This window comes from Calypte anna, chromosome 2 (genome assembly GCF_003957555.1).
Source record: "Calypte anna isolate BGI_N300 chromosome 2, bCalAnn1_v1.p, whole genome shotgun sequence".
Lineage (NCBI taxonomy): Eukaryota > Metazoa > Chordata > Aves > Apodiformes > Trochilidae > Calypte > Calypte anna.
In genome coordinates, this window is record NC_044245.1 from 42,867,838 (window position 1) to 42,977,579 (window position 109,742).

Sequence of the window (109,742 nt, forward strand, 5' to 3'; positions counted from 1 at the left end):
GCAGCCAGGCTGTAAAAGCATGTTGGGTTTTGGTTTGTTTTTTTTCTTCATATAATTTTCCCCTTTTCAGGGCTGGGCTATGGCCAAGCAAAACCCATCCATCCCCCACCATGGCAGGCAATGCCGCCACCTGCCCTGGCCCCATGCCAGCTCCAGCCCCTGCCAGCCCAGCCTGGGAGCAGGAGGAAAACATCCATCCTTAGGTCTAGCGGGCTTCCAGCTCTCCTACCTGTGCAGCTACTTCATCCAGGAAACTGTAAAACAAACTGTAAAACTGAACAAAAAAATTGATCAGCATTATTCCTTATTTACATTTTTTAAAGGCACAGTACAAACTATTGGGAGGGACACTGAAGTCACAATGGTCTAAACAGAGGATCAGGCTTAGGGAAAGTTGGCCAAGTGACTTGACTGAGGTCCCACAGGAAGGTGGTAGCAGAGCCCAAGAGGACACTCTTGTGTCCCCAAGCCCTGGTTACTGACCACTTCAGGTCACTGGGCCATGGCAAAGCCTTGGGTGTAAACCAAGATGGCAACACAATGCTCTGCCCAGCGTGGGCTTCTGGTAGTCCCAGGACCTCAGTTCCTTCCCACCCTCTTGGTTCATCAAGTGCGTTTTATTTTTAATGTGGTACATCTCCCGATATCTCTCATTGCTGCTCAAACTTAGAGCTAAGAGAAAAGCAAATCGAAGGTTACACAAAAAAGCCTGACTTGGGCTCCATGCCACCCATGGGCATGAAGAAGGGGTCTGGAAACCAAACCCTGTGTCCACCCGTTGCTGCTGCTGAACTCGCTGACCTCCCAGCTGTCCTGGGCACTGCAGCACTGGATATGTTAAAAAAGCCTCCTCGAGGCTAACAGCCCCCAGGACAGATAATAACCTAATATTTCTAATATAATTAGTAATATTAGGTAATTAGCAATATACTAGCATTGGCCTTGGTGCAAACAAGGACAGAGCTGATGGCTGATGGGCAGGTGGCAGCCAACACCAGAGGAGGAACCTGCAGGGCTCCCGAGGTTCAACCCTGTGCCTCACGACTCACCAATGGCACCTCATTTCGGAAGCATTTGCTTTCACCTCCCTTTCTTAATTTGAAATTATTCAATTTATATTCAATTTTCTGTTAAAATTATTCCTGTGGGTGCAATGGCACTGCAAGCCTTGACTGACAGTCCAAGAGCTCAAGCCAGTCTCTCTGGATTGCCTCTCCACACAAATAACTCTTTAAAATGCACGCCTAACATTTCAGGAATTTGACATCAGAAACAGGCATGGACAGCTGCTGTGGGAGGCAGACTTAAGGGATCAGTGGCCAAACCAGTATAATAAATCTACTGAGCCTTGGAACAAATGCTCCAATCTTGGCATTTTAAAATTTCAGTTTTATTTCTCCCCTCCTTCCCCTGGAGAAGTTTTTTTTTTTTAATGATGTTTGCAGTGCAAAAAATCAGATTTAAAAAGGCAGAGAGACCTGTAAACCAAGTGTATTATGAACCCACTTCCTGAGAAATCCCAGGAGGTCCTTCGGAATCCAGCGGGCCATATTGTGCCTCAGATGGGCAGTCCCAAGCTCTTTAGTGCAGCTTCAGCCCCCATCAGTAGTATACCTGCTACTTCATTCTGGAAAACCTGGAGAGAATCATACGATAGTTTGGGTTGGAAGGGGCCTCTAAAAGTCACCTAGTCCAACCCCCCTGCAGTGACTAGGGACATCTTCAACAAGACCAGGATGCTCAGAACTCCATCCAACCTGTCCTCAAATGTTTTCAGGGATGGAGCACATACCACCTCTCTGGGCAACCTGTTCCAGTGTTTCACCACCTTCACTGTAAAAATTTTCTCCTTACATGTCGTCTACATCTACTCTCTTTATGCCTTGACCTATCACAAGAAGAGTGGAAACTGCTTTTCCTCTCTGTCCCCTGACCACCACTGCTCATGTTCTCATAGCCCTCCCTCAGCTCAAAACAGAGCTCACACACAGGTTTCCCTGATTTTAGCTGTTTTTTTTTCCTTTGACCAGATGTCCCCTCTGCAGGACAAGGGATGGTTACCACTCCGAGAAACTATTATGGGCTGTAGGTAGCAAAGGGAGGCAGAGGAGAGCAGGGAAGTGGGACTGCACAGGCAAAATACAAGCCTCCAAAAACAGTCATATCTCACCCTAGGGTCTCAGGCCAAATGACCTATGATTAGCCAGATTACCTATCAAAGATCTTCTGAGCTTGTTCCCCCTCGCTTTGTGCTTCAGCAAGAGGAAGAGCTGTTTTGGCCCTTCTGCAAGGCTCAGGGCAGCCACAAGGAAGGGCTCCCTGAGACTCGTGGTAGATCATACAGATGTTTTTTCAGTTTGCTGGTATCTCAGGATAGATCCAGATTAGCCAGGAGCACATATTTTATAGTAGGAGAGATGAGACCTTCCCCTGATGGAAAAGTAGTAGTAGAGCAGAGCCCAAGGAGACAAAGAGAGAGCAAAGGCAGCTACAGGCACTGCTGTACCCACAGCAGCACAGGGACCTCTGTGCTCACCGAAATGCCACCACTGTAGACATCAGCAAATGCATCTGGTGTAACCATGCCTCTGTTTCACAGACTGACTTGCCTTCCCCTTGCTTGTCCTCATAAAGAAATACCTGCTGCAGAGAGACAGAAATAGGCTGGTTTCCACACACGTCCCACCCTTCCCTCCCCCCCATAATTATTTTTTCTTTCCCTTTCTGTCCCAGAGGACCTGCGTTGATTTCTCTTTTGGGAGCTAGACAGGTAGCAGAGAGGGGACAGATTTCAAGAGCTGACAAGGAACAGAAAGCTATTCTACCTCTAAAAAAGTGAAGCTGAAGGTGACTTTTTTTTCTCCCTTTCAGAAAAGTGTGAGGCTCTAATGGGTTTGAGTGACTATGAATATGACTTTCCACATACGCCAAGATAATTATAAGCTTGAATGGATTTCTAAGACCCAAATCCTACCCAGATAAATCACTGCCTATCAAACACTGATTACAAATGAGCCATTCAGAAAGCCTTAAAATTGATCTTCTACCTGCCCTGCTATCTCTTATATCTGTTGCTAATGGACCTCGACATTTTACTGAAGGAATAGGCTACAAAGGAGACCCTGATACTTCAGCCTTCCTTTGCAGCAGCTGTGCGAAAGATGGGAAATTAGGGCTATAGAGATCAAGTAGCAGAAGCTGGGCTCCTACTCAGAGCTGTGAGGCTGGGCCTAGTGCTGGGACCCACAAGATGCTGAAAAGCAATGAACTGCAAAATTGCATTTTGCATCTGGTTCTGGAGCATGACACATACCTGCACTCCACTTCCCCAGCCACTGTCCAGAAGACGACAAGCCCTGAGTCACTAGCACAGAGAAAATGCTGGATATGGGTGATTTCTTTCAATGCATTTTGTGTGGGAAGGGACTCATGTGTCTCAGATTTCCCTCATTGTTCTCATGGCAATAAGCCCACCCAGGTCACCGATGGAACGCACTGAATTTTCATAAATAGCCTGAAGAAGCTGCACACCCCTAATCCAATAATTAGAGTAAATTAACACTGCCAGGATGCTTTTGTCACCATTTCTCTGATTCAAGACAAAAGGCAGGGGGTCACATCCTGAAGGGAGACACATCCTTTACAAGCAGCATTTAAGATGCCAGAGAAAACAGTAATATCTGCAGACAAACCACACAATCCCTGAGCATGCGGGCTGTATGCCTCCCACAAATACCTATTGTATCCTTATTGCTACCATGACTCAAATGCAAGTATATGGAAGAAGAGATGAAGGGTTATTAAATCATCTAGAGGTGATTATTCATTCCCTTAGTTCACATTTGAGATAAATGCTAGAATCTCTGGATCCCCAGCTAGACCACAGAAACTTTTTTGTAGGACGTGAACTGCATTGATTCAAATGAGAGGGGTTTCTTTTTAGTTTTTAATTTTTAATTTCTCAGAGCTGTTTTTAAGGCTCTGTTATTTTCAGCCAGAAACAGTTCTTACCACACGTCCCGTGCCCAGGACATAATACTGTGCTATTAGAGAAGCAACCATTTCCTAGCCTGCTCCCTCAAAAAAAAAAAGGAAAAAAAAAAAAAAAAGGCGCCTCCAGTGACCACTTTGCATCACTAAGGGTCTGTCAGCCTCCATCCTCCACCAGCTTTTGGGAAACAATGAACTTCAGCCCCATGTGAAAGCAGAGGGTTGCTGAGACCTCACCCATGTCATGACAACCTGAGCCCATGGGAGAGGCTGAACCTGCTGGGGCAGCACAGCATGAGTGCCCCATAGGACACCCCTCCCCCTGGGTTCCTTTGCTCCTGGCAGCTACTTTAGCAACCTGAACCTCAACACTGTGTTTCTACCTGTATCTCACCATAGAAACCTCTGTCCTCTCCAGAGTTCATCCTTCCCAAGGCAGAGACACACATACACACCTCCCAATGCAAGCCTCATTTTTTCTTCCTCTCTCTTTCTCCTTCCCACATACAAACCCCAGCTCTTGGATGAATCAGAAACTCCATTTTCTTAGACTATCACCCTGTAAATCAAGGGATTCAGACCTTATTATTTATTATCCCATTAATCCTGAACCATCTGCAAACTTTACTAGGAAATAAATGCAATGTGTGTACCTTTCTACTCCTAACATGGTTTTTGTTTAAAAATATTGGCTGTTGGATGAAGAATAATTCCACCTCGCGGCGTAAAAAAGCTTTAGCAGTGATGTCTCATTTTGAGTCTCTTGTCAAGACAGCATGTAAAGCATGTAAAGCAGTCCTTCAAATTATACCGTTTTCAAAATCAAAATGGCATATGGTGCTGCACCCATTGCCTGGGGGACACCCACAGGTGTTCTGCCAGCACAGATGCTGTGGTCTCCTCAGGAAGGTAACCAGTCTGCCTGACCATGAAGCCACGGTAGCTGACCATAGCTGCACTCTTTGCTCTTCATTCCTTCTCGACAAAGACTTTGTTTAGCCACTCACCTCTGCTCATTGTTCAGCCACTCACATCCATTAAAAGTGGCTGGGAAAAGCCACAGTCAGTCGTGGGGGAACTCCACTGGGAACTGTGTGTAGCATCACTGAGAAAAAAAAAATACCTAAGACCCTCCTAGAGACAGAAAACTTTCTTCTGACCTCTGCATGTGAACAGGTCAGACACTGGGGGCAAAGCCTGCCCTCCTATGCATCAGATGCAGATGCATCAGTCCCCAAAGCCCCACAGGGCATAAAGCTAAAATATTACTTCATTTCCCTTGAAGCAGTTCAGCAAACCTCCAGGTCTACCCCTGTGGGATTCAACAGAAACAAGGAAAAAATGAACACAAGCTGATGCAGAACATTCTCCCCAGCATCCCCCCCCTCCCAAAAAAAAAAAAAAAAGAGAGAAAACAGAAGCAATCTGCATCTGTTTCTTTTCCTGGAGGGAGTTATTGGTATATACTTGAGCTGAGTCCACAAAGACACTGTATTACCTCTTCATATACCATTACATTAGGTCCTCTGTCACCATGAAGGTAGGACAAGAGAAAATGTATGAATTAACGCATGGAGTAATCAGGCAGTATTTCATCCAAAAGCTTTGAATTGTGGCTGCTCAGAATAGGGCCTGACCAACATATGGGCTCATTAATCTCTCCTGACAGCCCTGTGGTTACAGGAGCAAGAAGTGGAGCCTCCTGGTTATAAATTTGTCAGGAATAAATTTAGGTTGACAATTAGAAAGTTTCTAATAATCAGAGGAACAAAGTTCTGGGAACTTTCAGACAGGAGAAGGAGTGGGCTGGGAACCTCTGTCACATCCACATGGAGCAGTACAGAAGAGGAGAGGTGGGGATGTTGAAGGCTTGGATCATTCATCCTGTCTGCATCCCCAGGGATTTCACTTCCTCCTTTTTATCATCTCCTAATGATACAAAGCAGTAGCCCTGGAACAGAGCTCTTTATAGGCTTTGAATCAAATGGTCAGTGAGGTCAGTGAGATTGCCTTGCTCTAAGCTGTACATCTCCTTCCAAGGACACCAATTTCCTGTCTGAACAGTGACCCTGGGCACTCTCATCCTGTAGCATGACATTGAGACTTTCTTCTGCTCACAAATTCAAACTTGCTATAGGATGCTAGAAAGTATTTTGGACCAGGTGGCATGTGGATGCTTTTAAGTCTCCCACCAGAATTGCCCTGTGATACCACTGCCCAAGTTGACATTTCTTTGTGACTCCTCCAAATACCAAGTCATGACACTCTGAAGGAGGATTCCTCATAACTCACCTCCTTTCCGTGGACTCCTCCTTAAATAGCATTTTCTCTCCTCTAGCTTACAGCTGGTAAGGATGTCACACGGTGTCATGGGGCAGAGTAGTAGCTCCTGCTTCAAGCACTGGTTAGTCCTCATAGGAGACTGGTTTAAAAAACTAAATAGAATAGTTTTCAACACAGCAACAGTGAATTTCAAGAATACTCTAAGATTGTGGGAGGAGGTGGTGTGGAGAAACTCAAAGTACTGAACAAATTCGCAGACAGTAGATTGAAAAGAGATACTGCCAGGAATGGGCAGGGGTGTATCCTCTAGCACCCCTAATCCTGCTACTGTAGATGCTGGGGAACTGCAAGAGTCACATCTTCTCAGTACACAGCATCTCCCACCAGCAGAGACCCAGGCTGGAGTTCAACAGACCCAGCAGAGCACTGCTTATGTTCCCAATGGGGCTGCCAGCAAGGCCTAGAGCAGCCCAGTGCTAACAGAAAAGGTTACTGCAGCCACAACCAAGTCATCATTCCAAGCTGTCAACTGATTTATGCATGTCTTTGCCTTTTGAAGAATGACCCAAAATCACCTGGTGAGCAGGAGGGACCAGAGGGAGTGAAAGGAGCCAGAGGACCACACCACTGTGCCATGACAGGGACCATGCCTCACTTCTCCTGAAGCTATGGGTTGGAAAAGTACATCAATTCCCACATTTCCTGCCTTCTACCCATGGTGCCCTGAAACCTGCCTCCCATCCAAGAAGAATAGTGACACCAGCATCAGAGGCCAGGCATCTCCACTGAGTGAACATCTTTCCTTCCAAGGTCACATACAGGTTAGCTGAGGCAGCCTGCTCACACCCAGGATGAGGACCTGCATGCATTGCCAACAGCAGCAGCTTGCCAGCCTCCCCCTGGACTTTGAAAAATGCTTCAGGCAACCAGAGCAAAAAGGATGCCACTTTCAGCTAGTCAGACTTAATTTACATCATTATGCCATAAACTCTCTGATTTTTTTCTATTATCCACAGAGACTTCTGGGCTGAGCTAGGGCTCACATGTGCTATGTGAATGAGAAAAGCAGCAGAAATAAAAGATAAACAAAACCAAAAAAGCAAGCTTTAAAGTTATTCAGAGACTCAGGGAAGAAGAGAAGGAAGAAGAAAAGAGCCTGCGAGCCCATTTCCAGTTCTTTCTTTAGATCACCTTTATATAGCATCTGACTGCAATAACACAGCTAGCAATGACCCTGTCTTTTGTTTGATGGCTTTTGTAAATATGAGGCTCAAACAGAGGCACTAAGAAGTCTTGGCTGCTGAGCTATTGTGAAAAACATTCAGATGTTGTGCCCTCTCACTGTGTGTCCTCAGGTAAAGCTCCAGCTGATCTCAAAAGATAATACTCTTTCATGCTATTTAAATATGAGCACTGTGACTTTTTCAAAGCATCTATGGGGTTCATCAAAGCAGAGCTTCCTGATGCAATCCTGACACACACACCTGTATCAGTGGTGCAGTGTCCTGAAACGCCACCAGTCCAAAGGGGGTGGGTGTGAGGGAAAAGCTGCTGGCTCTGCTGAGGGCCATGATGAGCAGGTCAGGGCCTAGCCTCAAAATATTCCAGGAGTGATGGTCCCAAACACTTACAGAAAAAAAGATCCCAAAAGATAATGTCAAAATGTACTTCCTCTGCAATAAGTACTAGGTCAATGCATCTTACTAAAGATGAAGTGGCTGCTCTGAGCTCATGGCAATGGCATAATTTTAGGCTGGTAATCAGCACAAACAGCTGATTGCAACTGGAAGACTTCTCTAATTCACATGCACATTGTGGGCTGAAAGCTGCTAGGGAAGGAGGGAGAGTTTGCTATGAAGACTTTATGTAGAGGCCACTCAGACTGGTTTCTGATCACTGAAAGTGAGGTGAGGAATAAATAAATCACCAACTCTTCTTTTATTTAAAACAAGAATATCATGAAGGAGTCAGCTGCACAAAGATTTGGTTGGGCTAAATTCCCAGTTAAGGATGCTATAAACTGGAGGTTGCATAGCATCCAAGAACGAATCCCATTATGAGCTCAGGCAAAAGGAGAGGGTGTGGGTACAGGACCTGTAGACAGGGACAAGGACTGCATTGCTTTAACAGGTAAAAGCACAACTCTCTGCTTCAGAGAAGGAAATCCCTGTGTAAACTCAGAACAGAAGTACCTCAGTGTGACAATAATAATAAATGCAGCTCCAAGCTCATAACAACATTAAAAAATATTTCCAAATTAAAACTAAACAAAACAAAAACCCCACACAGAAATTATATAAAGGAAGAATGAAAAGCTGAATCCCTGAAATGAGGAGATCCCAAGCCACACAGCCATTCCCTATCATTTGCTCAACTTACCTCTTCTTGTTTGTAAGCTGCACTTGAATACCAAATACAGTGAATAGAAATCAGCACCTTTTCATCCAGATTAAAGTCAGGCACCTGCAGTTCTCAGAGATAACGTATCAAGGTGGGCAGAGGAAAAGGAGAGTAATGCACAGGGCTGGAAATATTTAAAGGGCACTACAAGTGAAGCAAGACAAAACAAACATACGGAATAGAGCTGTAAACTGGACCAAGTTTGCCATGAGTCTCTGGTCAGTTTCAGTGGTGCAGGAGCAGTACAGAAGAGACAGTATTATCAAAACAGACTGTACTATCTACAGTTAACATATGGGTAATTATGAGACCCAGTGATTTGAAAATGTCATGGTCACTAAGGAAGACTTGACTGAAGGACAATCTGAATATTTGTAAGTGAAAAACAGAAAGATCAGTCAACCCAGAGATTCCTCTTTTGGGTCTATTACACCTCAAAAAACAAACAAACACAAAAAAAAGAAACACACTCAAATGCCAACTACAGCAACAGACATATTTAGACAAAACCCAAAAGCATTTCAATATAGCCTTTTCTGAAGAAGAAATATGCACCATCAGCAAATCACTAGGCCCTGAACTGCAGCTGGTTCATAGTAACAGGGTAACAGTAGATTTTACATGTCTTGGCTACAGATTTTGCTGAGGGGTCCAGTCCTACTCCTGCTCATTTCTCCCAGACTTTGCAGAACAGACATTAGGACTCCGTCTGCAATTATCTGCTGAAATCAGAAGTAAACTGGGATAGGATACATTCCCACCTCTGCCCCAGAAAGCCCCCCATGTATTCTGTGTGAAACAAACTGAGAAAATAAACACCAGGACTTCTCTTTAAGCTGAAGAATCAGATCCTATTTCAGCTCCACAAAGAAAAATGTTGTTAGTCCAGCAAACTACGGCTTAGTCAACTGGAAAGGCAAAATAAAGGCATGTCCATTGCTCCCAAACACTTCTGCCACCCCCTTTGTTCGGCACTGTTCCTGGCAGGGGAAAACAGCCCAGCTGCCTGCTGTGGGTTAAGCCTTGGGAACAACCTTGTAAAGAGCAAACGTTGCCATCGTGTGGCAAACTCCGGAAACAAAACTGTACCTCTGGAGTTTTCTGCATCCCCGTAGCTTTAGAATCATAGAATCGTAGAATCATAGAACTGGCTGGGTTGGAAGGGACCTCAGAGATCATCGAGTCCAACCCTTGAACCACCGTTGTGGTTGCTAGACCATGGCACTGAGTGCCACATCCAGTCTCTTTTTAAATATCTCCAGGGACGGAGAATCCACTACTTCACTGGGCAGCCCATTCCAATGCTTGATCACTCTCTCTGTAAAGAAATTCTTTCTAATATCTAACCTAAACTTCCCTTGGCACAACTAAAGACCATGCCCTCTTGTCTTGCTGAAAGTCACATGGCAAAAGAGACCAACCCCCACCTGGCTACACCCTCCTTTCAGGGAGTTGTAGAGAGTGATGAGGTCTCCCCTGAGCCTCCTCTTCTCCAGGCTGAACACCCCCAGCTCCCTCAGCCTCTCCTCATAGGGTCTGTGCTCGAGTCCCTTCACCAGCCTGGCTGCCCTCCTTTGGACCTGCTCCAGGACCTCAATCTCCTTCCTAAACTGAGGGGCCCAGAACTGGACACAGGACTCGAGGTGTGGCCAAGGACAAAGCAGGACGGGTGGCACAGCACTCATGGATTGAAAGGAACTGCCAACGATACAGTCCTGCAGAAGGTGTTGAAGAGGTTTCACAAGTTGCTAAAAGGAGCACGAAATGCTGTAGACATGGAACATGCTGTCAGAAACACACAGAGCCGGTACCAAAGGTATTTTTTCTTCTCCCCCTTCCTCCAAATTCTGAAAAAAAAATGGTTCTTTCACGGAAGCACTTGATGGCAGACATGGCATTACAGAACCAAGGGTTTTTTTAGGGTACATAAGACTCTCCCATGCTAACAGTGCCTTTTTCTTTGGTGCCCCTGTCACCAAGCACATCCCTTTGCACGGTGCAGTGCTCAGGCACACAACCAGCCCATCCCTTTAGAAAAGCTTTAAAGTTCTTGCTCAGGAACATGACAGCAGCTGGCAGCTTGGCAGGAACATGACAGCACGCTTGGTATCATTGAAACCTTTCAGATAGTTACCCTCAGAAGCTGCCGAGAGGTGTGGTGGTGGGAATGATCACACTGAACCACCTGCTCCTGTCATAAACAACATTACTCGTTGGAAGCAAGTACCTTTAAAAACAAGAAAATGTAGAAAAAGCATCTGTGCAGTCATGACTGAAGGCACTATTTTCTCCACAGGAACTTTTACCCACTTTTCCCCAGTTTTATATAACTCAACAGCAGTTACATTAAAAAACAGAAAGAACCCTAAGGAACAACTTCACCTGAAAGCACTTCCACGTTGATGTATCTTTCAAGTTAATTTCAAGTTATAAGTGTTGCAGAGTAGGCAGGTTTAATCACTTTAAAATCCAATTTAAAATTAAGATCTGCCAGTGCTTTAACATGGGCTCTAATCCCAATTTGCATAATTTGATTTTTTTTCATTAGTTGTTATATCAATTTGTATCAACCATGTGCTTTAACTCAATTTCCAAGAGTGTATAAATAGCCCAAGACAACATTGTGTAGTTCTCAGTGGGCATTCAGAAAGCCCAATTGTGGCTGAAATAAGCAATGCTAACTATCTTAAAGTCACGTATTTGTAAAAGCACACCCTTACCAAGGCACTGGACAGTTTTATATTTGAATATATACTTGACTATCTAAAGCTCTTACAACCTTTGCATTTAAAAATGTGTTCTCCCTACTCTTTTATATTTGACTAACAAGTAAGTTGCTTTTCAATTACATAAGATCTGACTTGAACTTCTTCAATAGGAAGGTACCCCTGGCAACAAACTACACAGGAAAAGAGCAGGAGGGCTCTGCAGAGGGACCTGGACAGACTGGAGAGTTGGGCTGATTCCAATGGGATGAGGTTCAACAAGGCCAAGTGCCGGGTCCTGCACTTTGGCCACAACAACCCCATGGGGAGCTCCAGGCTGGGCACAGAGTGGCTGAGAGCAGCCAGGCAGAAAGGGACCTGGGAGTCTGGATTGACAGGAAGCTGAACATGAGCCAGCAGTGTGCCCAGGTGGCCAAGAAGGCCAATGGCATCCTGGCCTGTATCAGGAACAGTGTGGCCAGCAGGTCCAGGGAAGGGATTCTGCCCCTGTACTCAGCGCTGGTGAGGCCACACCTCGAGTCCTGTGTCCAGTTCTGGGCCCCTCAGTTCAGGAAGGAGATTGAGGTGCTGGAGCAGGTCCAAAGGAGGGCAGCCAGGCTGGTGAATGGACTCGAGCACAGACCCTACGAGGAGAGGCTGAGGGAGCTGGGGAGCTCCAGTTCAGCCTGGAGAAGAGGAGGCTCAGGGGAGACCTCATCACTCTCTACAACTCCCTGAAAGGAAGGTGGAGCCAGGTAAGGGTTGGTCTCTTTTCCCAGACGACTTTCAACAAGACAAGAGGGCATGGTCTTAGGTTGTGCCAAGGGAAGTTTAGGTTAGATATTAGAAAGAATTTTTTTACAGAGAGAGTGATCAGGCATTGGAATGGGCTGCTCAGGGAAGTAGTGGATTCTCCGTCCCTGGAGATATTTAAAAAGAGACTGGATGTGGCACTCAGTGCCATGGTCTAGCAACCACAACGGTGGTTCAAGGGTTGGACTCGATGATCTCTGAGGTCCCTTCCAACCCAGCCAATTCTATGATTCTATGATTCTAAGAGGGATGCTCTTAGAGTTAGACAGATGACAGAGATAAGTAAACATAATCTCACAGTGCAGACTAAGGACTTGAGGATCAAGACATTTTTAGGTCATGTCCCCTCTTAACAGTTTTGATCAAAGAGTGGGAATTGTATGTCACACAGCTTAAGGAACTGTAGAATTAGGCTCAGGTCTTGACATATGATCTTACATGTAAACATTCAGAATAGCAGGCATGCTTAAACACAAGTCACCAGTTTCCATCTTGCTAATTCATCTCTCATTATCATAACTGCTCTTACAGGCAACTGTGATGCTATATATCAGAAGTATGGAAGTATTCCAGGTTGCTTCTTAAAAGCTGAATAGTGGAAGCTTTCTAAAAAATGCGGAGTGCTTCGAAGAGTAATTATTAAGTTTTTCAAACTCCAACATACTAACATTGTATCCAGAATACACCCTGCCACTTTGTGCCTTAATTTACAAGTAGGAAGTGGCACTGACAGATTCCTTCTCACCTTTCTCACCCAAGACTGTGCAGGTAACTCCTGTCCATTCCTAACCATTTCAGTACCAGACTGTTTCAAACTGCCAGGATCCTACCCACTGCAAATAACTGGGTATGCAAATGGCACTGGCACTGGGTACAGATTACCAAGCCCAGCCTGCATGGTCGATTTCACAGAGTGTGACAAAAACTCTTCTGTGTGTTCCAGGGAAACACTAGAACCCAACACCGGGGACATTAATAAAGGAGACAGACAACAACTCTTGGTCAGAAGCAGAAGTGAACTTGTGATTACAATTTAAATCAGATGTTTAACCATTTGTTAATTTTAAACAATCAGAACAAGGACACAAAGTAAAGCATAACTAAAAGTTAATTTTATTTCTGCGCCTTCTGTGCCTTTGGCGCCTTCTCCAGCTTGGGTGCCTTCTCTGATTTGGGAGCTTTCCCTGACTTAGGAGCCTTCCCTGACTTTGTAGCCTTCTCTGGTTTCCCAGACTTCTCTGGCTTCTTGCCTTTTTTGGAGGCCATCTTCTGGAGTTTCTTCATTTCATGCTTGATGATTATATTTCTCTGTAAAAAGGGAAAATGTTTACTACTCGTCAGCATGGAAGCAGCAACTGCTCAAATATTATGCCTTCAATTACACCTTCAGATCCTGCCCTTTTTGTAATCACCCTCTGCTAATCAATTATATTTGTACTATATAGTCGAAAGATTTACCACGAATTACATTTAAAATGCCAAATTCCACATAGAACAGTTCTGATCTATCAAGTGGACCAACATCCTCAGCTGTAACTGGGAGGACTGGCACACAGTTCATGTGGGCTCAAGTTCAATCAGCTACAGAAGAAAAAGTGGGGGCCAAAGCAGCATGAAAAATTCAATGCATTTACACACTCTGTGTCACTCCATAACCCCAGCCAACTATAAAGGTAAAGTTATTAACATCTGTGACTCTGAAGTGAAAGCTACAAGCATTAACCCCATGAACCAGTGACTCTCAAACACTTACCATTCTCTTTGCTTTCATAACCTTGTAGCGATCAAAATCAGTCATTTTGGCTTTCTGTTTGAAAAAAGACAAAAAATCCATCATGAAGCTCTGATATATACACATGCAAGCAGTGGAACTCAGTATTTGGAAGTATTCTACAATATGTGCACAAGTAATTCTGACCTGCAAATTAAGTTTAGCTGCACATCTAGAATGAGTTCACTCTTTAAGGCCTTTGGTAGGAAGTGATGGTGCAGGAAAAAGGTAGTGGTAGAAACAACTGACCAAAACCACATTTACTGTTCAAATACAAGAAGTTGAAGCTGATAAATGGCAACTTTTAAAAACTTATGCCTTGTCTATCTTTAATCTTATCCAGCAATTAAAAACACAGTTTAGATTTCACCTAACTTAAGTAAGCAGAAGCAGCACAGTTTATTATCTATCCTGGGGAAAACTGTACCTTTTCTCGGGCTTCAATCTTCTTTGCCCATCTTGTTGCTGCCCATTTCTCATTTATATTTTCCTTCTCCCAGGCAAGTCGCACACACTTCTGACGAGCACTGCGTTAGAGTCATAAAAATATATCCAATCTTTATTTAAAAAAAAAAAAAACCTCTCTCTGATGCTGGCCCATCAAACTTCATACAAGGAAAGATCACAATTCTACACATTTCAGTTTTAATCAATGCCATATACACCCCTGCAGCCTAATTGATGTTTGGTTGGTAAATGCTTTGCTAGGACTGACAAAGGAGCAGCTCAAAGAGGCACACTTACACTGTTCCTAGCACTGCTTCAGAATCAGAAAAGCAGCATTTTTCCTTTCTAAATTACAGTAACCCAGCTAAATGAGCTCAGCCTCCTGCATTGCCAGTGCAGTTCCATGGAGAAGGAACACATTTCATATCTGAAGGTGACCTAAGCATTAGCAAAAGCAAAGCTGCATAATATTTACTGCAACTGCTTCCCCTTCCCCTTCCCCACCCAGCCCTCAACTATCTGCAAGCTGCCAGGCTAAAGTGCCATTCCCTTTGCTACTGAAGAGCTGTTACCAACCAGGAAAGGTAATGAAAACTTAAATTTATTCAAATATGATAGCAGCATCAGCCAAAGTTTTACTGTCCACACATGTTATTTCATTGACTTAGTGCTGTATGAACTTTCTAGATTCACCAGGCATCAGATCACAAGTCAATTAAGTGACAGCATGTTTTTACACAGGTTAAAAAAAAAAAAAAAGAAAAAAAAATGCCAACAACTCACCTGTGTGGGAACTTGAGAACAAAGTCAGTCAGCTGCATGCACTTGAAGGGCATAGCCTGCCTTCTGACACCACTGCAGGGGCCATCAACTAGTGCCTGAAAACAGAAAACAAATGTGAGGGCTGTGTTACAGTTTTTCTCATCATACTTGATTTAGACAGCGGCTTCCTAATTAATATATGAACAGTATCTTGGACAAAAATGGTGCAAAAGTGAAATATGGGGGCATAACCTAAGACTTAACTCCTGCATACACAACCCAAGCTATAAAGGTAAAGGTTGGTCTTAGGAAAAAAACAAAACAAAACAAACTTTAAAACAAACTTTAAAAAGTTGACAGAACTAAGATGACATAACCTTTTTTTTTCATGCACACTAAGCAAGAGTTCCCTAGGCCAAACATTTCAAACCTTTGCTTTAAACACACATTAATGCCATTCCACGTGTATACTTTAGACTCCAACTGACATCACTTGTCTGCTTTTCCTCCTGGGAAACACAGCATAGAGAGGAATGTGTCACTTGCCAGTGAAAATGCTTGCTCTTGGAAGCTTCAAATACACCAGCTAGGAAACCCCACCTTTCTGCAAATCTGTTCCCAGAAAACCTCCCTGAAAATCAATGAGCTCTTTGTGCACAAGCTTCTATTAAGGCAAAAAGGAGAAAATAAAAGTACAGCACTTATCGTAGCTTACCCTATTTTGGTCAATAACATCCACAATGGCCACCAGCTTGCCAGCATGTGGCCCGAAGGAAATGAAGGCAACTCTGCCAATCTCGACAAAGCGTTTGAACACCTGGGAGTAGTAAGCATAGAGATGAGTTACAAGAGAATAGACTTAAGGCCACTACTAGATTCCAGGCTCTCACCGCCTTGGGAACAAGCTCCCAAGCTTTGGCAATGCACAGAACCCCTTCCTTTGAGCCCAGACCCCACAGTAACGCCCTCAAATCGCTCTTCCCCGGCCCTGTCCCTGCGTGGATGCCGCTGGCGGGTGGAGAAAGAGGCGCCGAGGAGAAGCGCAGAGCCCCGCTGAACACCGAGACCCAGAAGCAGCCAAGCCAGTTCGGACCGTGCCCGGTGCTGCCGCCAGAATAGGGCCTGCCCGACCCAACCCAACCCGCGCCCGCCCCACGGCCGCATGTGGGGCCCGCTCCCGGCCTTCTCCTCGCCACCCACCCGCCCGCCTCCCCCTCGCCGCCCGGCGCCGCCACGCCCGAGCCAGGCGCAAGCAGACACAAAGAGGAGGGGAGAAAGAGGGCAGCGGGGGGACGCGGGGATCCCCCCGGGTGTCCCGGCCGGCACCAGAGGCCCGGTGCCTCCACACGTACCATGATGGCCGCCCGCGAGCAGAAAGGGCGGGGCGGAACCGGAGGCGGCCGGAAGGCGCTACCGGCGGCTACTGCGCATGCGCGGGGGAGGGCCCCGAGCCCCTCCAGGCGCCGTGCGCATGCGCTATGAGCCGCCCGTCCCCCATCCCCTTCACATTGCGGGCAATGCGCATGCGCTGTTCTCAGGCAGGAGGGAGTGCCGTGGGCGGGGCTTCCCTGCGCGCATGCGCGGTGGTGGTGGGGATGGGGTTGGGGTGGCAGCGTGGGGGTGTTTGGGGGTGATGGTTCCGCTGCCTCGAATCGGGGGGCATTGGCGGGTGCGGAGGTCGGGGGAAGGGTTAGAGGGACAGCCTCGGTGCTGTCAGCGGTGTGGGGTTCAGCCCCTGTGAGAGAGCGGCCCGGTGGCAAATGATGGCGGAGGGACACGGAGTGCGTGGGTGAGGTGCCCGTGGGTGAGCTGGAGTGATGGCTGCCAGAGCATCCCCAGCATGGTTGGAGCATGGCTCCAGCGTGGCTCTTGGTGGAGATCATCCTTCCCTTGAAAAGGCAGAGCGCTTTAATGAGGGGGTGAGTGAAAAGCGCATCAGGATGAGGATGGGGTGTCGTGTCGCGGTGCAGAAGCGGCTCCTGGTCTGCAAGAGCAGCTTGGCTGTACCGTGGTACCAACACCTTCCCCGGAGGTGTTTAAATAACACGTAGACATGGTGCTTAGGAATATAGTTAGTTAAGCGCTGGATTCGGCAGAGTTCGGTTAATGATCGACTTGGTCTTAAAAGAACTTTTCCATCCCCAGCAATGCGGTGTTTCTGTGACAGTGGGCTGGGGAGGGAGCACACACTGAGAATAAACTTTAAAGAGAAGGCAGGACCAGCACTGAAATAGAGTTGGTAGGTGATGCCACCTGATGGTGGAAAGTTCCTGGTTTGGAAACAAAACAAGAGGAACATTTAATTGACTGCATGGTGCATTCCAGTCTGGAGGGAAAGGTGTTCCAAATGCACAAGTGGAGTTCTGACCTGTGCTATGGGGGTGCATCACAGAATCATCCGGATTGGAAAGGACCTCTGAGATCATCAAGTGCAACCCTTGATCCACTACCACTGTGGTTACCAGACCATGGCACTGAGTGCCACATCCAGTCTCTTCTTAAACCCCCCCCCAGGGATGGAGAATCCACCCCCTCCCTGGGCAGCCCATTCCAATGCCTGATCACCTTCTCTGTAAAGAATTTTTTCCTAATATCCAACCTAAACCTCCCCTGACAGAGCTTAAGTCCATGCCCTCTTGTCTTACTGGGAGCTGCCTGGGAGAACAGACTGACTCCCCCCTGGCTACACCCTCCTTTCAGGGAGTTGTGGAGAGTGATGAGGTCTCCCCTGAGCCCCCTCTTCTGCAGACTGAACACATCCCCACCACTCTGCCGAAGATGCTGCTGAGGGAAAGGGAAGGAAGCCACGAGGGGCCCCACAGACCATCAGGGCATGGCCAGAAAGCTCCATGTCAGCTCATGGGGATAGCTTTGTTGAACATCCATCAACCTCCTGACGAATGCAGATTGCATTTGGCAGGAGTTTCACTTGCACAAACGTCAGCCAAAACATTTGCTATGAAGAGCTTTGAGAGCAGAAAAGTGTAAGCAAAACGTATTGCAGAGCACTGCTGGAAAATAGGTCTGACCTTCATTCTTCTGGGGCTTCCATGAGCAGTGGAATGAAACATCCCAATTTAGCTGTCTAAAGCACGGTCTTATTTGTATGGTTTTGCTTCTATAATAAAAGAGAGCAAGTAAAAAATGCACTTAAGCGATTTTAAATGGTGTAGATATTTTATGCAAGTGCTCAGGGAATGGATCATTAAAATGTTAATGAGCACTTCACTCCATCAGGCACTTATGAAGGTCCCAGTCAGAATACCATTACAGCAGTATTATTTCACTGCGCTTTACAACAGTACTATATTAATACATTTATTAAGCCTGTTATTTTTAAACAACATGTTCTGAGTCAAGTCAATGGATGATGGCTTTTGGGTTATTCCATTTTGCAGTGACTTGGAAAACCAGTATTTTCCATTTTTTTTAATTTCATCTAAGATCACTCTCCAGTACTCCTTAAATCTTGGTCTTTTTAATGCATGTTTCATAGCAGAGATGCTCAAAATACCAGCAGTGACTGCACTGATGACTCACTGAGTCTGTGAGGGCTGCATCTGTACTACAACTTGTATGCATACGTTTTAGCAGCTGTTAGGACTATAAACATCTGGAAAAGTCAGACAAAAACCACCACACGTGGACTGTGCCTTAACATTAGTCATCAAAAATCATTCAGGACTTAAAGCTCAAGAACATTTTCTCCCATTAATACACTTGTGAAGACATTCTGGGCTTGCACAAATGTTGCAGAGCAAGTAACCAGGTAACTGCCTTTCTCTTTCTACACAGAAAACCACTAATAAATTAAGTATAGACAAGCAGTTTTTGTCATACGATCTTCATTGCCATCTGAGTGAACTTCTATTGTTCCTGAAATAATAACTGAATTTAAACTCCCTAAGTTGGGATATGATTGACTAGCAGACTCAGCATTGTTTACTTTTCTATCCTCTGAACTGATCTAATCAATGCTGAATTATGCCACATGGTACAAATTACTGCTTGCTTCTGCCAGGTTTTTACTTTATGAGAGGTCTGTCACTCCCCCCATCCCAAAATCTCCATATGCATTTCATTTTATTATATTTTTCTTCATGAGGATTAATTACCTCCTGCTTCTCCACAGGTGAGGTTTTCACATTGCATAATCCTGTTCCTAGCCCTAATGCCTGACAGTTCTTTTCCTAAGCAATCTGTATCTTAATCTACTGCCTTTGATAACTGGGACCTCGTGCTTCTCTTTGGCACATAACCTTTCAGATCAAGATTATTGCAGTGTATCTGCAAGAAGCCCTAGAAAGCATCAAGTCTTCCTGAGTGAAATGCTATTGGTGTTTAAACATTGTTTATATATGTTTATCTATGTTATATATATATATATATATATATCAATAAGGAGTGGCTTGGTTTTAACCACAAGTGTTTCCTTGCTGAGAATATGGATTCTGAAGATAGTAAGCACTGTATGTTCCAAAATCTCACAGGACTGATTTCACAGAATGCAAAATTCCATCTCCCACCACCCCAGAAATCAGTTCAGAGATTTCCTATCTGATAAGAATAACTGGTTCTACACAAGTACATCTGGAAGTCCGAATGATTTTTGAACAAATTTACTTGTTCTTTAGCTGCCAGCTCTAAGGGGACTAACCTCCAAGTGTGTTCCATTGGTGCAAAACCATGTCTGAATGGCCCTGCCATTCACAAACAACAAATAAATATTCCAGAATACCACATCCCAGCAAAATGTGGCAACTGAAGGAAACATTTTAATGCTTTCATCCAACTGTCTCTCTTTTTTATTTACCCTTAACTGCAGTCCCAGATCCATCTCCAAAAGATAAAGCTTTTATCTCATGCCAGCCTCTGTAATGTCCATGCATTTTGAAATAAATTTTGTGTTTTATCAGATGTAAGCTCAGTGCCACAGAGCACTACGTCATCTCATTATACCTTCTGCCTTATTTTAAGTACTGCTACTCCAGCAATACTGACAGGACATAATAGCTGTAATAGAGAAGGGGCATAGCCCTCACTACTGATCCTCTTGGAAAATCACTATTTTTTTCTACATTTAAAAAGATAATTAGTTTCTCTCAAATTATTTGTCAACCTGTAAAAAAAAAAAAAAAACAAAACCAAAACCCCAATCCCACAACAAAATATGAAAGTAAGAGGATGATACAGAAACAAAAGACAGAAATTGAAAATATTATTTATGGGTAAGAATACGTGCCTCTGTTATCCTAGGTCACAACCTAATCAGGGAATAGATGAAGCTGGGATGCTTTTTGAATTCATAGTACAGTGTTAACCTTTGAGTGTTTGCACCAACAAGCACATCTCTTACGTGCAACACCGCTGTGTGGAAACCACTGCTGGGGCAGCCTCACAGGCTACAGCTTGTTAGCAACATATGTTGAATATGTCCCTGCTCTGTGTACCAGGGAGCACTGACAAGCAGGTGCCAGCCTGTGCAGAGTTGTCCCACATAAAGCTGGCCACGTAGAGGAGTCCCATGGAGAGTTGTCCATTCCTGTTCCCAGTGCTGCTGCAGACCAGTGAGGCCAGGAGAGTGGAAAGGCTGAGCAAGGCACTGCTGCTGCCATGACTGCAGCTCCAGCATCGTGTTCTTAAATCCACTACAGAAAGGGTGTCCCAGTGGCCTGCAGGCTGGCTTCTCTTCCTCTTCGCTTTGGATGAAGGGCTTAACATGTTAATGCTTCAGAGGTCTGAGACTCTATCCAGACAGTTGAAATAATATATGTACATGACAAGTCAGTACTGACTGTGTCTGCCTGAGTTCAACCACACGTGGGGAATACATGGATGTCAGTGATTCAGTACGAGAATTTACAAACAAGTATTTATGTTAAAGATGGAGAAAAGGACACTGAGAAATCCAGTGGCTTCTGGAGGTGACTGTGAGACATGCTTCAAAAACAGGCTTTAAAATCCTGAGAGGTGCTGGCAGTTTATTACACCTTTATGCAGTGGAGATCAATCAGTTCAGAACAGCAATAAAAACAATTCTATCCCAGCTGTTCCTTTCAGTTCCTATCATTACTCAGTCTTTGTCTCATTTTCAGAAATTAAGATTCTTTGGAGGCTTTTAGTTCTCTATTCCTACCTCCTACTATTCCCACTGACTTGTTTAATTTTAGGTTGAAGAACTGCCACCATGATCAAATCTATCACCACCTCAGTTTACCAGTTAGCACAGAGTTAATGAACAGAAAACCAGTAATACGTACCTGACAGAAAAAGGCTATTAAGCCTGTATTAAAAAGTGACACATCTGCCTACATTTTCTCTGCTGCAAACTGGACAAACTAGTTTTACAGAAACAATTGTCAAAATATTTCAGAAGAGCTCCAATTCACCTTATAATAGATTCCTTTGTGTCTTGTGTCTTCTCTATTTATGCTTCTGGTTCTGAAGTCTTTTTGCCGGTCTTTGATTCACCCTTCATTTTTCAAAATTAAGCTCCTACTTAATTTAATAGTACTATAAAATTTTTGTTTGGTCTTCCATTCATTCTTGAATAAATACATGTTCCACAGGACTGATGTTCTTCTGCTTACGTGATACAATACACAGGTAAACAAGGAAGAGAAAACACAGCAGCGCCGTAGCTGTGAGGAAGATGAGGAGCCCAGCAAACAAAGAAGGCTTCAGAGGTAACTGGATGAGTTTGCCTTCTGATGGAATCATGTTCGTGAGGCTTAACATGTAACCAAGTGACCATCCAATACTGCTGTTACCAACCTGAAATAAAGACAGAAGAGTCCTGTTCCCATAGACTTTTCAGTCAAAGAAAAGAAGTTCCGAAAGCTCAACTGCTGATGATGGCAACTGCCCTTTAAGTTAGCAAGGAGAAAACTTTAGTGTAGTCTACAAAGAAGATAGAGAACCACTTAAAATTGCCCTTATTTGTAGTTCCAGAAGTTGCTGATAAAATTGGTTACTGGGTTAAAGAAGTGAGACAGAGGTATTAGATGGACAGGTACAAGGATATGGCACAGTGACACATATATGGACAGGTATATATGCAGACAGACAATTATGGGGTCTTCTGTGCAAGAAACACACTGGACAAAAAAACTCCAAAACACTACCTATTGTACCTCTCAGCCAAATTCTAGGATGTTATTTAGTTCAAGAAAACAAAACAAAACAAAACAAAAACAAACAAAAAAAACAACCCAAAGAGTCCCACTGATATGGACAAAGAGCAGGAAGCCAGGATCAAGTCCCCAAAACGGGAGCTCATATTTATCATATTTTGTTCTGTGGTTGGTTTTGTGCAAGAAATGAATCAGCAAAAGGCTCTTCCATTAAAAAAAAAAAACAACAAACCACCACCAAAACCCAAACTGTACATAGACAATTACTTAGGAACAGGTGAAGCAAAAACATTTGTATTTGCTCCATGGTCCTCCTGCACTGCTAATTTGAGAACAGTGTTACTCAATTTTCCACTGCCTTTTTCATTAAATCATCATTTGGCCACTTTGTAACTACAGGATCAAGGAGCAAAGATAGTGTCCTTTGTCCTCCTCCCATGTTCCCAGGCTCCAATACTGGTTTGTCTCTTTATAGAAAACATATAAACAAACATAACCTCCTCTTACAAATCAAACTACTGCTCTTAAATAATAATAATAAAAAAATCTATTGTTAAATGGAGTGATAAAATAAGGGCAGGTGTTTCAAGAGAAATCAGTGGAACTCTTTAAAAGCAGGCTAGCCTCAAGACCTAGCTACAGGACATACATTTGTCTTACATTCTAGCAGGGGTTGCTTTGGTTTTCAAAGGGCTTCCACTACTTTCAAATTACTCCAGATGGTTTTAGGGTATACTACAAGACAGACAAAGCTGAAGCTGAGTTCTTCTACAAGCAACCAGCTCTCCCAAACTCATTTGGTTTTCCATCTTTATTACAGGTCGGGTCATCCCACTCTGCTACTGCAGAGTTTGCCTGAGTGGTTGCTCCTGAGTAGTTAGCTTAAATTTGGGAAAGCAAATCACTTTAGTTCTTCTTGAATAATAAGCGTCATGATGAAGCCGAGGGCTTAACTTTAATAAATAATTTAATCTCTTTAATGTACAGTTTTAAGCAGTCAGCTACTGGTTGTTGGAAACCATAAGGACCTATTATATTTGATCCTTTCTGTAGCTGTCTATATCCTAATACCTTTTGTTTAATTGATAAAAAGAAAGCTAAGCAACAGTAATAGGATAGGTGAACAAAGGACAGCTGAGGCAAGATAGATGAAGGTGGTTTTTCAGTGCTAAAAGAAGGGAAAACCTCTCATTATGAAGTTTAGAACTTTTGCAAATCATCTAGTTCCAGATCTCATCCAGCTATTAGCATGGGATTAGGATTCTTTTCAGTGGTTGTTTTCACTAATTAATAGGAAATATTCTTCCAGCATAGGCAAAAGCCCCCACCCTCCACTCTCAGAGAAACTCTGTGCTGTTATCTCAGGGGTAGCTTAGATCATCAGTTATATTCCATATAATTAACTGTAGTTCTTTGAGGGGCAAATCCAATTAAGAGAATGCAGTCTTTCCTTTTGGAGTTTCATGATTATCCCAGTGCAAAATCTAGGTAACAAAAGTGTTATTTTCCAATGAGCCTTTTGGGTTTTCATTTTGCTCAGTGTTTTTATAGTCTTAGCTAAATATAGAAAAGCATTGCTGCATTTGGCTGCTCCTACCTGCTGGGGACAATACAAGAGATATATAAATACCAAGACAAATCCACCACCATGCACACTAGGTTGAGATTTAAGAGCCTGAAGTAAGCTCTATGCTGATTTCCCAGTATAAGGATTAAACTTTGAACACTCCTCCACAGATGCTAAAAGTTCTCCACTGAAGGACAAAATAAGGCAAGAGAATCCTATTTGGTTCCTCAGTGCACCAGTAATAGATATGACTGTTCAGAAAACAGTCATATCATGATGATGGCAACTGCCCTTAAAGTTAGCAAGGAGAAAACTTAAATGCAGTATACAAAGAAGATGCAGAACCACTTAAAATTGCCCTTATTTGTAGTTCCAGAGGATGCTAATAAAATTGGTTACTGGGCCAAAGAAGTGAGATGCAGGCTTACTATTTCTCACTGACAGCTTGCCAGCATGCCCTGCATTTAAGAACATTGCATGAAGAGCTACCACATATTGATTTGTTGGTTTTGCATGCAAGCACTGAAGCATTTCCAAACTGTATGGAGACTAAGAGACAGTCTGGGAAAGGGTTTTAGAATAAGGCTGTTAAGTAGCAGAGAGGAAACGATGGAGTCACAGGGCACTGTGAGGACCACACTTCTTGATGTAACCTGCCAAGCTCAGTGGCATTGCCTTCTGATTTGGAAGCACAGATTTCTTTGCAGTAGCTTTAAAATGGATATTTACAAGTTCATTCCAACTCCTCTCTTTCTTAGGAGATAAACTGAGGTCAGAGAAGAGATAAATGCAGCTATACATAAACATTGTTGTAATCCTTCTCTCTTTGGCAACTGAAAGCCTCAGTCAATATACACACTTATCCAGAGAACTAGATTATGACACAAATTGCCAGCTGAGGATAAAAACAGCCTCAGTTGCTTCATCACCACTCACTGCCTACAAACCAGCTCTGCTGGATCCCCCAAGGCTCTGCCAGCAGACCGAAAAGCAGGAGTTCTCCTGTCCAGCTCAGCAGGGTTAGCTCAAAGGCCTTGACTGGCAAACTGATTCAAGCAGATCACCACCCCAGAGCAAGCCACTAACCTTCAACAAGCTGGGGCAGGCCTTAAAACACAATTATTTGACCCCATCTTAAAGCTCTCTGAAAGAACCGAGGCAGCAACTCCAAATAATGCTGCAACCTCTGGAACCAGGCTGAATTTGCTACTGAGGCTTGAAAAGTGACTTTGTCTTATGCCAAACACTTGACAATCATTTACAAAGGCTGTTTATAACTCTTTTCATAGAATCATAGAATTGGCTGGGTTGGAAGGGACCTCAGAGATCATCGAGTCCAACCCTTGAACCACTGTTGCGGTTGCTAGACCATGGCACTGAGTGCCTTTTTTTTTTTTTTTTGGCTGCTGCACCATTCTAAACTTCTTTGGATTAAGACAACAGTAAGAGGAAATCATTATTACTCACCTCCTTTTGAAAATGTATCTGTGGCCAAGTTTCTGCATCAAAGTGGTAACCATGTACAAGCAAGTAATAAATGAAATTGGCTGAAAAACAGTAGGATCTAGCATACTTTTCTTCAAATTCAGGCAGCATAAACTGGAGCTGGAAGCAAAAGGTTTTAAAAAACATGTACATTATGAAAACATATGCTTTCATTTTTTGTAACTAGAGAATACTTTGGATTCTAATTAGAATGTATTAGCATTTTTCAGAAACACCCGGTGAAGCTGTAGACAATTAGATGAGGAAATATAGAAAAAGAAAGACTCTGCCAGTGATATCACTTATGTAATAAAAATGAAAATAGACAGAAAAGTGCATATAAAAAGATTACAGATGTTACAGTTCCTAAATTTTCCATGTCAGCTTTTCAGGATGGTTAAAGCTGTGTTAGGAAACCATGGCCACTAACCTGTTCAAGAGGACCACAGACACAGTCAGCCTTGTATGTGGCAGGTAGCTATCATGTGGTGATGCTGTTACAACAGGAAATACTAGCAACAAAATGAATACAAACAGGGCAACAGTTTGATGGTCTGAGGTACCTTCCTACAGGTTTAGAACAGGTCTGCAAATTTACTCTGGGTTCACACTAACAGAGCTGAGATCGGAACAGGATATAAGGAATATTGCAGAACTAGAACCATTAAATAGAGATGCCTGCAAGTTACACAGAATGTGTTGTATCACAAGACTGCTCTTTGGATGTCAATTGTGACCTGGGGTGCTCATTTGGATTATTAATATCTGCTGGAATTCTCAGACCCAAGCAAAGTGCTTTGCTCTCCCAGTCTGATCTCAAAGTGCTGTTTCAAGTCCCAAGAATATCAGGACCCAAATGTTACAACACATACAGACAGATCAAGCAAGCTGTAAAATGAAGAACTGCTGGGTGAAAGCTGTTAGGAAAAGGTCATGGATTGCCATCTGGGAATAATTTGCTTTACTTGCTTTTCTTAGTATAAGTAATATCAAAAAATGAGACTGTATCTTTCCCTCAGATGAACACTGGGAGGACAACAATGAAAAAAAAATAAAAAAATTCAGCTTGCCTTCCACCAGTAAAGATTCTTCAGGCAGTTGCACTAATTCCACCTCATCAGCTCCAACTACACCGCATGAGCTCTGTGCTAATGTGCACACACAGATAATGTGGGATACAACTGATAAGTACTAACTGCTTTGAATATCCAGTGATAATGCTGATAATGTGTGCTTGAAGTGTCTTTTTAATGGATGTTAGCCTAGCAGTGCTTGTTTTAAAATTGAACTGGATGAGCCTTCCAAAAAATTCCACCAGGGCAATCTCTAAATCCCTGAAATGCATAAATACATATCCACATATATTCATTTGCAACATCTCTTCCTATCTTTGTGACATAAGCTCTACATAGCTCAAAGATAAGGGGAAAAAGAATGCATTACTTGGCCACATTTCAATATAGGCCAGAAACTCAACTTAGAATCAAGTGGGATGAAATTTCCAAACTTAGTCCAAGTTTTAAGCATGCCAGAAATACTACATGGCTTGAAGTACAAAGTGAGAAACAAATGTTGGGGTTTGATACAGACCTTCTGAAAAGTTCTGAATACTTTTTCTGTCTATATTGTTTTCATATCTCCCTTTTACAGATAGAAGAGAGAAAAGAAAAGGAATATAAAAAAAAAGAAAAAACCCCAAATAATTCACATACCTGTGCCCAGCTCTGTGAACAGAAAAACCACATACTTGAATTGAAGTCAGCTAGCGAGAAGTGCCCAGACAAATTCAAAGCATTAATTGTATAGTAGAATCCTGAGAAAGCCTACAGAAAAGGAGTAGATGACAGGTCTGTCACTTTTGGAACTACAGAAATAAAAAGCAAGCTCAAAAGGAAATCCTGTGTTTGAAAACCTACCACAAAATTCCCTTTAACTTTTGGCTGATGGATTTCATTAAATGGGCAGTCTCCTCTGTCTCTGCAAGCAGTGAAGTTAAACAATAAAGAAACCATCTCCTGGCACAGACCTGGGTCTCCAGTTCCATGGAAGTTCACAAGCTGGTTTGGGTAATAAGTTGCTGGTCTCACAGACTGTGTACAAAGGCTACCAGAGAAGTGCTTCATTGTTAATGCAGTATTATAATTCTGAGGGTAACATGGATTATCCACATGAGAACTGGTGTTTGATTTCTGGAAGAAAAAAAAAAAAAGAAAAAAGAAAAAAAATAACCCAAACAATAAAGGCTACCCAAAAAGCAAGAAAGAGCTAATTTGACATTAACTAGGGGAATCTTTTTAAACCTTATATGCATGCACTTCTCTGTCATGGCTGATTATTGTAATTCATAGAAACTCCTTTCTCAAAAAAAAACATTGGCACAATCTTCAAAACACTATCAAAACTAGATGGGCCACTTTGTCAAATGGTAAAAACTCCAGCCAATTTTTAGCCAACACGAAGATCTATGAAACCAAAGTGCATTTGTCCACAACTAGGCACAAAGGAGCTCTTATTGGGATCTCTGAACTCCACCACGGAACCTGCTCAGACAATTACAGAACACCAGCAAGAGCAGTATCAAAAAGGGCCTTAGACAGACCTGGAGCAGCAGTGCTAAAAACTTTTTCTCAGCTTCATCTCTCCCATAGCACTGGAAACTGTGAGTATAAACATTGTAGTTGTAACCATACAACTTCACTTGCAAGGTGCTGTTGAAATTCTCCTGAGTGTCCTGTGGAATGAATGAAATTTGAGCAGAAGCTCCCCCAAGATCCAGTGCACCCACAGTTTCTTTTCTGTACGGATGAACCCATGTCCTCCAAAGGTTCCTCTACAAGTAAAAACAAGGGTAATTAGAAATACAATCTGCTTGTTCTCCCTGCAAGCTTTTCCACCCTTTACTTAACTTTTTAAGACTTCCCCCCTCCCTCTTTGTCCTGCACCCTTTTTAAAAAAATCTCAACTCTCAGGCAAATGCACAGATATTTTCTAAATATGAAGGATGTACTTTCATGGAGTGAAATGACCTTGAAAGATGGAAAAAGGAATGCAGCAAAGCTTTCAAGTCAGAGGCAGCACAATGATCAAAGCACAGGACTATCCAGATCAGTATCTTTACTAGAAAGCAGGGAATTGAAGTCCCGATACCCATGAGATCTTTACGAAATCTGGATGAAAATAGTATGAAGATTTGCTTGTTTCAAAGCAAGAAGAATTATTAAAGGAATAGAATATTAAGAAACCACAGAGAAAAAGAGTGAAAACAGTGTGAAAAGTAAAACAAAACAGTGTGAAAAGTCAAACAAAAGCTCCATCAAAGTCAAAAGAACAAGGACCCCTAATATGCACATTTCATTTACTGAAACTGCAGTGGCAATAAACCCAATCCATTCAGCTGTCATTTTTCTCTATTACCCAAACAACCTTCAAATTCTGTATTTGATCTACACAGTCAGAGTGGAGAATATAGCTTTTGCATGATTATCTATCTCACTATGTATTGTAGTACCAAGCACGATGACATAAATGTATACAAAAGAAACTTCATGGACCAGCAAATACATTCACAAGAAAATTCTACAGTGAAAAATTCCTATTAAAAGCCTCTAGCAGAATTTGACTCAGCCAGTTGTCACAAGAATGGTGAAAAGTTTCTCTCTCCTGCTTGTGATATTCCACTTCTAGGTCTTCACATGACTCTGTACTAACCTGGCTTCAAAATGACTGGCAATTCCTTCAGTAGTCCTTATAAATCTACCATATGGAATTTGATATTTGGATTATTAAAATTAATGTGGTAGAAGACTGACACCACTCTGAAGCTCAGCGTGTCATTTTTGTTGCATGAAATGCATACAATGAGAAAAATTCCTCCAGAACGTGTGATTCCAATACCATTCTTCTTAATTTTGCAAGACTCAGCAACGCATTCATCATGAGCTATCAGTCAAATTACCAACAACTAATTCCTGCTTATTGATTTCCATGATGTAGCAGGAACCATTCAACCCGGACAGCTAACATTACTTGGGTTTGGTTGAAATTTTTTTCATCCTAGTGACACTATCTAGAAGAAGTGCAGTTAATACTAAGGGCAGCACACTGCTGCCACGAATGAAGAGAAGCAGTTGCCAATCATCTTGGTACAGCTTTTACTGGGAATGAAATTATACTAAACATCTATATATAAAAAGGGATCTTCCAACACATTTGAGTCCTTCTCTGCTGTGCTGGGTTCCAGGATAGCACAAGTATCTTTGTAGTGGCATCACTTTGTCTGCACAAGACAGTTGGCATCACAGCCCACTGCTCATAGCCCTCAGCTTTTCAAGCAATATTGGAATGCTCTGTATGTGACTGACTTCTGGTTCAGCTGAGGCACATGTGGGCCACCTTCACCACTTTAGTCTCATCTGCTTAATAAATGAGCAAACACTGTCAGACAATTTGGAGACCCCTAATCTGTGCAGATCCTTCACCAGTAGAGCTGCAGGGACAGAAACTACCCGAAGAAGTCACAGAAAACATCTTCAGTTGACACCACTGTCAAGACAACCAACACCAGTCCAACTTAACAGGCCAATGCATTTAAGAGCAATGCAACATAATTTCCTACGTAAGGCATCCAATGTCATGTAGGGAAAAGCCTTGTTTTGTGGATCAACAATTTTACCTGTGTCATACTGCATTCCTGTAGCATCATATTCCTTGCATTGCTCTATTACTGCCCTAGAAAGACCCTATTATATATTTCAGTGCAAAATGGAAGTTAGAGCAATGATATTTTATCAAGCATGTCCTCTCAAACTTCTCATTTATAAGAAACAGCAAAAAAAAACCCCCCAAAAACATGCATTTTTTTTTTCCACACACCTCTAAGAAATTGCCCATTAAATAGTTGGCTGTTATCCATCCATACACCCCTTCCTCTGGCCCAGTTATGATTTGTGCACCCCTAAATTCAAAAGGCTGTGTTCCGAAGTAGTTTTGAATGGTTGCAAGGACTTCATTGGCTGCTGTTTCATTTTGCATCCTAAGCAAGTCACAAAACATGAGACACTGAGCATCTGCAAAGGCAATTTCACAAGTATTGTTCACTGACTACAAGAAAACTCCTACAGTCATGTAATAAAAAACAGACATTTTTTTCCCCAATGAGGAAGCTTATGATAGGGTACAGCCAAGCATCCAGCATCACTACAGCAAGCAACTTCCCCATGATGTACAAACTTTGCTCTATCCTACAAGTCCATGGGTGTTTTTTTTTCTTATATATACTTTTCTTTTTGGTGAAATGAGTGCTGCTGGTTAAAACTGTCCTGGAGTCTTTCCTCCCACTCTGTTTAGCCACAGAACAAACATAAAAAGCCAGTTTGTGCCAGGGCTAAAGCCACTGACAGACCCCAAAAGCCACATTACACTACATTGTAATGTAGTGTAAAACATTGCAGAAAACATTGCAGTGTCTAGCTTTAATCTGCCTTTTCTGCCCACGGATATGCACATTCTCTCTCTACCTAAGACTGAATTTTAAGACAGATTTGGAAGAGAAAATTAAACCCTTGTCATCTCCAGAATAAAGCAAGCATTTCTTTGTGATATAGCATAATAGAGAATTTTTATACAGCCTCGCTTTCCCTATCAAAAAAGTTAATTAAATTAAATTGGCTGGGCTCCATTTCCTCTTGAGTTGGCCAATTTCCAATGGATAAAAATGTGTCCAGTACATTTTTCACATTCTGTTTTCACAGACTGCTATGCTAGTACTCATACAGTGGAGTTCAAGTTTCTACCATACCTCAGTAGTCTCATGCCAGCTGTAGCCCCCAGATAAACAGAAGTGTTTTTATGCAGATGAACTGGTATTCTCTCCTTGACTTTATTCAGACACTCATCAAAGGGTTTGGCAAGAGCTCCAGGGTTACTCTCATAGCTGGATATGCCAGGGCCTAAAAGAGAACAAGTAGATTGATTTAATTCTGCTTTGCCAAACTACAAATTCACCCAATTAGCAAACAGCTGTGGAGAGACAAAGTTCCCCCTTTCCCTCCTCTAATTGCAAACAAGGATGGGATGGTTGAAAACCATGAGTGCTTGAGTACAATGCAGGGACAGTCTCAGCTGTGAGACAGAAATGATACTTGCAAACTGTTTGCCTGTATTTCTATGTATATACATATACACTTACAGTGCCATAGATAGAGATATACAGTATAACCATATAGAAACACAATGACAGCAGCGCTATATTCATGAGGAAAATAGCAGATGGCAGATGCTGCACAAAATAGTGTCTCTAATGGATACAAAATTTCTCTGATCTGCTAAAACACAGGAAATCTGTCCTTCCACAACCTAAGACAAAGATTTCCTTATCTGGTTTGCCACAACTGTCATGGACACCATGGCCCCTCCACAGATCACTGTTTTAGGTGGAAATAAAATAAAGAAGATTCTGCAAGGAACTGCAGGTGAAATTTCAAGATACACACAAATAGCTCTTGAAGTTAGAGGTTCAAGTCCAGGCTAGTGCATGAACTCTAAGTATTTCACATCTTTACAAATTTGCAAAGCCTTCAAGTGACAGGAATGAGCATTCACAATAATCTGGACTCCTCCATTTTGATACTTCTTTTTTTCCTGGAGGCAAAGCAAAATTTAAACCCATTAAAACAAACTCAGAAAGTACTCCTCTGTAATTTTTTTTGTCAAGAAGAATAACTCAGTTTCTCTGGTTTTCTCACACCAGAATTCCTAGAGGCAATACTCTTAATGAGTCAAGACAGGAGCTAGCAGAGTGTACACTCCACCTCAGCAGGCTGGCCACCATTCCTGCAGGCTGCAAGGACACTCCATCAGGCACATGACAGTCCATTACTTCTGTGCATATTGCACTTGCTTTCCTTTCCTTGTTCTAGAATACCCAAGAATGTCAACACATATACTTAATGCTGAAGACAGAAATGTTGGTGCTGTTAAGAAATCATTGCTTTCTACTCATCTCAATTCCAAATGAACTCCGTAATTTAAGTATGCACTTCCAGATAACCTCTTCTTGGAGGCTAGGAAGAGGTAAGAAAATTCAATTTGAACTCACCTTTCACACTGCACTTGAAGGTTTGGGTTACTACTCCCGTGTCATTTTCTTTTTCTGCTGGCCATTCATAGACGTAGACAGTAGTCCTAGAGGATCCAGCATCCAGGACTATTCCATACTGGGGAGGAAAAAAAAATAAGAACACATTAGATCAGAAACAAACAGTGACATTTTAAGGGCCCATATGCTGCTGTACCTCTCTGCACCATCAAACTCTTCAGAACATGTATGCACAGTGTATTTACAAGAGAGATTAATTCTAGTGTTAGGCACTTGGCGTGAACCCAACAGCCAAGCACAGAATGTATTTGGCTGCAAAACAAAGAACATAACCACTTATCTTCAAAAATTAATTCAGTGGGGATGGGGAATGCACATCTAATTTCAGCATCAAGTTAAAAATCCACACTGACACACAGAGACTGCTGTGTTGGGACCTGATTTTCCAACGAGTTCATTTTCCATTACCACAGCTACACTTCCTGAACACTGAAGGGTTTGGTACCTAAGCACACACCTTAGATTCAAGGATGCACAAGGGATCCATAAAGCTATGAGCAAAGAGGTTAAGTACATAGTAGTCCACAGTAAGAATGATGTAAACAAGTCCAGTTCTTCCTAATTGCCTCATAAACCTCTCTCTTAAGAGTAGTTTAGGCAGTCCACCTGAGAGTTTGCCACTGAAAACAGGCTGTGCCAGAGTGTGAGACAAAAAAGAGGGAAAGAGAATCATTATTACCCCATGTTTATTTATGAAGTATATAAGAAATATTTAAAGTGACTCACCCCAGGTCACCTCCTCTCTAATCTCTATGAGACGAATGCAGTTTCTCCATCCCATCCCACTGCTCACCAGACTAGCATTTACCCCTTTTCCATCTTTTCTGGCAGCAGCAAACTGTATCAACTAGGAAGGCAAACTGAATGAAGGGTAAAAAACTGCAATGCTGCTTTATCCTCTTTTTGATCTCTCGAAGTCCATTTAGCAGCCCCCTTCTCCAAAGTCATCTAGCTGGTAGGAATCACACAGTGTAGGGCTCATTTCTCTGTCAACATTTTTTTTCTTTTAAAAAGGACAGATGCCCAGGACACTGACAATACTGAAAAATGAGAGCCTCCATCTGTCTGCAAAGGAGTAAGAGCCCATGCAGCAGGCCAGTAAATTTCATCCCACTGCCTCCCTGGGGAGTCTGAAGTCTAAGAGAGAAAAATCACTGCTTCAGGTGGCAAACCATTCACCTTCCACACCTCATTAGTTTCCAGCTTCCACTGTCATCTTAGAAACTCCTGGCTCCCAAAGAATTACCAGCTATCCCAGTCTAGTCTGTTTCCTAAAGGACTTTTATGTAATGAAAATGCCATTTATATTTATCCAGATTATATTTACCCTGATCAGCTAAAAGGTGAATTATGTACTACCAAACCACTACACCATCAGGTTCCATTCAAATAACTACTTTCACAAAGATACTTTGAGTGGATTTTGTGTCCTTGGAAGTCAGAAGAGCACTCTGGAGACACATAATAGAGTAACAGTCAATCTGTTTGAGGGCTATTAATTAAATCTAGTCTCTGTCGGCTCAAAGTGCCAATCATAAGCTTTTAACCTAGACACTTTTAGAGCTAACTATCCCGTCCAAGTAGAGCTGGCAAATAATGAAAGTACTTTTACCTGAGCTAATTGTGGAGTTTTTTGACCTGCTTCCATCCTCCTCTGCATCTCCCAGCCTCTTTCCTGAAAGGTACTGATTTCCATCCCAGAGAATAGTGGTGTGCTTACATGAATTAATGTGTGACTGCCAATTTTATTTTCTTCCTCCTCCTTCTCCTGGTTTTCCTATACAGTCTCCTGTTTCCTATAAGAAATGCTTGTTGTTTTAAAAGGACTCCTGGGTTCATTTCAGAATGACTCCTGAAGCTCCTCAGAACTTGTGTGAGTTCATGCTCTGTGAACTGGTCCCATGCAGTCTCATGAAGTCATCATCAGTGACAAGTGTGCCAGACGTTAGGATGAGGATTAGTCTTTAATTAAAAATATGGAAATGACAGAGGATGTGGCATTTTAAGAGGGTAAGAGAATTCTACATGATTTGTCTCATCCTGCTGGTTAAGACAAACTGGTTGAATTAAAATTCTCCGGTGAAATTACACTTTTGCCTAAGCTGCAAATCAAATTACCTTTGGCTGCCCTTTAAGGACAAGCAATGCCTTCTTGGTTCAAAATGCATTGCGTGTGACAGGGAACAGGCAAACCCTTGCTCTGGCATAGGAGCCATTGAAGAATAGGAAAAAAGGGGGGGGGATGGATAAAAGGGGAGGAGAAGGAAAAAGGGAAATTGAAAAAAGAAGGAAAACCAGATGAAGAAAAATGAGGGGGGAAAGGGGGAGGAATGGGGGGGAGGAATGGGGGGAGGAAAGGGGGGAGGAAAGGGGGGGAGGAAAGGGGGGAGGAAAGGAGGGGGAAAGGAGGGGGGAAAGGAGGGGGGAAAGGAGGGGGGAAAGGAGGGGGAAAGGAGGGGGAAAGGAGGGGGGAAAGGAGGGGGGAAAGGAGGGGGGAAAGGAGGGGGGAAAGGAGGGGGGAAAGGAGGGGGGAAAGGAGGGGGAAAGGGTCATAATCCCAATAAGGAAGCAAGGACAAGCCTTTTCAGCCTGAATCAGGAGGATGCACAGATGCACAGATTCTTAAAGCAGGCCCAGTTATGATGTCTTACGTGCCCTCCAATCACTTTGGAAAACTGGCATGAGAAGCTAGCAAGCCAAACCAATTATAAGGAAAACAGAGGCTACAAAGGTGGGTTCATGCTAGAAGTGCACTTCAGTTCAGCTACATAGGTTTGAACTACTTTTAATCAAGTATAATATCTACAAACAAGGCAAAATACCTCCTTAGGGCCAAAAGATGTACAAAATCTAGGTGTAGAAAACTGTAGCACCTGGGGAAGCAAATTAAAGAAACACAGTAATGAATGGGGAGGATTTTCTCTTCAAGGCTCATAAAACATCAGTAGACAAACAAATTTTTTGACTGCTACAAAGGCTCATTACAGTCAGAGCTACCATCATGTCAAATTCTGGGCTTCCTCACACACTACAACACTAAGGATGTTTGTGCTTTCTTCATCACTGGTCTGGCTTCGTGGTGGGTGTCAATGAGTTACGAGTTCTTTCATTTCCTCAGCCTCACACATACGGGCAGGTCCTTCCTTCACAAATCACTGGATATATCTTCAGATAACTCAACAACCAAGGAACCAAAATACTTAATTTTGCAACAACACTTCAGAACATCAGCAGCATAGCAGGTAATTTATCTTTCCTGCTACATAGGCATGAACCTGGACACTTTCCACATGCATCCTGGGAAAGAGCTCTTACGCCACAGATAACATGACCTCTAGTTATCCTTCAGTAGACCTTTTGGTTTCATGGAGAAGAGCCAGAAGAAGAATGAGGACTTTTACAAAGAGTAAGTTTATTTTCACCACATTATTGCCTTATTTAATTTTAATCAACCGCTAACTTCAGGACACTGCCACTTTCAGGCTCCATCGTATCAGCAAGGTACTAGAGGGTTTCACACTGGCATACCAAGGTCCTCCCTTTGCTCCTGAAGAAGTATTTCTTGAGAGTATTTAATAATTCACAAAGGACTACTCAGCATCTCAGGAATCAAACATATGACCCTCCATATCAACTGGGATGGGCTTACAGCCCACAAAGAAATCCAAAGGCAAGGCGCCTAGCAAGTGAAACACCAGTTTTCCTCCAGAACCAGCTTTGAAGCTGTTCTGATTTAAGAAGTTCAAGTACCTCTCCACTTGAACTGGCTCCAGATGATCGTGGGTCTGATATTTGCTCAAAGAGTATGGCAGATAATTTTACTATCCTGAATGTGAAACTGAATTAATCACATACATATCTGATGTTTAGGCTGTCTTTTAGATAGTGGCTTCAGCCTACACATCAGCCCAGTCTTGCCCTGCATGACAACTGGCAAGATGTGAGGCTGCTGCAAGCAGAAATGTGGGGCACAACAGGGAGTAAACTTGAGGCATAAAGTCCCCATGCAGTATCACAGCACACACACCCTGCCACACTGCACAACACATAAAACTGGTATCAAAATACACTTTCATCCCACTGACTAGTACACCAACAAGTGATTCAGACAAAGCCAAAGGTGTTTATAATCCCATTAAGTGCAATGAGACATTAGCCTATTGGTATCAGTATGTGAACTATCAAGTTAAATACGTACACACAGGGAAAGGTTGAAAGGACTTGGAAGAGGATCTGACAAATTTTATACGCTTGTGGCTATCCTGAGAAAAAGCACAGAACTCAGACTGCAAAGCTTCTCTTAAAGGCAGATCTGTCCTTCTTGTATACATCTCAGTTGCATACATCTCTCATTGAAGGATCTGCACATTCTGCACTAGAAGGCAAAGCCTCAGTTGCAGAGTATTTCAGTTTGTCCTTACCCTTACCCTCCTCATGAAGCTATTTTGCTCCTGTTAATATCCAAGTCCCAACATGTGGTATATCATAAAGTCCACACCTTTTGATACTCACGAGCAGTTTGCAAAGACTTGAGAATAAGCTTCCTCGCTGTGCCTGGGGGGGCAGAATTAAACCCCAGGTATAACCCACTTCAAAGTGATTTAAAAATTTCTTCAATCTCTGGTTAAAAATAATAATAAAAAAATGAATAAAAACAGGCTTCGCCTGGCCTTTCGGTCTGAAGAAAACATTACATGATAGGCATCACAAGGAATCAAGCAATGCTTTCCTTGTTTTGCCATTGACTCTGTGATCTTGAGCAATTCTCTTTCTCTCACAGCTTGTTTTCCCATGACAGAGATGTGATTAAATGCCATTAATTTATGGCTGTATCCTTATTTGAACCACCCCATAAAAACCAGTTTAGAAAGGAACATTATTAAGTAACAGATCAAAACATTGGTCTCCTTCCTTATGTATTGTAAGACTTACCTTAAGCCCTGGGGAGAGGACCTGTCGCTGATTTATCTGAATCACTGCAATAGCAATGACAAGAATTACGCTTAGAAGAAGGAACACTTGAGCAACAACACTTGGGGTTCTAGTGAGCATCCTGAAATAACAAAAAAGAGAAGCACTGAAGAAATGTGAAAGGATTCTGTGATTCTATCTTGAGGCCTGAAGCCGTGAATCGAGTTGAAACTCCTCCTCCCATTTTGTCAGCCACATTACACTACGTGAAACTTCTATGTTCACGCCCAAAACTACCTGGTGTTTTGCTAGTACTAACTTTTTACTGTCTGGAAGGGGTTTGTTTATATTGTCATGCTAATGAACGGCAGATTTCCCCCTCAGGTGCCGGTAGGATCATTTCCCACCTTGCCCACATGCAGATGCATGCTCACCATCTCCTGCTGCCTCAGGAAATGAGAGCAATGGGCAGGCTGGAGCTAGTGCCCACTCAGTGATCTCATGTACACTTACACCTTAGATACAACCAAGAGCCACGCAGACATAATACTGGCAGCTGCTGAGTGCAGTTGGATGGTTCTGCCAAAGATGCAAGGTCAGCATCACTAATAGGTGCAGACTGCTTCAGAAAGACACAAAGGAGGTTTTAAGAATGTTAAACTTGGCAACCTTCTTTTAACTGCTACGTTCATAAAGTATGTTTTTGTACACATCTCTGTGCATATTAATGCACAGCCTATTTATTAGCACTTTGCACTACACATAGTATTTAACATACAAAGTACTCACCGATCTTGCCATGAAAAGTGACTAAATCTAATTCAATCTAATATGCAGTTGTTTAGACAAACCCAAAGGTGATGTGAAACATGCATACTGATGATAAGGCTTTTTTTCCCCTTCTCTATTAAGGATTTCTAGAATTCAGATGTGGTCTGGGTTTTCTGTAATTTCTGTTCATCCTTTATTTTTGCATGTCCCTGGCCAGGCAGCTCTTCATCCCCAAAGGCCTTTCAGTACCTCCAAGACTGGCAATCCCTATACCAAAAATTATTACGCTCCATAGGGGTTAAGGAGGAAAGAAGCAGCTGGCAGGACATGGCAAGCTTAGGAAAATCAGAGGGACACAAAAAGGATAACTTTTCTGCCTTTGTCATTTTCAGACACCAGACATTTTGACATAGAAATATCAAGTTAGTCTGGCATGATCTATTTGGATTCCCATTTCCTAATTCTTTCATACTGACAGCAGAGTATACAAGAGACAAAGATTTTAATGAAGTATCAAAAAGCAGGTGCATTCCATTATCAAAAGGACATAATCCTGAAGCAAGAAACAGCATAAACACGCATCTTCCACAACCAGTTAAGTGCACTGTGCCACACAGGAACACACTGGGAGGGTAACTTTCTACATCTTATTTCAAATAAAAAGGAATTACTGTCTGGAAAGGAAAATGGACTGACTTTCACTGCACCAATATTTTAGTTTATGTTATATCCACATCTGTATGAATGACAGTGCATATTATATGTTGACATTCCCTCTCCCAAGTTATCTGAAACTTTAAACTCACATTAGGTACCAACCTGTTCATTCATACGGTGGGCAGGGAAGTACTGTATCTTTCTTCACACTCTAACCAGAGAAATAAAAACATATTAGCCATTTATTTTAGGAATGGCCTACAGGTGAAAAAAGTGCTTAAGAAAAAACAACAACACAATGAAGCAAAACAAACTCCCCACACTCACAGCATTTTGAAACCCGCTACTGAAAACCTGTGAGGAGGTTTCACAGGCCTTCCTTCCTCCAGAGAGCAAACTAAGTAAAAACAAGCACATGGACTCAAAATCAACACCGAATCTCAAAGCTTCCCATCAGATCACTGTCGTCCCGGGGTGAGAAAGCTTCACACAATAACTGTGATTACCGAAAAAGCAGAGTTTCCCTCCCCCCCTAAAAGAAAAAAAAAAAAAAAAAACGAGGGAGAGACAGCGACACAGACACCTGAACCCCCACGGCCCGGTCCGGTCCACCCCACCGGCGGCCGCGGCGGCACCCACGCACCCAACCCTTCCCCTCAGTTGGGCGCCCGTCGGGAGGAAAACCTCCCCTCAGCCTGGCTCCCGATCCGGGGAGGTCCTCCCCCTGCCCTTTCTCCGGTACCCTACCAGCCCTGCCCCGCATTCCCACCCACTTCCGTAACTCGGGGTTTACCGCCTCCGTCGGGAGCTGAGGAGGGAAGGCGCCGGGCACACCTTCGGAAGGGGAAGGTGGAGGCTGCGAGCGCCTCTCGCCCTGGGGAGTCAGCCGGTGGGCTGCTCGCTCTCTTCGAAATGGATTTGAAATAAATAAATAAAACAATAAAACCACACAGCCCCCCCTCCCCCACCACCTCTAATCGAAAACCAGCTTGCAGGTTAAAAAAAAAAACAACCAACCAAAAAAAGCCCTACTTGAAGCTAAAATTCCCGACGAATTTATTCAAGCAGATCCGTGGCGAACCGACGCACGCACCCGAAGCGTTCCCGCCCCCAGAGATGCGGCGGAGAGGTGCCAGGAGGGGGTGAGGCTGTGCCTAGCGAGGGCTGCTGTGAGCTGCCGGAGGAGGAGGAGGAGGGCCCGCAAAGGAAGAAGGGCCTCGGGATGCGGTGCCTTCCACCGCCGCTGCCGGACGGGCTCCGGAGAGGGGGGGCCAGGTCGTCTCTCTCTCTCCCTCTCTTCCTCTCCCTCTCCCTCTTCTTTCCCTCCCCACCAGCTGCTCTCTCCGGAAACGCCGATCTGGCGTTGCCTGCAGCTGATACAGCAGGATATTGCTGGCTATCCCTAAATCATAATCGTCAGTTCCCTGGCAAAGCAAAGGGAGAAAGAGGGCTTTGTCTAGAGATGCCACTGTGGGTGAAGGAAGGGTATAGCCCTGTCTCTTCCAAAAGGAACAACTGCTTTCTCAGGAGGGCTTTTCTTTCCCCTCAAAAATTACTAGCCCTCCGCTCTCAGGGGTACCTTTCCATTCAAGTATACCGGCTCCACTTATTTTAGATGAGGTTCTTGCCAAAAATTAGCTAAGTGGAGGTAGCACATACCCAAAAACTTACATAAAAGCAGCCCCTCTGAGATCCTGTTCCCATCACGCCTCCAACCTGCGTGATGAGCTACAGCCAAGGATCATCCTACAGCCTGCAGGATGGGTTTGCCAGAGATGAGCTCTGGAATCACAGTGAGACACTTCACCCACTTTGTCACCACTTGCTTATTGTTCTAGGGTTCAGAGTCACATAATGTAAAACAAAAATAAATGCACCTCTGCTTCCTTTTCTCATAACAATCTTGATGAATTACAATATATTTGTTTTTTAAATAAAGGAGAACAAGTAACCAGATGCAGCCTTGTGAGCCATCTATAAGTATCCTTCCACAGTCTGCTAATTTTGGGAATGGAGGTAATTTCTTCTTGCTGACAGCACATAAGTAAAACTGGTTTAATTATGGTCTTGGTGGATCAGTTCAGCTATGTTTTAACTCATGAAAACAAAGCATCCCATCCTTCCTGATCCCTGTCTGTTGCACGTAGCTCTTTTTTTCAGCATCATCTGCATTTCTATGGCATTTTTTTCTTCTCTCATCCAAGTGCATTTGTCTTATTGCATTTTATCCTGCGTACTGACTGTATTGGTCTGTTCTGCTGCAGCAGAAGCATTCTTGGGTGTCCATTTAAAATAACTAATTAGCTGGATTGCTTACCCCACAGAAAAGCATGCTCTTTTTGCTCCCATCAGACATAAACATTTTGAAATAAAAAATAAAACATTGACACTTCAACCAGTTCTACAACTAACTCTAACAACTAAAATTCAATGCTCGCAAAAAAAGCAAACCCTACCTTCTATATCATCTGCTTCTATAAAAACAAGCATAAGAGTCTTTTTCTTTCTGCACCATTTCTAAGAGCTGGGCTGTTGCACAAGCTGCTTTTCTTGTGACATTTAGCGCCATGCTAAAGCCATGATAGCAGCATAAGTGATGTGGGCTATAAAAACCCCCAGCTGCTTCAGAGTCCTGTACACTGCTCCTGAATCAAATGGACTAGAAACAAGATTCTCCTCCAAGCCTGCCCAGTGTCTGTAGCACAGTAACTGCTTTCATTAGTTCCTCTACTTCAGCCCTGGGGACCCATCTTAGATCAACTACTATGTCTTCTTTTTTTCCTAAGCCTGCTTCTTGGGCTTCTCTTCACTTTCCTCCTCATCCCTGTCCTTCCTTTTATAGGTCCATTCAATAGGCCCTCAATCCCTTCTCCACTCCCAAGGCGTAGATCAAACTTTCTGCCATTTTCCCTGCCTTTGCCAAACCAGTAGCATGCATACCTCCTCTCCATCATTTCCTTTGCTCTAGCACCCTTTTCTTCTTCTTCTCCCTTTGAGTATCCTTATCTGTATGCATTTAGTGTCACTAACTGTATTGATTTGGTTTACTCAAAACCTGTCCCAGGTGTCCATTTAAAAATTACAAATGAGCTGGATTACCAATGGCTCCAAGGAAAAACTCATTGGTTTTGCTACCACTGAATGTGCATATGTGGAGTTAAAAGACAGTTGACCAATGCTGGCAGATTCATATGTGCATATCAGTTGCTGTGACCAATAGCAAATCTCTGGAAACTAAAGTATTATGGACACAGATAAAGTGTTTGTTGCAGACACATCTCTGCAGTGCATTTATGGCATCACATTTACACAGGATATACAGCAGATATGGCTCCATTTCCCTATAGAGTGACAGCAGCAACACCAGGAGAAGGGATAGATGATTATACATCTCGAGAGACTGCAGAACTGCATCTCCTCATTGTGTGTCATGCTCATACAGCATTTGATGCTGGAATATTAAGAGGCCTCAAAATATCTTCTGAAGAGGTGGCAATAAGGTAAAATGTAGATAAATGTTAACATAAAAATGGAGGTAAGAAGACACTGGTGACTGCAATGCATCTGTTTTCTTGCATGGTGCTGTGGCAGCTCACGGAGTCAAGGTATGTCCAGTGTTGCTTGTGCCTTCTTTTCATAGTCCAGTACACAGAGAGCTTCTCCTACCCCTCCTAAGCTTTCACTGCCTTTTTCACTGTTTGTGTTGTCAGCAGTTAGGTGCAATGCCCTTATAGCTCAGTTCATCACTTCAGTCAATCTTTTTGGACACTTCCTTCCCAGGACTTTTCATCAGTGTTGACAAAGACCCTTCATTCCCTAGGTTTCTGCTCCCAAAGACCTCTTGTTTTCACATCCAATTCTTTACCAAAAGATCAACGGTGAGAACTGTCAGTGCAGGCAGAGCTGCACAAAGATTCCGTAACAGATTTGAGACCCTCTGGGCCAGCAGGATTCTTAATATTTAAATTAAATAAGATTTCTAGGCCATTTTTTTGTGACCAACATTTAATTCCAGGTCATAATGCTCTTTTTCTATTTGTTTCATACAAACATTATGGATGTTACAGTCCAAAGAGGAGCAATGAAGGTGATGAAGGATCTAGAGCACAAGTCTTAGAAGAAGCTGAGGGAACTGGGTTTGTTTAGCCTGGAGAAAAGGAGGCTGAGGGGAGATCTTATCCTGAAAAGAGGTTGGATTGGGGTGAGTGTTGGCCTCTTCTCCCAAGTAGCAAGAGATAGGACAAGAGGAAATGGCCTCAAGCTGCTCCAGGGGAGGTTTAGGTTGGATATTAGGAGAAATATCTTCACTGAAAGGATTGTCAGGCGCTGGAATAGGCTGCCCAGAGAAGTAGAGAAGTCACCAATTCTGTGTCCCTGGAAGTATTTAAAAGACCTATACATATGGTGCTTAGGGATTTGGATTAGCAGTGGACTTGGCAGTGCTGGGTTTACTTTTGGACTTGATGATCTGAAGGGTCTTTTCCAACCTAAATAATTCTATGATTCTATGATTATAGCAGCACACATTGTTAATTGCCAAATTCAGAAAGGAAGGCAGTCACAAACTACACCTGAAATCTACAGTTTAAAGAACATCAGGTGTGATTCTCCTCAGAAATCAAGAGTGTGGTTTTTTGTTCCTTTTACATAGCTGCAAAGCTAATTTTTAATAATCTTTAAAAGCATCTACTGCCTTATAGTTTTCTATCATCACTGGCCAAAAAATTCATAAAGCAGATTCACAGCTATGGCATGAGAAATTCAGTTAGTGCCTCTTTATTTTGAATAATAGCTAGATATAGACATTTCCTTTTATCTTGCAGAGTTTCATGGGTGGATTCTTCAAAATGCCTTAGACAGCTGTTTGTTGGTTTATGTTTTTATTCCTTTACCACAACCCTAAAGCTAAAGATGTGTCTTAGATTCAGTTTCTGAATCTTCAGTCTCATAGATATAACTCTGTGTTAGTAAGTGTTCTGGTCCATGTCTCCTTCTTGTGAGGTCTTGAAACAAATCAAAATTTAAAATTTAACTATGAAGCTGAACTAAAATACTTTCTAATCTATTTATTTCGTTTCCTGAGACTTCAAGCTTTATACCTTGCATCTCTGGTCCAAAGAATCAAGAGCTGCTTTAAACAATTAAAAACCCTCAGGGACAGCCTTGATTACATGGTTATGAGCCAGGACAAGTTGTAGGCATAGGCAAAACAAGCATGTAATTAGGGCAGCAGATTGCTGGGACAGCAGAAGAAGAGAGTCCTTTGTCTGGTTTGCTATGCCTGAGTTTTAGAAAGCCAAACTGGCTGCTGTGGTGGGACAGGGTGAGGGCCAGCCATGCTTCACAGCTGGAAGGAGAAGAGGTCTTCAGGCTCTTCCTCCCTGCCCTTAAACAGCAAGTCAAGCTCACAGAGATTTACAGCAAACTCATTTAATTATTTTTAACCCTGCCTGTAAACATATGTTATGTCCTGACATATATATTCCATTGTCATGAAACCAACCACAGAAATCTGATAAAGAAATGTTGTTCTTTTACAAGAAATTTGCTGTTGCAAATGCAGAAAAAAATGCACCATCTCCAGTGAACGCAGATAGATGACAGAAACTGCTCCTTGGGACTTAATCCTTTAAAAATTCCTATGTGAAAAACAGCTTAACATGGAATATTTCTGTGAGGCTTACAACTCTAAGTGGTGTTTCACTTTTCATGTTTGGAAGTAATTGCTGGCAAATTGCTAGTTAAGGAAAGGAGATTCATCCCGTGTTGTATGAAGTAGTCCTTCTGAAAACATTTCTATCACATTTTTTTGCTCTTCCAGGAATGAACCAAATTATCTAAATAACTCTAAAATTCCTAGAGAAAATCCTTTCCATTGCAATTCCATGTAGGTCAGGTTATCTCTTTGTCAAGGTTTAACTCTGGGCCAGCAATTAAACAAATGACAGATGCTCTCTATTAAACTCTATCCCTTCCCAGAAAGGTAAAGTAAAGAGAATAAGGGAAAGAAGCCTATAGGCTGGAACTACCCAGCTTTAATTAAACAATAATGATTACAAAGAAAATAATGAAATATATACAAAATCAGTATCGTGCTCCTTTCCAACTATGCTCACTGTCACCACCAAGGCTGCAGGGCAGGCCCTGGGAAAGTCCCAGGCTGGAGTCCTGGAGTTAGTGGCAGATGGCAATGGGATTCAGGAATGCACAGATTTGGCAATGCATGGATTTGGATCAAAGGCAGAAAACCAGACAGAATCCTTCCAGGACATCAGCCATGGATGTATAGAGCTTTGTTCTCATGATCCCTCAGCTTTATACTGGGTATGGTGTGTATGGGATGAAATATGTTACTTGGTCGATTTTGGGTCACCTGTCTGGTCTGCTCCTCCTTGACAGGAGGAACACCCATTAGTTTCTGATGCATAAGTTTAACAGAAGCAGTCAATGGCCTTGGTTCTGCATACCATTCTCCTGCAATAACTATAGTCATCAAGCATTATCAGTCCTAGAAGCAGACACTGACTGAAAAAAAAATTGCTGTTAATTTCAGTAAGTACAATTACTTAGAAGATACTGCAGTGAAAAATAAAATTGCTAAAAATGTAATTTGCCTGTCCTGTCTCACACCAGGACATTCCAGCCCTTATTCCAGAATACTTGTGTCATGCTAAGCGAGCACTCAATGCCGTGTTTTCTGACCTGGTTGCTTGTAAGGTTGTTTTTTAAATCAACCCCAGTGCCCAATTCAGTTCTTTCTGGAGTACCATGTCACCACAAGGCTTTCTTCTGAAGGCTTAGATTGGTGTTGTGTGCAGGTGCATGAGGCACAGGACATGTTTTCAGCCATCTGGTACTTGCTTCCACCACTGTAGGCACGTAGCCCATGCCCTGGTGGGTTTGAGGAAGTGTGAGAAAGTCAATTTGCTGCCAGGTTTCCCTGTACTTACATTTCAACCATTGCCCTTGTCAAACAAGGACACTCCTTGAGTACAAGAACTGTGGATGAAAGAAATTCTATTACAACTCTTTCCAAGAGTGCCTGCCACTATGGTGATTGTTCCTTTGCTTCACCAACTCTGACTCAATATAATGAGTTATTTTTGTTGCTTTCTATGAGCTAACGTTAAACTTGCATTGTTTGGGATCATTCATAGGCACAGAAACGCAATTATAACCATTAAAGTCACTTGTACAGAACAAGAAGCCTGTGGCAGAAAACAATCAGCATACTAAGGAGTAGAATAATCCCTGCAATTGTGATTATAAAAACCATTTATAATTTACAGACTCACCCCTATGTAGTTCCTGCTTGAAAACAGATAGCACTAAATAGCTTGTTTGTTCACCAACTGAGTTAATATAGAGAGACTTACTAAAACCACAGTTCTCTTCTAACAGATGGAAAACCTTTTTCTTATCCAGTATGGGGAAAGACAACTTGTGAACTGGAGTGCAAAGCAAGGGCTGGCAGAGGTTAGTGAGCATTTTGTGGGATGTTTCTACAACCTTCACTGTATTTCAGTTCTTTCGTTCAGCTTTGCAGCCACAAGAACAGTACCATTTCTCCAGTTCATTACAGGAATAGTAACTAATATACCCAGTGTGAAAAAATGCATGTGGCACTTAATGCCATGGTCTGGTAACCGCAGCGGTAGTGGAGCAAGGGTTGGACTTGATGATCTCAGAGGTCCCTTCCAACCCAGCCAATTCTGTGATTCTGTGAGAAGGCTTTTGGGACTGGGCTACCACACACGGGTAATTCCTCTGAAATACCCTCTGAGCTTCTGCCATCTCAGGCCTCAGAGCCTTCTTGAGACAGGTGTTGTATCCTCTTTAATAGCCCCTAGTGGAGCTTCTCTGCCCGTAAATGTATTTGATGGCTTTTTGAGCACATGCATGTGCAGCAAGCAAATCCACAAGGTGCCTGTCTGGCTGCTGAAAGTTCAATAGCAGCTTGAATGCCAGGAGCAGTCTGGTTTAATCAGCTTGGGTCTCTCAGCAAGTTCCAGACTTGAAGAAGAAAACTTTGTCCAAAAAAGTCTTTTTTTTAATTAACTGAGTCCTTTTTTAATTATCTTCATTCTTTGTATAAACTGAGGTGGTTTTATACTGCATTATAAGCAGTAGGGGTTTCTTAGGGTATATTTATGCTTGACTACTGCTTATGATTAAGTTGTTAGTTTTAGTATAACAATGAAAAATGAAAACATTATGTGCTCTAATATTACTGCTTCAGATTCCTAAGATTTGTGTAAGCCCAAATAGAAAAGCCTGGAGAGTAATAATGGTAATAATAATTATTAAATTTTCACAGACCCAATCTTTCATCCTGTTTTGCACCAGGGGGTGTAGGTCCATCATGATAACAGCAAAAAAGGCACTCACTCTGTAAGATATAATTTAAAATGCTGTTTATTATAGCTAACTCTATAAGGAGAGAATGGTATAGATAATCTTATGTCCCATTAGCTGGGGAGAACCACATGTGTTTTAGCATCAAACGGGCCTCTGACCCACATGCAGCATGTTGGGCAAACATGTTTTGTAGAGGAGATATTCTCTCATTTTGATTATTGGAGCTACTATTGGATTTTCTTACAAGAAACAACTCCACTTATCATTTCCACTACTAAACAGAAAGGATGTTCACATGAGAACTTGTTGCCACACACCTAAATAACAGCATGGACGCACAGGAACCTAATCACGTGTGCAGAGGGAACTGCTTGCAGGCTCCTCCACTAGAAATCAACTGCAAAAGTTATCCAAGGGATTTGTGCATCACAACATGGTCCTGAAGATGAGGTCCAGCAAAGTGCAGCCCTAAACAAGCTGGGCAACAGGGTACACCCAGCATGGTGACAGTGGATCATGCAGAGACCAAGAATCACTTTTGTATTTTAATTTCACAGTGCATTACTATTGTGATACTGTGTCTTCACTACCTTGCAGCTATCACTCTTCTAAATCAAAGTCATGTGTAAGACTTGACTTACAGATGAATCAAAGAAGTCAATGCGATATTAAACATTAGACCCTCCTCGTGGAATATCTGAATAGCCAGGTCAGAGAACGTTGGACTCCGTCTGTGTCACAGACAAAATCTGTGTGTAAATATGGACTTTGCTGTGGGTGAAATGTCTTTTCATGGGGTGCATACAGCAGTCAAAAGAAGAGCTTAATGGGAGTGTGATAGGGCACAGAGGCTTTTTGCTGGGTCTCTGTACAAGCTGAATTTCCTCACCACTAAACTCTCATGTAATCAGCTTACTTACATGGATCGCTTTTACAGCCAGACCTTGGCAGAGGTTTCTAACCCAGATGTGAATTGAAATGTCACATATTTCTAGGAGTCTGAGTGTCAACACTTGCCTTGGACACGATCTGTGACATACAGCCCATCTCCTGCAGGTCACTCTGGCCACTACTTCATGTTTCTAGCAGACCTTTAACACACAGAAGGTATAGCTTTGCAAGGCTTTTGGACAATAAAACACATGAGAAAACTATGTTAATTAGGGGCTTTTAGGGTCAGAAGAGTTAAAGACCAGTCTACAAAGTCTCAGAAACAAAAGATTCACTTTTGCACTGATTTATATACATTTGCATGACTCTGCACAAACTTTTAGAACAATCTGAATGTATGAGGAACTTGTATCCATTCCTGCATTCATTCATAAGAAAAATCCAGCAGGAGAAAGAACTGTTAGAGCCACCTCATCCTAATTACTATCCAAAAAAATTGAGAAAGTTCAAACATTCAAGCAAACCCACAATGATTCCATTCTGATCTCTTTCAAAAGAAGAGGCTTGATGCCCCTGGGAAAGGTCAAAAACTAACAAACATTACACCTACTGCTGTCATGGGCTGTCCACATTCCTACCACTAATCACCAAATAAACTGAAAATAAAGAGCAAATGAAAAGTGCTCTTCAGAATTGCCAGGCTCTTCAGTGAGATACATTAAGACAGACACAGAGGCAGCTTTCAGAAACGAGACCAGTGTCAGTGCTCTGTAGCTGACACAGTATGTATGTTTAATGAAAAAAACAATTGGGAATAGAACAAGTACAGCATGCCCAGGGCAAAGAAAAGTGTGTTTGTGCTCAGTACATCAGAGAGGTCACCAAAGAGTTGTTCTGTGTGAACATATGACCTCTGTACTGCTGCCAAGGGCAGGGAAATGTGGTATGATGTGAAGCAGCTCTCATTAAGCACCTCATATTTCTAAGATAAAAATGACAGAAAGCACACAGCAAATTTGCTGCTCGCAGTTATTTTGCCCCTTTTCCTTCCTCGTCCAAGTAATACCCATCTCATCCCTCTTACCTGAAGACATCCCAAAACACTAAGAAGGGCAATTTTGACTAATTCAGAGCTGGGTACATGACTCCCACAATGAAACAGGAAATCCAGGCATAAAAGAAAACAATATTTTAAAAGCATCTGATAGAGTTGTTTACATTATTCTCATTTTCCAGGGCAAATGTAGTTGGCTTCTAAGAACTGACAGCCCAGTAACAAACTGGTCTATTGAGACCATGAGAGTTATTTATTCTTTTGCAGTCAAATTCTCTGTTGGCTCAGCTCCACCAGCTTTAATTGAATTCCACAGTCATAAATTTTACAAAGCTAAACTTCACAGACAAAATTAAAATTCACTCATTCTTTGCAGAACTTTTTCATATATCAAAGCTAACAATGTGAATTGATCAGTTCATGCAACAAATTCATATAACTGTTTTTCTTTAATGCTAGTTAAGGCTGCTTCAAGATACAGTCTTTCATTCTAAGGCTAGAGATGAGACACAAAGGAAAAGTTTCATGTATTATTCACCTCATTCATAGCATAAACAGCATGCTGGGACTCTCTATAATTTGAAAATTTAGTTGTTGACTAGGATTCTACTTTCTGTAGAGAGTTTTAATAACCTCCCTACCTCAAAGTCTTTTTAAAAATCCTCCTGCTGCTGGAAGATGAAAATTTGGCAAGGGAATAGGTATTTTTAATCAAAATTTTAATTTAAAAAATATATATAAATTTCACAAGGAAACTGTTATTCACTTTTGAGCAGAATTTAAGGGAGAGTATGACTCCTCCTGCTTCATGTGCATCTCTATATTTCCCACTTACTTGCAGATCACAGGAAGAAATAAGTGCCCCATACTTTTGCCCTTACCCTAGTTCTCTGTGTCTGTGCTTTCTAGATCCCAGGCACCATAACTCTTGTTTCCACACACTTTGTAGAGCCAGGGGGCCTCCAGTGTGCCATCTCACTTATAGGGATTTAACTTTCATCCTCACTCTAGTCACAAAAGCAGAGGGAGCACTGAGCACTGCCCATGGCATGTGCCAGGAGACTGGGAATAACAAATGCAAAACTTGAAAAAGGAGGCAGATCCTACTCTGCAGTGGTCAACTAGCACAACAGAGAAACTGATCCTATTTAAAGATGCTTTTTTTTTTAACCTGCTGGAAAAGCAGGGCAAGGGAAGGTGCAGAAGGAAAAGAGAATAAGTTAGAAAACACAACTAGAAGACAGAGTGAATTTTAAAAAAAATGAAATGACAGGGCTTAATAGAAAATTACATCCATTAGCTGCCATGACACTACTAGCAACTCCTTGAAATAAATTCTGCCTCAGACTTTTAGGCAAAATTCTCAATTGATATTAAGCAACAGAGCTCTCAGCTACCTTGCAACAGCACAGGATCTGCCCACACATGGATAATGTACTGATTTTGGGAAAACCTGTGCCACTCCAGCAAAAAGGCAATTTTCCCTTGCATGAATCATGTGTTCCACTTAGAACCTTGTGTGCTCCTTGGACCTCAGAAGAGCTCCTAGCTGCCTGACAAACTGTCATAGCACACCAGCAATGTCCAGTTCCAGCAAAGGAAAAAAATATATATACTGACTAGACATATTATTAATCCAATTACAGTAATACTAAGAGTGGATCTTTGCCTATATTTATTTTTTTGATATCTTATCTGTACAGAATGATATTTGTGCACTCAAATCAGTGCTGTGACATTCTCTTGGCAGGAGACCATATCAGAGACAAAAAGCATCCCAGAACATTTTCTCACAAGCTCTTGGGAGCCTCTGCTAACCTCATGCCACTGGCACTTTACAAAACAAACCTACCCCTTTCAGGAAGAAAAAGATTTAAATCAGAACAGGCACTGTGTTGGGAGACAACATTGCATTAGCACAGAGACAGCTGCTTAAGGTTTGGCAGCTTCTGATTGATACCAAGCTTAGTTAACTTCCCAAGAAAAATGTTTTCTAATTGATTTATGCAAAGTTTGGCTAAGGCCCCTGCTGGGCATGCTGTGGATTACTCCTCTCATTTCAGGCTCTCAAAAGTACTAAATAGGAATGAACTTATAGGGAAGAAGAAAGGTCCCAGTTTCACCCTCTTTTTGCATTGGCAGGTTCAGTGGGACTTCCAGGAGGCAGATCAACTCTTTGGTGTCTTTTAATTTGATGTCCTTTTTTAAGAGTTTCAAGAAGAATGTCATGCTGTACTTGCAACATCCATTTTCTTATGCCTGGTTGGCTTAGTAATTATGAGTAATTATATTGTTTAATTGAGAAGCAGTAAAAATATACAAAGCTGCAATGTCTCTGATCCCACACTCTTACTGGCAAAATATTGAAAAGATCAAAATCTTCTCTAGGGGAAAAAAAAAAAAAGTAAGTTTTCTTTATTATTCAGGCTTACTGAAATTTCCTTCTGACAACAGTTCAATGGTAACGTAATTGAGCAATATGGTCCACAGGAAAAGATGATGAAGAATTATGTCTAAGCAATTTCAGGATTATCTCTCAATTTAGTGATTAGTTTATATCATAATGGCTCCTTGGTCCTATTTTAAGCAGCTTAGAGCAGAACACTATGTAACCCAGTTAAAATGCTTCCTCATCAGACAGCAATCAATATCTAACAAGGCAGCAATGTCCTCTCTCAAATTTTGTTACATTCACCACAGGAGCATTTCAAATATTAATTCTAGGAGCTTACTACAAAATTGAACAGGTTTTAAATAATCCAGCATAGTAAAAGGAGCTTCTAACAATTCATCCAGAGGAAAGAAGATTGCCTGTTCCAGGGAAGAGCCTGAGAAGAAAAGATTCCCTCCTTCCCTCTTTCACCCAGATCGACAGGGTTTGGGTGGCCCTGTCTGTTTGACTTGGTCTTGAGGCAAGGAAACTCTCAATACCTGTGAGTCATGGATGGAGGCAAGGCTTGAGAGCATATTCCCTGGATGCCAGTGCTACATACTTCGGTGTGGAAGAACTGAGGGAGTTTGTTTGTGAGTTGCCTTTAATTCTCCATAATCCCTTTGAACTTCATGAAATCTCTGTTCTTGGAAATACCATGAAAGAATAGCTCATGTACATCTCATATACATATGCTTACATATGGACACATACACTTATATCAATACATATATTCTTTATATATATATATATATATATATATTTCTGTGTGCATCATGTCTCCTCATCTGTATTTCTGGAGCAGGGGGCATAAGACAGTTGTGTGCTGTAGGCCAATGCATATGGCACATAAGCTTGAACTAAAAATACTTACTATACTGACCAGACATATTATTAGTACAGTTACAATAATACTAACACATACAGGCCAGTTTATCCAATTATTGCTCACTCATATTAATTCTTTATTTAAAATTTTCACACACAGGTTTTCTGGTATGCAGTCTTTGGTGTTAATGTTTACCCTTTCCATACCCTTCTGGGTCCTAAGGTTGATGCTGCCACTCTTTAGAGGAAGGTTTAAAATGAGTCACCAGTGTCCTAAGTTTTTTCTGGGGGAAGGAGGTGTCTGCTCAATATGTGTTTGTGGGCAGGGGTATCTGTTCCTCCTTGCTCTGATGTCTTCTGTGGCAGCAGCAAAGGTGAGTGTTAGAGAAAGCATCACATAAACTAGGGATAAGAGGCTTCACAATCACTCGTATTTAGTAATGACTGTTTTATGTGATAAATTGAATCACTACAGTCACTGGTGGACTGGAAAATTAAAAGGATGGTGAAGTCATTAATTTTAGAGGTAAAGGGTACATAGATTCACTTATTTGGTGTTCCAGGAAAAGCACTGAGAAATGTTGTACAGCTTAATTTAGAAACAGAGAGGCTCTGGTCTTCTTCCTCAATTGCAAGGGTGATTACATTCTGAGCTAATTAAACTGAAGAGTGATTACTTTGCTCATTTTAGTGTCTCCTCTAAAAACTTGCTATCATCACAGTCATCAGAAAAGTGAGTGCCTATAAAACCCTTCTCTTTTTCTCACTTTTGGTGGTCAGAGGGAGCTCCTGGGGGCTCTGACGTTCACATCCATCTCTGCTCAAGCCAGCTTCTGCTGGGACACTGATGCCCTGAGCAGCAGAGAAGCAGCAAGCACCAGATGTTCAGGAACAGAGAAACCCCCAGGAAACCTGAAGTACAGGAAGCTCAATGACCAAATAAAACTCTCATGTTCAGCTGGGGAATCTGAAAACAGCAAGAAAAGAATACTGCCCACAAGGAGGCAAGTAGAAAAGTCCTGGTGTAAAGTCAGCTTGCAGCTTCAGCCTCTTGGCTCCTCTTGGAGCAGGCGTCTGACCAGGGGAAGGCCATCGCTTGCCCCTGTCCTCCTCTTTGCTGTCTTTGACCCAAAATATCACCACAGGGCTGGGAGGGCAGAGGGGGAGGACACCAGCCTCCTCCAGTGCATCATCCTCTTCCTTCTCTTGCAGGGAAGGGAGTAATAGTGCTTTCATGGTGTCACCCCAACTTGCACTTCCTCCGTGAGGCATCCCAGGCAAGAACATCCTTTCCTCAGTGAAAGTTGAAGTGGAAATGGAGTAACAAACCAGATTTGGGTTACAGATGTGGGAAAAAGACTTCATCCTCAGGAGAGTTTGGTTATAACCACATTTTCTTATTAGCAAGCTATTTAAAGAATTAGAGAAAACGTCTCTCCTGTTCAGAGCTGGTGTCTTAGTCTGTGTTCCAACCAAGGAGTGCATGATAATGACTCAGCATTTTTCCCTTAGTTCAGATGTTTTATTTAGTTGGGACAAGTAATTTAAATCATAGGTATAGCCCTCAAGAGAGCAAAGGACAATGACCACTGTTTCAGACTAGTTTAAGAGAAAGATCTGCTTTAGGAATGGCTTTCAACCAAGCAGACCAGGGAATGGTTGGATGCACAGATGGTCACTTAAATGCATCAGTTTGTTGGGTTTGGTGGTTGTTTTGGGGTTGTTTGGTTTTTTTTTCCTTTTTTATCAGACAGTGCCTTTTGGCCCTTTCTGTAGTCAGTCACAGTTTTTTTTTCCCTGTGATGTGATCCCAGCTGGATTTTTGCCTGGACAAAAAAAGATACTTTTCACAACTCTGTATTTCCTTCTTACAACATGAGAATTAGAAAGTAGCACCCAGGCTGTGTCTTTCCAGTGAAGGCACATCACATCTCCCCCAGCCCTGAGGCACTCAGGCTATCAGCATTTTTTTCCATTACTTCTTTTCTTTCACCACACTAAAGGACCACACATGTGTTCCAACCAACTTGCTGATGGCACAGACCAAGATTGGCTCACCCAAACTGTTGCTAACCAAAGCCTGCCAGAGCCAGGATAGCATCCTTATCACTGGCACAGATGTGTATATAACAGCTGCCTCTAAACCCAACAAAATACAGCAATTTTAGAAATAGCAGCAACTTCTCATCCTGGTATGAGCAGCTGCAGTTGGACATTGTTTGCGTGCAGTATTTTTGCTTGTACCCCACACTGGCATGAATCCTTCACATCAGATCTGAAGCAGGATCCCAAGCCAGCACCTTGGACTTCTTGAGACTATGCTTCTTTTTACCTAGAAAATACCACTTCGAGCTTAACAAACACATCACCCTACATGTAAAACATGACAACAGATTAAATTTGGTTCTGACAACCATCTGATCCACTTTCCTCCAACGTGCTCATCAGAACAGGGACAGGAAAATACGCCTGCAAAAGTCTCCAAGGGGTTAACCTCCCTGTGTTCAAATAATGGTGTGGCATCCCCCACTCTCCACTCTGGCAAATGTTGCAAATCCCTGTCATATGAAGTACATCATTTACCATTTAAAGAACCCCAAAGAGATGGCCAGCATCAATGCAAGGTTGTTTTCAACACTTTTTTCAGTTGATAATTTTTTCCAGGAAATCTGGATTTGTTGGGGGGTTTCTTTGCTGTTTTTCTGGGGGAGGGGAGGGTGTTGTTGTGTTTTTCTTTTTAGGTCTTGTGTTTTAAAATGGTAATCTGTTGAAAAACCCAATGGCTACTAAATACACCAGGAATGCCTCTTCAAGCAAGCACTTACACTGGAAGATATTAAAATAAGGCTTCTGGGATATGATGGGATTGATTTAAGAGGGTTACAGGAAGCTGGAGCCTGCTGTTCTGTGACAAATGATTTCCCTGAGAAAACTCAGTAAGTGAAACATAATCACATAATAGAATTGGTCTTGAAATATCACTAGCTCCAGGGTTTGGAAATCAGCAGCTCACAGTAACCTTGTATTTAACATCTTTATTCATGATCTAGGAAAAGAAAAGGCAAACAAACAGCATAAAGGATAAACCAGTAGACAAGAAAGGCCTTCATCTGGAGCAGAGGCTGGCAATGTCAGGTTTGTTTAGTCCATGGGGAACTCAAATGGAAAGAGATCTAATTAGAGAACTCAAGCGGGATATTATAGGATACATCAAAAAACAAGTTTGATGAGTCATTTAAGGGCAGGATAGAATGGAGTGGTGGGGAAAGGGAGAGCAAAACAAGCAGAAGTAGAGATAAAATTGAGGTTATTGATGTGATTTAGTGTGATGTGGAAAGTACACAAGTTGCACACCTGAAACTAAGGGGTCTAGAAGCCCTATGTTTCTCAAACAACGATACACTAAATGTCAGGCCAGATAGATCACCAGGATCAAAAACACAAGAATGGAAGTGCAAATTGTGACTTCCTACCCTCTTGAAAAATGCAAGTGGTTATGTCACTGCAGAACAAGATGTTCCCTGGGGCCACTGGTGATGCCTTTGGGGCAACTCCTGTGGTGGTAAGCAGGTAGGAAAGAAGGTGGGAAAGCCTGCTTCTCTCTGTGCAAAACAAATTGTACTTGGGGCCCCAAAGAGCCTGCCAGTGGTTGTGTCTCCAGAAGGAACTGATTTCATTCACAAGTGAACATAAAGACCAGGAATTGCCAGGACTCTGTTCCCTAGGACACAGAAAACTATGCCCAGAAGATGAGCAAAACCAGGGACGTGATGTTGTGGAAACCTTAAGGCTTGAATTCCATGGCCAAAGCTGAAGTAGCCATGGTGCTTTAAGCAACTGCAGTATCTCTGTTCAGTGCTGAATAACACCATAGGGTGTTCATACTTCTCAGCAGGGACATGGGCTGGAGGAAAACCCAACCTTTCCTGTGTAAGGAAAAAGGAGGTGAAAGATGACACAACATTTCCAAGCATCAGGTTTCCACCTACAACCCTCCTGTGCAAAAATGCTGCCAGCAAACCAAAACTCAGACCAAGGTGAGCACTATCCATGGTTTTCCAGTGCCCAGGGTTTTCCACTTGCTGTCAAAGATACAGCCTGTTGGAAAATGCAGAGAACTAAATGAGTGACCGCTGCCTGTTTTGGATTCTCCTGCAAAGCAACCCAGTATTCCCCGTGGAGCAATAGTGGCACCTGGTGGTCACGTTCCCCTCTCAATACCAAAAAAAATTGGGTTTTTTAAATATTATATTCCAAATATTAGATATCATATTATTTTTTTTTTAATGCTCAGCCCAATGGAAATGGCAAGGGAGTATAAAGCAATCCCAACTGATGACATCAGTGACAGCTGCTGGCTGCAACAAGAGATGCTGAAGGGTCTGGTGTCCAAGTCTTAACAAGGAGCAGCTGAGGGAACTGGGTTGTTTAACGCGGAGAAAAGGAGGCTAAGGGGAGACCTTATCGCTCTACAGTGACCTAAAAGGAGGTTGTAGGGGGTGGATGTCCATCTCTTCTCCTACATAGCAAACGATAGGACAGGGGAAATGGCCTCAAGTTTCTCCAGGGGTGGTTTAGATTGGATATTAGGAAAAAAATTCTTCACCGAAAGGGTCGTCAAGCACTGGAACAGGCTGCCCAGGGCAGTGGTTGGAGTCACCACCCCTGGAGGTATTTAGACCTGTAGTGCAGGGCCATGGTTTTGTGGTGGACTTGGCAGTGTTAAGCTAACAGTTGGACTTGATAATCTTGAAGGTCTTTTCCAACAAAAACAATTCCATAATTTTTCTACACCCCTCATTATGCATACCGGACCAAGCCACAATCTGTTGTTGCAGCACACCCACTACATGTGCCTCTGTAACCACTTTGTTACACTCCTATGAGCGGGAAGAAAGGAAGGAGGACTTGTCCCAGCTTGCTAAAAAATGGTTTTGTTTTGGTTTTGTTGGGGTTTTTGTTTACTTATTTGTTTTTTTGTTTGTTTTGTCTGCTAAAAAAGATTAAAACAAAAATAAAAAATCAGGGCTTCCTATTTATGTATCCTGTCTATATATGTATCTTCCTACAGAGATGAAAAAATCTTGTTCCAAACAGCTACTAAATTTGCATCCCTGGAGATGCTTAGGGCCACATGTGCCTTGGAAAGAAAATCTTGTTATTCTCCTTCTGTCTGCCTCAGACATTTTGTGCCTTTGCAGGACATGACTTCTGTAATGCCCTGCACTCTGCAAACTCGGTGAATAATGGATGTGCTCTGAAGCAGAACTTCTGCCAGGGGATCTCTTCACATCACTGACTTATCTGGCAAGCCAGGTTTTAGGTGCAGAAGGACTCTGAGAGATGAACAGAAAAACAAGCCCACACAAAGCACTGAAGCTGAGGCGGCCTTTTGAATTTTGAATTCAGATCCTGCTGCTGAATGATTTTTGTATGGCTGGAGTGTGAGTACCTCATTAGAGGTCAGGGACTGAAGATATGTCCTCTGACAAACATAAACTCCTACTCAAAGTTTTTCTACAGCTGAACCACTGTCTCTCTGCTGGGCATGGTATTTGATGTCTAAAAGCAACTGTGCTCAAACTTCTTCCTTTCCTGTGGGAGACTAATTTTTCTGCTTTCCTAGAATTCACAGGAACATACCATCTGGGAGACAGGTACCTTTCTGCAGGTTTGGTAGGAATTGCCCAATGTGTTCAGCAGCCAGTAGGATGTGCCCACAGTGGTGCAGGCACACAATGTGGTATCTCAACCTGCACTTCCTTAGGAAAACAGACTGCAAATTCTGGGGCTGCATGAAACAAATCCAGCTTTCCAGAGATGTTGTTCCACAAAGAGATTATGAGAGTTAAGATGAAGCAATTATACAGCAACTGCCACAGAGCAAAAGTCACCAGAGCTGGCTTTCCCATCTGCCAAGTTCTCCTTCTTGGGCACCACAGCTTCACCCAGAGAAAAAAATCTACCTGCTTGGCATTGTATTAGCACAGGCAGAAACTGAAGAAAAGGTGACTTTATGTGAGTACTGCAGTCAATTTTAATGAAGAGTAGTATCTGTAAGTATACCTTGTGGGTGGCTTCTGTGGCTTTTTTACCTGAAACACCCCTGAGGTAACTGAAGTGTGGCAGTACAGGATGCACCTCCACCAGATCCTGGAAGATTCTCTGGTGAAGAAAGCAAGGAAGTATTAGCATTCTTCCCTCCAACAAGTTTTTTTTCCTGTCTTGCTCCAGGAGTTGCATCTCTGATGAAATAGCAAATGAGGTGAAAGAGGAAAGAGATGCTAGGCCAAGCACTCTATCACTGGAAACATTATGGTCATTCAAAAACAACAATGTGGGAGTGCAAGATGGAAAGAAAAACATCTTTGAGGGACAAAGGATTTGTTCTTTCTTGTTTATCCTTGAGATCTGCCCACAGATGGCAGAGAAGCATTGATATTCTTGTCCCATGCAGAGCTTGCCCTCAGCCTGCTCTGTTCCCATCCTGGTTTTGCATCATAAGGCTGGAGTGAGAAAAATGCCACTAACCTCCTAACCACAGTCAATTCCTGTGCACCTGAGCTGGACCAGGTTTTGCTGCTCATTCAGAGATCTGCTTACACAGAAGAGCAGAGCAATGGTAAGCCAGGGTGCAAGCTCAGACTGCTGTTTTCACACCAATGCAATGCTGAGGGTCAACCTATTTTTCTGACACACAGGGATTTTTCTGGTTTAGCTTGTGTCATGTTGAAATGAGTTTAAAACAAAGTGGGGAAAAAGTGCCACTGTTATTCCGCAACAAAAACGTATACAAAGGAGCCTAGTGGAAAGACTTAATGAAATTTACCAGTGATTACTAAAATGTTTCTGCCCAGAATCACTGAGTGGGGACTTGCTCCATGTTTTGCAAGGTCTGTGTAGAACTAGGAGGAATGGTACAACCAGGGTCTGTTTTGGCATCCATGCCACAGGCTTCCATGCCACAGCACTAGCACTGCACATGCAAACAGGCAAATCACAGAATCACAGGATTGTTGAGGCTGGAAAAGACCTCTGAGATCATCAAGTCCAGCCTATGACCTAACACCACTACCCTGGCTGGACCATGGCACTGAGTGCCACATCCAGCCTTTCCTTAAACACCTCCAGGGATGGTGACTCCACCAGTTCCCTGGGCAGTCCATTCCAATGCCTGATCACCCTCTCCATGAGGAAGTGCTTCCTAATACCCAACCTAAACCTCCCTTGGCATAGCTTCAGGCCATTCCCTCTTATCCTGTCACTTAATGCCTGGGAGAAGAGCCCGACCCCCACCTGATTATGATCTGCCTTCAGGTAGTAGTAGAGAGTGGTAAGGTCCCCCCTAAGTGTCCTCTTTTCCAGAATAAACCACCCCAGCTACCTTAGCCTCTCCTATCCTTATATGACTCTCCCCTAGTCCCTTCACCAGTCTCACTGCTCTCCTTTGGACCCACTCCAGCACCTCAATATCCTTGTTGAAGTGAGGAGCCCAGAACTGGACACAGTACTCAAGCTTCGGCCTCACCAGAGCTGAGTACAGAAGGAAAATTACATCCCTACTCCTGCTGGCCACACTCTTCCTGATAGAAGCCAGGATGCCATTGGCCTTCCAGGCTACCTGGGCACACTGCTGGCTCATGTTCAACCAGTGGTTAACCAGTACTCTCGGGTCCCTTCTGCCAGGCAGCTCTCCAGCCACTCCTCCCCCAGTCTGTAGTGCTGCATGGGGTTATTGTGGGCAAAGTGTAGGACCCTGCACTTTGTTACCACTTTTCTCCATCCCAACACTTCCCAGGCCAAAGCTGCCCTCAGAGCTCAAGGACAAAGCTGCTGCTCCTGGGAAAGCATGTCTCTAGGAGGGATGTTCCTGCCTGGATGGAGCTGGAGCCATGTGGTACCTTCTGTGGGCTGAGGGTTAGCAGCACAGAAATGGTTACAGACACAGCAGTGCAAAAGAAGAAGTACCAACCTACATTGTGTGAAATACACTGCAGGGTTCAAGTGTAAAGGGGTAGGGTCAACACAGGACTGGAAAATACCATCCAGAACTGCATTTGTTAGATAGTTTTCCTGTGCTGAAAGAGAACAGAAGTAGGAAGAAAACAAGAGTGTTCTCAACCTACAGAAGGTAAAAAGATAAGAAGAAAGCAAATTAACATTAAACTGTAAGTAAGGATGAATATTAAATACAATAAAAAATCAGAAATAAATTGTGAATGGACAACAATTAGCAGAGCTGCCTAAGGACAGCAGGATACATCCCTTTCATCTCCAGTCTACATTTAATAATCATAACATTCAGGGCTAAAAAAAATCGAGCACTTGACAGCCTGGAGAGATAACCTGCTTGGTATTTGGTGAGACACAAGACTCCACCAGAGGAATGCAAAACTGGTCCTCTGAAAGGATCAATTGCTTCTGTGGTGGGAGATGCCAATGAACCCTGTGACAAGAGCCCACAGAAATGTCACACTAAAAAACCTCTCTTGACAGAGAAAACTAAGAGATTTCAGCAACAAGGGAACCTCTTTTGACAAAATGTCCTGTAACTGTTCACTTTGTATCACTATGGAATTGTTGTGAGCTTTACTGTGAGAGAAATAAAACACTAGGTCATTAGAAAGAATCCAGATTTTGAATTTACTTTTACAAAGATTAAATGTAAGCTCCTATACTAGATAAAAAACTGGGTTGCAGGTACAGCCTGTGCAGTACAACCCAGGATTCTTTCTTTGAAAACTGATGCAATATCTGGAAAGATGTTCAAACTAGTTGCTGAAGTCATACCTGCAAGTCAGACCTATCGGTCTGTCAGCAGTGCAGATTCCCTCCCAAGCCAAAGTGAAAAGCCATGTCCCAACATGGGACTGCATGCACCTGGATCTGTTTGCAAAAATTTCATCCCACTTTTCATGTCTCTAGATTTCATGCATGTCAGTTTTTAATTTATTTTTTTTTTTTTTTAATAGATCACATACATTGTGCCCCTCCAAAAGTCAGAAGGAGCTCAGGCAGAAAGAAGTCTGTCACAGTCTGCCTGGACAGACCTGGGCTTCTGGAGGTACAAACAAAAGCAAGACATAGATACACACCCTCCTCTTTTCACTATCCGGTCTGGATGAGGGATTCACATGGCTCTCCTTTTTCTGTGCCACTTCCTCCACCCCAAACCAGCACACACCAGGCAGTGACATCTCAGGACCTTGCTGAGCAGCAACCAGAGAGAGCTCAGGGCTGCCTCAAGGAAGGGCTCAAAACTCACTTTGGCACATGCCAGAGCCAAAAAAGAAGGCAGGTGCTTACATGCCTTCTTTAATAGCTTATATCACAGCCACTTTAATAGCTTATATCTCCTGAATGACTGCACATGCTATTTGCAGAAACATGCAAAAACAGAACTGCAAAATGAACAATGGATGATATTACTCAGGTCAATGGGGTTAGGAGCCCTTTGGGCTGGTGGGTTTTCTGTCAGGCAGGGCAGGTAAAGATGCTGGGTTTCTGCAGGACATCATGGTCCATGTTTTGTAGGGAAGGAACAAGCACTGTAACACCATGAGACATTGTAAAATCATTTGCATTCATTTGCATGAATATGAAATCTCTGCAGACCCCCAGACCTGGCACACGGTATTAAGAAGCTACCACCAGCTGTAGCCATCTTGCAGCAAAAAAGGTATAATTTAAATGAAATACTAATTGCAGAGCACATCCCACTAGGGCTCCTCAGGGAGGAGAGAAAAGCTGCGAGGAGGACTGCAGACACAATTCATTTGCATCAACTACCCTCATTATTCCTCCAGGCTCTCTCTTTTTTTTTTTTTTTTTTTTTTTTTTTTTTAATAAAGTATTAACTAAAGCTCACACTGTGACAACCATGGGGCAGAGAGGGAGTGATGGGGAAGCACACTGAGTGACTGGCAGATATTTCAGCAGGTTTAGCTTATCCCACTGTATCTTTTTTTTTTTCCTAATTCCTAAATTTTTCATAATTTCCTTTTTTTCCCCACCTAAATCCTAAGTAGGGTGTGTTCAGGAAAATATTGCCTCTAGGGGTAAAAACCTGATGGAAACAAATTCCTGCTTTCTTTACATAAATAACTCTGTTGACAATGCACAGATGGCTGTGGATATCGAGAGCTTTCTCCCATGTTTGGAAAGCTCCCAAATAGAAGGTGTATTCCTGACTGCTTACTCTGCATAGGTTTTGTAGTCACATCCAAGGGGAAACAATGCCTCCAATTTGTTTGGGGCTTCAAACAGGTTAACACAGGTCTCATGTCAGCTGCTCTGGAGATAACCTGAAACTCCAGAACTAATTTAACTTCTAGGAAAACAGGGTTTTCATTTAACAACTTCTGCAGGAGAGTTAACTGTCACCTGGAAAGGTCATGAACCAGCAGAAGTGTGAAATCTAGTAATTTCAGTAAAACCCCACATACTTATACTTAAATTGCTACAGGAAAGGTCCTCCCAGCCTCTGCCCTCTTTTTGCAACTGGAAACCTGCTTTCAAAGCCAGGTCTGCCCCCAGTGCTCAAATATTTCTCTGAGCACATGCTGCCATTTGGCCATGGTTTGGTTTGCACATCAGCAGAAAGACTTGAAAAGCCTTGAAAAAGACTTGAATATCTCCAGACCCTCCAGACCAGAATGGCTTCCCTCCCATGCTGCCTCAGACTGACCACACTGCTGGAGCTTTCTATCCCTTTTCTGGCTCATAGGAGAAGTATGTTTCTTCTATCTCAAGCCTGAGAGCATGAAAACAAAGAGCATTCTAAGTTCTGCCACCTCATGGTGCTATGGTGAGAAGCTACAGGCAATGAAGGGGTTGACTCCTCCTAATGGGCATGAATGCTGGCCTTTGCATCTTTGGATTAGCAATGCACACCTAGTTTTTTTCTAACAGTAGGTTTCAGAGTTAACATTCCCTCTTTAAAGTATGATTTGTGCTTTCTGCATACTCAGGAGACCTCATTTCTATGAGCTCTTCAGTAGATAGTGGCCATCTGACTGTCCGCTGGCTCATAGCACACTGTGCATGTTTGGGTGCTCCATCATTTATATTTTAAACAAAGGCTTTAATTTTAAAAAAAGTCTCAATAGAAGCTGTTGGGAGCAGAGGTTGGCATTTTCCAGATAGTTTAAAACCAAAGCTTTCTGTGACACTGACCCTTACCATCAATGTTGGCCCTTCCAATCCAACTCACACAACTATCACCCTCATGAATAGTTGAGAGGCTCAGTGAGCTGTTTCCAAGTGGCTGTGGGCCATGCTGGGGAAGAAATGAGCTTCAGAAGTGCAAATTGATTGACTCAATTCAATTAAAACTTAATCTAAACACCATCAATCTAGTTTTCACTTCAATAGCATTTGAATTGGCATTATGCCATATCTAGAATAGGTAAAATCAAATTACACCACACACACCAAAATCACATTCCTGGAAACAGTGACTACTGTTCCTTGGTCATAGAACAGGCTTGGCACAAAAGAATTAAAATCTTGAGCTATTTAATTTGAAAATGCCTTTTGACTGATTAAATATTTAGAATTGCATGTGGCAGTGTTTTAAATTAATTCTTGTATTGTAAGTTTGACTGCAGTTTTGCTAATGAAGGATTTCACATGCAGAAACCCAGCTATCAGATCAGGAGTGCAGTCTCCTCATTTGTCAGTCACATGACTTTGTAACACTTAATTCTCAGTTTGAATAGCATGAGGTTTAGGGGTTTCTCCTTGTTCAAAATATATGTGTTCTCTGAAAGAAAAAATGTGAACTGTTGTTGAAACTCTGAATGTTGAGAAAAAAATGGCATGAAATCCGAGTCTGCCCACACTTGTGTTGGGAAAATGAGAGCGGGGATTCCAATGGATTGCTGTACACATCATTAAATGAAGGAGATGCTTCACCTCTCCTGCTTTCTTCTTTCCCCTCCATATTGCACGGGTGAGGATGTGCCCAGGGGGCAGGCACCAGCTGCCTCCCCTCAGGGAACTGATGTGCTGAGGGCTCCTGTAGCAGCAGTAATGAATGGTGCCTCATCATTGCTATGCTATTGCTAATCACAGCCTTCCCTGGTTATTTTGTATTATATGTATAGATATGTGCATAATGCCTCAACAGCCTATGCTTAGGGATAGTCAGTGGTAAGGCTTCCTCCTGTCCCATTCAAGCATCTCTAATGTCAGGGAAAGAAAGGAATTGTCTGTGTGGGCCTGCAGTTCTGCCTGCCCACACCTTCATGCCTTTAGCCTTGTATATTTCCAGCTTATGCTGCTCTGAGAGCCCCCAGCTAGGACAAAAGGCACCATTTTACTTCCCATGGAATATACCTAAATTCTGGCACTGTTTACTTTTCTCTCAGATGAAACCAGGAGGCTTGTGAGTAAAATGCATCAGCTTGAGTTTAGCAGTGGGACTCCAACGCTCCTCGTTTTAGTACAAGGAGCCATGTGCTCTCCCCTCAGAGGGTTCATTTCTAGCGGGAGCGGCTGAAGCACTGATGTGTTGTCCTGGTTTTGCTAGGACAGAATTCTAGAGTAACTTTTATGTTGAGAGAAATTGTCATTTAGAGAGATTCTGCAGAGTCCAATCCTGTGAGAAGGAGGTAAGAGGCTCTGGTGTGCAGGTTCCTGTAGTCACCAAGGTCAAGGTCTGTTTTGAACCATGCAGGTGCAGTGGGCCAGGAGGGGTGAAGCCCAGGACGGTCAAAGTATTCCATACCATAAACATTACCCTCACTATAAATCGGCAAGTTTGAAGAGATGTTTTGGGGCTTTTACCGTGGCTGCCTTCCCAAGTAGGTCCTGTCTGTCTTGAGCATCCCATGCCTGAGGGCTTCTCCTCCTCCTGCTGAGACCTTCGCATTCTAGCTGGAGCTGCGGTGCTCAGTGTTGGCACACAGTATTCCCTGCATCCCCTGAGGACACAGCTCACGGCTGCTGCAGCCGAGTGTGACTTTGTGTCTTACATTAGCACCGGCGTTCGCATCAGTTTATTATTCTTACTGCAGCGGCGTTAAAATTAGGTTCATCATTGTGACTTTATTAAATCTGTTTTAATTTCAACCACGGGTCTCCCCATCCTTTCCCCATCTACCCCTCTCGAGTGGGCTCTATTCCAACCCCGACCCATGCCCACCGCTCCCGCTCCCACCCGCCTATAGACCCCAGATGCCCCCATCCCGCATTACGCGCGCCCAACGCGTCACCCCTGCACCGCTTCTACGTCACAGCGCCGCTGCATGACGTATGCAGTCGCGATAGGGGGACACGGAGGCCCCGCCCAGGCAGCTGCCACCGGGCGGGGAGCGCGGGGAGGCGGGAGAGGGGGGGGGCAGGGCCTTAAAGGGACCGTGCCGGGTCAGGTCGGGCCGGGTGTGAGCCGATGGAGCCGGGCAGCGGGACGGAGCCGGGTAGCGGCGGCAATAGCAGCGACAGCAGCTGGTTCCTGTACTACGCGTACGGCAGCAACCTGCTGCGGGAGCGGCTGCTGCTGAGCAACCCCTCGGCCGTGCTGTGCGCCCTGGCGCGCTTGCAGGTGCGTGCGGAAGGGAGAGAAGCGAAACGGGGCCCCTGGAAGCCTTTCCTGCCCCGGCGTGAGCCGCCTCTGGGCTCCGTTCTGCTGCCCGGTGTTGCGTGGTGGCCCGTCCGTCCCGAGAGTAACCGGGGAGGCTGCAACGTGGCTCAGGCGGGGGGCTGGGGAGGGTGACCCATCACCTCTGAGGTGGCGGCAGGGGCTGCTGGCACCCGGTACATGCCCTCGGCACAGTGTTGTGTGGGTGTTATCTTACTGGGGGTAACCAAGACCCACCTTCACATGCCCCCTCGGCATAAGGCGTTACGAATGTGAAAAAGTAGATAGAGAGTAAGGAGCAGGTGCAGTTGGGCTTATGGGACAAGTTTCTGGCTGTTGGAAAAGGATTCTGTGTCACTGAACAAATCAGAACATTTTTTCCCTTCCCCCTCCCCTCCTTGGCCACGCTGGTTACAAGTGAGGGGCCCTGTCCGTGTCAGGTGGGATGCAGGCGTTCACCCAGCGCTGCTGTGGGCACCTTCCTTAGCCCTGGCAGTTCTCCTCCTGCCTGAGGTTATTAAATGCTAATTTATCAGTGTGGCTGTAATGTAGGCTTGGAAACCCCAGCTCGTGGTCATTAAGCTGCATAAGGATCCTTGGAGGAGGAAAACATTGATTACTACCACTTAAGTCTGACTTGAAGGTTCCCTTGGGGTAACTGGCAGGAAATGATCTACGTTAGAGCATAGGAAGGAGTTCCGAAGACTTGTAATTAATAAACTCTCTATAGTCAGATAGTTGGTGTCTCATGGGACTAACCACCTGTCAACTGAGGCCTGTCCTGGTAAAGTGTGAGGGGTTTAGGATTACCACTGTGGAGCTAAACATTACAGGAGCCCAGCACCTTGCTGGTTCAGACCTTGGAGGTGAGGAGGAAAGCAGTTGTGTTGTGCACTTCTCGTTGACTAAAAGAAAGCTCAGCGCTTCAGCTCTCCTGGATTCCAAGTAGATAATTCGGGTTACCCAGTGAGCATCTCCTGCCATGCTGCAGGTCAGCTGCTCCAGAGCTAGCAGTCAGAAGCAACCTTTCCTAGCCCACCTCTGACCTGCTGCTGTGCTCCCTGCTAACACTGGGTGGTTTCACTGCATTCCGTCAGGCTGCAAAATCACTGGAGCACACAGAGGCTGGAGCTGATTTCTGTCAATTGCTGTATGGATAGTTGGCTTAAAAAAAAACAAAAAAACAACAAACAAAAAACAAAGCAACAAAAAAAAACCATAGCCTGTGGACATGAGTACTTCAGGTGTTAGACTGGAATATTGAGTTTGCTTCCCTGTTTTTCTTTTTTTAATACTTTGTTAATCTTCAACCAAAATCTCCCAGAAGTGGGATGTGTAACAAGCACAGGAAGGATGTTATACTGATACTTGGAAAAAGGGCCAAAGACCAAGCACTTGACCAGAGAAGGTATCCCGTGTCTTTTTTTCCCCTCTGCCTTCCAGTGCCCCCTACAGCTGCCCACGTGGTGCAAGGTTGGGTTTCCTGCTTCCAGAACCAGAGCTAACCTTGCTATTTCTACATCATCTCTTTTGACCCTCTTGAGTGGTACCTGATGGTCTGTACCTTCTTGCAATTATTCAGTGCAGGTTAAATCCAAGAAAATATAACTAGAGGCCTATGGCAGGGGATTGGGACTAAGGTCCCTTTCAACCCAAACCATTCTGTCATTCTGTGGATAAAATAAAAACAGGCACTTTTTTGTTATTATTGGACTCCTGTAAGTGTACAGGAATATTTCCACGTGGCTGCCCTATGAGAACCTGTCCACATCTGTAGCTTCAGTCTGTGACTTGACTGGACTTGTGTGCAAATTATTAAGGCTTGAATGCAGAGTCTAGTCCAGAGTCTTCCTCGCACAATAATCCAGTGATCCAAACATCACAAAGCCAATTTGCAGCAGTTTGTTGGGTGGTTGATGAATGAATGTGTCTAAGTGAACCTTTTTCTAGTGAAATTAGTTTAATGGGGGACATTTTATAAAAAAGGAAGATTATTCTATTGATGCAATAACCAGTATGGCTTTGCCAGGCTGGTGGTTATCTCCTCCATACAGACACACACAAAAAAAAATTTAGATCAGTATTCTGATCAGTGCTGTCTGTCTGTGTGTAAACCTCCAAGTGCTCAGTTTTTGACAACTTCTTCCAATACCTACTAGGACAAATTACAAAGGACAAAGCTAATGTATATCAGAAAGTGAATATTAATATGTACAAACACATTTCAAATAAAAATTACAGCTTGAAGAAGGTACTCATGAAAAATAAGCAAAGCTGTGGGGTTTTATAGGTTTGGATTGTTTTGGGTTTTTTTTATTTCTGTCTTTTATACTTTTTACCTTTGCCACATTTTGTAGTGGTTAAGCAGGTAGTCTTCCCTACAGCTGTGCCAGGGAAAGGTCCACAAATTGGCTGACAAGTAGGAGAGAAAACTGAGTGTGTAGAGTCAGATAGAAAATTACACTGGAAAAATGCAAGAACCTATTATTCTCTTTTGCTTATAAAATAATTTTATATTGCTTAGAAGAAAAAGATTTTACTTTTAAAAGAGTGTAACTTGCGGAACCTGGATTAGCTCATGCAAGGAGTCATTCACCTTGACTTTAAAATACTATTTGAATGCTGAGATGGCACAAAACACTGAAAAATATGAAAAATACAGAGGATGGTATTTTGTAATTGGGCAGTGTTATGAGTGCATGAGGACAAGACTCAAAACTCACCATCTTCTAGGCTTCTTTACCCCTAGTATTTTCCTGGGCCTTGCATTTATGTTTTAGAACAGCCCCAAAAGCTGTAAAGGAGTGAGCAGCAGGTAGGCATATCTTTTGAGGAACGAGAAAAAGGCAGTATTCATTTCCCTCCTTCACAGTGCATCTCAGCCAAGGGCCCTTCAGATTGTCCAAAGGGAAGTACATCAGCAATCCTGTCACTGCCAGCTCAGATGAAAGTCAAGCTGACATTTCTCCAGCACTCCTATGCTCACTGCAGAACTGGGCATGTGTGCTACTCTTGAAAAAAGGGTTACCCTTGCTGTTCTCTCACCACTAGAAAGTGTTAGCTGGCATTTAGGGTAGGCTGCTAAGGTGTTTGGATGTTGATCCAGGTCTCCACAAACCAAGGTTTACCAGTCGTGCTCTCTGCTGGACCTTTCTTCCCTTTGTCTCAAGGCTGCTGTTTCTCATGGAGTGGTGGAAAAGACTGACTTGAGCCCCTCCTAAGGTGGAAGCTGGATCAGAATCCACCTACCTGTTCCTCCTTTTTTTTTGACTATACTGACTACTTGAAGACTTTGCTTTATCTGCCCTTTTTATGTCAAGAATAGCCAACAGCTCTTACATGGAAATTTATTCTCTGTATTGGTTTAATTTGCAGGATTTTAAGCTCGAGTTTGGCCACCATCAAGGCAAGACAAATTCTGTCTGGCATGGAGGTACAGCTACCATTGCTCAGAGCCCTGGAGACGAAGTATGGGGAATTGTGTGGAAAATGAGCACTAGCAATTTAAGTTCATTGGATAAGTAGGTGACTTAACTTTTGCTATCTTCTACTATTTTAGAGAGCAATTGAAAAATAGTAGTCAATTTTTTATAAAGATCTTTGTGGAAGCTCTTATGTTGGAATCTAGATGCAGTGGATTTTAATATGTGAATTTCATGACACAGTACATATATTGACATCTAACATGTTTGTGATTAAAATGGTTTTGTTTTCAAACTAAAGCTGTTTAGAGATATTTTAATAAGATGTGGACCTTGATTTAGACCTGTTGCATTGGTCATTTTCCTTTTTTTAAAACCACTGTCTTTGCAAAGTCCTGTTCATTAAATTAGGCTAAACTATGTCCTGCAACACTTTTCCTATTGCTTTAGGGAGAGATTCCTTTGCCACATCAATTTGTCTCTATATATCTGTAGATTCCAGTTGTAGTGGAAATGGAAAAAATGAGAACAAGACTTTGTAGAAGAGGAGGAGATCTTTAAAAAAAGCAAATTAGGCTTTTGCAGGGGTTATTTTGTATGCCTTCTCTTCTAAGGACTCAAACTTTTGCAAGATTGAGGTGGATCCAAGTAGGGAGCTGGGGTGGCTTTGTTTCTCCCTTTGAATGGGAGAGAGGCTGCCTGCATTGTTAAAATACATGTGTGTCCTGCCTGTGCCTGATAATTAAGACAAGTTTAAGGCAACCTGAGCAAGGCATTCCAGACCTTCACCTCCAGCCTGAAGTCTGGAGGACCACCTGAGTAAACAAATCAAGGAGTAGCATAACTTTCTGCAGGGTCCAAGGCAGGACATAGAACCTCATATTTCAGACTGTGGCTGGTGTTACGTGCTTACTGCAGCTTTCAGGATGTGCCTTCATGGTGCTTCTGGTACACAGGATTGTTTCTTTGGAGCAGTTCATCACTGTACATCAACTCCAGTAGAAAGCTGGGCTAGTGAGGCTAAGGAATCAGGGCATACTAGGCACACTGAAAGCATTATATTATTATAATTCTCCTGCCTGTGGTACTATTGGAATTTTGGTTATGACTGCACTGTGCTCTGTCGACATGTCCTCATAACCTTGGCCATGAAACTTGGAAGTCCCAACTTGCTTTTCATTTGCCTACAGCAAAGCTGAAGTGCAACAGAAACTGTTGGCCAAATTCTGTCAGCACATCATGGGAATGGGCACTCTCAGCACCCTCGAGTCCTGGTTGGGAGTTTCAGTCCCAAGCAGGAGGGCCTCTAGCTGGTAACACTTCTGGCTGGGGAGAGCTGCACATGTCCCTGCTTTTTCTCTTCAGTTCCCATTTTGTTTTTTTAAATACCACTTACCTCCTTTTTGCTGGCCTTTGCTGAAATCTTCTGATTTACCATGCTTTCCTATAGCATAAATATCAGAAGTGTAGAGATGCTGTCTGGAAGCATCTGCTTTGATAGTAACACTATGTTTCTCCCTATGGGGACAGCATTTTTTATTTTAACTGCTACAGGTGTTGTTTACATACTATAGAATTGCAGATCCCTGGCATTTGTTTTACAGGGGAGAAATTTAATGCTGGCTAAGATGCTAGAGGTTTGAGTTCTATGTGGTCACCAAAAACTCCAGGAAAGACACTAGTGTTAAATATTGCATTTTCCCAGCTGCCAGGAAGGTGGACTGGAAATGAAAGGAAACAGGATGTGTCCTTGGCTTTTATAATGCTGGGGTTGATAGTGTTCTTCTAAGAATTGCTCCTAACCAACTTGAAAGAGCTTATGTGTGTAACTGCTGAAGATCTTGAGATTCTTTGGCTGTGAGTAAGCAGATTCATTTGTAAGTGCTCAACCAAGTTATATTCTGAAAATTCCATGTATCAAGAGAAAAAAAAAAAAAGCACTTACAGAACATGGCCAGTGTTATGCATGTTAAATTATCTTAAATGCTATTAGATCTTTGAAGGAAGGATAAGTTGTCAAAATGATACTTTGATGAGCAGCGTTAAAACTCATATTATTACTAATCTCTAAAGCACATCTAAAGCTAATTGGGCTATAAAGTCTGACTTGTATTGCTTAAGCTTTGCATTTACTTCTTGCTGTTTCATCAGACTTTTAGTGGTAGCTAAATGCTAATGGTTAAAGACAACAAGTAGCCTTGGTTTTGAGTTTGGTTTTGGTTTCCTAAAAGAGCATGATTTTGCTAATAAATTCTTCAAAAAAATTTTTTTTGCTCTGATCTAGCTCTTTGAGGTACACATCTTGCACAAAGTGAAGGGTGTCTTGGATGATTCACTGGAATGTGTATTGTGAGAGTTTCCCCTTATTCAAATGTTACACAATGGGCAAGATAAAACTTTGGAATTGTTTTGTTATCTGAGCAGAAGATAATGCAAGATACCTGCCTGGCTCATTTATCCTGATAATCTTGGTTGTGTTTCTCTTGTAGAGTACCAGACTTGCACTGTAACTAATTCACAAGGAGTATTCTTTCTCCAGCTTTGCAGGTTAACCAATAGTCATCTTTCTTACAGAACTGAAATGACAAAAGTGAATGTCACTGCTTCTTTAGAAACCTATTTTTGCGTATGAAGCACAAGTTTGCACAAAAGCACCTGAATATGTTCTGCTTTATTAATTGGGTTGGGTTTTTTTAAGTCTTTACAGACATGTTCTGCCTTGAATTCTGTTGTAAGAAGTGCATGTATGTTTAATTGCACAGTTTGTTCAAAAGATGCATCAGTTAATTGGCATGAAAGGAATATATGTCCTTTACAGGCAAGAGGGTGTTGAAGCTGGCATTTATGTCCCCATAGAAGTTAATGTCCACACTCAAACAGGACAGGTGCTGACCTGTCGAAGCTATCAGATGGAGGACTATGTCTGTGGCCCCCCTTCCCCTCAGTATAAAAAGGTAGGTGTTGCATCTCTGATTTTGGAGGGAATGAACAGAAATATAGAATGCAGTACTTCTGTTTAATACATACTTTATTTACGGTGGATGAAAAGCAAGAGTAACTCCAATGTAAAGGTATAACTTAATGCTTGTGCAATGTAATAGTGTAATGATGGTTGCAGAAATCTGCTAGCTCTTAAAGGTCTAATAAATCGTTTTGGTTTGTATTGTTATGTCTTTTATGTGAAGCCTCTGTTTAACTTGTGAATTCATTATAACTGCAACAAGGATTTCTGAAGGATGTTGTTTACATATATGAAGTGATTCTCTGCTTGAAAAATTGATGCACTCCACTAAAAGGACAGAGGGTAGCTTCTGTGGGGAGAAAGCAGCACATGGCTTGTAGTCTCAAGCACATGGATTATCCCTGTTGTCTTATGAAGTATCTTGCTGTCATTTAATGCAGGAGCCCAACTGCCTGTTTTTACCAGATGCATCATCAGCATATCACAGGACTTCCAGCAACATTGCAGGGCACTGCAGCAGGGTTCCCACACTTGGATGGTTGGTGAGGCAGAAGTGTTTCACCACTGTTCTGCAACATGCTGGCTCTCTATAGAGGCAGATGATCCAGTCACACAGCAGGCCTGACTTGCTTAGCTTGTGAGATCTGATGCAGTCCTGTCCTCAGGTGGCATGACTGCATGTTTGGAGCTGTGCAGTTATTGGCAGCTGCAGATAGACATCCCTGTATTGTGGTGACATTTCCTACTGAGAGCAAAGAAACAGGGCTTGAGCTTGTTAAATCCCAAGAGTGCTCCCTGTGAATCCATTTCCAGCTGCTGCAAGACTTCTGAAGGGAAAGCTTGCTTAGAAAGCAGGCTCTTCTGCTTCACAAACCAATTCCCTGCCAACCTGCTTCCTGTCAAGACAGATCTTTAATCTTTAGGGCTTTTCAGTGAGTTAATACACAGTCTGCTGCTGTGTGTCAGCCCTCACTTAGCATGCTGTAAGAGCAGACTTCCAATACTGGCAACTTTATCTAGTTAAACATTCATTTTAGCTGTTGTCAAAGTCAATTATTAGTTCTCTGCTCTCTGCTCATCCCAGTTTTTATTTATTTAAGTTAACCAGGCAGGAGGGCTAAAAATTTAGTACAGGTGACTGCATTTGCACACAGTCATCTACATCCATCTACTGCTTTTGTACTTCCTATGGCACAGTTCATCCTCTCTGAACACCTCATCCTGGATTTTCCTGGCTGTTGGTTGCATGAAAGAGTATTTACAATATTATCATCTTTTAAAATCTGTGTTTATTTGTCTTCATTTCCATATGGGAACTGGTGTCTCTTTCAAGCCTAGGCTTCTAAGGCCTTCTCTTTTCTTCTTGCTGTGACTTATTTTCTGTTACTCAAATTTATTTTGTATATAGAAGGAAAGCTTCAGTACCATATTCTAAGGAATCTGTGCTTTTTCACTAAGCTAAGCATCTGTTTCTGTTGTTCCTATAACTTGTCTAGGTACTCACTGTTGTGCTTTGGATTGGAAATGCTTAGTTTAAAAATAAATTCAGTATGCTGTATCTCACTCAGAAGTGATTCCAAGGCTAGCTAAAGGCATAAAAAAAAAGTTACCTGGAAGAAAGAATAGAATAATTGAATAGCATCTTAATTGTGCAGCCTTGTGCACATTAGTAGCATTTCAGAATCTTGAAGGTATGCCTTGGTAGTTACAGACCTTTTAAGAGTAACTTTATTATGCTATTAACATCTTTGGTGGTCTTCAGAAGCCTTTGGCTACCTTAAGGTACAAATAGCATTATTTGGGATTAATTATCTTTATACCTTAAGTGGTTGTTCTTGTATGAGTAAATGTTTGGAGGGTTTTGTCTTTCCTAACACTATTAATGAAGAAACTTTTTTTTTCTTCCCTTCTTTTGATTATAGGTTATCTGCATGGGTGCAAAACAGAATGGCTTGCCAACTGACTATCGAAATAAATTAGAAGCTATTGAAACTAATAACTATGCAGGGCCAGTGCCAATCATGGAGAAGATTGAAGCTGCTATGAAAGCAAAGAAAATAAGTTCTGCATAGAATACCTCTGCATTTGCTTGCCTGTTCACCTTGATTTAGATACATCTCCTCACCATGCTGATCATCAGTTTCTCTATTTATCAAGAAAAGATGAGTTTGCTGTGTATCTACAGTAAACCATTAGACATAATTTGCAGTCTGAAGATATACTGACATTGGTAATTTCTTCATTTTGCATGTGTAGCTTCAGTACATGATGAATTTTCTGCAGATTTGGAAATTACCTTTTTGCAATTGTCATGCAGTGCTGCATGCAAATGTGTGCTTCATGTCCCTTCTTTTATACTTTTTTTAAAAGAAGACCATCTTCCTGGGTATTGGTATCTGTTGCCTTCTGATGAAAAAGGGCTGCAGGATCAGACCCTTTGTTTTTAAATATTGTATAAACAATTATCAAGAAGTTCAAAGATCTGTTACAGTGCAAAGTAGACTCAAAACTCTAAATCAAGACTCAACTTTTTTTTTCTACTGCCTCTCTTAAAATCGTTTAAAGCCCAACTTATCTGAAGCTATGGAGTTCCTGTTTATGTAGTTGGTAAAGAAGGTAGTGTAAGACTATTTTTTTTAATTCTTGCCATGTTTTTAAGTGTTTAAACCCAAAGGCAACCAGGGCCTGAAGGGCATTTACAAAGCGTCTCATTCAAAGTATAATGACCTCCTCCTTTCTGTGTCCAGTAATCATCACAGGTGAACCAGTTAGATATAGCCAACAGATTTTAAAGAATTAATTTTAGATAATTCTAAGGTTTTTAAAACTTTTTAACTGGTTTGTTGCTTATCTAGGCCTTGGTCTTATGTCCAGTGAGATCAGGAAGTCTCCTGTGAAGTCCAAGTGCGTTTGCTTTGTGGTTTGGTTTGGTTTTTGTCTATTAAACCGCAGGTGAATAAACTCTGCCTCCCAGCTTTGACAGTCTCCTGCAACACTGAAATATTGTGTATCATTTAGAATATTTATCTTTATGGTACTTGGCAACCCCCTTAGGTAGTCTGTGGGAGAAAAGGAGAGTTTGTCTACCTGGAAGATGTCAAACAAGAAAACTTTGGCTTATCTTCCCTAGGGTGTATATTTTTTGACTCTTGGTGAACAGAGGGGTGCAAAAGATGATTGCTGTCACTGTGTGAATGCTTAGGTAGACAAATGATGAAGTAACATACTTGTCTTCTCTCTATAACATTTATTTGTAAACTTCTGACAGGCTATAGGTGCTGTCCTGGTGCCATACATTCATTACCAGAGCTGGGCACTGTGACTGCAGTCTATTAGCACTGTCTAGTATGAAACTGAGTAAATAAAACGGTGATTACCAAACCTCTCCTGTCTCCATTCAATGTGTACTTAAGGAATATCAGTTCTGCTTATGTTAGCAAAAAGCTGGCAAGGTGGAAATGCAACTATTTCCAGATGAAAGGATGTGATTTCAGTATGAGGGCAAAACTGGGCACGAACATGCTCATCAGCATCACTTCTTTTACTTTACCCTCACGGGGCTCCTTGGGGCTCTTTGAACTTTTAAATAGGTATTTCACCCATTGTTGCAAGAAGAAAAGGGGAGATGATAGTCTTGACAGCCTCCGTGGAAGGGGTTGCCAGCAGGTACCTGATGCTTCCTCTTGAAGGGGGAGCTCCTGAGAGCCGAGGGAAAGCCTCCCGCCCCGAGGCAGGACCCCGGCACACGTCTCGGTGGAAGAGGATTTTCCACCGTGCCGCTGTGGGAAGGGAAAGGCTCTGTTCGTGAGGGAGAAAAGACCTTCGGACATGCCTGCGTGGGGCGGGAGCTCCTTCCCGGCGGGCTCGGGAAGCACCCGTGGGCCGGCCACCGCCCCGCTCCTCCCCTCGCCTCTGTCCCGTCGCTGCTGCGGTGAGTTCAGGGGAAGGGCGAGGGGCGGAGGAGGGTCGCAGGGCCGCTGCCCGCCTCCCTCAGGGGTTGCGGTGATTTGGTGGGGGGCGACCGCCATGTCGTGAGGGATGGGGTGGTGCGGAGGGACTCGGGAGGAGGGGATCGGTGCAGGCGGGAATGGGGGAGAGGGGTGTATTCTGGGGCAGGGGGGCAGCGGCTGGGGCCGAGATAGGGAGTGAGAGTGTGAATCACTTTTTGTAACCCAAAGTTTCTCTGTTTTCACGGGAAAGGCTGCGAGGTGGAAGGGGAAGGGCTGCGTCCCGGCGGCTCCCTCTGGGCCGTTGCCTCTTTCGGGAGCTCGTGTTCCCGAGCTGAAAATTTTGGGACTTTTTCCTGTTTCTTCAGCACGGCCCCTTCCCGCTTCCGTGGAGGCGGTGTGAGGCAGAGAACGAGGAGCGGGGCCGACCAGCCCGCCGGCCGGGACAAGCAGCGGTGTCCCCGCAGCTCCTCGGCGAGGGCAACAACGCCTCCGCACAAAAAATATAGGAACGTCACCAGGAATCAATACTAAATACTGTTACAGATGCTGGCCAGGGATGAAATTTTCCCGAAGGCCGTTGTGGAAGGGGTGGCGAGGTCCTGGAAGGCGGAGGGGTGGGGGATGTGGGAAGAGCCCCGCAACTGAGTGTGGAAGGCGCCGCTTCCCCGATGTGGCGTCCGCACCGCCCTCGCCTTTCCCCTCAGCGACGGGATAAGATACTGAAAAAAACAAACAAACAAAAAAGGCTGTTTACTTGCCATAAACCCGAATTAAGGTCTATATCCAGGTGGGCCTCGGTGCTTTGCTCACTTAACATGAAGTTAAGGGACTGGAAGGAAGCTTAGGAGATAAAATTAGGAGAGCTGCGGATAGGCAGTTCCATATTTGTAGAATTCACAGCAGGTTGAATGTGAAAATACTAAATGAAAGTAGAAAAGCAGTTTCACTTTTTAGACACACTCGGGTTCCTTCCTCCTCCCTTTCTTAAAAAAGATAAAAAATCGCCAGAATTCCCTGAAGAATTTTTTTTTTAGCTTTTTAGTGGTGGTTTCTTCTTATTTACTGAACTTTTTGCACCAGAAAGCTGTTATCAGGAAGCCACATAAAGTCTTCTTGACAGGGGCTTGTGAATTCATCCAAACACTGTGTGTATATATATATATGTATGTATATATTTCAGTTTCTTTGAAAGGAAGATGTTAGGAAATGTAGCACCAAAGCCTGAGGGATATGAATATTTCTGTAAAAGACCGTTCCTTTTAAACAGGCAGAAATTACTTCTGTGTTCTTGTGTATGTGTTGCTCTTAAAACAACTAGAAGTGGCTACAAAACTTTGTGCTACAGTCAAAGGGGAGAGAGATGGGGGAGGGAGGGAGAAATCACTAAAAGATGCTGACCTTGGTGACCTGAGAGCAAAATCAGAGTAGTTGGATTTACACTAGTGTGATGTTAATGTATGGCTCCCAGGGCATTTATTGACATAAGTAGCATCAATGATTATAGTTACACAGAGAGAGATCATAAACTGGAGTATGATTTTTAATGCCTAGATGCAGAATGTCATTCAAGATCAGTACAGGGACTCTCTACAAGTTCTACCAATGCACCATTTGTACTCTATATATAAAAGGCTATTTTTAGTACCTCTGAGAAAGACATTGCATCCCTTCTCATCAAAATATGCAGACTTTTTGTGTAGTAAATGTGCCCATTTGCTTCTAATCTCTACACATTTTTTTTACTGTAAAACAGTTGAAGTTCTTTTAAAACCATGAGAGCTGCTCTGTGGAAATACTTTCTGTCTTATACATTTATTATAGTCAAAGACTGACTGCTATGGCACACATGAAATAAGATGGGGAAGATCAGTCTCTTTTCTGTCTCTTTTCAGTTGACAGAGTCTAAATTGTTGCCATTATTAATGAAAAAGCATGGCAGAGTCTCTGGTTCTCTTGCTGAAGGGACTCTGCAGTAGAGTGGCTGGCACTGTGAAATATCTTTTCTCGGGAAACAAACCAATCTTGGAGACAAGAAGTGCACAGATTTTCATGTGAAATAAGGCACTATTTTCATCCAACCACCTCTGGAAGAGTAGTTGCATTTGAATATTACACACAGAAAGCTGTGCCAACCAGGATCCCAGTAGTCGTGGACTGGCACTGAGGTCTCTGTGTGTGCTTTGCTGTTGGCCTGCCAGAGCTGACTGACTACCAGGTACTATGAAAATCCTGAAGATATTCCAGCTGCTGGTAGGTAGGTGTGTGTCGTAGGACTTCTTTTAACAAACAGTTTAGAGGAAGAGTTTTTGTCAGAATAGCAAGACTACAGAAAAAGTAGCATTTTCAGCTCTTCAGAATTATTCAAATTTGGTCTTAAATTATTTGCTTTAAGGAAAAGTCATTAATTAATTTGCTCTTTTTATTGCCATTTCTGCTTCATCCTGTGCAGCATCTTTGGGAGCAGCCAGCTCTATGAGGAGTGAATTCCCTAGTTCACTCAAAAGTGGAAATGTCTTTTTCTTCTTTCTTTCTTTTTTTTTCTTCTTTCTTTTCTTCTTTTCTTTAAGATCCTTGAGCCCCTTTATCTACAGCATTTATGTCTGGTAAGAACTTGTGATAAAACTATGTATTCTTTACTGCCAGAGAACTTGGCAGCACTAGAAGTTGAACAGGCATAGCTGTTTTCTTAAAAGATGAGCAAAGAGATCTTAGTGAAAAGAGGATGTGAGAAGGGCAGGGCCAGGAAAGATATAAATGTATATATACTTGCACAGTGCTGATAATAGAGGGAAGTTGGAATAACTACTAGATAAAAGTGCCAGTGCCTTCGTGCAGAAGCCATCAGTGCCACTGCAGCTTATTGGCATGGATTATGCAGAACCTTGCAGTAAGGACTGATGCTTTTACTGTACCTCTTACTCTGAAGATTTCATTTCCCTTTTTCATTTCCCTCTGTATCCCTTGCTCAATCCTCATCTTGCTTCCTCTTTGTCCTCAGTGATACAAGTTTATGATGTGCATCTTTTGCCACACTTGCTGTTCACATCACTTACCCCACTGAAAATTTGGCCAAGGCCTTGTCTTCTCTCATTTGTTTTTACAGCTGTTGGGTGAGTCTTCTGCTCTCTGTTGTGTTTGTTGTTGTTTTTTTAATTCCTGGTAGTCTGTTTTCCTTCTGCTTCACTTGACCAAAGCTACTGTGCTCAAAATGGTTAACTTAATTTCCTCTCCAACATCATTGGCAGACCCTTGAGTAGAACATTGGGTTTAATTTTTCCTCTCAGGAACAAGAAGCCCATTCTGCTCCCAGATAGAAAGCTTTTCTCCATGATTCTCCCATTGTCTGCCCATACTAGACTCCTGCTTCACCCAGGAATCATCTCTTTTCTCCCTCCATCCCTCCTTACATATTCCACTATTTCAACTGCTGTATCAAGCCTGCAAATCTTTCCCTTTCTCCTGTGTTAATGTGTATAAATATGTAAAGGGTGAGTGTAAGGAGGATGGAGCCAGGCTCTTCTCAGTGATGACCAATTATAGGACTAGGAGTAACAAGTGCAAGTTGGAGCATAGGGGGTTCTATCTAAGCATAAGAAAAAGCTTTTTGACTTTGAGGGTGACTGGAACGGGCTGCTCAGTGAGGTGTGGAGTCTCCTTCTCTGGAGGTGTTCACACCCTGCCTGGACACATTCCTGTGTGACCTACACAGGGTGATCCTGCTCAGGCAGGGGGTTGGACTTGATGATTTCTCAAGGTCCCTTCCAACCCCTAACATTCCATGATTCTGTGTACACTCCTCTCTTTGTACAAGCTTCTAATGATGATGGTCATTTCTCTAAACAGATGTGTTCACAAGCGGTTGCTGATGGAGCAGGGAATCTGTCTTTACTGTAACTTAGTGATGTTCTACAAAGGAATTTATGAGCTTTAAACGTGATTGTCATTCATTAGCCCTTTCAGAAACAGAACAGTTCCAGAAATGAGGCAGTAGTTCTCGACAGTGGATGTTCTCAGACCTTGGCCAGTGTACTGACTTGTCTCATTAATGTGTGTCTCAGTGTTTTCTAACAGCATCCCCATGACTGATGCCACATCAGTCACAAAACTTGCACTGGAACTGAATCCAGCATCTGGAGTGCCCAAGATAAGGCAGCAAACACTGCAGGGAGATGCTTTTGGAGTGCTGCACAAGCATTTACCTATAAACAAACCATCTGCCTAACCTAGCATTGTAAAACTGACAGATCATTGTAACAAGAGTCTTAGTACTTTGTAACCTTGTGATCCCTCATTGAAAAGACTCCTGTTCAAGTACAATGGAAGCTGGGACTCTTTCCAGAAAGAAAGGTGATGGACTTGTAGATAAGCTGTAGGCATCATGATATCAACACATTTGCCTTGTGTTTAAAACAAAAAAAAAAACCAAACAAACAAAACAAAACAAAACAAAACAAAAATCCCAAACAAAAAAACAAACCAAAAGAAGAACAAAAAGACCCAGCAAAAAAAACCCAAAAGCAAACCATGGAAAAAGGCACCCTATCAAAACAGAATCGTGTGTGTCAGTATCTTATTGGCAGTCTGAGAGAACAAGCATGTATCTCAGGCTAATCAGGACTCTTAGGTGCTCTTTCAGGTAGAACTGCTACTGTAAAAAAATTTTTGTGTTTACTTTCATCTGAGCAGGACCTGAAGTTTCTTCATATAACTAATACACTTTGCTACAAGCATGCACATACTTGCCTTGCTCTTAACTATATGTGGCAGGAAGTCTTTCTATTCCAGCACCATTTAAGGTATTCAGCTGCTCGTCTGATGTGGCATTTTCTTAGTCCATGGATGGTGGAAATTTCTTTTTTTTTTTTTCTTTTTAAAAAGAATTACAAAAGTTACTGTTTACTCCAATACTGGGTGGTGTGGGTTTTTTTCCTTAAAGTTAATATTGCCACTGAAAATGTCACTGAGTACATCGGCACACACACAATTCATATTGCCAACTCTGACTTCACTGCTTGGCATTTTTCCTCTTTCTCCTTTTCTCCCCTGATGTTTAGCATCACTTTATATTATTTTTTGATTGCTCTCTTGTTTCTCCACTCTCTTGCAGATCACCTTTCGTGAAAGGGAGCATGTTGCCTCCTGCAGCAAATGTATGCACATCTCTTCCATTAGCAACCAGGTTCTGTATTGACTTGGACTTAGTCACATGAAGGGAAGTTGTCTTTGAAACCTTCTAATACTTCTATATTTCCTGTGTTCTTGTCCTTTTTCTATGTTACTTCTTTCCCTACCCTCTTTGTAGATGTATCTGGAAGAGTGAAGAAAATAGCTTAAATTTGCTTTGTACACATGACAGCCCTTTGAGTCATTCCTATGGTTTCCTGGGTGTTTGTCTCAGTGCTCACAAAGTAGGAAGAAAGAAAACCCATTGGTATAATGTGTTCCTAGAATAACCAAAGCAGGCAGGGAACACTGGGTAGATCCAGTATATCAAAACAAAAGGGGTACAATTTCTATTGCATGAGTTTTAAGGTGACTGTCTCTTTAACTAAAAGCTTGCAAAAGCTTTAGAGTAAATGATGTTTTCAAGATTGTCTTCATGATAGAGTTCATTTATGGAATGAGCTTTCTTGAACAAAGAGATGTGCCAGTGTGGCTTCTAGGAAGCTGAGTGACTCAGAAATCAGCCACTTCATCTGGTGGGTCATGTGAGTGGCTCGATGAAAGCTTGATTTGTCTGAGTGGATGCAGTCACTTACTCATGTGGTAAGAAAGTCAGATCCCTTGGTTACATTCTCTTTGGTTGAAAGAGTTTTGCACTTTTGGAGTTGGATGTCATCCAAACCAGTTGTGCTGAGGATTTGCCTGGTCTCTGTGGAGCCTTGGAAGGGCTCAACTCTTAATGCAGTTATCTGCATCTCTGCTGGTCAGAAACCCTAAGTTAGGATCTGTTGGTCTCCTTTAAGAGAAGCAAAGCTGTTTTGCCCAGTGTTTCTAAGTGCACTATACTACTAAAATGCAGTAGTATAAACTGTGCCTTTCTCAAGCACCAAGCAGGAGAAGTTACCCTGATGCAAACTGCAGCACCTGGTATGGAAAATCCGTATAAATTAGTTTGTTCCAGTAGCAGCTCACCTAGAAGAAGCTATGAGATGGCAGGTCTCAGTTATAGCTTGTCAAGGGGATGCTGGGGAGGATTTGGAAAGTTTGCTGGCACTGTAAATGTCATGGGGAATTGTGAGAATTGTGTAGAGGCAGAGCTGGCACCTTTACAGAGTTGTTGAAGAAGAGATTTTTTGTTTTGTTTTTATTAATGTGACTGTAATCTAAGAACATTCTTCGAAATACCCCTTGACCTATTGAAGCACCAATACATTTTACCTGTTACTGGAGGATGACAGTAATTTGTGATGATTATGCAAACTCCCATGGTCCATGTGGAGGTAATTTAGTTGTGATCCTACAAAATATCTGCTTTTTGCATGGGAAATCGTATGTGCAAGATTCATGCCTGAATAGTACCTAAGTGACCTTATTGTTGAATTGCAATTACATTATAACTACAATTCTACTGTGTGGCATATTAGCTGCTATTTAAAAAAAAAAAACAAAACAAAACAAACCAACCTGTAGTAATAGAATGGACAGCAGTCTGATCCTGAATCCTGCTGCTTTATGCCTTGTAAAGAAAAATGAGAATAAGTGGTCATCTAAAAAGAGCTCTGAAGAGGTGGTATAGAGAACAAGGGCAAGCACAGCATGTATGTTTGTAGACAAGGAGGGAGCATTCATGCTCCAGGGTATGGTTTCTAAACAAGCTCTCTACAGCAGCAAGAGGGTTTCCTGAGCCTGTAGCTGTCTGAGTTAATGATCACATTGTGACTCTAGGTGTCCACACAGGGGCTGAGGTAAGGCCTTCAAGCCTTAGTGCTTGCACTGGCTTTAAATTGGTATCTTCATTACAAGCTTTATTGTGTGCAATCTCTTCCCTTTATGAAGACAGAGGTGGGTTGGATGTCCAGTCTAGTAATGAATATGAATCGTGGTGCCATCTTCTAGGCCAAGCTCACCAAATGAGGAAAGAGTGTGAATTCAATTACTCTGTGCAATTGCAGCTCAAGGAGAGGTCCAGATTTTCTGTGTGAATCACTAGAGATGGGATCTTAGGTATTTACAATAACTTCTTTCAATCCTTTTTGTAACATTGTTATTTTTCAGATTCTGAAGAACTGTGTTTTTAATTTCTGTGGTTACCTCAATCTGATAAAATTAACTGAATCAAGCCAATGCAATATTTTCCCTGTTTGGCATGCTGTCTGAGTCAGTAACTTTAGGAGGTTGTGAAATGTTCTGTGCTAAGAGGAGTATTAACTCTAAAATGTACAGCAGCATTTTCTCTGTTAGCATCATTTTACTCTTGGCTTTCTTACCAGAAATCTCTGATCAATGGTCTTCCCACAGTCTCACTACTGCCTCTCAAATCTTGTGCCCTGAAGCTAAACATTTTTTCCTAGTTTAGCCAAAACTGTCTCAGGAGTTCAAGGCCTCCCTTCTGGAGACAGTTATCATATTTGGAACACTTTATACAGCATTTGTTGTTGCAACAAAGAAAAAGCTAAGTGAATTTCTACTACTAAAGTAATTCCTCCTACAAAATTAATTGCTGTGAAATATAATTTTATCCCATTTATTTCCTTGTTCCAGATATGTTTGGACAGATGCTCTGCTTTGTCTATTGGAACACGAAAAGCTAATAAAAAATATTAAATTATGCACTAAGAACAGGCAGTTGATAAAGCAGATGTCAGTGGTGGTGTTTGAGGCAAGCTACAGTAAAGTACTGGGTATAGAAGAGAGACTGCCTGCTGTCGATACTTTTTTTTTCTTTTCAAAACCTCAACAAATAACTCAAATACCTGAGGAATAAACTTTTAAATAAAGTTGGCCATGATATGCAGAACATGGGAGTATTCTTTGATGGATATATCTTCACAGAGTATGGTTTGAACTGAGGTTCTGTACAATCACTTTTTACAGGTTTGGTAACGTGATTTCTGCTTTCCTCGACGTTAACTCCAAGCTGACTTCTCACTGCAAATGCACAGTTTGACAAAGATGAAGCTAGGCAGAGCAGCTTCTTGCTATCTCAACTATGGAGGGGCAGATTTGTGCTAACTTGGAAACTTCTGTGGAAAAACTTCCAGGAGCTACTCCTCCATCCTTCATTGCTTTGCTGAAGGTCTATCGAGAACTACTGGTGAGGAGAATCCGAAACACACAATGTTTGATTGACAACTTGATTAAGAATGACTACTTCTCCACTGAAGATGCAGAGATTGTTGTCCAGTTTCCAACTCAAGCAGATAAGGTATTCTTTTAATTTCAATAGCCAGCATAAGGGTTTTGTGACTTTCAATTTACCACTGGGTTTGATGGGCTTATCTGGCAATTTTATGTGCAATGAATCTTTGTTATTTTGGAGTTTCCCCACCCCGTTACTTCTGGAGAAGTGTCTGCAGCACATTTGTTTCCAGCATAGCTGGCACTGCTTGTAATGCCTGTTGGCAGCTGTAAGAACCAGCAGGGTGATAATTGCTGTTTTGTCCCCCCCCAGCTGCAGCTTTGTCCTCTGATAAGGAGGTGGCCACAGTGGCTGGTGTAGTGCAGCTTCATTATTGTGCAGAGTATTGCAAGGAAAATCTACTTAAAGATGCTTTTGGACAGATCCTGCTTTAAATGTAGAGAGACTGGAATAAAATATTATTCTGTAAGTTAATGATTGTATGTTGTCCATGTGCACACCTTCCCTTTAAAATACACACTGTAAATGTTTGTATGGAAAATTGATACACCCTGGCACATTCTGGGGTTTGATTCATCTTTGACATGAGTAGAAAAAATTACTTCCTTGTCTTTTGACAGGAGAAATTTATCACATGTACACAGTTGTCTTTGCATCATGACTTAGAACAAACTCCTGATCTGCTTCCCTGACCAGTCAGTCATGCAGCTTCAGAATAGTGTCACAGTTAGAGGAAGGCAAGCAATAAGAAATTCAGAGGCCTTGGACTTCACTAGCAGTGCAGATTTTCATTAAACAGTAATTCTTGCTGGCAAGTTGAAATGGTAACACAATGCTTACTTTGTGCATAGGGTCAAAGCTGAATAAATGCACGCTGTATGATCATCTCCATTTCTTATTGTTCAGCATAATATACGTGATTGTTGTCACAAAGCTGAGGGGGAGGCCATGCATCAGAAGTCTAAGCAGAGACAGAGCAGGCCACAATAGTAAGTGAAGTGGACTCTGTGGGGGCTTCTCTGGAAGGCATAAAATTGCTTTTTAGAGCATACAAGTTGTCAGAAGATGCTGTGCTTTTGCTGTGCTGTATGTACCTCACCCTGCTTTAAACTCACAAGAGACCACAGTCTCTAGAAAACTTGGGCTTAGGACTGAATTCTTCATTCATTTCCAGCAAGAAGAGGATGCAGAGATACAAAATGGGCCCTCAAATGATTGCTCTGTCTTAGTTAAAGAGGGTTTTGAACTAGAGTTGACCTGCACTGATTGCACAGAGATCAGATTCTGTCTTGCCTTTAGAGGCAATGCTTTGTCTTTACTGCTTCAGCCAGTACCTGGTAGCCATTAGTTTCAGTAGATGTTGCAGGCAACAAGTCTGTAGAGAGAGAGAGAGGCTGCAGGTGAGCTGCTGTGAGTTATTGGATCTTGGATATGCATTAAGATCCAGAGAGAGAGTCTGCCAACCCCACTCTGGATCTGGTTGGATCCTGAAGTAAATATGAATGTGACAAAAAGTTAATTTAGGGCACTGAAAAAACACCCTTTCTTTTCTATTTTAACCAGCATGGGATTTAGAATACCTTCTCTGTCCAGGCTGAGGAAATCTTTTGGGTTCCCTGTTGAGGAGTGATATTTATTCATTGTGTTTCTGGTTAGCATACTATTTAGCTACAAATTCAGACTTTAACGTGCAGAGTTTCTGCAAGTCAGTTGTATGGTGGTTCAAATTCAGAGCTCACTTTTAGACTCACATTTTTTAATCATTAGTTTTTATGTTGGTCCCTTGTGTCAGTCCAAGAAGAATCCTAAAGCAGTCTCCAAGTGTAACTGAAATAAAATGCTGTGCAATCACAATGATCTTTCACGTGGTGTTTTTTCAGGTTCGCAAAATTCTAGACTTGGTTCAGAGCAAGGGTGAAGAAGTCTCAGAATATTTCATCCGTGTCCTGCAGAAAGTCACTGATGCTTACTATGAACTTCAGCCTTGGCTGGATGAAATAGGTTACGAGCCTTCAGAGAATATTTGTAGTAAACCTGTGGTAAATACAGATCCAGGTAAGGTTATATATCTGTAACACTTCCCTTAGAACTACCCTGCAATGTAGGGAGCTCTAGCCAGGTGATGTGAGAGTAAGAAATCAGGCAGGCACAGCCAGGGAAAATAAATGTTCATAGCTCATGCCTGTTAGAAGTGTTAGCAAGATAATTAGAAGGCACACTGTATAACCCAAAAGCTTCCTTGATATCTTGCTTCCTGTTTTGCTGACATCAAGCTCCTTCTGCATTTGCTTGTGGTTATGTAGCATAATAGCATAACAACCTTGTGCCAGCTGTAGGCCTTTGCTATAATTTATTAGCAGCACTGGTGTTTTGACAATGGAATAGCCAGTATTTCATGATAAAGATAGTCAAACAGCAAGGCAGATTGGTCAGAGAGGCTGTGCCATCTCCATACTTTTTCAAGCTTCAATTAGATAAATCTGAGTAACCTCATCTAATCTCACAAATGACCCTGTTCAGAGAAGGAGGTTGGGCTAGAGACCTTCTGAAGTCACTTCCAACTGTAATTATTCTGTGATCCTGAATGATGAGTTATACCAAAAGGCAAAGCTGCAAGTACTGCAGAAAAATAAATGTTTTCCTCTTGAGAGTTTTTCATTCTATATAACTACAGGAATTACTTTGCCCCCATCTGAAGTGAAGTTTCAGTTGCAATAAAACAAAAAAAAACCACTGCACAGTAACTGAGACTTTTGGGTTTTGCCACCTTAAAAAAAATCTTTTGAAGTGCCAGGCACCCATTTTCTAAAACACATGCCTTCTATTTACCTTAATAAAAATTACCAAACAAATTAGGAAAGAATAACCACATACCTGATAGGAATCACAGGTAGAGTATAAATATAGTGAGAAAGCAGATGGCAAAACTCATCAGTGACCAACAGCCTTTAAGAAAGAGTCAGGAGCTTGGTTTTGAGTCTCAGCTGAAAGATAGCAGCCCCTTAAACCAATGCAGTTTCAGTCCTGGCTTTCAGGAAACAGTGACTCACATTTTCCTTTCATTAGCACCTGAATTTCCCAAGAGAGTGATGACGGTAGCACAAATAGAAATAATCTGCCAGAGAGCCAATTTTATGTTGGAATTACTTTTGCTTACTACAAAGTTTCCTCTCAAAGAGATAGATCATTGTATACATGGGCTTCTTAACAATAGTCTTCTAATAATAGTTTGCTGGGTTTTTTTAGTTAGCAGGTATTGCCAGAAACTCAGAGATGAGCTGGGACGGGACTCCAAGTTTGTTATGTCATACGCTCAGAGGGAAGAGATGGTGCTTGAAGAAATCTACTCCAACAGTATTATGGAGCTGGTCAGTTTTACCAATGAGAGTCTAGGCAACATGCATCAGTTAGAAGACCTTTTTGATGATGCAGTTGGGCTAATCAATGAAGATGGAGAGACTGTTTATGTTTTTGGTGATGCAGGAATTGGAAAATCCATCTTGCTGCAAAAGATACAAAGCCTTTGGGCCAGAAAAGAATTTGACATAGGGGCCAAATTTTTGTTCCGCTTCCGATGTAGGATGTTTAGTTGCTTTAAGGAAGATGAAACCATATGTTTGAAAGACTTGCTCTTCAAATATAATTGCTACCCAGACCACGACCCTGAAGAGGTGTTCCATCACATCTTGCAATTCCCTCATACAGTTCTTTTCACATTTGATGGCTTTGATGAGATCTATTCCAACTTTGATCTGAGCAGTATTCCTGACTTGTGTTCACCTAATGAACCCATCCATCCCCTGGTCCTGCTGGTAAGCCTTCTCCGAGGAAAGCTTCTTAAGGGATCCAAGAAAATTCTTACAGCAAGGACAGGAACTGAGATCCAAAGAAACATCATTAGAAAGAAAGTGTTGCTCCGTGGTTTCTCCAGCAGTAACCTGAAGGAATACACTGCTATCTTTTTCAAAGATGAGGGGCAACGCACACTGGTATTGAACCAGCTGGAAGCCAATCCAAATCTCTGCAGTCTGTGCTCAGTCCCTTTGTTTTGTTGGATTATCTTTAAATGCTATGAACACTTCCATTCCATTTTTGACAGCCATGAGCTTCCAGACTGTTCTGTTACATTGACAGATGTATTTTTGCTCATGATTGAAGTTCATCTGAACCGATCTCTGAAAACAAGTTTGTTGAAGAACAACACCAGGAGCCAAGCAGAGATGTTCAAATCAAGAAAGAAAACCCTTCTAGCTTTGGGTAAAATGGCATACAAAGGGATGGAGAACTCTTTCTTTATCTTTGAGGAGGATGAGGTCTCATCAGCTAATATCTCTGAAGAAGATCTGCAATTGGGCTTTCTCAGGACAGTTAAAGGCTACAGTGGCTGTGACAGTCAGTCCACTTATGAGTTCTTGCACTTAACCCTTCAGTCTTTTTTCACAGCTTTGTTCCTGGTTATCGAAGAGAAAGTCGGTGCCAAGGAGCTACTTCAGTTTTTCAATGAATGTTCTTCCACTGAGACTGCCCAGCCTACCTGTCTTCGGATTCCTTGGCTGAAGAAACAACTAGCAGGGGAGGATCCTTTCCGAAATATTGAACACTTCCATTTTACCAACCTGTTTCTTTGTGGCCTGCTTTCTAGATCCAAGCAGAAGCTCTTCAGGCATTTAGTTTTGCCTGCTGTCATTAAGAGGAAGAGAAAGACACTTATCACATACCTTGGGGAGAGCATGAAATCTCACCTGAAAGGCCTCACTCGGTCCTGGCTTGCAAGCTACAATCAGATCCAGGCCCAGCCCAACTTTGTTTGGATGCTGCGGTGCATTTATGAGACTCAGAGCAAGAAAGTGGGGAAGTTGGCTGCCAAACACATGCATGCCAATTACATCAAGCTGACATACTGCAATGCCTACTCTGCTGACTGCAGTGCTATTTCTTTTGTTGTGCATCACTTTCAAAAGCACCTGGCTCTGGATTTGGACAACAACAACATCAATGACTATGGAGTGAAAGAGCTGCTACCTTGTTTCAGCAAGCTTGCAGTGATCAGGTAGGAAGGAGTCTGAACAAGCAGGTCCTTGTTACCCTTGGTTAATTCCACAAATTGCTGGGATGGAGGAATTGATCTTGAAAGTGAAGAAAGATGAGGATGCTTACTGCTGCTGGAAATTAGTTTCAGATCTTCTGAAATCTTGTTCAGCCAGTTACAGGAACAGGAGCAAGCTGTGAATTTGGAAACCTGAGCAGAAAAGGTGGTAAGAAGTCCTTAGATGCCGGGACTGTTGAAACCTGTAGGTTTAGCTAGCTCCATCTCAAATTGTTTTGTCTCAAAAAAAGATTTTTATGGGAGAAAATGCTTACAGGAAAAGAAAGGAAACAGAAGTGCTTCCTCCATTAACTGAAGGTAGCCTGAACCTAACTCTGTCCTTGGCCATATGGCATAAAAGAGGATCTAGTATTCACAATAACTCTTGTCCAAAAGTTCTGAGTTCCTTGCTTTCACATGCTGACAAGTTGTCAGGCTTTTATAGAGCAAATACTAACATGTAGTACTGCATGAAAGGATGTAGTTGAAGGCTTTAGATGAAGTGTTTCCCTCAGGTATTGTGGTGGGAGGACATACCTTGTTCCAATTAGAGGCCACATCCTAATCCTAACCCCAGCCCTCCATCCCTGACATCACAGACCACATTGTGCCACTGTTCCTTTAAGGCTGCACCGTGTAGTACAATTTGTCCAAACATTTAGGTGCATAAACCCAGGAACTTCAAATATGTCCTTTTTAAAGCTCCTTCAACCTCATGAGATTTATATATATAAATGGATTTATTCCTCCTGCTTGGCTGTGCTCTGCCTTGTTTTGCTGTAGGACTTAATCAAAGCTTTTCCCACTATTTTTTTCCCACTTAGTTGGAAATCAACTGACCTCCCAAGAAAAATCAGTAAGGAGACTTGGTGGGGGGAATGCTTAAGTGCATGAGACAAAACAAAGAAGAAAAGGACAGACTTTCATTCTTTGTCCCTGTCATATGATCATGCCACATGCAGCATCATCTTAATACTATCCCCAGCACCAAACCTGTCTATTAGGTTGCCATTTTTTATTTATGGCTCTTCTGATGTTAGGAGTTTGATTTCTAATGACCATTTTCTGCAGATCAGGAGATGCTTTTTCCAATAGCTTAACCATCCCATTCAAAGAAGAAGACTGTTCTGATCTGTAGAAACAGGCTCTGATCCCTAGGACTATGTGCTAGTGCATTTCAAAGTAACCAAGTTACTAAGTAGGAAGAGACAGTGAGGCTGTTGGTGTTAAGGAACTCTCAGCAGTCAATGTTCAGCTTCAGAGTTTGTGCAGAAACTAAAACTGGTCAAAAAGTTTTCTCAGGAACAGCTTTACCCAGAAAATGTGATTCATCAGAGCTGGATTGCTTCACAGGAACCTGTCCATTTAGGCAACCTGAAAATGCTTAAGAAATTTAAAAAACCCAAATCAAAACAAAAAACCCTTTCTTTCTTAAAGCATCTGTGAAAGGAAGTATTTTTATTCTATGAATGACTGATGTGGATTTGTTTCATGTCTACTTGGGACAATAAAATTAGAAATATCTAGCACAGTCATGAGACTGCAGTTCTATTTCCTGTCCAGGGCTTTTCACAGCTTTTATTGAGTGGAGCCTGATTTTGTGGTGACTTTCAATATGCCTGTTTTCAGTAGGTACTCAGAGAGAAGGTTGGAAGAAGAGTAGTTTGGAAAGCTTGCTTTTGCTAGATTTACTAAATTTTGTCAGGCTGAATTTCTTCCTTTAATCACAGTAAGCATGGGAAGAGGATGAGGTGTTTGTCTCTGGTTTCTGCCTTATTTTATTGTTTTCAGTTCTATGGACAGCTTCCAAAACATTACATTGGAGATTTGGGGCTTTTTGTTTTCTATTGTTTTTGAAGTGAGCCGTATTAAACTGAGAGCACATTTCCCTTAATGGCTTTTAATACGTGGCATAAGGACCTGTTAAAATATCAGAAGAAAATATCAGAGGAAAACGCGTAGACCCTCCAGTCCTTTGTTTACTTAGGGGTGATGAATGCTTGTAATTTGTATTGATTCAAACTTTCTTTTCTCTCCCTTAATTCCAGGCTCAGCGTCAATCAGGTCACAGACCATGGAGTAAGGATCTTGTATGAAGAACTCTCCAAGTACCAAATTGTGACTTTCTTGGGGTATGTATCAAATGGGAAGAGAAGACTAGAATACTAGATACTAGAAATAAAACTGCAATGCTGACAGCACTGACACAGGGATGGTGGGGTGGAAACCACAGTTACCTCCTTGTTTACTGAAGATAAGCAAAGCAGCATTTTGTGTCAAAACTTATTCATCTGCCATCCTGTAACAGTACATTGGGAGAAGGACCACAGCTTCCTTTCCCATTGCACTGCCTCACAAGGTGGCCTCCACTGACATCAAGCTCTTCTATGACACAGTGTGGACCACTGTGAAGTTACTGAACTGTGTAGGCATGCTGGTTTTATACCTAAAGCCACCTGCACAGCTGCAGAGGGGAGGAAAGAGAGCATGAGCAACAGTGTGTGCTCTTTATAGCTGGAGCCACCTGTTTTCTCTGCTGTAAACTGATTTATTTCAGCTATGCAAAGCAGATGCAGCTTGGTAGAGACTAGTATCAGAAACATACCACTGCAAGTTTCATGTTCATGGTACCAGTTGCTTTAAGACCTGAAGTAGTTCGAGTTGGAGCTGGAAGGCATTTTAGCTTTGACTTCCTGCTCTTGGTTAAGTAACTACATAAAAATGACTTTCTGAGAGGTGAACACGAATACCAAGAATTACATCCTTCCTCCAGTGCCTTAGTGTAAGTACATTTGCTCAGGTATCTGATCTTCAGTAATATTTGCAAGGGGATTTTATGACTTTTAAAGACTAAAGCCACATTTTCCTGGTGTTTTCTCTTTGGCAATATTATTTCTGTACCAACACAGGAGTAAAGGGAAGCTTTGTTTGCTCAGGGAGATCACTTATTAAAAAAAATCTCATAAATATTTTCCAACGATTTACAGTTTGGTCTCCTTTGGTCTTTTATATCTAGCCCTTCATAATATGAATTGTGTATCAAAATAGAAATACAGGCAACTGCAAATGTGTACAAAGCCATACAAAAAAGATAGGTGCTGCATGTGCGTTATAAAGCATTCAGGTTGTATATATTAAAGTAACAGCAGGAATAACCTATTTTTACCAATTTTATTTTTCTTACAGCTTATACAATAATCAAATCACTGATGTTGGAGCCAGATATGTTGCAAAACTAATAGAAGAGTGTTCAAGCCTTGAATATGTTAAGTATGTTGAATTTTTTTCTTTCTGTGGTATCCTAATTAAGGTAAAGTGACTTGAAATAGGAGAAAGAGTGCAAAAAAGACAGAACTATGTTTCAGATACAATGTAACTTGGGTTGCAGTTGTTTCTTATTTTACAGTACTCTAGCAGTGAATGGCAGCGAGTGAAACTCCTGAATCCAGTCTTTACTGGAACGTGGTAATAAGCAAAAGGACAGCATGAGACCTGTTCTTTACCTAAATCCACTCTGAGCACCAGAGTGAGGCTAAAACAGTGCAGAACCTCACTGCCTCTTGCAGTGACTGAGTTCACTTGGATATAGTCCTGAGCTTCTTTTTTATCTTGTCATTATGGGCTGTGGCAGTCAGGATGGGCTTGTGTCATATCTCAGCTCTGGAATTCCCCAAATTTGCTTGATGAGTTATTCCTTTTAATTCCTGGAACTTTCCCAGATAAGAGGGTGTGGCCATGCACAGCACTGGTTTGACATAAAGGTAGATCATTAACCAACGGTTTAATTGTGACCACAGCAGAAAACAGAGGTAACTACAGAAATGTCAGCTGCTGGCAGCCAGGGACTCATGGTTCTCGTCCTTGTTGTACCACTAACCTGCTCTGAAACCCCACACTACCCACATTCTTCCCACTTGAAATATTTGCAGAGTTTTGAAACCTCACTAGTTCTTCCACTGCTTTAACGTGATGCTTTGCTTATTTAATCTAACTCTCAAAAAAAAAAAAAAAAAAAAGAAAAGCCTTGTTGGAAGATGGTTACTTTCAGGATGCATAGTAACCCCAGAGACTTTTAACCAAACAATCCAATTTTACTTCAGGTAAATGTAGTGGGTAGAGGTGGTTTGGGTTTGTTCTTTATATCAACGTGGATGCAACTGAGACTTACCTCTTCCTTGAATTCCCGCCATTTGATATCCCCACACAGGCCAAAAGGAAAGAGAAGGTCTTCTGTAGACTGCCAGCCAGAGACACTCATTGCTGCATTGACCTGTGCCTCTGCCTACAGCCTGTGTGCAGAACAGAAAGACTTGAAATAAAGACATGTAATAAAAATAAAGGCATGTAATAAAAGCTGTGCATATCAGCTGCAGTCTTGTCTAGAGCTACAATAGCAAGATCCCCGTGGCATCATGAAACAGGCTGCATGTAATTCACATGCTTTGTAGCAGCTGCTGATATTATGAACTATATTAAAAACTAGGCAGGGGGCCTTGTCTTGAGGTTCAGCTCCAAAGGCTCATTTTGCTGTACTGAACACCAAAACCAAGACTCTACACTAACACTTCTGAGCTGGAGGGACTGACGTGCAAAATATGTCCAGTGTCTGCAGTATTCTTTTTTTTTTACTCCAGGTTAATCTTTGATAGCTGTAGCTAGCCCAGAGAGTTAATTAGCCTTAAATACTTGTGCTGCTTTCTGAGCTGGTGATCAGCTGTACAGCTATAAGTAATGTACCTCATGAAATCATGTATTTTGTGCAGAATAGGAGCAAACAAAATAACAAGTGAAGGAGGGAAGTGCCTTGCCCAGGCCATCCAGAAGAGCAAGACAATGTTTGAAATTGGGTAAGTTCAGCACAGAAGCACATCCACATTTCCACTCTAAGGGAAAAGGAGGCTGCTTTATTGTTTTCCATTTCACATGTTTGTTTTGAGTTTGTTGGGGTTTTTTTTTTCCCCTGTCCCTACAGAATCTTAAAGCAAGACATACTAACAAGAGGACAGTATGTAAAGACAGACACTTTCCTTATAGCAGCAGAGCAGTTCTGAAGATATTTGGCCGTTTTTAAAAGTCTGGGTGGTTTTATGACTATTGGCAATGTACCTAGTTCTTGAATGTCATTGCTGTAATTCTCAAACCTTCTGCATCAAGTCCTGATTAAGTAGGAGAATGAGAAGAAATTCCTATTATCCTTCTCTCCAGTCTGTCCCAGACTGAAGAGTCTGCTATTATTGGAGAGAGGTCTGAACATACTGTAAACCTTTAATCCCTGTCCCCTGTCTCAGGAGAGATGCCAGACTTGAGGGCTGATTATTATTTTTCTTCTCTCTCTCTACAGGAGAACATTTTTTGTCAGAATCTACTACTCAAATACATGGAATTAAAACCTCTTTTTGCCTATTGTGAATATAACAATAACCCTGAAATATGAAAAGGAGAATTGAACAATTAGATTTTTGACCTTTAATTTGGTTGTTCTACAACATTTCACAAGTATAGCCAACACCATACACACTTCCATTGTCTGCTCTGCAGCACTTGCTGTAATTTCTGTGAAGGACTCCTATTTTCTCCTGTGGAGGAAATAATCACTTCAAATGGATTTAGGGTAGCTTGGACAGAAATGTTTAAACAGATATATTCAGCATTTACATAGCAAACTGCATTGAGACTGAAGGACAAGAAAATTCTGGGGAACTTACTGGAAGTGGATGTGTTTAGATACCACAGAGCTCAATTGATTTTAAAAGAGCTGCCAACTAATTACCCACCAAGCTTAGTGTGGATCTGAGTCATCAAGCCGTGATCCCTGTAAAAAAACTCACTCAGAGGCCCTCACTCATAATGTAGGTTGAATTTTCAAAGTGGTTGTTCTGTGTAGAAAAGATGTGACCAGATACTGCTATTAAATATAATCAGATCTCCAAAACTTTTTCCACATTACCTTCTCTTAACTCTTTCTGTTACCAAGGGTTGGGGTTTGCTGTTTGGTTTTTTGCTATTTTGTTATTTTGTCTTTTGTTGTTGTTTGGTTTGGTTTGGTTTGGTTTGGTTTGGTTTGGTTTGGTTTGGTTTGGCTTGGTCTGGGGTTTTTTGGGTTTGTTTTGTTTTTTTTTTAAAGTGGAAATACTACTCCTTACAAGTGTGTGGAACAGCCCAGGACTGTACTGTCCCTGTGAGATTTTCATCTTTCTCTCGACATCTGGCAAGAGAGGAGATATCACTTGGGTATAATGCTTAAGAGACTGTAACCTTTTTACCAGATTGTTCTTAAGGAGAGGGGGAGCTGGTAGAGCTGTTCACTTTGGAAAGTCACCCATTTGGGTATGGGTTCCTGTGCAGCTGTACTCCTGGGGACCTGTGTGTGTGTAAAGGCCACTCTGTGCTCTGCAAGTGACAGGAAAGCTGCAGCAGGAGCTAGGGGAGGAAATGCTGAGCCAGAAAATGATAGGATTGAGGACTTGGGATCACAAGACATCTGTACCCCATAAGAGCAAAGGGCTGTGGTAGGTTTTCCCAGTGAGGCAGCGGGTGATCCCAAAAGCACTCCTCCTGGAGCAGGCTGTTTCCTAGGGATGCTTCTGTGCTGTGGCCTTAGGGTTCTGGTGAGTCAGCAGAGGCTGACTCCGTGGTATGGTGTGCAGGGGTGGAAAATGCCTGGCTCAGCAGGGAAGGCACCTGCCAGGTTCCTCACAAGCCTGGAAGACTGTGAAGTAATCAAGGAGGGGAGAGGAAGGAAAAGGGGATAAGGGAAAATGCAACGAGCAGCAGACCTGATATCTTTTGGTTTCCTCTCTTCACCAGGATGTGGGGAAATCAAGTTGGAGATGAAGGAGCAAAGGCGTTTGCAGAGGCCCTGAGGAACCACCCTAGTCTAACAAATGTGAGGTAAAACACCAGTGGAGCCAGGAAGCTTGATGTAGTGCTGGTTTTCCATTTATCTTTGAAGTGATGACTCTTCCCATCAAGTGTTAGCCTGGAACACCATGGGCTATTATAGCCTTTGCACATAACTAGCAGGCTCTTGGTGCAAGCAAGGGGCCAGAATGAATCAAAAAGCCCAGTGCAGCCATTAAGCAAGTTACAAATATTGCTAGGCTGGTATCATGTTCTCTCTGCACCTCCTCCCCTCATGCTGCACAAAGTTCCTGGCATTTGTGAAGGCACAGGGTCAGTGGATGCTGTTTTGATCTGGGAGCATTAGCAGAAGGGTGCACCAGCTGCCTCTGAATTTGGAGTGGCAGCAGGCTCAGTGTTAACAGTTTCTGTTGCAAAGGTACAGCAGCTTTTACCAAAGATTTTACCCTGTTTGGATAGGGTCTGGGGCTTTCTTAAATTAAGGCTCATCCTGTACTCCAGTGAAGCTGTTGACAGCACACAGGGAGTACTAATGAGATGTAGCTCTTGCTGGAGGCCAGTGATTCATCTCAAACTGCCTTCTGGAAGCCCTAGCATGGGTGAAGTTGGTAGCAGAGCAGCACAAAGAGAAGCCAGCATTGTAAAAGAACCCATGCCCTGCCAGACTTTCAAATGCTGGCTAGAAATTTAATATTGCAGCAGCAGCTGCTGTTCTAGAGTCCCTTCACAGAGGTGGAGCACAGTGCTCGTGGTACTTTTGGTTTATCTCCCAGTTCCTCTGGCCTCCATGTAGAGGGAGGCTCCTTGGTTTCCCCACAAGGTGGCACATGGCACTATTTTCTTTAGAAATCGGTACTCGGGGACTTTGAGGATCTCTGGAGACCTTATTGCTGCCACTTCTGATCCAGGGATTTCAAAATTGGTGACTTGTCCTCCTTTCTGTGAGCAGGTTGCTGGCCTTAAAAAATTAAAAGCTGAACAGGTGCAGTGACCTAGATATATTTCAACTTAAAAGCTGTCTGAAATAGCCATCTTCCCGTAATAGTAGAATCCATCCAGATGCATCAGACTTGAAAGAAAGCATTTTGAACCTGAGTCAGGGCTGGGTTACACCTGGGATTCTCAGGCAGGACCAAATATGCTGAATGTGCTTGCAAAAATAAGGAGGAGTAACTGCTGGCTAGGGCTCAGTTTTGCTGATATCTGTGCAGGATGAATCTTCTACTCTGCGGTGTATGTACATTTGGGTTAATTTCTTATCTTCCAGTGGTTAATCTTGCTTCATGATTTGAATTAATAGTACCAGTGGCAGCTTTATGCGAAGATTGAAAGAAGATAGACCCTTCTACATCAGTTTACTTCAGCATATTTACCTTTTTAGACCAAATCATGACAGACTCAGAGTATCGTTTTAGCTAAAGCTATGAGGGACTTGTGCTAACATATATTACATATATTTGTCTTCTACTTGATTCCTCTTTCTACCTTTTTTTTTTTCTTCTTTTTTTTTTTTTTTTTTTTTTTTTTTTTAACACTGCATTGTTTTCATGCTCTGGCTTTTTGAACTCTCAGAGCCTGGAGCATAACTTTGACTGAAAGATTTTGCCAATGTCTTTTCAAAGAATGAAGGGCAGACTAAGAAATGTTTGTGGTTTGTAATGGAAAACATGCATTTACAAGCTCATCTCCCCAGATGAAACAGAAGGTGGTGTGTTTGGAAGAAGAATGAGGTATTCAGACATCTGAAGGACTTAAAGGACAAAGTGCTGAGTTTGTACAGGGACTTGGGATGACAAATGCATGTAAAAAAAATGCATGTAAAAACCTGCGTACTGCTAAGCACAACATTGTCCTTCTTAAAAGCTTTGACTCTCAAAATCTCTGGGTGCAGCTCTGTCCCAAGACTACAACTCACTGACAGCAAATCTTATGGCCTGTGTGATAGACCTGCAGTGGGCTGCACCCTGTTCCCCCTTGTAAAAGTCTTAAGGACCTACTGGTTTGCAAAGCACATGAGCCTTTGAAACACCCAAATGCTGAACTGTTTGACTGGGAAACAGATCATTGGGACTAGTCAGTAGTTTTTGGCACTGGAAGGGCCAAATGCTGGTGGGCATTCTTTATACCTTTGTATCTCTACTTCACAGCCTTGCGTTCAATGGCATCACAACAGAGGGAGGCAAAAGTATTGCTGAAGCTATGCAACACAACAACTCTGTAAAAATATTCTGGTAATTGTCAGTATGATTTAATTCTCTGTCTCCTCCATCTTGCCTTCCTCCTCTTCCCTCTCTTCCAACATTTGAAGTCAAATTCTTTTTCTCAGCTTTTGCACTTCATTGTTGTCTGTAGCTCTCTCCCTTTTTTCACAACACTTCACCCACCTTTTAGACACTAAAACAGCATGAAAAAGTACCATCAGAACATTGTTCTGAGCTATAAAATTCTGATACTCTTGTCTCCTTTGCCTCCAGAGCTTCTCTTCAGTATCTCTTTCTGTCCATCCTCTAGAAATTTCTCAAGACGGGAACAGCACATCCCTCTTTGGCTGTTTAAAGCTAAGTCACAGGCAGGGTGGAAAAACAGGGGGCTGAAAATTATGATAACATCCTAAGTCAACATTTCTCTCCAACATTTAGGTTGACTAAAAATGAGCTGGATGATGAGGCAGCAATGAGTTTTGCAGAGATGCTGAAGGTCAACAAGAAACTGGTGCATTTATGGTGAGTTACATTCCACAGAGGCACAGGCTCTTTGGCAGTCACTGCATTAAAGCTTCACCTTCCAAGTCTATGTAGGTCACAGTATGCTTCCTGTGCATGGTCTGGATGCAGCTGACTGGTTGTAGACAGTTCTTACGGAAAGTTAATAAAGCTGCTGTCTAGCATTTTGAACTTGCTTTCATACAGGGAAAAGTTTAAGCTGTTTGTGTGTCCTGGTAACTTTCAGACTACTAACAGATTTCCTTTCTCCTTAGGGGGGACAGTACTGGCCTTAAAAGTTTTTAAAAACTATTCAAGGAGCTAGAATAGAATAACCTTATTATGATTCTTATTATTTATCATCATACTATGGAAGCAGCAAGCTCAGCTCTTATTCATCAACCAAGAACCTACATGACAGACACCTAAACACATGTCCTGTTGCCTGATGTTTTCTTCTAGGGCTATCACTTTCACTCATGTGAGATAGTCATTTTTAAGACAAAAAGCCCCAGGAAAAGCAGGATTATTTCTAATGATCAAGAAGAGACTTGTTGAACTTCTAAGAAAACGCAGTATTGGCTGTTTGAGTCCAGAGATTCACAAGAATTTATCAGTGGATGAGGTGGGGCAGATGTGGGCTGTGAAACAAATAGCTGTCCATTAATACCATGTGATTAAGAGAAAATAATGAACAGAGTCCCTTTGCAAGCTTACACAAAGACTTTGCTACCCACACTCCAGTTTTCCCTGTATTAATCCTGGTTCCCATCTGTTAGGAAGCCTGCCCGTTGTCAGAGGTGCCAAGTACTTGTAGCCTCTTTTGAATGCAGTAGAAACTCTGGTGTCCATCACCCTGAAAATAAAAAAGGTGGGGGAGGGGGAGCAAATGACTTGATTTCTTTGTGCACAGCTGCAAATTTGCTTCACTAAGCAGTTTGGCTTGAATTGATAATAAAACTTGCCCCATCCAAAGCAGGCACAGTCATCTAGATAGATGGCTTTACTATGGCTCAGTGTTGTCTAAGGGTTTCTGCCAGTTGGTTATAGTAGTGAATACCTCCAAAAGGTAGTGACCTGAGCCTGAGGCAGAATTCAAATGGTTTCTCCAGTAGCTAAAAGAATCCTACTGGATCCTTTTGCATCTTTATTCATTTACCAAGTGCAGAAAGTCCTTTACTGGCTATGCCTCCCTGCTTCCTTCCTTATTTCCCTCCCTCACTAAGAGATCCTTCAATTCATTCAAATTTTCAGTCTCATCCTGAATCGTGTGGGATACATGCAGCCAACCACATGGAATGGGACAGGTATGGGGCACACTGTGGTAGACTGAAAGGTAAATATTGAATTAGGTTAGGCTGATGGCTATTTTTTTCCTCCTGTAGATGAGGGAGATTCATTCATTTTTAGCTAGAGCTGATGGTCTTCAAGGGTTAATAAGAGTTACCTACTGTTTCATCCCTTGTGTTACTTGAGGGTTTTTTTTAATCTTTTTTTTTTTTTTTTTTTTTTCCCTCAGCTCAGAGAAACCTTTATAGCTGCTAAGGTGGCTTCACTGAGACTTGCACCTTCTCATACCAAAGTCAAATTCAGTGCCTTATTTTTCAAAGATCTTGCTGGTCTGATGAACAAGAAGGGGGGATTTGGCAACCCTTAGATCATAACTGCTAAAACACTAGGCCTACACAGGTTCTGTACTCAGAATTTTCTCTCCATTCCTTCAAAATGTCCCAGAGTATTCTTAATAAAAAACACGCAGCTAAGAGGTTTGCCTTGTTCAAAGACTCCAAATATCCCAATCCCATACCAATAAGTAAACAGTTTTTAACTGATTTTTTTCAGCTTTGTAATTAAGCTCAGTGACTCCAGAATGCAACCACGTGCAAGATTAGAAACAAAAGACTGATACTCTGGGCTCTGTTTCTGAAAGCGCACGTGACGCATTTGACCGATACCAGGTACAATCCTTGGAGATAGCAATCACAACTCTTTTGCCACAACTTGGTGGCAAAGAGGCAGTTTTGCTCCTTGATGTCAAGCTGAGGGCAGGTTGTGCACACACTGCAAATTGCTTTGCATGTTAGTTTGACATCATGTGTTTTCTTTTTAGGCTTATCCAGAATCAAATTACAGCCAAAGGGGTGAAGTACCTCAGCGAAGCTCTCAAGGAGAACACAGCTATTAAAGAAGTCTGGTAAAGATCTCTTCCTTAAAGGCTCACTTTGTAGACTTTCTTTCTCTTTAAAATACTTCTGGTGTTACTACTTTCCAGCCTAAAAAAAAATTCAGGGTGAGTTTATCTGAGGCAGAGGCTGTAGTTCCAGCTGTGGGTTCAAAATAAGTAAAAAACCTCTGTCATTCAAACACTCCCCTGTGCATTACAAATGTCAAGCAATTTTGTTCACATCTGTCTGTACAACTAACTAGCAGAACTTTTATTTCAAGAATTGGGGCCTAAATTTATAGAAAAAAGTTTACTTGCCCTAATTTATTTTTAGATTTCCGAACATGTCCATGGTTTTCAGGAGCTAAAGTTCCAGCAAGCAAGAGATGGTTACATTTAATTAGCATTACTAATTTGGTTCATAGAATTTGTGCTTGGATTTTCTTTGGGTGGTGGTCCAAACATCCTGAAAGTGCTAAGCTACAGGGAGATTAACTTTTTATAAAGATTTGCTTGTTTTAGATTAGGTAGGCATCACATAGTCACCCGTGTGCATTGTAAGGCACAAAGCCAAATATCACATTCCTTCCCCTCACCTCAGGGAGCTCAGGAGTCAATAGAACTGTGCTGATTTTAGTACTGCTGCTTTATTATTGAACATGAAATTTATTTATATATATATAGATATGTATGTATTTGTTTTAGCAAAAGGACACTGAATTCTTGCTTAGAAAGATGATGACTCACTATTTGACTCGTGGGTTCCCTGGAGATGTGGAAGAGATGCTTTTTTTCAAATGCCAATGTCAGCTTTTGTCTACAGAAGAGACACCAAGCCCCACTTGAATCATTCTGAATCTTAAGACCAAAGTCTGTCTTTTGATTCTTGCCTGCGTTTTCAGAGGTGTTCAGTAACCCAAATAATTTTATAGCACTAAGTGTTTTAATAGGTTTCAACATTTCTGAAAGCTACACTTACCAGGCTGCTCATTTCCAGGGGTGTAAATATCAGTGTACATTAACCTCTTGTAGCCAGACAAAAAATTTGCCCCAAGTCCTTTCACATTCATAATGCTTCAGTACATGAAGAGTTTTCTTCCCGTGTTGTCGTGGAAGACACAAAATGCTCTGAAGGCTATTCAAGTTTCTTTAAAGTAACCCACTGCACAGTAGGAACCTTTGTCAGCTACATGCTGCTTGCTGCAGTGCAAACAGCTGGGTATCCAACATCAATTTTAGGTCAGTGAGGTTTAGGTGCTAGTTCACTTGGTCTTAATTTCTGAAGAAGTGGCCTTGTTCCCCCTGTGTGCAGTGGGAGCAGCAGTGCTTGTAGCTTGCCTGTCTGAGGCTGGTTCCCAGCTGCCTGCCCTTGAGAAGCCTGCAGTTCACACAGCGTTGCAAAGCTGCTCCAAAACCTTGAAAAAGAGATGGGCAACAGCCACTACCTAACTTCCACATCCCTTTCATTTCTCCCCTCCAGTCTGAACGGGAACCTGATCAGTGAAGAAGAGGCTAAAGCTTTTGAAAATGAGAAACGGATCATTTGCTTTTGAATGAGGACTTCCCCGTTTTGACAAGCTTTGTGTTACAAATGTTACTCCCACACTTGGACTGCAGAGTTTATACAGGCATAAATCTGATGAATCTGCAGTGCTCATGGCAGAGGAGAGATCCAGGTTTAGCTGCATTGCTTCGAACATGCTGCACTCCCTCAGCTCCAGCCCTCACCCTGCCTCTTATTCTTAATCCTTTCGGCGAGTGGGAAATTGCCTGGGTAAATAGTTAATGTTTGTGTGGGGCTTTGAAGCTGAAATGTGAAGTGTTAGCAGAACAAATCCACTGGCAGGTGTATGCGTTTTGGTAACTGAGTTTAGATTTATTCTGTGTGCTGTTGTAAATAATATCTTTTAACTTATTATATACATATATACATATATACACATATATACAAAGATGCAAGATGCACAAAATCCACAAACTCACAGTATTATCTGCCTCCTAACAGAAAATGAACATGCATAGCTTCACTGGAAACATAATCCATCTATAACAGTGGCATGGTATCAATGTTTTCAACATGAATACCTTTCTCTTTCTCTCTTTCCTAGAAATTAAATTGGGACCTTATTTCTCCACTGACTACAGGCAGCGTTGTTTTGTTTTGTTTTGTTTTGTTTTGTTTTGAGAAGGGGATATATCAGGCTCAGATTCCTTTTAATAATCTTTTTTTTTCCATATTGAAGCAAATGTGGAATTTTCTTTTATACAATCCAGAAGTCCTTACTGCCGTTACTGGTAGACACATAAAACTGACAATAAAACACTTTTGCTTACAATTTCCTGAGGGCTACACACAGAAACTGATACCTCCTGTTTTCATAGTGTTTGTTCTGGGGAAGGGAGCTGGAGAGAAATGTGAAATATTAATTAGCAGGCTGTTCATTTCCTTGGCTCTTGGCCTATACACAGTGCTGGTGGCAATACACCCATATTAAACTGCTTGGCTTTAGCAGGGAGAAAGGACAATTGAAAATCAATTGTATCAAGTAGAAATCCCTTCTCCCAGCAACATGTAAGCACAGAGGAACTGGGATTTTCTTGGAAAGCTTGTATTCTGTGCTTAGTTTAATGGCAAGAGCAAGGCAAGGGATAGGTAGCAATGCTAAGGGCCAGCAAGAAAATATTATCCCCCTCAAAATAACTAGTTTTTAGGGAGTGTAACTTTAGATGAGATATAAAAGACACCAGTTTGCAAAGGGGTGTGGCATTTTACTATTTTGTGTGTGTTTGTGCAAAGTAGCCATGCTTTATGAAGGTAAACTCAAATTTCATCCCAGAGTGTATACAACAAACTCAAAATGGAAAAGCATAATCCATTTTCCTTCCTTCTCCAGTGTTAGCACCCCACAAAAGCTTTCAGAAACATTTCTCCAGTGCAGTGCCAAGTAACCTACAAAACTTTGGTAGGTTGGAAGAAAAAACTCTAGTTAAATTGCCACCCCAATGAACCCTCACCTTCCCGTCTCCCACATCTGCCCCGTGAAGCAAAACATGAAGAAAGGCTTACTTGGTAGGCCAGAGTTTCTCCATTTCTTATGTGGTAGCAGAGCTTACCCAGTGCCCAGTCCTGTCCACTCCCTTCAGCTGCCTAACACATTTTAAAATAGTCACAAAGCTTTTAACAAAACCCACAGTTAAAAACCACCAGAATAAGAACACTTAGCATTCACTGTTTTTCAGTGGTGGTTCTTCCCTATCCATGGTACCAACACTGATTTCTTCACAGGGAGACAGATGGGGCTTTCAGACTGTGCCAGAGGAAAGTCAGCTCCTTTGAATGATCTCTGCACCTGAGCCATTTGTTTTCTGAAACAAAAGGACACACAGGTACAGAGGAGAAGCATTTCAATTGCACGAACATCTGCCAAAGCCAGGCCTTTAAAGACTTCTCAGTGATTTTAACAAATGAGGTGCCCGTGCACCTTGTCAAATTGTCGTTTCCATTTTGCCAGCCTGCCCTCAAGTAGGGGAGGAGACACTGGTGCAGGAAGGGCCTTTCACCAGAGGTGTCACTTACCTGTGTTGGAAGGAAGCGTAGTCCCATGTTTGCTCTGGTCACTGAATTGTTTGCTCGTTACCAGGTAGAAAAACTAGTTAAAACCCCCAGCCCCTGTCCTCATTTCACTGATAGACTAAAGCAGTACAAAGCTTCCCTGACAGCTCCCTCTGAGCTTTCCAGTGCCGACAGTTCTGTCCCTTTTCTGGTTTACAGCATCCTTTGGAGCCATTTGTCACATGACAACCTCAAACCCTGTTGCAAATCCTGTTAGGTGCCCTCCTGTTAAAAGCCAGGCATCCAGAGCAGCATTTTCAGGGACAGGAGCATCTGTGGAGCTAAATGTGGCCTCAGAGTAAGTGTTGGTAGGATCAAGCCCAGCTCCACATAGGGCAGAGTTTGTCACAGTGACTGTACCAGTCACAGCCACTCATTTCAGAGGTGATTTCAGGCTGCAGGCACTCCCTGGGGCTGGGCTGAAGGGCTGAGCATAGCTCAGTCTGGCTTTGACAAAACTGGGGGCGTTCCACAGCATCCTGCTCCCAGCTCACCCAGGGCAGAGGGTTTGCTTCACAGAGCACCTCCCAGTTTCGGGAACCGTGCTGGGCTCACAGGTTGCTGCTGGAGTTCCCTTGCTCACTGGCACAGCATTTCAGGCTGTGGTTGGTTCTTTGTAGTCTTAGTGGACTGTTTGTGAACATCAGAGCAACACATTGGCAGCTCTCAGGGAGAGCGGTGTTTACTTGAATTCACAGACAACTGTAACACTTTTTAAAGACTTGTTTGTAATTTTCTGACACTCTCTTTGTGCCCCTGTTACGGTTTTTTTCCACTTGGCCTGTGTGATAATAAACAGCTTCTGAAAGAACCTGAAGAAGCAGCCTGCAAGTGCTTTGGCTTTGCTGAAGTCCTGTGAAGCAGACACTTGGTCAGATCAAGATGGGCCTGTGACAGCCTGATTCTGGCTGCAGACATGAGGGAGGAGCTGCCACAGCTGGAGAAGCCACTGCTGTCCACTCGTGGTGCCAAAAGGGGCAAGAAACCCACGCCTGCTTCTCTGTAGCTTCAGACTCCTTTCCCTTACTTTGGTTTGGCAGAGGAAAGAAGGAACCTGTGGCAAAGCTGAACAAATGGCCACACTCAGGAGCAAAGGTGTCAGAGCTGGGGCGAAGGCAGCGAGGGACAAGGAGTGTTGTGAAGGAGAGATCACTGCAGAGGCAGCTCAGCTTTCAAGTGATGGAACAAATAGCAGCAAGAAGCTGCACTGAAGCTTCCGAAGGATTTGACTGTTGCTTTGAAACATAGAAATAAAATAGTAGGATGGTGATAGATGAAAATTGAGGCCAGGTTTGGGGGCTGCCTACTGCACTCAGGACTCTGAATTTACTCCTAGGAGACAGTTGCTGTTCACTGGCTGGAGGCTCCTCAGTTGCCCTGGCTGATGCGTGAGGCTTGGAAAGTCATGATGTAGTGACAGCAGTGAGTGAGCCCCTCCTTGCTTTCCCAGCTGGGCACAAATGTTGAGAGGCTTCAGGAAATGACACAGGTGCTGGGGAGTCCCCTTTTTTCTCCTGGGGAATTAATGTTGGGATCTCCCATGAATCTCAGCAGGGCTGAGGTTAGCTGATGTTCTCTTTCCACTCCCAGAGGTAAAAGAGAGGTGAGGGTATGAAATGCAGAATTTCGAAATTACTTGCCTCAGGTACATGGTGAGACTTGAAAGGAGGTGTGATGTTTCAGATAAAACAGCAGCTTCATCTTCAGGAACATCAAGGCATGTGAGGTGACAGCAAACAGGTTAGGGAATAAGAACTGGTTTTGCAGTCAGCTGGGTGCAAAACCTACAGCCACTTTGCACTGGGAAAGTAGGGACTGTCCTGTGCCCTCCTACAGCTGTGTCTCCGAATGACTCCATGAGCTGATGCTGCCTCACCCCCAGCTGAGCACCTTTGGGGGCCAAGCAGCAGGTTAAGGTGGCCATACATAAATCCTTCTCATGAACAGGGCCTGGCACCAGGGTTGCTGAGCAGGGGACTTTTTAACAGCCCTGGGAAGACAGCACCCTTCAGAGATATGTGGAGATGGAAGATGCAGAGTTGGGCACTTGGTACAGGAGAGGAGGAACCAGATACTTCCTTTGCCCTGGCTGTCCTTCTGGGAGCTGTCATCACATTGTCTCTAGCCAGCAGAGCTGCAAAAGCAGTGCCAAGTGTCCAGATCCCAGCCTTCTCCCTGGCTGGCACATGGGGCAGTTCAAGGTCACTCACAGGGTTGTGGCACCATCGCTGGACACAATTTTCCTGCTTTGGTGGCTCCTCTCATTCCCTTGTCCCAGAGCCTCTGTCTTTCACAGTCCCAATCACTACAACCCCTCCTGGAGCAGCTCTATGTGCTGGCAGCTGCTGCTTCCCCTCTGGAGCAGCACCACTTTGGAGGCATCAAGAAGACTGGGTGGCACACACCTAATGGAAGCACAGCAAGATCATCACGTCCTGCTGATCATAACCCACAGCACCTCCTGCCAGCCCAGCAGGACTGACAGGGAGCAGAGGGACGCTTTCCCCAAGCTCAGCACCCTCAGCCAGTGGTCATTTAGTGCAGCACAGGTGAGCCTGACTTTGAGCACCTTTGCTTCCCCCAAGCTCAGCACCCTCAGCCAGTGGTCATTTAGTGCAGCACAGGTGAGCCTGACTTTGAGCACCTTTGCTTCCCCCATCCCAGCCTCCAATGAAGGGAGACAGCCCACAAGATGGTGGCCAATGGTGGCACAGCCCATGAGGAGCTTTCACCCTTGAAGCAAGCTGCTGTGCCCCAAAGCAAACTGGTCCTGGTGTGGAAGCTTCTGCTTTGCTCCTGCAGGGGAGAGGGCCAGAGCTCCAGCTCTAGTAAACCCTTTGCAAACAACTAAATTATGTCCAACAGCTCTTGTCCAGGGATTCATCCTATGCACTGAAGGAAGCAATTTAATTAGCTGCTAAAGCCTCATGAGCCAGGAGACTTAGACCTCATGGGCTGGAGCAGATGAAGCTGTCAAGTTTTCATGCTCCTGTTACCTGCCAGACTCTCTAATCCTGAGTTTAGCAGATGTTAATCCTGGCTCAGGTGACTTGTGAAGCAGAAAGCCCTTTAGAAGTCCCTTGAGTCCAGTGAGACAGAGAGCAGGTGAGGAGATCCCACTGCAGCACAGGGGATGAGGGCCCCATGGGGGTCAGTCTCCTTGGTGACAAAGTCCAGGCTTGGACAGAGGTATTTTGTTTTTCTGTTTCTTCTATTTGAAACTAGCCTAAAGAAGCAACTGGGAGCTTCCTCTCTGGAAGGAAGAGAGGAAAAAAAAAAAAAGTCTTGTTAAAATTTAAACCGTTGTTCAAAGACATCTGTAACCAGGGCAAAAATGAAAAGCAGGGCAGGAGCTTGACACAAAACATGACTCAAAAGATAACGGGCCAATCCAGAGAGGCACCGAGCACCTGCAGTTCTGCAGTTTCCACTGAGCTGAGCTGAGGACCCCTCCCCATGCTTTTAATATCTGCCTCCTCTACGCTCTTACGCTCTTGCTTTTACGAGGAGTGAGTCATCTTGCGTCAACCGAGGATGGGCTTTACACAATTATTTATTTATGTCAAACCCTCCTCCCTGCCCACACACATCCCTGATCTCATACCCCTCAGAAAACAGATGCTTTATTAAATGAGGGCTGGAAGGCTCCATCTCACTTGGCTTCTACTGAGCCTCCTTGTTGTCCAGTGTCCAGCTGGCTTCGAGACATCGGGTACAAGCTGCACAGCGCTACGTAAGCAGTGTCCCCCGTGGCCTTGTTTGACTTTTGGGACACGGGCAGCCCTGTCACTGTGGGTAGGATGGAGTTGGGAACCTCCTCAGCTAAACCAACACACCAGAGGGTGTTCACAGAGAGCAGTAGACTCCAGGCATAGACATCGCCCAGGTCTTGTACCCTCAGAAGGGGCAGAAGATTTTCCAGCGCAGAACACTCAAGAATAGCTCCAGCTGCTGCAGGGGACTCCCCCCCCTCCCTGCTCTTTGCTGCAGGCTGCATGTTTTGCTGCTCTTCCTGCCTGAAGCAGTGCGGCATCCAGCAGCAGACAGGGACAGCAGACTGGCTGCACCAAGCAACAGCATGCGGTAGTGGAGCGGGAGCGGGGATGCACCCACATGTGCAGCAATGCCCTCTCACACCAACAGTCCCTGGGAACAGCCCCTGGGGCAGTGCTGCTGCCTGGTTCACCCTGACAGGCAAAGCAGCTTGGGGCAGAGGCAGCTTGTCCTGTGTCCCTGCCATAGGCTGGAGGGCAGGACATGATACCACAAGAGACGCCACTAATTTATATTCCACACATGAAATCCTGTAGCTACTGAACTGGAATGATTTCCAGCAGATTTTCCTGATGTGAATCCAAACATGGCTCTAAATGGTTATCAATTGCTTCCATAATATGGCTCAAGACTGAGGAGAAAAACACAGGAATTATTGGTGGTGAAGGAATTCAGGCTTCCTAGAAGACAATGAGGGGGGAGCTGGAGGGAGGAGTTACACTGTCAAGAGATGTGAAGACATTCCATAGTAATTACATCCATCTCTTGGTGCATACTTGAATAATTCCTACATTAAAAGTACTATCTTCCACCAAGAGAATTGTGAGGGTCCCAACTGTTGCTGTGCTTCAAGAACAGGCTCAGCCACCCCTGCCCATACCAGAAAGTTTCTCTCAAAAGTGGAGCAAGCA

At 42.7% G+C, this 109,742-nt stretch overlaps 4 protein-coding genes across 14 annotated transcripts; 2 read left to right on the plus strand and 2 right to left on the minus strand.

Annotated features, from left to right (window-relative positions):
* Positions 1–13,283: 13,283 nt before the first annotated feature.
* RPL14 (ribosomal protein L14) lies at positions 13,284–16,601 on the minus strand. The gene is made up of 6 exons (XM_030445108.1): positions 16,524–16,601; positions 15,887–15,988; positions 15,193–15,287; positions 14,390–14,489; positions 13,945–13,998; positions 13,284–13,499 (listed from the first exon to the last, which is right to left on the minus strand). The coding sequence occupies exons 1-6, from the start codon at positions 16,524–16,526 to the stop codon at positions 13,305–13,307; spliced, it is 549 nt and encodes a 182-aa protein (XP_030300968.1). The 5' UTR covers positions 16,527–16,601; the 3' UTR covers positions 13,284–13,304.
* A 3,350-nt stretch (positions 16,602–19,951) lies between these two features.
* ENTPD3 (ectonucleoside triphosphate diphosphohydrolase 3) lies at positions 19,952–40,179 on the minus strand. Of its 8 annotated transcripts, none has more exons than XM_030445171.1 (12): positions 39,945–40,118; positions 39,014–39,062; positions 37,445–37,565; positions 35,335–35,385; positions 32,453–32,570; positions 31,154–31,304; positions 30,229–30,388; positions 27,956–28,186; positions 27,273–27,545; positions 27,069–27,179; positions 25,339–25,476; positions 21,358–21,945 (listed from the first exon to the last, which is right to left on the minus strand). In XM_030445171.1, the coding sequence occupies exons 2-12, from the start codon at positions 39,019–39,021 to the stop codon at positions 21,712–21,714; spliced, it is 1,596 nt and encodes a 531-aa protein (XP_030301031.1). In that variant the 5' UTR covers positions 39,022–39,062; positions 39,945–40,118; the 3' UTR covers positions 21,358–21,711. The 8 variants fall into 8 exon arrangements, with proteins under 8 accessions (XP_030301039.1, XP_030301031.1, XP_030301038.1 ...); XM_030445178.1 differs by having other exon boundaries at positions 39,001–39,062; XM_030445172.1 differs by having other exon boundaries at positions 39,884–40,118.
* A 25,569-nt stretch (positions 40,180–65,748) lies between these two features.
* On the plus strand, positions 65,749–75,760 carry GGCT (gamma-glutamylcyclotransferase). The gene is made up of 4 exons (XM_008504411.2): positions 65,749–65,959; positions 69,371–69,516; positions 72,236–72,371; positions 74,302–75,760. Exons 1-4 carry the CDS (start codon positions 65,807–65,809, stop codon positions 74,449–74,451), a joined length of 585 nt encoding a protein of 194 aa, XP_008502633.2. The 5' UTR covers positions 65,749–65,806; the 3' UTR covers positions 74,452–75,760.
* A 467-nt stretch (positions 75,761–76,227) lies between these two features.
* NOD1 (nucleotide binding oligomerization domain containing 1) lies at positions 76,228–103,593 on the plus strand. 4 transcript variants are annotated; one of them, XM_030446248.1, is made up of 13 exons: positions 76,271–76,310; positions 81,437–81,479; positions 84,367–84,697; positions 86,512–86,686; positions 87,878–89,681; positions 91,766–91,849; positions 92,904–92,987; positions 94,481–94,564; positions 96,525–96,608; positions 98,726–98,809; positions 99,218–99,301; positions 101,391–101,474; positions 102,925–103,593. In XM_030446248.1, the coding sequence occupies exons 3-13, from the start codon at positions 84,482–84,484 to the stop codon at positions 102,995–102,997; spliced, it is 2,856 nt and encodes a 951-aa protein (XP_030302108.1). In that variant the 5' UTR covers positions 76,271–76,310; positions 81,437–81,479; positions 84,367–84,481; the 3' UTR covers positions 102,998–103,593. The 4 variants fall into 4 exon arrangements, with proteins under 4 accessions (XP_030302106.1, XP_030302110.1, XP_030302108.1 ...); XM_030446249.1 differs by having other exon boundaries at positions 76,277–76,310; positions 81,437–81,508; XM_030446246.1 differs by lacking the exon at positions 81,437–81,479 and having other exon boundaries at positions 76,228–76,310.
* Positions 103,594–109,742: the final 6,149 nt, after the last annotated feature.

Excerpts from the sequence above, each read along its gene's own strand:
- ENTPD3 (XM_030445171.1), bottom strand. Across the intron at positions 31,305-32,452 it reads CTTCAAGTGCAGTGTGAAAG|GCCCTGGCATATCCAGCTAT; the intron begins GTGAGTTCAAAT and ends GTTCTCTTTTAG. Across the intron at positions 21,946-25,338 it reads AGATACATTTTCAAAAGGAG|GTTGGTAACAGCAGTATTGG; the intron begins GTGAGTAATAAT and ends TCTTTATTTCAG.
- GGCT (XM_008504411.2), top strand. The coding sequence starts at position 65,807 with ATGGAGCCGGGCAGCGGGACGGAGCCGGGTAGCGGCGGCAATAGCAGC. Across the intron at positions 65,960-69,370 it reads GCGCCCTGGCGCGCTTGCAG|GATTTTAAGCTCGAGTTTGG; the intron begins GTGCGTGCGGAA and ends TTTAATTTGCAG. Across the intron at positions 69,517-72,235 it reads AATTTAAGTTCATTGGATAA|GCAAGAGGGTGTTGAAGCTG; the intron begins GTAGGTGACTTA and ends TGTCCTTTACAG.
- RPL14 (XM_030445108.1), bottom strand. Across the intron at positions 14,490-15,192 it reads GTTCTCAAGTTCCCACACAG|TGCTCGTCAGAAGTGTGTGC; the intron begins GTGAGTTGTTGG and ends ACTCTAACGCAG. Across the intron at positions 13,999-14,389 it reads AGATTGAAGCCCGAGAAAAG|AAAGCCAAAATGACTGATTT; the intron begins GTACAGTTTTCC and ends TTTTTCAAACAG.
- NOD1 (XM_030446246.1), top strand. The coding sequence starts at position 84,482 with ATGGAGGGGCAGATTTGTGCTAACTTGGAAACTTCTGTGGAAAAACTT. Across the intron at positions 86,687-87,877 it reads TGTGGTAAATACAGATCCAG|TTAGCAGGTATTGCCAGAAA; the intron begins GTAAGGTTATAT and ends GGGTTTTTTTAG. Across the intron at positions 92,988-94,480 it reads TCAAGCCTTGAATATGTTAA|AATAGGAGCAAACAAAATAA; the intron begins GTATGTTGAATT and ends TATTTTGTGCAG.